Source organism: Callorhinchus milii, unplaced genomic scaffold (genome assembly GCF_018977255.1).
Source record: "Callorhinchus milii isolate IMCB2004 unplaced genomic scaffold, IMCB_Cmil_1.0 Scaffold23, whole genome shotgun sequence".
NCBI classification, from domain to species: domain Eukaryota; kingdom Metazoa; phylum Chordata; class Chondrichthyes; order Chimaeriformes; family Callorhinchidae; genus Callorhinchus; species Callorhinchus milii.
The window spans coordinates 1,461,821-1,576,796 of record NW_024704764.1 but is presented as its reverse complement, the minus strand read 5'-3'; the positions used below and the strand labels follow the sequence as shown (position 1 = coordinate 1,576,796).

Genomic DNA, 114,976 nt, shown 5'->3' with positions numbered 1-114,976 from the left:
TCACTTGGTATAGCACCTTTCACATCAGGTCATCTCAAAGATCTCTTCATGGGCTTTCCTGTAAATTACCAACTGTTTTAATTTAAGAGAACACAACGGCTCATTTACGCACAGCGATGTCCCGCGTGAAGTGAACGACCAATTTTATTTTAGGGGATTGTTGGCCGGGGCACCGGCCAAGAAACTGCGTTTTCTTTTCAAAAAGTGCCATCAGATTCATTAGAGTCCACCTGAACAGTCAGACGTGACCCGAGTGCAAACGCTCATCCAAGTGACCGCATTTCCAACGAGGCGGCGAAGCCCCAGGACCGCACTGGAACCTCAGCTCTCGGCTGCGAGAATTGGTCCAAGTGCTTGGGAAAGGGGCACAAAAACACCCTCTCTTTTGCCCCCCCTTTTTGGCTTCTCTGCCGGTGACTTGCGTCACAAATGCCCACCAGACACCCGACTCCTCCGGGTTCTTCGCAGCGGAAACGGGAGATGCGCCGAAAGAGAAGCGCTTTCTCTGTGCATCGCAACGGGGAAAACGCGTCCCGGGAACTTGGGGTCACGTTTTTTTTGCAGCGTCTTACGGCAGTAATTGCCGTCTCGCGTAGCAACTGCTTTTGCGTTCGAGAATTGTGATCTATTCCTATCCGGTGGGGGGGGGGGGGGTGGGGGCTGTCAGTCGGCGGGGGCGGCGGGCGGTGGGTGGGTGGGGGGGGCAAGAAACCCCCTCCTCGCTCCCAACAGCATCGCAGGGACCTTCCATACCCTCCTCAGCAGAGCTCAAGACTGGGAACCGGTTTTAACCTCTCATCTGAAGAACAGCAACGCCCAAAAAACACAGCCCCCACTCTGCCCCCCACCACCCCCCGCTCCCCCCACCCCCGCTCTCCCCCCCCCCCCCCCCCCCAGCACTGCACTGGAACATTACAACACATTGACAGTGAGTCAGTGTCCGGGTCCTGTCGGGGGGGTCGGGGGAAAACCCTAAAAAAAAACGACTCCCCACAAAAACTTGTTCGCCTCAAACCCCGGACGGTTTGTGGGGGGGAGAGGGCGCGAGGGGTGGGGGCGCACTCGGCTGCCGGGGTCTCGCCCACGAAACAGTCACTACACTGCGCGGTCATGTCCCGCCGAGCGCTCTCGAGGCGTTTCGGCCACGCGGGGGAGTCGCGGCCTCTCTCAACTGCGAAGGTGACGGTGATGAAGATGACGGCGACGACGATGGCGGTGGTTTGAGGAGAGCGCGGGATAATAACAAGTCCCATTAGTTTACACTGCGGCCATATTTATATCCATTATTACATCTATTTCCCAAGCGGTGCCGCGACATGAACCGCCCGCGAGCGGCGGCGGCGCTGATGATGATGAAGATGAGCGGCGCCCTCTCAGGCCGTTGGCGGCGCCTTGGAAACGGGCGGGAAGTACGAACCAAAGCCGCCTCACCCCCCGGCGCCGCCCAGGGTCCCCCTCCGCTCCCTGAAAGAAAGTAGTCCCCCCCCCTCCCCCACCCCCCGCGACCACTTCCGAAGCCCCAAAAACCGACCGCCGCCTCCGTTAGATCACATTAAACGGAGCCGCCGGTGACGCGAACGCTTTAATCGGATTTGGACGGGACCGGAGTTGATTAAAACCGAATTGAGATGGCGGCGGCGGCGGGGGGGGGCGGCGGCTTTGGCGGCATCGGGACAGGGGGTGTGGGGGTGAATCGCCGAATGAAACGCGGCGCCTGATTGGTCCCGGGGGCGCGCGGTTGCCGCGGGTCACCTCGCGGGTTTCCCCGACCGTCGGCCGCTGCCGAAACCGGGGGGACTTTGTGCGGGAAACTCGGCCCCCGATTTGGGAACGCTATCGGGGATTATTGAAAGGGGCGCAAAGGGCGCGACGCCGACCGTTGAATTTCAGGCCCCGGCGACGGCGCGGAACGGGGCCACCGGCCAATCCGGAGCCGCGTTGCAGCCGGGCGGCTCGTCCGAGCCAATAGGGGAGCGCGTAACGGAGAGGCGGACCAATGTGGCGTCGCGTTAGAGAACGGCGGGCGGAGCGGAGGCGGGCCGGTGGGGGCGGGCGTCAGAGCCGGGCGGCCAATCGGAAGGCGCGTCGCGAGCGGGTGGCGAATAGGAGAGCGCGTGACGGAGCGTTGGCGAGCGGCGGGTGGCGAGGGCCGGCCAATGAGGAGGGGCGTTACAAGGCCGACGGAGGGCGGGCGGGGTAGGGGTGGGGTGCTGGTGGTGGAGCGGCCCCAGGGTGGTGTGGCGGTCGGTGTGAGGCGGCCCCGCGCGGTGGGGAGGGAAGGGAAGGGAAGGGGACGGGCGGCTGCAGGGGCGGTATATTGCTCCGCCGCGCGGCGTGCGCAGGTGCGGTGGGAGGCGTGAGAGAGAGAGAGAGAGAGACCGGGCGGCAGACAGACCGTGGCCGACTGGAGAGGAGGACAGAGGGGGAGAGAGAGAGAGAGAGAGAGAATAACCAGCGATCGATTATATTAAACCGGAGAGAGAGAGAGAGAGAGAGAAAAAAAAGGGGGGGAAAAAAAACGTTATTTTTTTTTCTCTCTCTCCGACCAATTCCAAGCAGAGGAGGAAGGAGAGAGGGAGGGAGAGAGAGAGAGGAAGGAGGAGGAGGAGGAGGGGGGAGGTTTTTTTTTATATATATGTAGATATATATATATATGGCAGTTTCTGTTTGAAGAATCCACCGTCGTTTCCACATGAGATTCGTAAATATGGAGCTCATCACTATTTTAGAGAAAACCGTCTCCCCAGGTAAGAGCAGAGAGGGGGGGGACACACACAGAGGGGTGGGGGGGACACAGAGAGGGGTGGGGGGGGGACACACAGAGGGGTGGGGGGGGGACACACAGAGGGGTGGGGGGGACACACAGGGTGGGGGGGGACACACAGAGGGGTGGGGGGACACACAGGGTGGGGGGGGACACACAGAGAGAGAGGGTGGGGACACTCACACAGAGGGAGGGGGCGGGGGGGGGGCACAGAGAGGGGGAGAGAGAGAGGAGGGGGCACAGGGGGGGTTGGGGTGGGGGGTAAAGATCCTTTTCGGACGTTTTGTTTGAGGGGGTATTTCAGACCTGTACATGTGTGTGTGTGTGTGTGTGGGGGGGAAGGGGGGAGTTTCGGAAGTGTTTTATGTATTAATATTATTATTATACATCTATATTTTCTCCCTCCCTTTTTTTTTCTTCTCCTTTTCTTTTTTTCTCCCCCTCCCTCCCTCCCTCTCCCTCTCTCTCTCCCTTCCTCCCTCTCTCTCCTTCCCTTCTTTTCCTTCCCTTCCCTTCACACACACACACACACCAGATCGGAATGAGCTGGAAGCAGCGCAGAAGTTTCTGGAACGGGCGGCTGTTGAGAATCTGGTTGGTAGAAAGAAATCTCTCTCTCTCCTTTTCTTCTCTCTCTCTCTCTCTCTCTCTCTGTGTATAAAAAAAAATTTACACGAATATAATGAGATGGTGGTCTTGTTTCCCTCTTTTCTCTCTCTCTCTCTCTGTCCCTCTCACCCCCACCTCGGCCGACGCGAGGCCCTGAAAAAAGCCGAGGGGAGGGGGGGGGAGAGGCGCGGGCGGTTGAGGCGTCGTGAGGCAAAAACGGTGACCGGTGTGAGGGAGGGAGGGAGTGAGTGAGTGAGGAGCCGCGGCCTTGTTACGCGAGGAGAGAGAGAGAGAGAGAGAGTGGGAGGGGGGGGGGGGTCGGGTAAATGGTCGGAGGCGCCGGGCGGGAGCGGTTGGGAGGGGGAGAGGGGGGAGGGGAAGGGGGGAAATCGAGAGTGAAACCTAACGTGTTGGCAGCCCCGGAAATGCCGCCCGGCCCTGACGGACGGGCGCTTCGGACCAATGGGCGGCGGCGGCGGGGTGGGCGGGAGGGCGGCGCGCGGCCAATGGGCGGCCGCGGAAGGGGCTGGGGTTCCGTTAGTCACGTTGGGCGGACCGGGGGGGGGGAGGGGGAGAGGGGCGGGGCCGAGGCCCTGTGGCTGAGCGCATGTTCCCGGCTCGGCCCAGTCCTGGCCCGCGGGCCGCATCCCTCACCCCCCCCCGCCCCGACCGACCCTCCATCATAACCCTCCCCTCCACCTCTCCCGTCGCCGTGTCCCGAGCCCACACTCCCCCCCCCCCCCCCCCCCCAACCGTTCCATTCCTTTTATTCTATCCCGAGTTCATCTATTAATAAATTCCGCATTTTTTTTTTTTTGGGGCGTTAATCCTTCTTTTTTTTTTGTGTGGGGTGTGGGGGTGTGTGTGGGTTCTGACCTCGTGCTGCTTTGCTTATTAATTTTGCTCAGTTGTACCTGACTTGCACCCGCGCTCTCTCTCTCTCTCTCTCTCCTCTCCCTCTCTCTCTCTCTCTCTCTCTTTCTCTCTCTCATTTTATATTTGCGGTGATGTTTTGGGTTACACTCTTCCACGCGCCGTTCCAAAAAAAAAACCACAGTCGCCGCCCGTAAAGCGGTCGCTCAATCCGCGACGGAGCGGGACGCCCGCCGCGGGCAGTCGGCTGCCGCGTTTTGCCCGCGGCGTGTGCGTCCGGCTCGTTTTGCGGTCTTGTCCCGTGAGGCGCTTTCAGGCGTCTGGAAAGACGCGATAGGGCTCTGTATCAAATTGCGAGGTTTATTATGTCTACGCTTGGATGACCGGGTGGGGAGGGGGGAAGCATTCTGGCCGCTGTTTCAGTCTCCTGAATTAAAATGCTTTGCGAGTGAAATGTATAATTTTTTTTAGTAACTGTTGGAGAAGGTGCACGATATTCCACTTAGTGCTAATTGTTTAAATTTTATGGGAGATACATTCTTGTAGAATAGTTTTGGAAGCGATAGTGTGACATTTCTTTAATATACGGTGATAGCGTGTGTTTGTGTACCAGCATCCAATATGCATCTCTCATTAATCCCATTTTCATTCTTGATTTTAAATAAATACATATAACACATTTGGGGATGTCTGAGTAATATAATAATGCTTATTAGTAATAATTTTATGAGTGGGGGTTTGATTACATGTTCTTATGTGCTTTCAACGTCTGTTGCACTTTTTATTTTAACTCATTTGGCGAAATAATATACACTTCAGATTTATTTTGCGGTTTGACATTTAGCAGTTTACTGAAACACTTGGGTTAATAAGTGGAATAATCTTAGAAACTGGTTAGTATTATTGAAAAATCCACCTATAATCCTAAATCTTGTGAGAAAAATCTGATCTTGTTTTAGTACAATTTTAAGTAGATCAGGTTAATGTGGAAATCTTCCCAGTCAGTATTTGATTCTCAGGTAGTACAAAATGGGCTGAAATTTGGAAACTTTGCTTTAATCACTTAAGCAATGATCAAATTGTTTGGCATAATAAATATCACCTGTTTTGTAGGAACGCACAAACATAAAATTGTGAAAAACTTCACGGTTACTGTAAAGCAGAAAGTTTTGCCTACAAATTCTATCACAGAAACGAGGTGGTCTGACGAGCTAAGCAATCTAACTTCCTTACTAGATATTTCAAAATGGGAGCTGGGAGACATTGGTTTTCAGTTTACGACTTGGGCTTACTATTGTGTACCTTACTATTGTGGGTCCTCTGAATTCATTAGCTTTGTCTTTTTAAAGGTGCTAAACTAGAATTGCTTTGAAGTGAATGTAATTGTAAGGAAGGACCATGTTCTGCTGGTCCAATGGCTTCCAACAGGGAGGAGCCAGTAAATGGGATGGTTTCACTTACTTCAATAGGAACAAAAACCATTGACCAATCTGACACCCAGTTTCTTGGTGGGTGCTTGATCCTGGGGTGGGGGTTGGGGGGTAACAGCAGCTGTATATTTGGTACGTACAGTAGAGCCCCGTAATGAGGTGGTCCCAACTGATCTGCTGACGAGGCCCGATGGCAGGTCAGGGCCTCAGCACTGGGGTTCGCCTGTGCAGTGATACCACCGATCACACGACATGTACACAGATTTTCTTTTGGATTCAGTGCTTCCCGCACTTAAACTCTCCGGATTCCAGGTCATCGACTTCCCGTCGTTACTTCTTGGGTGTAGCACACACGAAGTGATTGTGACGACCCAACGACCTGGAAGTCGGCCATTTTTAACTTGCAGGTGGTCCACGGGGCGCCTGTGTTGCAGTGCGACTGTTGTTATCGGTCCCTGGTGTTGTCCTTTCTTGGGGTCACCTCCAGCTGATTGAACCAGCTGCTCTGGCGTGTATGTTCTTCCTCTTTGGTGACTATGGTGGCCATCAGAAATGCACAAAGCTTCAGGTGGATGTTAAAGATCCCGTGGCACTATTCGAAAAAAGAAGGGAGTTTCTCTCTCCCGGTGTCCTGGTCAACAATTCCTCAAAATAAAGTTGGTCACTCCGTGGCGGTTTCTGGGACATTACTGCGTGCAATTGGCTGCTGTATTTCACCCACAGAATACACTTTACAATGTATGCTGTGAAGCACTTTAAACACACACCTCTGGGGGTCACTTGCAGTTCTGGAAAATTAGCATTCCTTCATTAACTAATTCTGGAGTTGGATATTTTATGAGAAAATTCTGTAGCACCAGATACATGAACTATACTGTAGAGTTGTGCTTATCCGTTTACCAGATAGCTGCCTGTGAACTACTCCCATCGCGGTTGAGATACAGAAATAATGTTGGTTTTTAAAAAAAAATTAAATGTCTTACAATGTGACTTGATAAGGTAAAGCAGCAGCTCTGCTCTGGCTGGAGAGATCTGATCTGGGTAAGTACATGAAGAGAGAGAGAGACGTACAAAGAGATTACATGGGGGTGGGCGGGGAGAAGGGATGGCACCGTGGGAGACCTGGGAAAGAGAGGGGCTTACTATGTGTGTACTGTAGTGACTGCGTGGTGACCTCATGCCTGCTCTTGTTTTCATATCCTGTTAGGGTAGGCTCTACTGTATAGATGAATTCTATTTGGACTTTTACCTGCTTCATGAAGTGTATTTTGAGTCTTGCAATCCTAAGTATTAAACAAGAATCTAAATATAATTTTTTTGATATTTGCTGCTACTTGTTATCTCTTTTAAAAACTGCAAGTTTGAAGCCGGCTGGGACTGTAAATTCTCTGCTGTAATGTGAATGAGGAGCAGCTGTTTCTCGCTCACATTTTTGTTCCTAGTGCATTTTGGTGGAATTTCATGATGGTTGAATCCCTACTTCCGAGCCTGGCAGCTTTAAACCTGAAGCGTGATACAATACAAAATGATATTTGTCTAGCACCTTTCATGTTGGGAGGATGTCCCAAGGCCTGGACAGTCAGGGATTTGGGCCTGGGATCGGGAAGGCTAGGATGGTGGCCGAAGGCTGTCAAAGAGGAGGGTTTTGAGATGTGCCTTGAAGGTTAATCGTAGACAGCAAAAACCTTTGTTGAAATTGCGGTCTATACATCTCTAATTACACTTTCCTTTAGTAGTTGTGCAGAGAAATAATTACTTCCACTTATAAACATGCAAAACAGTTTGGATCAAAGGAGTTCAGATTGATATAGTGTTTAATTAATGGTAACTTTGGAGGCGAGTGTGCTTTTTGTTAATACTAGATAATCTGTTAAAATGAAAGAGAGAATTTTCTCTTGTGGGGGTGTCACTTCTCCAGCCCCTTTCTAATTGTGTGGTGTGCTTTGTTCTTTACTGCAGGTAGCCTGAGTGCTTGTCTTCTGTTGAGCTGACCAGAGTTAAACCATGTAGTTTTCTCATTACAAATGGATCAAATCGAAACTATAAGCATCTATACTAACTTTGAAAGCCATCATAGAATTTTATAGCACCGAAGAAGGCCATTCAGCCTATTGTGCCTTTGCTGGGTCTTATAAAGGGCTAACAACCAGTCCCAACCCCACTCTTGCCCCATAATCCTGCACATTTTTCCATTTCAAGTATATATCCAATTCCCTTTTGAAAGTTATTATTGAATCTGCTTCCACCACCCTTTCAATCAAGCAGTGCATTCCAGAGCGTAACAACTCCCTGTGTTTATTTAAAAAAATTCTGTTCTCCCCTCTGGGTCTGTTGCCAATTATCTTAAATCTGTGTCGTCTGGTTATCGACCCACCTGCTAGAAGAAATCATTTCTCCCTTTATCAAAACGCCTCGAAGACCTTAAATCTCCCCTCAACCTTCTCTGCTCTAAGGAGAATAATCCCAGCCTCACTAGTCTCCACATAATTGTAGTCCTACATCCTTGGTATCATTCTGGTAAATCTCCTCTGGACCCTCTCCAAGGTCTTGATATCCTTCCTAAATTGGTGCCCAGAATTGGACACAATGCTCCAGCTGAGGCCTAATCAACAATTTGTAAAGGTTCAGCATAACTATGTTAGGTCTGATTTTTTTTTTTCTTACCCCCACCGCCTCGACCCATAGTGAGGATCTATTTCATGTACATTTAGGGTAACGATGATCTTGTGGCTTTTTAGTAGGCCTGACAAAGATTGCTTCAAAAGGGGGATAAATGCCCAGTTATGCACTTAACTCACTCAAGCATAGCCATGTCAATATTTTCAATGGATCTCCATTTAATGGTAATGAAATCTGTTCTGCTGTGTGATTTTGTTACACGTTACATGCCCCATTCAGCATTTCCTGCCCAAAGACGATGCATCTGTTAATACTGACATTTTATTTTCGAAGTGCAAGAGTACTGTGGGACATGAAGTTATGGAGCTAATCTAAAGTTTAGTGTAACTATTTAGCAAGTGTCAACAGTTTCTGTGACTCCAGCATGACTGTTGAAATTAATTGTCTGAAATAAATGGACCGAGATGCGCACTGGTGAATACAAAAGCATTACCATTTTGAGGGCTATAGGTTTCTGAGCAACAAAAGCAGGATAATAGAGTAACGTGCTCGATATCCCACACATTGAGACTGACCCCATTGTACATGTGAACTCACTGTTGATATCAAGTGAACATGAGAAATTCATTGTACTGACCAAAAATGTTCATTGGGAGTTACACTGATGCAGTTTCTTTCTGCCCTACACACATGCAGCACTGGCACTTATTTATTGAACTCTGTGCTATAGCTAAATCAGAACTCCTTGAACATACAAACTGAAAACAAATTTACTGCTAGTTAAAATGCACAAGTCCTAAGAATGGAGGATTTTCGGTGTGAGTTTGCAGGTATTGGATAATCACAGTATCTTGGCTACAATTAGTTAACTGCCAATGTATTAATCTCAGATATTTTTGTATTTTTAGTAGTGGGAATATACTTTTTGGTACACTTCTACTTGTATATCGTACTTGTATTTGTAGACTACTTATTGGGAAATAATTTCTTTAAGGTCCCGTTTAACCTGCCATTATAGAAAGGTTTGAACCTTTTAATCAGTTTTATAGCTTTTGATAGCTGAAAGTGACTTAAGTTAGCAGGATTGTCAGCACAGCAAAATAAAAATAGGTGTCAAATATAGAATGCCCACGGAGAGTGGAGAGACATCTTTGTAGTTCTGTGCCAACAGACCATTGTTAAAATGGGGGAAATCAAGAAACTTTGTTCAGTGTCTTTGGGAATGTAGACTGTTTGAGTAACGTTTTTGTGTTCTCTCAATTATTTAGCCTACTTTCTTGGTGGAACTGTCAAAAGTGTTAGCAAACCCAGGAAACAGTCAAGTTGCCCGAGTTGCGTCTGGTCTACAGATCAAGAACTCGCTGACATCCAAGGACCTCGATGTCAAGACACAATACCAGCAGAGGTGGCTGGCCATCGACAGTAATGCTCGTCAGGAAATCAAGAACTTTGTAAGTTAACTTGTAAAGAACACTTATTTATATGTTCAGTCTGGCGGGTAGTGAATTCTATTTATATTCAGCGCGGGAGTTTGGAGAAAGTGATCTCTTGTATTTTTCCCATTACATAACTTTAAAAAAAGTAATGTTGATGAGTAAAATCCGTGTTGAGCTGATCATGACATCATTTAATTATTTAAGGTCCTGTTTAACCTGCCTACTTATGTTTGTGTGTGCTTGTAGCAAGCTCCATGAATTGTTTTACATTTAAATTACTTTTTTTTAAAAAGCAATTTAAGGTTAGTTCTATTGGTTTACAGAATGATTTCACTACAATTTGTGTAGCCTCAGTAGATTGGGCATTTCCTATTGTAGGAGTTGAATGATGCTGTAGATTGTAGACTGCTGTTTTTACCACTAGGTTTGAATACAGCCCAGATTAGTCTCTGACAACTTTGAAAATGTCCCAGTTAGAATGAGTTGGACAGTATCCCAGTTCCCAGTAGTCTAGTCTGCAGCATTCTTGTGTTGCAATTCAATTGGCACCAAAGAAATCCTCTATATGCTGACTGTAAATCCTGTTTTATAGCTCAGTCGGACTTTGTTAAATTAAATTATAGTGAGTGGGGGGGAGGTTTAGTCTTTCCAAAACTATTGCTGAGAATATCGCCGGTTAAAGTGTTTTCAATATTTAAATAAATATTTTTGGATTGTTTCAAATTTGCAAATTTCTCACAATAGGATTGATTGACTGTACAAACTTGTTAAAGTTTGTACAGGAATTTGTTTTATATGTAATGCAGGATTCACTGGAATGCAAGGTCATTTCACTCAGGGCTGTATTGTACACGGGAAATGTCTAGAGTAATGGGTTTTTATAAATTATACAGTAGATCTAGACATGAAAATCTATTTTTTGAATTGATTCAGGTCCCATTTTTACCTGGTCATTTGTCTTCAAGTTTAAAATATTATTGTGCAAAGAGAATTTAAGCTAACGCTTAGAGAAAATTTGGATACATAAATTGCACATTAATAATAAATAGAAAGAGAAGTCGCTGGAAACCTGCAGCAGGTCAAGCAGCATCGATGGAGAGAGGAAAATGAATTAATGTTTCAGGTCATTATCGACCTATTTTTGCCTTTTGTACATTGCACATTAGTCTGAGACTTGAAGTATTAACATAACTGAATGTAGATTAGATAAAGCTGGTGAGTTTTCCATATAAGCGCTTGTTAAACATGATTGCAACAATAAAACATGCTGCATAACATGTCCAAACAGTAGCTGAAGCCTGTGTTTTGCATTTACCAACAGTGTCTCTGAAACTTAAATGATGGACAGTGTCTCACGTTTACCAATAATACGGCAATTTCAATAGAATAATGCATGGAGTTGCATTGGGTGAACATTACAAATTTTAAGGCAAAATTTCAGTGCAATTGTTTTTATGTTCTAACCGCTGCCGTGGAACTTTGACGTTGGTACTGGAGCAGTGATTTGAAATTCATACCCTTAAGCAAATCCATTCGGTTCATCGTAATGTTACATTTCCTCTACGATTCCCAAGTAGGACCGGCCCCACTCAAAAGTATTTGACATATTTCTGAATGCTTTTGAAGCCAGTTATCTAGGAATTAAAATCGGCTTTTTTATTTGTTTTTATATTGCTATTGGAGAGACGTTTCTGAAGCTGTTTTATGGTCTTGAGCAAGTGTCTGCATTCTTTTGTCCCTTCTCTGTTCCCACATTAAACGCCACCCATCTGCAGTGTAAAACTTATCTCTGCTCTCAGAAGTAGATCAATGGCTTACGCTATTTTGTGTTTCTAACCAACTTATAACTTAAGAAAGATTTTAACCATTATCCACTCAAATCCAAATGGGTAGATATTTGTTAGGTCAGGATATCAAGGGATACGGGGCAAAGGCAGGTCATTGGAGTTGAGGTACAGATCAGCCATGATCTTATAGAGTGGCAGGACAGGCTCAAGGGGCTGAATGGCCTCCTCCTGTTAATTTCAAGAAAATACAGAAATGTTTAAAGTAGAAACTTTTGTGTTGTCGCACACATCCATGTATAGCTTTTCTGTTTTTGGGGATAAAAACTTCTTAAACTTTTTTTGCTTCTGCAGGTTTTGCAAACGCTGGGAACAGAGACCTACAGACCCAGCTCTGCATCTCAGTGTGTTGCAGGAATTGCATGTGCAGAGATCCCAGTCATGCAATGGCCTGAACTCATTCCTCACTTGGTTGCAAATGTAACAAACCCGAATAGTACTGAACACATGAAAGAGGCTACTTTGGAAGCTATTGGTTACATTTGCCAGGATATAGTAAGTATTTAATGTCTAATTTCTGCTTCAATCATCTTGTTTCCCAAAAAACACAGCCATTTGAATAGAGTGTAGTATTGGAAATTTGCTATGTTGTGTTCATTGTGATTTTTTTTAAAAAAACTTCAGCCAACTGATTGCACCCTGGAGTGATGTGGGAAATAGTTGTCCTTTTAGAACCATTGCGCCCGTGGAACCACACTTGTACTTGCCCAGAAATATAGTAAAAGTGCTATGCAACTTTGGTCTGAGTCTTTGCACTTCTGAAGGCTGACAAACTGATTGTTTTCAAATGCCTTCCTGCCTTGGCACCTCTCTACCTTTCCAACCAGCTTACTCCCCAACCTGCTGCCTCCGCTCGACTGGCTCCGGCCTCCTGCTTGTCTCTCATGCCCTCCATTCCATCATTGGTGGCTGCGCTTTCAGCCACTATGCTCTGAAACCCTTGGAACACTTCTTCTATCCCTCCCCCTTGCCCCTTCATTCCTCATCTTCAGATTGCACGTGAAGACCTTCCTCATCAACCGTGCCTGTGGTCACCTCCCTCAGCTCAGGATCATGCTCCTCCCTGCGTGAGGGGCGCTACATAAATGTGTGCAGCTGTTGTCGGGCTTCAACTGAATCCAGAAAACGTATATTCCTGCTCGCTTCCTGTGGCAGATTTGCCCCGGAAACCAGCATGTTGATGTCAAAGTGGTATCAATCTAATTTTTTATATTTTGTAGCAGTTGGCACAGACTACCACGACAAACATTAAACCACAGAGTTTATTACGATGGAGATTTTGAGGCGGGTGTTCGATTTGTTTGTGGGGGGATGAGGGGTCAACCGTTTGAAATACAGAAAGAGTTTAACAGTTCCATCTTTCAATATTCCAAACACAAGTGTGAAGCATTGCCAATGTGGTGCTGCGCCATAACTAAAAACTTTTTTTAAAAAATTAAAAAAATAAATAATAATTTGCTCACTCAATCTACTGCTGTGCACAAGTGGCTGCCGTGTTTCGCCCACAAATTTATACAGTCAATTCAGTTTACACTATATTCTGTGAAGCAAAGACATGATAAGGAGCTATATCAAATGCAAAGATGATTATTATTAACGAGCAATAAAATGGGAATGTGTAAAACAAATAATATTTGTCTGTATGATGACCTCGATGTGACCAAAAGTAACGTCATGTTTATTTTTTCAGGACCCTGAACAACTGCAGGACAAATCAAATGAAATCTTGACCGCTATTATTCAGGGCATGAGGAAGGAGGAGCCCAGCAACAATGTAAAGTTAGCTGCAACAAATGCACTCCTGAACTCCTTGGAATTTACCAAAGCTAACTTTGACAAAGAGGTGAGAGAATTGCTGTGTTACAATGCAAATCTTCTGAATTGTACGCACACCTTCCGAGTTCTCAGACAAACAGCTGTAGCACTGACACTCGAATAACCCCCTTTGGAACTCCATCCCACAGTCCCTTTGCCTTGCTCCTGCCCTTCCCTTGCCTCCTTCAAGGCACGTCTCAAGACCCTCCTCTTCTACTGCGCCTTCGGGCACCCCCCTAATCCTACCTTCCCTGCCCTCCTGGTCCCAACCGCCCTGCTCGGGTCCAAAACCTTGACTGTCCAGCACTTTGGGGCATCCCCCTGACGTGAAAGGCTGTGTAAATGTAATTTGTTCTTAAATATTTTGTATTTGCAGGGGGAAATCTTCTGTTCTTTCTCTAGCCTCCCCCATCCAAAACATTGCTGTACGTCCATCCTGTATATCCATTTCTTTGGGGGCCTAAAGATTCATTGCACCTTTGCAGATGTTGTTGTTTTTCTTTGCAGACTGAAAGGCACTTTATTATGCAAGTCGTCTGTGAAGCAACCCAATGTCCAGATACACGGGTAAGTGCCGGTGCATTGTGTCTCATTTAAAATCTCTGGATTTAGGTACTAGTTTAGTGGATTATGTTTATTAATTGAAAACTTCTTGTCTAATAGGTTCGAGTTGCTGCCTTGCAAAACTTAGTGAAGGTTATGTCCCTTTACTATCAATATATGGAGACATACATGGGACCTGCTCTTTTTGCTGTAAGTATATTTTACGTTTGAAATCTAGCTAATTCTGCCTGGTTATTGAACAATGCATTAGGCCTTCATCACCCTCTCCCAGCTTTCATGCTTTACATCAGCTGATCCTCGCGTCCGCAAATGTCTGTGCAAATTAAAATCTCTTTGGAATTTGTCGGTCAACTTTGGCAGTGGTAAGCATGTTTCTGTAATGCTGTCTTTATAGCTAGCTTTTTGTCGCATGCATACTAAGGGTGGCATGATGCACCACTTCACATTGCTGGCAATCGGCATTAAAATAGTTTTTTTTTAAATCTAGCTTCCCCATTGCCTCCTTCAAAGTGATTTTTCCAGGTCCTAGATTGTGCACAAAAAACTGCTTATTTTCTGAAATCCAGCTACACTGAAAACCCAACTAACCAGACTAATGTGGGGCGGGGGTCCCATATTCTGGTCCAGGGGGTGGCTGTATTTTGGATATTAGATGATTTCACAAAACAAGTTATCAGCCTTCCTTCCAATGATTGTTAGATATCCGTCGAGAATTTTATTTACACCTTTATCCTTACCTCACATCTCATCAGTTCTGGCCCAGGCTCCACTGGCTCCCCATCACCAAATGGATCGATTTCAAGATCCTCACACTTGTGTTCAAATCCCTTCACTCTCTTGCACCTCCCGACCTCCTCACTCCCCAATCCACCACCCGGTGCCTCCGCTCGACTGGCATCAGCCTCCTGCTTGTCCCTCACACCCTCCGTCCCATCATTACGCCCCAAAACTCTAGAACACTCCCTCAATCCCTCCGCCTTTCCCCCTCTCTCACCCCTTTTTCAAATCCTGCCTGAAAAACTTCCTCTTCGGCTGTGCTTGCGGCCATCTCCCTGCCCCCAACTCGGAGTCAGGCTCCACCACTGTTAAGCACTCTGAGATACTACCCTATGTGGCATGCGCTATATGAGTGCAAGTTGTTCTTATTTTATCTTATATTATATTGTGAATTTGAGCTGAATTGTTGTACTTGATTTTAAATAAAAGAGGCAAAAATGGAAAGGCCTCATAAGCAGTGCAGTTTTTTGGAGATTGAAGCTGTAATATGTTTCGTCCAATAATCATAAGTGCATTTAGCTTCTGTGGCAGTGCTGTAAATTATGGGCAGTGATCTAATATGGATTTGCATGTTTGGCAGCAGTACTGAGGTTTACATCTCAACCATCAATAGCAGGATTTTGTTTTAGGCGACAGTGGGAGGTCTCTTACACCTTGTGCTCAAGTGACTTAGCAATCTGTACTTCAGTGAAAGGGTGGAGATTTGATACTGATCACTTCAGTTTTGTATTGATTCATTTGTGCCTGCAGGAAAAAAAACATTTCCCTGGCCCGCTGGCAATCAACATCATAAACAAACTGTTATACTATTGCTCTTGAATATTTCTCACAAGCTTTGTATGTTTTCAGATTACCATTGAAGCTATGAAGAGTGATATCGATGAAGTGGCCCTGCAAGGAATTGAGTTCTGGTCCAATGTCTGCGATGAGGAGATGGACCTTGCTATAGAAGCTACAGAGGTAGGTTTTTAAAAATAAAACTTGATACTTCATGGGAAAATCTTTCCAAAACCACAAGTTGATTTTGGTTTGATCCTAATACCATAGGGAATAGAAGGGTATGGGAGAGAGTAATGAGTGAGTGGAGACTCGTGTAGAGCACAGACTGGTTGGACTGAGTGGCCTGTTTCTGTGTTGTACATCCTTTGTAAGTCTTCCAAATTGGTTTGTATGAGCCTGTGTTTGATGCAGAAGTATCTTCTTGAATTTTGGTTCTAGTAGTGGTCTCAAAGCTCAAATTAACAAAAAGTATGTTAAAATATACAGAAGATGGTACCTTAAAGGCTTGTTTTTATTTGGAGGTTAGTACATGTGGTCTGGTCCATTAGGCTTTTAAACAAAAAATGGAAACCACTTGGATTAAACCTGTATTGGTTTAGTTTAGTGGTGAATTATTTATCAAGTGGTATAGGATGAAGTGAAGAAGTACAGGGTGACCAAAAAGTTGTGATACCATTACAAGGTTTGATGAATCTTAAAGAAATGATATTTTTGTTTTATTTTTTAGATAATAGGGTAGTTATCATGGCTTTTTGGTCATCCTATATAACCCAGAGGGCAGGGGTGACCGTTGAGTCTGACACACTCATCCTTTTCCAATTGTTAACAAACCACTCTGAAGTTTAGTTACTGGATGTATTGGAATTTAGCTGAGATCTAGTCGAGCTTTAGGATTTTAATAGTTAGACATTGAGGTATATAACTGTGCTGTTAATACAGCAGGTGAATGGGGTTATAGTAAATGGCTGTAGAGGGGAGGTTCGTGTCAGGACAGATGCAACAGTGGTGTAAATATCTAATGATCTAATCGCACTTTTTTTATACAGGCAGCAGAACAAGGAAGGCCTCCAGAGCACACAAGTAAATTCTATGCCAAAGGAGCACTACAGTACTTGGTGCCTATCCTTACCCAGACACTGACTAAACAGGTAAACGCAAGAAACAACTGCAATGCTTAAATTAATTTATTAGAGTGCATGATATTTGCACTCACTGAACAGGGACAAATTCCAAGCTTGTGCTTTTGCACTGCTGGGGTACTGGCTGCAATATTCCTAGTCACATTTCTAAAATGTTCCTCTGTCCTGTGTGTTGGTTGAAAAGCTGGTCAGGATGCAGAGGTAGATCTGTATTATGATTGGATTAAAGGTATTGCCTGGCCCTTGGTTATCAGCGGGTGTTGAGTGATTACTGAGCTATAGTTGTTGGGAGTGTATGTGAACTGTGGGCTTGGAGCTGTCTTATGCATAAATTTCTCAGGGTAAGAGAATCTGCATGTGAGGCTGTGCGTGAAAGGTGCAGTTCATTTGCATAAACGGTGGCAATATTCAACTGTCAGGACCTCAGAGATATGAAGCGTCTTCTTGGCATCGGCAACGTGGGAGGGGCTTTTATTTAGGCTACTGTTTCAGCTAGACAAAAGATTTGCTCCGATGTTCTACAGGTTGCCATGAGGAGACAGACTAGTTAACCTAGAGCAGGCCTCAAGCTCCCCCAGGACATTTGGGATCCTGACCCTTCACTCAGGCTGTAACCCCACAGCCTCCACAAAAAGCTGTCCTCAAATACCTTGCACTAGAAGATGGGAACACACCTTTCTTATCTGCTCCTCGGGCTTCTTTGGGCCAACTCGGCTCTTGTAGCCTTTGCTCCTCCGGTGTTTCTCCCTGCTCCATAGACTCCAGTTTGGGGATCTCTGACCTGGAGAATTGTTTGTCAGGACCCTGGGAGAAAACTCCCTTTTTTTGGATAGTTTGGGGGTTGTTAAGGCTAGTTAAAAACTGACAGTTGAGAACCCAAAGATCTTCTCCAAAAGACAGGATCTCAGATAATGAATTGTAGTTGTCAACATGACTCAGTTGGTAACTGGCTTGATTTGGGTCAGATGAGCACTGGGCTGTGAACCTGCCTGTTCGAGGGTCCCGGCCATCAATACTTCAGATAATATCGGTTATTCATATCAGTTATTTGTGGGATGTTGCTGGTGCAAATAAGGCACTATATCAGATTAGCAAAAAGCAAGAATAGTGTAGTAATTTATCATTTTTGTATATAAGGTTGACGGACATTGGCTGGTGTGACCTTGTGACTAAAGCCACCAGCTGACTAAGCAAAATTTACCAAGTTTGCTTTTTGTACTGTTGTAGTTTCTGTACTGTTAGTTAATCTCTGTCCAGAGAGCAGATGGAGCACTACAATTAAGCTGAGCTAAGCAGGAATAAAATTAACCAGAATGTTTACTCTGGTCACAATTCCATGGCACTTGCTGGAAAGTTTACATACGAGGTGGATCCTTAGTATCTGAACTTGCACTTGCAGACTAGTGACTTGCGATGATCAGTGGAATGTAACCTGCACAATCGCTCATCTTTATCAGGGGAGTAAGTTGAGAGCTTGTCTTTGGTTTTTAAATCAGCAACAACGTTATTCTGACTTGTATTGGGTGGGCTTCAAAAGATCTATAATCTTCCTGCCCTTTAAGTACTAATTTTAAAATGATTTCTTCATGCGGCTGCACTGTAAGTTTTGTTTCTCCTCGACCATCAGTGGCTGGAGTCAATGCTCTCTTTTGTTACAGGATGAAAATGATGATGACGATGATTGGAATCCATGCAAAGCTGCCGGCGTTTGTCTCATGCTGCTGGCAACCTGTTGTGAGGATGACATTGTTCCACACATACTTCCATTTATTAAGGAACATATCAAGAACACTGATTGGCGGTACAGAGATGCAGCTGTGATGGCATTTGGCTCTATCCTGGAAGGACCTGAACCCAGTCAACTTAAACCACTAGTGATACAGGTAGTTTTATCTGAAGCATTTTCTTTCCATGTGCATGTTCCAGTGCAATTGCCAGATGCGATCCTAGCCAACTTTGACATTGTTAAGAGAAATTTAAAACAACGACAACAAATTACATTTGTATAGCGCCTTTCATATCAGGAGAACGTCCCAAGGTGCTGGGCAGTCAGGGATCCGCACTCGAGCTGGTGGTTGGGATCAGGAGGATAGAGTTAGGAGGATGACCGAAGGCTTGGTTGAAGAAGAGGGTCTTGAGACGAGTCTTGAAGGAGGCAAGCACATATCTGTTTAGGTATAAAATGATGAGGATGGTCCAAGCTGTTTACATTTGTAGTAAGTTGCATAAATGTACCCGTGAAATGACTAGTCAAATATCCTTGGACCCAAGACCTCTGAGTAATATTAGCTTGGTAGTTGATTAGAATACACGAATAGGTAGTGTGTTCCCTCCAGCACCAGAAACTGATGAGATTATTTTGTGGTTTTACCAGAGTTTAATGGATAATACAGTTGCTTCCAAGAGATTATTCTGAACTATTGATGTTTGATTCGGAAATCTAGTCCTTCTCACTTCCCTCTTGTCCACACAAAAATCACAGTTCACACTTTTTTTTGCAAAAAGCTTGTGGCTGTTGAGTTCATCATTGCTGTGAATACAACAGGACTATCAGTTGGAGAGTATACTTCAGGCTGTTAAATGTTTGCTTCTTCCGTGCAATCCACTTAGTGACAATAGCTCCTTGTGTCGGTGGGAATTAGCCTGGAGAGAGTAGTTTTCCTTATTGTAAACAGCAGAAACAAAATGTGACTATAAAGCTTTAGTGTTTCCATTAAAGTTTCCATGCTAATCTCCGGTGATGAATCTTAACGAACCACTGCATTCATATTTCACTGCACATTCTAATTCATGTAAATTTCAGCAGCATAATCCAGTGATGTTAGCAGCAACTAAACTCCTGGAGGATTTTCCTTGGTAAAAGCTGGGATGCATACATTAAATATTACAAGTGCTCTGGGATGCTATCCTATGTGAAGAGGGCTATATAAATGCGAGTTGTTATTGTATTTGCAAATGGTTTGATCATGATGTGCAGAAATTCTTGATTAGTTCTTCTGTTGTATTTGTTTTAATGCAGGCAATGCCCACACTGATCGACCTAATGAAAGACCCAAGTGTGGTGGTACGAGATACTACAGCCTGGACTGTGGGAAGGATCTGTGAGTTGCTTCCTGAGGCTGCGATCAATAACCTGTACCTGGCCCCTCTGCTGCAGTGCCTCATTGAAGGCCTGGGAGCTGAACCTCGAGTGGCTTCTAATGTTTGCTGGGTAAGTGTAATAATAATCCTTGATTTGATACAGCGCCTAATCACATCTTCGAGAGGTCTCAAAGCACTTCACACAATATACTGTAAAGTGAATTGACTATATTTTGTGGGCAAAGTGTGGCAGTCAATTTTGCACAGCGGTGTCCCCCAAACAGTTGTTATTTTTTTGATCTTTGGGAGGGATTATAACCTCTGGAAAAGTGATTCTCCAATCGACTAACAACCGGGTTTACTACTTAGTGCTTGGTAAACAGGCATGTGGAGTAAGGAAACTTGCCCAGGAATCGAGCCCAGGTCCTATCGCTTCAAGGCGAGCGCTTTACACACTAAGCTACAGGATGCCATAGGTTCCCGAGATGAGCACTGGGTGGCATTTAAGTATCCTTTCACTTCTGTGTCGAGCACTTAAAACTAACCTAAACCGATTAAATTTAAACAGTTTTTTTTTCTTTTGTAATAGATGTTAGTAATCCCTACGCTTAACATTGCGCCTTTCACGTCGGGAACTATATTTTGTGGGTGAATGCAGCGGCCAATTGGTGCACAGCGATGCCCCACAAGCAGCCAAGAGTAGATAGGAGTCCAATGGTCCAGAAGTCAGCCATTTTAGTGGGAGAAACGGGGCCATCTCCAGGCGTGTACAATGAATAAAGTACACAGTGCAATTGATGCTGTGGGGAAGCGCCTTTTCAGCAATACTGCACTCTATATACTTAACGAGTTTGGATTTCTGGGATTTATAAAGAGCAACACAGCAATTCCATATTCCTGTCTGATTTCAAATACAAACCATTAAGAGAATTATCAGTTGACATTTGCAGATCAGAGTGCCCATTTTTTGTCTTTTTTTGGATGTGCTTGGAAGGGAAAGTACAGCTTACTGGCAGAATGGTGCTTGCTTGCACACTTAATAATAATCCTTACGTTTGAGATAATGCCTTATCCAATTATTGAGCCATCTTGAAATGCTTCATGGAATTTACTGTCAAGATATCTAGTGACTGTAACTTGAACACTGCAATTTCAGGAGGGCAAGTGTCTGTCCTTGCAAATGTTTTTGGGTATCTTGCCTTTACTGCCAGGCATTGTGTGTTTGAAATCTTTATTACAGTGCAGCTTTAGTATTTTGATGATATCTGTCATTATGTCCATCTACCATTTGTTACTCTTCTCACGTCTCTTCCCCCCCTCATTAAATAAACTCCTGGCTTATGTGGCAAAATGACTAGTTGAACTTTCTTTGTCCCTCAGGCATTCTCCAGTTTAGCCGAAGCTGCGTATGAAGCTGCAGATGTGGTAGAAAATCAGGAAGAGCCAGGAACCTATTGCTTGTCATCATCATTTGAGTTAATAGTCCAGAAACTCCTGGAAACTACTGACAGGTAGGGGAAATATCCCCATGTCCCTCCTTTAATGTGTGTCAGTTTCTAATGAATCTACGAACTTCTTTTGATAAATGGGTGTCTTGTCAGCTCCCATAAAGAGATTATGAATGTAATTTTCATTGCACAAGGTAACAGGAATCTACAGAGCAAAGGAGGCTATTAAGCCTGTCAAGCCGGCACTGAGCTCACTTTAATCCTACTTTATCACCATACCTCCTCTAGCCGCTCTACTTCATATGCCTGTCTACTTCCCATTTGAAAGCTACAGTGGACTCTACCTCCACTGCCTACTCAAAGTTCCACATCCCAACTAGTCTTAGCAGTTCTTTTTTTTTATTCTTGCGACTATTTTATAATTATAATAATAATCCTTGCATTTGATATAGTGCCTTATCACGTCTTTGAGACGTCTCAAAGCGCTTCACGGAATATACTGTAAAGTGAATTGACTGTATATATTTTGTGGGCGAAACACGGCAGCCAGTTGTCGTGGATTGAGTGACCAAATTATTTTTATTTATTTTGAGGGAATTATTAACCCCAGAAAAGGGATTATAACTATGGCCTCCAGTTACTAACTCAAATTGAAATGATTTATCCCTATTTACCCGAACAAACCCCTCATAATTACATACACCTCAATCAGGTCCCCCCTCAACTCTGCTCCAGTGAAAACAGGCCCAGTTTCCAGGCTCTTCCTGGTGAACTATAGGCAGTTACCACAATGTTTGCATAAATCACCTAAATTCATATTGCCACAAACTGTAAACATCAATTGCAATACATTTTTGAGACTTAGTATACTAGTTATTTCATTTAATCATTAGTGTTTGGTGTTTATTGTTATTCGGTGTACAATTTCTGGTGGATGTTACATTTTCATTGTGTTTATGCCTTGTTTTCAAATTGTGCACTTGCTCCACTGAAATCCAAATTGTTTCTGTTTAGGCCTGACGGTCACCAGAACAACTTGAGAAGTGCGGCGTATGAGGCACTGATGGAGATAGTGAAGAACAGTGCCAAAGATTGTTACCCAGCAGTGCAGAAGACAACCCTGGTTATCATGGAAAGGCTGCAGCAGGTGTTGCAGATGGAGGTGTGCAAATGGAGCTATTGTATAGTACCAAAACTTGCTGTTATAGCACTCATCACACAGAGTAGCATCCCGCGGTGCTCGACAGTGGGGGAATCTGGCCTCGAGCCAAGGAGGGAGGGCAGGAGGTGACTCAGTACGATCGAAAAGGAAGGTCTTTGGGTCAGATTTGAAGGGGGAGGGGGCAAAGCCGAGGGATTGAGGGACAAAGTTTTGGGGCGCAGTGGCTGAAGGCTCGGCCACCAATGGTGGAGCGGAGGGGGTAATAAGCAGGGTCAATAGAAAACTTGGGCCAATAGAAAAGTATGGCCGTACTTTTTCCACGGAACCCGCTATAATGTAGTTCCAGTCCCGCCGGCCACTGTGTGTGTGTGTGTACACACAACAAGACAACAACAAGATTCCATTTATAAAGCGCCTTTCACGTCAGGAGGACGTCCCAAGGCGCTGAGTGTCTGTTTCTCTGTGTTTGTGTGAGAGTCTGTCTCTGTTTGTGTGTCTGTGTATGTCTCTGTGTCTGAGTGCGTGTCTCCAGGTCTGCGTGCAGTGCCAGCCCTGAGAGGCAGGAGGTGATGTGCTCCTGTAGACTCGCTGATGCCGTTGTTCCCCATCTCACTGGAAAAAATAACTCACAGTTTTTGTTAAAGGAGCAATTCATATTTTTTCGCAACAATCTAATATGTGTTACTTCCTCATGTTTAGTTTTTATCAATAAAGTGAAAAAATGTAGGTTGGCAGTAAAAATATATCTCAATAGCACCCATCAATCCCTGCAATTTTTGGAAATTCTCCGCAATTTTCTGAGACACTTTCAATCTGCAATTTTGGGCAAATGTGTCCGCACTTTTCTGTTGGCCCCAGGTGATGACTACACTGGGAGACTAGGTGGAAACTTGTGGTGTTTAATTAATGTAATTCATAATAAGCCTTACATTGGATATACCTTTCACATCTGTGCAGATTGGTGATTCACAATCACCTCTTTTCCCCCCACATAACCAGTTGGTAATCAGAGACTGCAGATTTCAGATAATTGAACCAGAGGGGAGATGAGGAGATTTTTTTTGCCCTGGCACTTAAAGAATTTCACCCAAAACCCAGCTGTTCCTTTTGCACAGTTTCATATCCCTATTGTCCCACGATTTGGCATGATGGTCGCCGGGAGCTGAGTAGAAAAATCTTTGCACCCAGTCACCCCCACACTTTGGAGCTCTATCCCGGAGTCCCTCCTTCAAGTTGTGCGTCAAGATGTATTTCTGACTGCGCTTTTGGTCATCTTTCCCCTTCCCACTCTTCGGCTCCCACCCCTAGCTCGGATGCCCAGACAGGTGAACGATTTGAGACGTCCTCCCATTATGTAAGCACCATGTGAGTGTGTATTATAAGACATCCATTAGACACCTGTGAGCAGACACTCCAGACGGGGCAGTGAGGAATGGTAGCTAGGAATTCTGCAAAAGTAAAGATGCAAAAGCGTAGGAGGAAGAGATTATTTGAAAAGCATCTTGGATATCTGGTTATTATTTGGTTATCTACTTTTAAATTCGTTGGAAATTTCATGTCTTCCCATGTGTGTTTGTGTGTGTGAGTGACGACTTGTATTATTGCATAATGAAATTTGGAAACTTGTCATTAGAAAACTTCGCCACTGTTTGTTGTTTATATTTGAACAGTCTGGTTGTAATGATGAAATGTTCATGCACCACGCAGAGACAAAATGGTGATTATGAATTTGCTGAAGACCAAAATTATGTGGGAAGATTTTTTTAAAAAAAAGCAAACTGATAAAATTTACTGTTTTTGTAAATTGTCTTTTTTGGGAATTTTTTTTCAGTCTCACATTCAAAGTACATCAGACAGAATTCAATACAACGACCTTCAGTCTCTCCTCTGCGCTACTTTACAGGTAAGTTTATTTTTCATATAAACACCTGAAATGATGATTTTAAATATTATAAATGATCATTTTAAATATTATAAATGATACAGGAGATTTCATGTCTCAAATGAATTACATTTTAATTTTAACCGTGTAGAAAAGTTTGAATTCAGTTTAGTTCTCTGATTGTAAGCAAATTTCTGCCTAGACATGTCTTTTGAATATTAACTTTTTGGCTCAGGTTTATGCAGTAAATCTGTGCCTTACCAGGTTTCAGGGGATCCAGAATTCAAACCAGCGAAACCTGGCCTGAAACCTACAAATTAATAAATCTGTGTGCCGCGTGTAGATTCCAGACTCCCACTCTACTAAAGTGCAATATCCTTGACGACCCCCCACCTCGCAGTGGCCAGAGATATCGACTTTTTGCCTCGGGTTGTTTGAATCCTGTGAGGAGAAGATGGGCTTATTCAGCATCTTCTGATTGTGGGAATCAAACAGTTACAATGCCAGTATAATTACACTTCGCCGGAAATTCTAAGTGCTCCTCGGGATTTGCTGTACAATGTTGTGGTTCTGTATTTTGTCGGCAAATCTTCTGGGCTTTGTCAAAGCCTTCGGTTGAAAATAGCTTTTAATTCTGGCGTGTTCATGGGAGGCAGGTTTGCCTCCTACAACAACAAATTACATTTGTATAGCAGCCTACACTGCGACTCTCCAAATTTGACACATTTATTTGGAGTTGGTTTATTCAAATAAGTGAATCATACATAAATAGCGTTTAGATAAATAATGTTCAAGTGAATTGCAGGACATCTGTTTGAGCCCCCAAATTACACTAGTTTTTTTAATTCACTTGGACATCTAATGTGGAATGTACAGTAAAGCATTACTTTCGTAAACTCCCAATCAGTGCTATAACGGGGTTCGTTAGTTTGATATCAATGCATATACGTCTGGTTCTATCAGTGAACGTCGCATTGCAGAGCTTCAAATGCGTTGGCGTGCTGCAAGCTTTCGGCTTTCAACGAGGGATTTGAGGGCGTGATGTTTGGAATTTAAGATGGGAATGTTTTGGAGATTACATTCCCTTTGTGTTTTGAATGTGCTTGAGTTCCAATAAAGTGTTGTTTATAATAAGATTAATTAAATAATCCTTGCATTTGATAAAGCCCCTTATCACATCATTGGGACGTAACAGAATATGCTATAAAGTGAATTGGCTATTTTTGCGGGTGAAACACCACAGCCAATCGCGCACATTATAGCAGTGTTGTTGTATACTCGTTGCTTAAAAATTGGCCGTAATGATGACATTTTCATGCACCACGCAGACACATGATGGTGATTATGAATATCTGACCGGCTTGCCTTCTCCCTGAGAGTCCCATGTGGTGAGCTTTACATTTGAAGTTCAATCCCTATTTTTATTTTTTTCAGAATGTTCTGCGGAAGGTCCAGCACCAGGATGCGCTGCAGATTTCAGATGTAGTGATGGCATCGCTTCTTCGAATGTTCCAAAGCACTGCCGGCTCTGGGGGGGTGCAGGAGGATGCGCTAATGGCCGTCAGCACTCTAGTCGAAGGTACATTTTGTATAAATTTGGAGTGCAGGTTGCCTTTGTGTTATAAATGCGGCAGAGTCGTTAAAAAAAAAAGCATCTTTGTGATCGTGTATATTTGTTGCTTGAAGATTAGGTGTAATGATGACATTTCATGCACCACGCAGAAACATTTTGGTGATTATGAATTTCTGAACGCCCATCCCAAGTGATTCTAATGCAATAAGCAATATACTACAGGTACCGGAAATCTGAAATAAAAACAGCAGTTGCTGGGAACACACCGCAGGTCAGGCAGCATCTATGGAGAGAGGAAAATGAGTTAACGTCTCAGGTTGTTATCTCTCCATAGATGCTGCCTGACCTGCTCCGTGTTCCCAGTGACTTCTGATTCTAACACACCTTCCTAGTGGGCCGTCCCTTTCCTCTCCCATTTGTGGCTCTGTAATATGGATGGAGTAACATCTATCCCACTGGATCTAAATGAGTCCATTTGTGTTTTTCTGTAGTGCTGGGCTCGGAGTTTTTGAAGTATATGGATGCCTTCAAGCCATACTTAGTAATTGGTCTGAGGAATTATGCCGAGTATCAGGTAAGCCCTGCTGGAATCTGAAATCCTTCGGAATTCCATGTGACGGGGGCTCTTAAGTTATGATGCTTTCAGTCGGTGGATCCCTCAGAGGTTGAGTAGCAGTTATGATGGGAGCGGTGGGTAGATATCTAAGGTGTTAATTACATTGGCCAATGTAATTGTCTGCTCAACTTGTACAGTATGACAGTGGTGGTTATGCGAGAGCTTGTAATTGTTGCTGCTGATTACCGTTCAGGCATGTGCTGTGGCATTATGGCATTACTTGCCACTTCACTGGTAAATTATTGTGACATCTTATGCGAGTGTAAAGAATTCTAAATCTGGTCGTTTTGCTTGGATACTTATTACAGTGGCCTATTTTCCCTGGTGATAAGTGTTTGATGACAAATACACAATGTTCTTGGTGGGTGTTTCCTCTTGTGCTCTAATTGTGGAATTTAGCTGCTCAGCGACACCTGACAATACCTCTCTTGTCTGTCGCAGGTTTGTCTTGCTGCCGTGGGATTAGTTGGTGACCTGTGCAGAGCTCTACAATCTAATATGCTGCCTTTCTGTGATGAAATGATGCAACTCTTACTGGAGAATCTGGGGGTGAGTTAATGTACATAGATTATTTCTCATAACACTTTCTCATTTCAACATAAGAGTTTGCTGGCGAAAGAAAACCAGGGTCCATCGAGTTTGCTTTCTAGTCACTTGACATGTTGTGTTCCAAACTAATATACTATATCCCCCAGATAAGATCTCTACTAGAAAATAATATCTAGTTTGTTCTTGAAACAAACAACCCTTTTTGCTTTCACGGTCTCCCTAGGGAGCCTGTTCCATAAGTTTATTACTCGCTCACTGGAGTAGATTTGTCCTGAATTCTCAATTCTATGTTAAATTAATATATGTGTTTACAGTTAAACCTTAATTCTCTTGGGCTGGTAATGTTAGTGTTGGGATTATCTTGAATTATTTGCAGTGATGCTGTTTCCTGAAAAGCATTGTAGTCGTGCAACCTTTAGGCAATCTGCTCCTGTTCCGATCATTAAATTTCACTGTCAGTTGATGCAAGTAAAATTATTTTTCCTTTTTCCGCTCAGAATGAAAATGTTCACCGGTCCGTTAAACCACAGATTCTGTCTGTTTTTGGAGATATTGCCCTTGCTATAGCGGGAGAATTTAAGAAGTACTTAGATATTGTACTGGATACCCTTCAGCAGGCTTCACAAGCTCAAGTGGACAAAGTAAGTGGAAACGTGGCTCATTAAAACTGTCTAGTTCCTCCCGGTGATTACTGTAAGCCATGAATATAAACACCATCGATAGTCGTGCCTTCAGCCTCTCTGCCCCCACCCTTTGGAACTCCATCCCACATTCGTTTCATCTCACTCCCTCCCTTACCTCCTTCAAGGCATGTCTCAAGACCCTTCTCTTCGACCGCGCCTTAAGTCACCCTCACCCCTCCCGATCCCAACCACCAGCTCGGATGCAGATCCCTGACAGTCCAGCGCCTTGGGACTTTCTCCATGTGAAAGACACTTTATTATATATATATATATATATATATATGGGCAGATCCCTGGTCCATGCCTGGTAATCTCAGTCACCCCATTGTGGGGTAGAAGTTAGTTTCATGCACCTGCAGTATTTTGCCTTTTATCTCCTAGTCATCTGTGCTAAGTTTTTAATTTATCTTCAGACAGATTATGATATGGTGGATTACCTGAACGAACTAAGAGAAGGCTGTCTGGAAGCCTATACTGGCATTATTCAGGGTCTGAAGGGTGATCAAGAGAATGTGCATCGTAAGTTTCAGTGGTTCGTTTAAAACTTTTTTTTCAATTCTGAAGATCGTGCCTTTGTAAACTTACTAACTTTCCCCTCTCTGTAGCCGATGTGATGTTGGTGCAGCCAAGAGTCGAATTCATTCTCTCATTTATTGATCACATCGCAAGAGATGAAGACCACACAGATGGAGTTGTGGCATGTGCCGCTGGACTGATAGGGTAAGACTCCTCTAATGGATCTGTAGTTAAAAGCCCTGTCTAGTATGACTAACTATGTGTGCCCTTGTTTTGGCCCTCATTCTGTGCTGAATTGTCATTCGTTTATTCATCCCACAGTCCTTTCGCCTCCTCTGTCCCTCCCTTGCCTCCTTCAAAGCACATCTCAAGACCCTCTTCTCCAACCATGCCTCCTGCCGGTACCCACAGTGGCCTCCAACCCCACCTGATCCCAACCCCCAGCTCGGGTCCAAATTCCTGACTATCCTGCACCACAAGACATCTCCCGACACGAAAGGCTCTGTGTAAATGTCATTTGTTGTCGTTGAATTGGGTGTCCCCGGTTAAGGTGCAATTTTCTTGGTTCTGGTGACGCAGCGAGGCTTTCTCCTCTTGGTCTGTATCCTATCTCCCTGCTGGAGAATATCTGGACACAGTGATCACAGCTGTAAGCTCCCCCTTGGCCAGGTACCGGGGCTTGGGTACCCTCTCAACAACTACTGTATTGGTTCATGTATGATGAATGGCTGTTTGAGTGGGGTATCACACCATGGCTCGTGCCTGTGAAATTCCAGCAGCAATATGAATTGTCACCTTCAGGAGAATTTGATTGTGAACTGCATGCAAAAGTTTGTTTAAAGTGCCTCGAGACACTACCCCACATGAAGGGTGGGAGCTATATAAATGTAAGTAGTTGTTGTTGTTTTAATATAAAGGCATTTGTATCTTTGTTCTAGCTCTTTGCCTATGAGCTCAGTTTTCTCAGGAGATGTCATGAAGGGGTGTTGAGTAGTACCATTTTTTTTAAAAAAAACTCAGTGGAAATATTGAATTCAACGATATTTAAATTAAAAAATAATTGTCTCTTCAGTGATTTGTGTACAGCATTTGGGCGAGATGTACTGAAGCTGGTTGAAGCCAGGCCTATGATTCATGAACTGTTGACTGAAGGAAGACGATCAAAAACGAGCAAAACTAAGACTTTGGCTACGTGGGCTACGAAAGAGCTTCGAAAACTGAAAAATCAAGCTTGGTAAGGCTTTCCTGGTGACTTAAGCATGACTAATAATACTTGTATTTGTTGTAGCGTAACATCTAATGTCTCAGTGCGCCTCACCATGTTTCTGTGAAGTGTGCTGATTATTTGTAGCAGACCACGTGGCAGTCGGTTTTCACACAGTGGGCTTCAACAAACAGCCATTAAGTAATGACCGGTTATATCTGGAGGATTGTCGGGCGGGGCCCTTGGAGAAACTCCCTTCTCTTTTCAAATAGTGTTATTGTATTTTGACCAGGCAGGGAGGACATCGGTTTAATGTCCAAACCAGAGAAAGGTACCTGTACCACGTAGTGCTCCCCCAGCACTTCAGCGTTTGCCTAGGCTTTGATCACAAAGTCCCCAAGTAAGGCTTGAACCCAAAGGTGAGAATGCCAACAGAGTCTGCCTAACTCCTGCTTTGATGTAGTGGAGTGTCACTTCGAGTTTGCCTGGTGTTGCATTGCTCCAAAGTAGAACGTTCAGATCTTCCTTCTTCAATGACCTGAATTTATCGCTCAAAATAGTGCACTGTACAATCTGTGTTCATAACTCCAACTGGTCTCCGTGTGGCCTTTTATGTCTCTTCTATCTCACTCACTCCGCAAGAGAGCTGGGGGCTTGTCTTCAAAACTTCATTTCTTCCACTTCACCATGTTCAGTGAATAATTCAGTTCCAAAGGAAGTGGGAACTTGTGGCCAGTTCAATAAAGTTTTAGCACAGTCCAGTAGACAGGAATCAAAAAAAATCCTTCTGCGTGTTCACGCAAAGCTGGAAAGGCTACGGTTTAGAGACGTTAAACTGAGCATGTTGTATAATGGTCTGTATCCAAGCCTGGAGTCCTCCTGCTTTCCCTCTTCCTCTCCTCAGCTCTTTCCTCCCACTTCCTCTCCAGACAGGGCTTCCCAGCCAGTTGCTGTGAATGTGTTGAGATGTCTTAGCTTGAAAAGCATTATTATATAATTGTAAATTATTGTATCTGTTTGGTAATCTATACTTCAGTCACATTCAAGATATAAAGCAACTTTTTTTTAGCAATAACTGATGATTTGAAAAATATTCTACTTTACAGCACAGCAAAATTGTCGTACCTGTCGTTAATCTTCAAGTCATCGCAATTCTTTGTTTCAGATTTCTCACAGCATTGGGATGAGGAAAACACCTGAGACCCCACTGGAATTCTCAAATCTTTGGAACAGAAGTGAGGAGTGTGCTAGGATGTTGAATGTTTGAGAATGTGAGAATGAGTGAGTGAGGTTTGCATCACACCATCTGATCCAGCAGTATCTGGGATTGAACGCTGAAACAAAAAAGGCCAATGTAACCTGCACCAAGGAGAAGATCGATATCCTCTTCTGTCAAACCGCGGGAGCGTTTAAGAAAATTCAAAAGGATTATGACCATTGCTGCTGGGAGGAAAATTGGATCCTCAGCCTGGCTAATGTAATCGTACCATGTGGAAATTCGTGCATGAATATTGAGGTTGAGGTTCTGGTCAAGGATGAGTGTGTGTGAGTGAGAAGGCATACACTTTCTCTACTTCGGATTCATTACAATTTACTTAAATGGTTAGCATTTGCATTAAAGAAGAGTTGAATCGACTGACGCAGCACAAAAGAATTGAATGCGAGTTGCTCTTATTGGGAACACTGATGAATCCTCAGAGCTTCCTTGTGCGAAGCTTTCAGTTAGTCTTCAGCCTAGTTTAAAGAGATGGTATCCCATTTTTAAATAGCTTGCATCGGCTGTATTTTAAATTGTCTGGTCCACACGATATGCCATTTAACCTATTCTGGAAATACCATACAGTTTTTCGACTAGGACGGAACAAATTTTTATATAGACCTGCCTGCAATGAAAAATAAGAACTTATTTTTTAGCAGTGTTACTGGCATTTGCTTTGAGAAAAAAAAAAACCAACCCAGGTGTGTTAACAGTAAAGCTGGGGTAGATAGATAGATTCAATAAATAAATGGCGTGTTTAGGTTTATTTTCAATACCTCTAAATTCAGCACATGTAGGCTAACAAAGGGATCATGGTAGAGCAGACTTGGTGGCCAGTGGTAACATTAAAATGACATAAGAATGACCAATACAGTTGCCGGCGGTCAAGGTGGCAACTGTATACAATCTTACAATCAGCCACCGTGGCACCGCGTTTGCCTGCCAGATAGTTGGTGTCCATTCGGCCATTATTAGCTGAGGGATTTGCCGCTTTCTTCACATCATGAAGGATACTGTCTCTTTAAAAAAAAAAGCCTTTCTTCCCCTGTAAAGAGAATAAAACTGTGAAAAGTGTAAATGATGCAGAGGGATTTGAAAAGGTTCATGGAATCAAAATGGAAATGCATCATGCCCTAATCTGCCGGATAGCACTTTGGAACCCCCCCCCCGCCCCCTCCGCCCCCCCATCCTATCTCTCTTTCCCCTCCCACCCCCTCCACACAATTTGTACTGTAGCAGCTGAAACAACGTAGTGTGCCAAAGATTTATTAATTGTATTCAGGTCGTGCTTTGGATTTCTAAAGAGTTTGGAGGAGAGAAAAAAACAACAAATTTCATATTGAAAGTCGGCATATAGAGATGCCATTCAAACTGCTCGGTGATCTTTGCTTTTATTTGATTTGGAAAGTTAAAATTGTGCTATGGGTGTCTCGCTGCACGTGCTATCGACAAACTAAAACCTGAGACACTTTTAAAACAAAAGTGGCGTATTTTTCAACTTAAAAAAAAAACCAGAAGAATTAAAAAGTGTCAAAAACATTCCCCCCCAGCACAACTTGTACTTAGTCTTACAATACGTGATTGCTGAAATGACTATATACCTGTTCCACACAATAATGTAATACAACTGTATACAGGGTATTGGATATGTGCCTTAGTGTCAGAAGGTGAATGCAGATCGGTGCAGTTTATACCACTTCAGTGCAGACCCGAGAGAAGAGGCACCATGTATTTACACTGGCAAAAGGGTGTTTTATCCAGTTAATAATTGCATACTGGGAAAGGTTTGGGCCTTTTCATGCCTTTATTTTGTACTTTGGCGATCGTACTGATGGGGAATTCTGATCATTCCTCAGTGCTACCTGTTGCTGTCCTGTGGGCTTTCAGCTGTAGAAAACAGGATAATAAAGTACACGGAGTATAGTATTTGTTGCTTTCTTTGTCTTGTTTTTTCGTGATCCCATCGTAGGACAGAAATTGAGTGAATGGGCGGAACAAAGACAACAACAAAGACGTGCTTTATCGGGTGAAGCATATGCTTGACCGCGTATAAATGGCCAAAGGGAATACAAGCTAAATAATAATTCGCTTCACAGATTGTACTGTAAAGTGTAGTGACTATTTTGTGTGTGAAACATGGCAGCCAACTGCGCACAGCTGCGTCCCACAAACAAGTCTTGGATTGAGTGCCCAAATTATTTATTTGGGGGGGGGGGGTTCTTACCCCCAGAAAGTGATCTGTCACACCACTGACCACCAGGTTCCTAACTTACGTTTCTCCCTGCCTGGAAATCAAACCCAGGTCCTCTCGCAAAGCGAGAACGCTAACCACTACCCTGTGGGACCCCACGGGGGGGCAGGTGGAGATGGTCACTCAAGGATTCGTGAGATATTTGAAAACCAGATGGTGGGTTTATCCAAAGACTTGTGATGTAATGGAGGGAATTAGTATTTGACTTCGTGACGCTGAACTATAACGAGCAGCTGAGTAAAAGTGTTGCATTCATTGGAGTTCAGGATCCTCTGAGGCTGATCTCATTGAAGTGCTGAACAGGAATCACAGCTCCCCTTGGAATCCGGGCTGGAGCTAAACTAATAAGAGTAAAGAAGACATTCCTGTTCACTTTGAGGATCTGGAACAGTTAACCAAAGTTTGATCAATGGAAATGTTCCTAACTTCAACCCTCAGTACTAAGGATAAATCATTTCTCATTACTTTTCTGGCTTTGGGATCTCCTTTATGTCGCAACTACTGACACCGCACAGTACAGTTTGGTCATTTAATGTCTCCCACAACCTCTAATGGTTGCACTTTATACAGAGCTTATAACCAGGAGAATTCTCAAATGACATTATAATAGTCCTTGCATTTGATACAGCGTCTTTCAGACGTCTCAAAGCGCTTCACAGAAAATAATTAGTGCGGTGGATGTTTATGAAGGCAGAATTAACAGCACCCATGGTAATGTCGCACTGCACTGCAGTAATCTCCAATCCACTTTAAGATCAAAGTAGATTATCAACCTCTTTTGAAAGATCTGGACGACAGGCAAGACGGGGTAATTCCAGCAAGGGAGGGACGTCTGCTTACGAAAATGGGGATTAAAGAGCGAACAATGTGTAATGGGAGTTGTTGAAAGGATGTTGTGTTCCGTTACTGTCAAATTGCCTCCGGGGCCGAAAAGCTCGTTGCAAAATACTGCGCCGAACTATTTTTNGCTGCCCGTTCCATCATCTCGTTACTTCACGCACGCCGATCAATTTCCAGCTTAGGCTCTCTGTTCGCGTAGCAAACCGGACAAATCTGCCCACCGCGCCGACCGCCCCACAGCGATCCGCAGCACAGAAGCAGTGCACGAGGGCTGTCGATCAGAGGCGAGAGCGCTCGCCGAGCGGCCGAGCGGCCGAGCGAGCGAGAAGGACTTTGGGTTTGATTGCCGGGCGGCGAGAAATGCTCTGCAAGTTTCCTTACGCCCCACACTCCGGTTGATCGCTTGTCTGGGGTGGGGTCGGAGGGGGGGGGGTAGGGGGAGGGAACGTGGGGCTAATAATCCCCCTTCAATCAAAAATAAACCCATAATGGTGCGGTCACCGATAACCTGTGATTGTTTGTGGGGGGAACACCGCTGCGCGCAATTGGCCGCCACGTTTCGCCCTCAAAATAAGAATGGCTCGGGATGGGGCGCGGCATCAACTTCCAGGATTATTATTATTATTATTATTATTTCTGCAGATGGCTGTTTCTTTGCGCTTCTGCTCGGGGCGGTGGGGGGGGGGGTGGGGAGATACCCCAGGGATCCCATCCTTGACCCCCCCCCACCCCACCCTTTCCCTTCCTCATCCACACACACTCCCTCCGGATGGCGTCGTCCGCAGACACGGGGTTCACCCCCACCCCCCATCACCCCCCCAGCAACCTGCCCGCCCCCCCCCAACCACCCTGGACGCTCCGGCGGCGGCGGCCCCTTTAAGAGATAATCGCCTTCCTCTGACGTCGCGTGTGGGCGTGTCCACGCGTTGACCAATCGGCGGAGAGACGGTTGTTGGCGGCTGATTTGAATCGGGAAATGGCGGTGGAGGCGATCCGGGGGTGAGTGGGGGGTCTCGGGGGGGAGGGGGCGGTCTCGGGGGGGAAAGCCGCCCGGTAGAGGGGTTCACTTCCGGGGACACAGGGAACGCCCCCACACACACACACCCCCCCCCCCCACACACACACACCCCCACACACACACACACCCCCCCCCACACACCCCCCCCCCCCCCACACACACACCCCACACACACACACACACACACACCCACACACACACACCCTCACACACACACACACACACACCCCCACCCACCACCCCCCCCCCCCCCACCCACACACACCCCACACACACCAGCTCACCCCCCCTCTGGGACACTACCCCACAGGAGGGGCGCTGCATAAATGCAAGTCGCTGTCGTCTCCAACCGCTTCACAGAATACACTGTAAAGTCATAATAATTATAACCTTTCATGTCGGGGGAGATGCCCCGTTTTCCCCCACAAGATATCCAGGCAATTCACTTTACATTATATACTGTGAAGCGCTTTGAGACGTCTTGAAGACCTGATAAGGCGCTGTATCAAATGCGAGGATTATTAAGACACTGAACAGTCCAAGGTTTGCACCGTGGAGTGAATGGCAAATTTTATTGGGGGGGAAATTGTTGGACCAGGGAGTAGTGCCAATAGTAACGTGTACCCGAACAGAGAGCGACAGGACCTCGCTTTAGCTGAGCGTCTCCTCCGAAGGGTGAGCCAGGTTTGCTGTCTTGAAAGGTGCGGACGGCACAATATTCTCACGTTTTGCCTCATTGTGTTTTCAAGATCAGCAAATGTATCGCAGAACTCGGGAGGGGAGAGAGAGAGAGAGAGAGAGGAAATGGTTGTCTGTGAACCCGCAGTTAGTGCTGATAGCAGCGTTGGCAACGTTTCTCACGTAAATATAAATTCCTCATTTCAGGCTTCTCAAGGAAGTGGAGGTCGCAAGGAACCTGCTGATCGGGTGTGAGGAAGATGAGCGCACGGTGCAGGAGGAAGCTGCAGTTGTTCAGCACGCAGTTGTGGGTATAAACAGAAACTGTGGCTCAGTAATGATAAAAATCCTTTGAGAACTTCTCAAAGCGCTTCACAGAACAGACTGTGTATTTTGTGGGCGAAACGGGACGAAGGTTAGAATTATAACTTCGCAGTGTATACGACGCACAGAAGTGTCCCACCAACAGTCGTGGATTGAGTGACCAAATTATTTATGTATTTGGAGGGGTTATTGACCCCAGAAAGCAATCCGCCAATCGATTAATAACCTTACTGCTAGGCAAACAGAGGGTGTGGGGTAAGGAAACCAAGGTTTCGCCCTGCTTGGGAATCAAATCCAGGTCCTCTCACTTGCGAGGCGAGAGCTCCAACCAACAGGTCTCCTGCTCTCTAATAAACCCTTCCCCCAATTGGCCATCCCTGCAAGCGAAGACTGACAAAAGATCAGAGAAATGTTTTAACAAAACAAACGGAACTTGGGTGGCTCAGGTGAGAGGAATTTAGTACAGGGCAGCCCTTTACTTACTAACTGTGAGTTGCTCACCTTGTTGTCTTCTTTCAGGGGCAAAGAAGGAATCAGAAGATGATTTTCCGGCAGCAGAATACCTTTGCTCTTCTCCTGGAAGCTGTGAAGAGCATCGAAGTGAAAGACCTCGATAAAAGTGTCCAGCAACGGGACATCAGTGAGTTAGAGTTGATTCTGGGTTGAACGCCCTCCTGCTTTGTTGTAGGTTTCTGTGGATGAGGCAAGGAACGAACCTGGAATACAATTGACGCCAGTTATTTTCTTTCCGCAGAAGCAAAACTGAAAGAGACCACCCAGAAGTGGAAGAGCCTGAAAGCCGAGTGTCGGCTGCAGGAGGAGGAGGAGCTGCAGGACATCTCCGAGCTCCTGGACAAACTGGAGACTCTGGAGACCAAAAAGCGGGCGCTGGGAGATGCCATCCAACTGTATGAGGCCAAGGTGAGCAGCTCAGCTCAGTAGGTTATTGGCGAGAGCACTCGCCTCGCAAGCGAGAGGACCCGGATTTGATTCCTGGGCATTCCAAAACCTTAGGCGATTTTTCTTATGCCACACACACGCCTCTGTATCCCTCGTCGTACGTGGGAAGTGGGTTCGGCAATTGGCCGAATTGGCTTTCCTTGGATGGAGCTGGAGAGAGGAGGGGGAGCTTAATGGCTGAAAGTCCAGCCATCGATGATAGAGAGCTAAGAGAATCCGCTCTCTCACTCTCTCTCTCCCTCACACACGCACGCACGTAGGGCAGGAGAGAGATTGAGGGAGGGAGAGAGAGAGAGAGACTGAGGGAGGCGGACGGAGAGAGAGACAGAGGGAGGGAGGGAAAGAGAGACAGAAGGAGAGAGGGAGGGAGGTCAGGGTGCCTGCCTTGCCTGATGTGCTTCCACTCACTCGTCAGCCAGAGAGGCTAATCGATGGTCTTCCTTCCTCCCCCAAAAAACAGCAACACCAGCTGGAAGAGGCTCTTAAGCAGAAGAAGATCCGACTTCAACAGGTGTGTAAGCAGCGTTCGGTCAAGAAACTCTTCTTTTAGAAAGGAGTGATCTCCCCCCCCCTCCCTCCCTTCCCCCAACCGGTTATGGTTGGTCTGTCTCCCACCCTTTGTGCATTGCCTGTGTTTTTACAATCACCGTGGCGTTTGCATCTCTTTAACTCTGTGTCCAGGAGCACAAGTTGTGGCTGGAGAAGGAGGTGAGGAGGCTGGAGAGAGCCATCGAGGAATGCTCCTCGTGTATCACCAAGTGTCGTGTTGCCATACGCGAGTTGGAGCCTGTGATCCAGTCCTTGGCTGAGAGAGGAAACCTCAATCACTGGTAAAGAGCATCACATTAAACCATTCCAGAGCAGCAAAGACATACAGCAATAATAATCTGGTCGCTCAATCCACGGCTGTTTGTGGGGACGCTGCTGCGCGCGATTGGCTGCCCCATTTCGCCCACAAAATATACAGTCACTACACTTCACACTGTATCCTGTGAAGAGCTTTGAAGCGTCTCGAAGACGTGATGAGGCGCTGAACCAAACGCAAGGATTATCAGTAGTCCGTCGTGTAACGGTGTACATATAGCGGGAGAATTCGAACTCCGTCCCACAGTTCCTTCACCTGGCCTCGGCCCTCGCGTCCTTCAAGGCCCGTCTCGAGACCTTCCTCTTCGACCGCATCTTCGGTCACCCTCCTACCCCCACCCTCCCTACCCCCACCTTCCCTGCCCCATCTGCACGTCGCCTCTGAAGGCCTTGTTAGGTGCTCCGGGGCCCTGCCCTGGCCTGAGGGATGGTGTATCAATGCAAGTCGCTGCTGCTGCTGTTGTTCACAGGCTGTCGCGACTGTCCCAGACGTTGGAAACCCAGTCGGGTATTAAGGTCCTTTCGGTCTCCGGCAATGACATGATTCTCAACTTTGATGCCCGAGTGTTGAACCCAGTCACTAAGCTGCTGCCGTTGCTGATAACTGTGAGTTGGACTGCAGACGGAAGGGTGAAAATTGAGGTGCGTAAATCATTTCTCTCTCTTTCCCCCACTTTCTCCTTCTCCACACCCCCCCCCCCCAACCCCTCCACACACTCACTCACCCACACACTCACATACACACTCTCCTTCCTACACACACAAACACTGATTATATTATCTAACATATATATATAAACATAAGATGTATATATTATATGATATATATATATTGCACATGATATTTTGCCCACAAAATGTACAGTCACCACACTTTACAATCTATTCTGTGAAGCACTTTGAGACGTCGCTAAGACGCGATAAGACGCTATATCAAATGCAAGCGTTATTGCTATTACACACAGTATAATCCGTGAAACACTTTGAGTTATTTCAACAAAGTGATAAGGCACTATATCAAATGCAAACATTATTATTAGGAGCAAAAAAGAATGCACGTGAAGTTAACTAGGAATGTGATGTTGTGGGTCAGAGCAATGCAATGATATTCTTAGCGACAGACTATATATGGTCAAAGTATCGACGTCGGGGCTCGAACCCACACCTTCTGACTCAAAGGTGCGGTTTGCTCCCAACTGAGCCAGGCTGACGCGCTGCCTGTGTTGGATAAACAAACAGCTGAGTAATTGACGTGTAGATAACCAACTGTATTGCTTATAATCTGCACCGCCGCTATCTGCCGCTCCTGTGCGAGGGCTGACGTGATATTGTGCTGTTTTCTTTCTCAGACTAACTGCTCTTTTCTTGACCTGTTGGATATGGCGACTGTGGATCTGCCCGAGATGATAGCCGAGGTTTCCAAACGTTACATCAGCCAAGCTGAACTGTGGAGTGAAATCCAGTGTTTGCAACAGAGGTGGGTGAGGCTTTCCCTCAAACGTGCCGCTGACCGATCATGTGGGATATTAATAATAATAATAATAATAATCCTTGCATTTGATACAGCGCCTTACGTCTCAAAGCGCTTCACGGAATATACTGTGAAGTGAATTGACTATATTCTGTGGGCGAAACACGGCAGCCAATTGCGCACAGCAGCGTCCCACAGACAGTTCTTCGATTGAGTGACCAAATTATTACATTTTTAAGCTTATTTTTCCGAAGGGTTTATTACCCCCGGAAAAGCGATCCATGGATCGACAAGGGTTCCAACTTGCCGCGAGGTAAACAGAGACGTGGGGAGGAAGGAAACTTGCCTTAGGTTTTATCCAAAGTTTCATCCCGCTCCGGAATCGAACCCACAGTCCTCTCACTTGCGAACAGATTGGAGGGGTTGGGGAGGGTGGAGGGATGGGGTGGGTGGGGTGAGGGGAGGGGTGGGGGAGGGATCTCAAGACCTTTAACGTCTCAGCTGGAGGACAGCACCTTCGAGAATGCAGCGTTTCCCCCATTACTTTGCTGGAGGGTCAGTGTTGAAGTCACGTCCGTCTGTCCCGGAGGTGAGACCAGCTGAGTCAGGCTGGTGCCTCCCTCGCCCGTGTCCGTCCCGCTGATGGTTGTCTTGCCTCTCCCTCAGGTTCGCGATAGATTGGCTGGAGGAGAGGAGGACTCTGACCTTTCTACACTTGCCCGCAGGCAGCTCCTCTCATGTGCTTTACACGTTCCTCGTGGAGCCCGGTTACCCCGCAAACGGTGGGGTTCGCCTCTGCTCCGTTCAGGGCCAGAACGGAGCCTTTGATACGGTCGTGCAGGTATGAGCGCATTGAAAAGCCCCCGACATTAACCGACGAGAGTCCCTGTAGCTCAGTGGTTTGTGCGCTCGCCTCGTAAGCGAGAGGACTCGGGCGAATCCTTAAGAAAGTTTCCTTACGCCACGCAGCTCTGTTCCCCTCGCAGTGAGCAGGAACCCAGTTGTTAGTCGCTTTTCCGGGGTTAATAATCCCTTAAAAAACTATATTGAAAAAAGTAATAATTTGGTCACTCAACCCACGGCTGTTTGTGGGACTCCGCTGTGCGCAATCGGCTGCTGCGTTTCGCCCACAAAATATACGGTCCATTGATTTTACAGTGTATCCTGGCATCAGCAGCCGCGGATGCACACTCCACCTCACAGAGCCATCAGGAACCTTGGCGTCCTGTTCAACCCTCAACTGTCCTTTCTCCCCCACATCCGTGTCATGACCCGCTCTGCCTTCCCCCACCTCCGCAACATTGCCCGACTCCGCCACTGCCTCACTCCTCAGGCCGTCGAAACCCTCATCCACGCCTTCATTACGTCTAGGCTCGACTATGCCAACTCAATTGGTTGCCCATCCCTCAGAGGATCGAGTTCAAAATCCTCGTGCTCATCCTCAAAGGCCTCCCCTGTCTTTCCCCCTCTATCCGACCTGCTAAGCCCTTATCAACCTGTCCACTCCCTCCGCTCAGCAGGCTCCGGTCTGGCCTTCATCCTCTCTGGAACTCCGTCACAAGTTCCCTTTTCCTCACCCCCTTCCTTGCCTCCTTGAAGGCACGCCTCAAGATCTTTCTCTTCAACTAGGCCACCATCTCTGCCCCCACACCACCCCCTAATCCCTGCTCAGCACCTTGGGGCGTCCTCCCGACGTGAAAGCCGCTTTACAAATGCAATTTAGTGTTGCGTTGTATGCTGTACAGTTCTTTGAGACGTCCTGAAGACGTGATAAGGCGCTATGTCAAATGCAAGGATTATTATTACGTTAAATGCACGACATTCAATATCACCCTCTGCCGTATTGTGTCCCCACAGCCATCTTCAGCCCAACCCACCCTCTGTGACTGGCTGGAACATCTCAACTCCGTTTCAAGCTTAAAGGAATAAGTCGAAGCCTGTAATAATGTGGATCTTGTATATATGCATGTGTGTGTTTGTCCCTCAATTGTACACTTTTGGTGTAAAAGGTGGTGTTTTTATTATTCATTTCCTGGTAATAAAGTGGTCATTGTGTGTAGCTTTTGGCTTCAGAAAAGATTAAATCATTTATCTGGGTCACACAAGTTGGTGGACGCTTTGTGTGAATGAACCCTTTATTCAGACACGAGGGATAAACATAAAATAATACTTGCATTTGGTACAACGTCTTGTGTCATTGAGATGGCCCAAGACGCTGCAGTTGAGGTTAAAAATGGATTGATTGTATTTTAGGGGCAAACCACAGCAGCCAATTGATCACGCGGGCAACACACAATTATGACGGGCGGCCTAAACCTTGAGCTTGAGGGGTGACCTGATTGAGGGGTTTAAAACGGTAAAGGGATTCGATGGGGAAGCTGCAGAGAAACTATTCCCTCTGGTGGGGGAATCCAGTATAAGGCGGCATTACCTTAAAATTAGTGCTGGGCCGTTTAGGAGACGGTGAGTGCAATCAGAAGGCAGTTTGTTGCACCAAATCTGGGACTCTCTTTCCCCAAAAAGGCTGTGGATTTGGGCTCCATTCAAATTTTCAAGACTGAGGTGGACAGGTAAGTGTCAGGTCAGCACATCAAGGCAGACCGGGCGAGGGTGTGTAATTGCGGCTGAGGTACAGCTCAGCCACGATCGAGAAGAATGGTGGGACGGGCTCGAGGGGCTGAATGGCCTCCTCCTGTCCCCGCGCGCCTACCCGTCGCCCCAGCCCACTCCTCCGAGCCACACACAAAGGAAAGCCGACACACAGGCTATCAATACAGGAAATAAATTTATTTCATAACAAAACCTTTGAGTAAAGCTGCTTTTGTGGCAAAAAAAAATTAGTTGGATGAGAATTGAGCCGAGCTGTTGCTGAAATGACAATTGGTTTTTCTAGCAACCGTTCACCACGGTTCAATGGAAGTTTGTTAACGGAAAAGGTGGGGGTGGGGAGGGGGGTCGGGGGTCGGTAGGGGAAGAAAAAAGGTTATTTCTTTGCAGCGGTCTCGAAGTAATACAGGATTCAAAACACAAACTAGCATGGGAAATAAAACATCTTAAACAGTACTAGCCTAAAATAACAGCAGCAATTCATCCAATGGAACTACGGAATAAGTGAATTCATTCTTCAAGGTCGAGCATTTTTTTTCTGACTTTCAAGGTACTGTTATTTCCAACCTCCAGAGATTCCCATTTCCCTCTGGGTGTTTGTGGCGGTGGGTGGGTGGGTGGGGGTCGGCTGGGGTGGAAGAGAAGAGGTTGTAGAGATAACGCACAGCAATAAAGAGCGCTGGTGACAATTCTCAACACAGACCAAAGGGCTTAAACGTAACAAATAGCCACGACTGGTTTGCTGGTCGGTGATGACCGCACGCACCATGGCTTTTAACCGACGGCCCTGCGTGGTTGATGTGAGCATTAACACCAGTGCTAACATCACAGCATTTCTCCTCGCCTGCCTTCTCCCTCCCCTTCACACCCGGCCAGTAGGCTCCCATCAGTTGTCCATCTTCCAGAGAGGCAATTATAGATTCCCCCCAATTATAGATTGGTGGGGTGGGGGGGTGGGAAGAGGACAAAAAGAGATGATGGGTGATTTAGAGTCGCCAAGAGTCCCAGGAAAGACTGTTGGCAGAGGTTACGTTACAAACAGGGAGGGGTGTGTGTGTGCGCGCGATATTTGCGTAGAATAGATAGCAGGAGATGTGAGCAACAGTAGAGCCATCTCTGTACAGGAGAAAGCTCCTCTGAGATTGTAGCCTTACTATTGATTCCTCATCCCACCGTTGCATTAAATCCATTAAATCAAATATTGGGATGGGTCGGGGAGGAATAAAAACACTATAACAACCACCAGCCACTTTTTAAAACCTACCTTGAAAGTCTTGCTCAAGAGATTTTCCCCCTATATATTTCTTCTTAAAAAATGCTCCCATGCTTTTAACGGTGTAGAACCCTCCCAAAAACGATGACTATCTCTCGTTTGCTCCCTTGAAACCTACTTTACCAAAAGGCTGTCGAGATTCTCATGCAGTTAGTTCCATCGTTTACATAGGAAATGGAAAAGTTCTAAGACAACAGGATAAAAATTACAATCCAAGGTCAATATTTAGAAAGCAATTAAGTCACGTCAGTCATCGAGGTGGGTGAGTGGTTGGGTGGGAGTTGAGGCGAGTACCTGCAGGCATTTAGTCAAGAGATTATAATAATAATCCTTCCATTTGATATGGCCCCTTATCATGTCTTCGAGGCGTCTCAAGGCGCTTCAGATTATACTGTAACGTGATTTTACTGTATATTTTGTGGGCAAAATCCGGCAGCCACTTGAGCACAGCAGTGTCCCACAAACAGTTGTGGATTGAGTGATCAAATTATTATTATTATTATTATTTTTGAAGGGATTGTTATCCCCAGAAAAGCGAATCCGCCAATCGACTAACAACTGGGTCGCTACTTACTGCTGGGTAGACAGAGGCGTGTGGGGTAAGGAAACGTTCGCCCGGCCCGGGAATCGAACCCAGGTCTCTCGCTTGCGAGGCGAGTGCTCTAACCACTGAGCTACAGGACCCCACAGATTGCTGATTAGGGTCATCACACCTTGATGCTGTACGTCCCATACATTCTGTAGGGTCTTGGGAATGCCCCTTTCCACCATTTTATCAACAGGCGATTTATCTTTGGGTGTCGTCGGGAGGAAGAAGAAATAGTTTTAACATTTTGGGAGCAGCTTATTCTGGAGACTGGGGGCGATCGTTTAAATTTTGCTTCACTTTATGTTGCAGGAAAAAAAAAGAGGACTTTATAACTTCATCCTGTAAATTGTGATGAGCCCTAGAAATAATAATAATAATAATAATCCTTGTATTGTGATACAGCACCTTTTATTCATATCGGGAGGATGTCTCAAAGCTCGCTAGAGGATTTATTGTGAAGCTGCAGTAACTGTGTTTGGGGATTAAATTCCTTTTCTCAAGGAGGCAGGAGCGAGTATTGGGTGGGGTTGGTGGTGGTGGGTGGGGTGGGGGGGGGTGGGTAGAAGAACAGGCTCAGCAACGGTACCTTTGTGTATTAAACCCTCCTAAAAGATAATAAAATACTGAATGAGCCAAACCGTCTGCCCTCTATGACATTACGCTGAGCGATCAACAATTCCAAACACCCCCCCCCCCAACCCACCCACCCACACCAGTACAGTCTCAATGGGCCCAAGGGAGGGGGGGGGGGGAAGGAGTAGGGGTGGGGAGAGCATCTCCTCCTCTCTGATGATGTTGATGATGTGCTCGTCGTCTCGTCACCCATTCTGAAAGCAATCCCAAAACGGTATGCATCAGGTTTGGGCAGAGAAACGGCACACGCCCTCGTAAGGGAAGGCCGAGACAGTCTTGGGGGCTGCGGGTTAGGGGCAGGGCGGGGGGGGGGGGGGTGGGGGGCAGGAAGGGGGTAATAAACCTGTAAAAAAAAAGTTAAGACAACATACATGCACAATTGGCTGCTGCTGCGTTTCGCCCACAAAATACAGTCAATTCACTTTACAGTAGACTCCGTGAAGCGCTTTGAGACGTCTCGAAGACGTGATAAGGCGCCACATCAAACGCAAGGATTACTATTATTATTTTATAATTACGCTGCACGAGAGGACGTGAAATACAATACTTGACGGGTATTCGAAGGCCTGTGTAATACTGATGTTGGCCTCACTCACAGACTAAGAATTGCACCCAAAAGCTTTCCGTTCCCTTACATCCCGAGGGCTCCAATTTTGACACACACTTGCAGGCACCTCCGTTCAACCTCACCGATAAGACTGATTGAAGGGAGTGAGGTGGGGAAGTGTGGAGGGGGGGTAAGAGAAGATTTAATTAAAAAAAAAGTCAAGTTCGTTTTCCTGATTTTTTTTCTAAAAACTCGTCATCTAAGTGAAGAACAAAGTGGAGGAAGGGAGGGAAGAAAGAAAAAAAAAAACACCAAGTTTTACTGTTCACAATTCCTAATGTGTGTGCGTGTGTGTGTGTGTGTGTGTGTGTATGTGTGTAAAAAAAATCTTTGGAAAGAAAGAAAAGACTTAGCCTAAACTACAGATAGGTTGAAGGGATGCCACTATCCATTTTAATTTTTTGTATTAAATTTCCTAATTACTAAGAGGTAGATCAAAAAAAATTAAAACAGTTATTAAACAAAGTCTTGCCCTTTGATTTGAACTGCAGTGCAAATATCAAATCAGCGCATGAAACACACACCAAAAAAAAATAAAATTAAAAATCCAAGGTTCGTAAAAGGGTCAGGATTTCCGCGTCAAATTAAAACGATTTAAAGGGAGTTTTTTCTTTAAACCCACAAATTCGATTTCTTTCTCTCCCCCTCTTCCCCCCCATACCCCACCACCACCACCACCCCGCCACCCCTCGAAAAAAAAATGGAAAAATCTGAGGTAGTTGATGGATGTGTATCTGGTTACTCCAAGCACCTCAACAGCACCGTGATCGATTCAATTTTTTTTCTTCAATAAAAAAAATTATAAAGTAAAAGGCATTTATCCATTTTGGTTTGTGTGTTGTTTTTGTTGGGGTTTGGGAAGGAGGAGAAAGAAGGTTGTTTGGTTGTGTATTAGGGGAGAGTGTTGGGAGTGGGGGGGAACGGGGACTAAGGGAGGGTTTCTATCTAGTTTTAAAGGTAAGCTTCAGTGGAAGATGGAGAGGGATATTTAATGCGAGGCTCAGGGAGGGAGGTTGCAAACAACTGAGCCATTAAATTCACCAACCGTGCTGTTGGTTTCAGCCCCAGCCCGCTCGGAGTTGCCCTATCTCGGCTGTGGGTTTGGGAGGGGTTGGGGGAAAAGTGTGCGCAACAGGCAATAGGATCTGGGTTGGGCAGTGCCCTCCTCATCCTTCATCCCATGGCCTTGGGGCTGAACACCACTTAGGCACATCATTGTACAGACAGACGGTGACGTACGACAGGGGAGCAGGTGACGTGTACACACAAGGTGACCAAACAGTCGCGATACCATGACAATGTCCAATAAGTCTTAAAGAAATGATGATTTTTTTTCAAGATAACAGGGTGGTCATCACCACTCTTTGGTCACCCTATATGTGTGTATATATATATATATATATAAAAAAAAGTTACATTGGATTCCAAATCAAACCAAAGTACTGCTAGCTTTGGCTAGAACTCTTATACACGCAGCCCCCATGGCAAACTGTTACCCTTAGGAAGGTCTCTCTGATTACCCAAGGAATGGGTAATATCACAATGCAGAGACCAACATCGTACAGAGAGAGAATCACTCACTGCTCTCGAGAAGAGTCAAGACATTATCCGTAAGGAAATGGGCCGAACCCTCTCTCTGGCCTTCTGAAAGCCACATGTGGCTTGTGTTTGCCTTCAAAATAAAAGCCAAGGCCCCTTTATGTTCGGGGGAAAAAAAAAGGCCCTGAATTTAGTGTTGATCATACGAGTCATTGTGTTGATTATGCATTAATCTCTACTTAACTTTACTGGCCTCAACTTCACAAACCGGCTCTATGTAAACTCCCTGCAAATCCAAACCGAAGTTGCACATAATTGGGCGGGAGAAATTCCTTAAAAATGATAATTTGGAGTAAAAGGATTGGGATACACTCCTCTCTCTCTCTTCTGTCCCTTTCCCACTCCTGCCATCGCCATTACTAAAACAAACGGTGCGCGTTATGTAAAAGACGAACACAAAACGATCTTAAGGTCACCACAAGACATCCAAGAAGGAAAACAACACACAGACTGTACTGTATTTGACAATGTTTCTGAGGCTGAAGTTCGGTTTGTTAATTGGTCTAAAAAAAATTCAGCGAGAGCGAGTGAGAGAGAGAGTGGGGGGGGGGGGGGGTGGAAGTACATTTATGTATAAACCCCTTCCCCCCACCCCCCACCCACAATTACATGGAAAAGATACAATACTTTGTGAACACCAAAGGACATTGGAGACTTGAGCTGCTCCACATTCCAATCCAATGGCCACATATTAAGTAGGGATTAGAGTTGGGAACCAGACGGTGAAATGTTATACCTCACAGTAACATTTGCTTTGGGGTAAGAACAACAGTGAGACATCCTCAGGAGCCACCATCAGTTCAGATGGGGACGGATGAGGAGGGGGTGAGGGGAGTGGTGCAGCGGTGGTGGTGGGGGGAGGGCGGAGAAAGAGAGGAAAGAGTCTGAGAACGCAACCAGACAGCCCCGTTCTGCCTCGTCTGTCATTGATCCAAATGAGCCACAGCTCCGAAGGACAGCGACAGTTAAGAGTGAAAGCCTTACCATAATATCTCTGTATCATTCTCAGTGGTGGTGGGGGGGGGGTGGGGAGAGGGGCGGGGGGAGAAGAGAGAGAGAGTGGGGGTGGGGGCGGGCAAAGCAGATTTTGATGCGAGGGAGGTAGAATACAGAAACTAAACCTCGATTTACAGGTTAGTTTCGATTCCGGAAAACTCTGCATTAATTGTGGGGCAAAAAATAAGCTAAGGACCCAGTGTGGCAGATTTCCACCAAGTGTTTGGCATTATCGGTTAAACGCAAGCGATCGGGTCGTTAGCACTGTCGCTCGACTATGTAAAGGCTGGAAAAGGCGAGTGAAACGGACTTGGGAACAGTAGGTTGAGACCAGGGTCGCTATCGAAACAAAAATAAAACTCTTTTTCCCAAATAAGCCGAAAGTCTGAACGGGCCGCTTCGGTTCGGAAGTGAAGCAAATAAGAGGATGGGGAGACGGCAACAGGTTTCCTCTGCAAAACGCAGCAAAGGGCGGAACCGACTCTGAAGCCAGCAGCAACGGCAACTTGCGCTGACTGACACGGCGTCTCTCGGGCAGAGCAGAGCCCCAGAGCACTTGTAATGATCAGTGGCACTGGGAACCATCACTTTCAGAGTCTAGTTTTTCTGACCTATTTGATGCATTAAAAGCAGCAATCTGTAAAAGCTTGGATTTCTCCCCCTCCCACACCCACCCACCCACCCACGCACCCACACACACACCCACACACACACACCCACACTCCTTCTCCCCCCAAAAAGTTTGTTGAGTGGATGACACTGAGTTGCCGATGCAACACAATGGCTTTTTGACACAGCAAAAAAAAGTCCTTTATAATGCACATTGCTATGTGTGTGTATGTCTGTATCTGTGTGTGTGTGTATGTGTGTGTGTGTGTGTGCGTGTCTCCGTGTGCGTGTTCTGTGTGTGAGAGAGAGACATGAGCCTTGCTTAATGCAATGGGATGGGTCCAAAGAGCTCCAACCCTCTCTCCTCACAAAACTGCCCATAAACATCCATTTAATTGTTTAAAAAACAGTCCAAACGGGAGCTTCCAAATCTATCTTAGCACCAGATTTCTTCCCAAGGGTGGGGGTTGCGGACGTTATTTGTTTGAAGCTTTTTGCCTGGACTTTAAATACACAGACACGCGCACACAGCAAAATTAAACTCAAATGGGAGTGGGGGCATGGGGGGGAGGGGGGGGGAGAAATCCACAAATTATTATTCAATTCACAGGCGAAACATAGAATGAATGAACCTTTCAGCACTGAAAAAAAATCTACCTGTCCAGTTAAAAGGGGAATTAATTCACTGCCGTGATTTTTAGCACTCAAATTCATTTGCCATTAAAATGTCCCAAAAGAATTTAAGGGTAATTAAAAATACCATGTCTGGCTGGCGGGCGGTGGTGGGGGGAGAGGGTGGGGGGGGGACAGGGTGGGGGGGGGGACAGGGTGGGGGGGGAGGGAGATATAGGTTGTTGAAGCCATCGGGTTTAACATGAGATTGAAGAGTTGGTACAACTCCGCTGATCAAAGAGGAAAAAGCAGGACATGTACAGAACTGCGGGACACGAGATATGATTTCTTTTATCATCTAAAAATATAGAAAGGCTACATCACCACAGCGCGACGTCTTAAATATTTAAAAAATGCAATGTTTCTTTTGCTCCCAATGTGGCAGCTTCTACGCCTCGCTCAGCCTATTCCGAGGCGATTGCTGTCTTTTTCCACCCCCCACCCCCTGTTTTTAATCTTTTCTTTTTGATAGTTAGATCTAAAATAGATCGAGAGACCAACCGAAAATAAAAAAAAAGCAAGAAAACAAAAGGGAAAAAAAAAAACCTAAAAAAAAATAATAAAACTAACAGCACTAGCTGTCCTGTCCTGTCCCGTCCAGCTCTCGGCTGTTAATAACTCAGCAAATTTTACTTCTTTTTTATTAAAAAAATAAAATATTCAAGACTATCTGCTTTTATAAGTATATAAAATACCAGCAAGCAAAAAGAACAACGTTGAGGTACTAAAAACACCTGAGGTAGCTTAGTAAAAAGCACACAGCAATGCCCTTGGCCAAATGCTGTTTAATACATTTCCTTCAGGGTCTCTTCTTATTAGCAGTGTTGTGATTTTGTTTCTCTCCATTTTTTTTTGTTTTACAACTCAATTAAAATTTTTTTTTATTAATTTAAAAAAAAAGAGCAAATCTGTTCCGTTCGGCATTATGTTCCAGAACAGACGTCTTAACGTTCTCTCCTTGGATCAACTCTTCACTCACATTATGCTTTTTCTTTTGTTAAATACAAGGTCTCCCTTCCTCGTTTACTTACTTGGGACTCAACAACAACAACTCAACCTGAATTCTAACCTTTTTTTTCATTGACTCGTGGTACCCAAAGTGTGTTTGCGATATTGTTTTATATATATATATATCTACACACACACACAAATATACATACATGTGGTGACCAAAAATCCGTGATACCATTACAATGTCTGATAAGTCTTAAAGAAGTTATGATGTTTTTTGTTTGTTTTTAGATAATATCATGACTTTTCGATCACCCTGCACATATATTTTATAATATATATATATATATATAAAACATTATACATAATACATAATAACATAAAACACTTTCTTGCCCAACAATTCACGCTTTCGACTCATTAAAATGGCCAGGTGGAGAAAGGCATAAAAACATTTGTGCAACGCAAAACACTGCAGCTGCTGGAAATCTGGAACGAAAAAACAGAAGTCGCTGGGAACACTCAGCGTCCTCTCTCCGTCGAGGCTGCCCGACCTGCCGAGTGTTCCCAGCGACTCCCTGTTTTCGTTTTAAAACACTGCTCGTTCTGGATGGATGGGTTGGCCCCCAAGTCAAAAAGCACGTCAGACCCTTATTGTCTGTCTGATGGCGACCTGCCAACGAGCTGTTGAGGTCAAGAGAGTAGAACACGTTTTAAGTTATTACCACACGCACAAGCACGCACACAAAGGTTGGCCGGCACCACCTCCGTAACCGTCACAATTCATTTAACACTCGCCAAGAACACAACACTTTTGGGTTTTAATGCTGTGGAAGGCTGGGTGTAGAAAATCAAATCGTTTTATTAATTTAAAAAGGTTGCCCATTTTTCTTAGGTGTCTCCTTAGCATATGACAGACCAACCAACCCCCCCACCCCCACCCTCACCCCCCACACCACCACCACCACCACCACCAACCCCATCGCAAACCCGACCCCTTTCTCTTGTTGCTTGGTTTCGACGGACATCCCAATCTGTCAGAACACACCAGGTCTATGAAGCCACCCGGTTATAAGAATCCTTTCACTTGGGACCTTGGCGGAGAGTAACACGCCTTCTCTCAAAATCCCATTTGGAAAATCGTTGGGACAATTCGGAAAATAACTGTCCCTGAAGTATTTGTAAACATTGTAGCTTAACCTTTTCCAGCCCCATTAACATTTGCCAGAAGATTAAGGTTAAGGTCAAAGGTTTATGGCTGAGGTAAAACCTGGAAACATCTTCCCAGGCATTTAAAGTATTATCAGGAAGAAAAAAAAAGGGTTTTAAATCAAAGTTAAGGAGACCCCAATTGATTCATGAGGGATGATCGGACAGCTCCCATCGAAATGTAAGAGAAGCTTTTCGGTTCCATTTTGTAATATTTATCTTTAAATTGTATCCACACAGGATACAAATGTACGTTACTACCGAGTTTGTAATGTTATTCCGATTTTTTTTACACTCTCTCGGTTCGTCACGCCCATCCAGAACGCGGAGGAATCTCTCCTTCCCAGGAGTGGCTCCGCAATAGACAAAAGATTTGACCTTAAATCAACAATGGAAGACTTTTAGGGAACTTTTCTTCAACTTAAAATGGTATTTCTTGCTTGCTTCAAACTCCTACAGGGTTCGTATCCTGGTAGGATGATATTTTTGCTCATAGGACTTGCATATAGTGTCTGGAAAACACGATTTGGGGTAGGGGCAGCAGGTCAGTGACTTACGACCAACATGGTCAAATGACATCAAAGACCCTGGTCACCCCTTCTCTAAATCATGCGTCTTTTGAATTCCCCTCCAGCAGCCGCCCCCCCACCCCCCCCCCCCCCCCCCACCACCCCCCTCCCCAAACCTCCGAACCGCTCTGCGCATTTCAGGGGCATCGGGAGCTGTTCAGAGTTCAAAAGCTCGCAGAAACTTCATGAGGTAAGGTTGAATTACATAGCACAGTAGAAAAACAAAAACTTAGTAGGGTTCAGATGGGACAGATTTCCAATGGCAACCTTCGGCTCCAAGGCTCGAGATGACATCTTTACCCATTTAATGACCAGCGTATGATCGAGGACCATCGATGGCCAAAAGGTACCAAATTGTCTTTGGAAATCCAACGCATAACCCCCCCCCCCCCCTCACCCAATTGGTCTTAATGCTCTTAATTTAATAAACATTCCTCTATCAAAGCCAACCCCTTGACTTCCCAACCCAACGCTCTTCATCTCCTCACCAACCTGTCCTGGCCTCTTCCTTCATTTGCCTAAAAGCTCGGAGTGAAATGAGGAGATTAGAGCCGTTGGCCGAGGAGGTGGGTGGGGAGGTGGATTTAGGGGCTAGGGGGTAAGGGAGTGGGGGTGGGCAGGGAACAGGACTAAAAGGAGCAATCCTCAGTGGAGTTGTTAGTGGCAGAAATTGCTAATGTAGTAATTCTACTGCTAACAACTAAAAAGTCAAAACAGTAATGTTATATTAAAAAAAACGTACAAAAATCCCAAACCCGGTTGTAATTCTGTTCTACTTGGGCGGTCATCCGTTTGGATCTGGGCAGGTAGATCAAGTCAGGTCACCCTGCCTCCTACTACATCGCAGCCCATTTATACAATGACGCCAATGTTCAGAACTAAGTTGGTCGAGGACTAGCAGAATGGAGCCAGCGCTATCCTAAAGGTGTTTGTGATTTTTTTTTGTTTTTTAAAAAAAAAAAGAAATTCCTCGGTTTGAAATGAGGGCAATGGGGGCTGGGGGTGGGGGGGAGAGGGGGGAAATTACATAGGATTGCTCCTGTAATATAATTCTCTTTAAATCCACAAAGCTTACTTAGCCTTCCACAGTTTAAAACACAAACAAAAAAGAATTGATCTGAACACAGCCACTCTTTGGCCTGGCATCTGTCTCCATGGTTGCGTGTTGGGGGGGGAGGGAGAGGGAAGGGCGGTATTAGGGTTGGGGTGTTTGAGGGTGGGGGGAGGGGTGTTGGGGTGGGGGGGAGAGGGGAAAGAGAAGGGAAAGGGGCCTTTGGAGTATTTTAGGGTCTTCACTTTCTCCGTGGCTGAGATTGGCTGCTTTGTAACTTCTGTTGTTGCTGCTTGACTTGAGCCAATATATCCCTGATCTTCCTTTGGGCGAGCTTTGGGGGAGCAAAGAGACAGATCAGTGGTGGTGTGGGGGTGGGTGGGGGCACATAAAATGCTATCCTGTGTTATAATGGGGGCATGGGGGAAAGGCAAGGGGAGCGCAATCGAGCATTTCCACATTCACGGAGCAAGTGTTTGGCAAACTGATTATCTAGAAGGCGGCCATTTTTTAAGCAGTCGAGAAACCTTCAGATTTTTTTTTGAAGATAGGAAAGGAAGGGGCAAGTTGTTGGAGGAATAGAGGAAGAATGTTCCAGACTTTCAGGACACAGTGGCTGAAAGCGCACCCACAATGGTGGAACGAGGGACATGCAGAAGGCCGGAGCCAGTCGAGTGGAAGCATTGAGTAATTGAGTTGGAGGGTAAGCAGGTGGGGTCGTAGGAAGTCATGGGAGATAGGACGGAGAGAGCAAGGCCGTGGAGAGAATTGAACACGAGAAGGACAAAGGATCAGGAGAGGAAGTGCTTACCTGACTTGCATAAAAGTGACCAATAATCTTGACAACAACTTGGTCATTCTCATCTGGCACCTGGTCTCGTGGTACAACTACCTCCGCACTGGAGAGATTCTGTAGTTCATTCACCTGCAGAACAAACATCCTGAGCATCACAGAGGCATCAGTGAGTGAGAAAAACTATTTTGTTTGTTTTTTTAGGCCATCCGGGTCTCTGACACACATGGAAACCCATCATCATAGTTAAGAGCATCCAAACCAAACTGACAATTCCCCACATCCCACCTACACATGGAAATCCCAGACCAGATTATTGGAACGGAATGCACACTCTCTCCCTGGAAGGATGCATCCTGCTTACCTAATTCCGGAAGGTATTAGGCGCAGGTTGGCAAGAGCCAAGGCTTGGGGACCCCAGAGTGTGTGTTGGGGTAACTGCTGGAGTTTAACCAGCTAAAACCGCATAGCTTGCCATTCATACTGTTGTCTGGCAAGCTTTCCCGCTGCTTGTCCTGCTGGACTACCCTACCTGTTAGGACTTCGGCTTGCAGGGTTAACAGGAGCTGAGTAGGTTGATTCCCTGCCTCCAGTGACTGGTCCATCTTTGTATCTAATGCTCTCTGGCCACTGTAGGCTCCTTGTCAGCAGGATTCCATCACTCAAATTGACCTCTTACTGGAAGGTTAGTCCAATAACTCTGGCCTTACACGTCACCAACTACATCCAATAAGCGGTGGTACAATTGTTGCAAAATGTTAAGACACTGAGGGGTAGAACTTCCATTACTGCACCAATTGTATCTAGAAATTCAATGGTCTGGATGTCCTAGATCCAACTGTGAGCTTACTCCAGGATGATTGGCAATGTGGCACAAAAGAGACTTTGGGTGCGACATTCTGGAAGTCGGGGAAGAAACATTATAAAGAAACATTATGTCTTATAAGAAACATTATAAGGCTCTACTGGCCCCCTGTCCCCCAGCAGATTGGATTCAAGATCTTCTGTCCCTTATTTAAATCCCTCCACGGTCTCGCCTCTGTGACCTCCTTCGACCGCACCGATCAGCAAAGCACCAGACTGCTTCACGTTGCTCCTCCCGTCCTCCCACATCAGCCGGCAGACCAGACATTTTGCTCCCACTCAATGGAACTCCATCCCCAGAACTCTCCGACTCATTCCCTCCCTCCCCCCACCCTCACCCCCACCACACACCCACCTCGTTTCAAGACGAGGTGCTCCCCACCTCTCCCGGTTCCCACCCCAAGTCACTATGGTCAAGCGCTTAAGAGAAAGGTGCTGTACAAGTGTGAACTATACTGTAACGTAAGGGATTTTGAAGGATTTTGAAACCCCGTGTGTTGTAAGGTTAAAAGAGCCCGAGAACACTTAACAATCTACAAATCAGTCACGCTCTTGAGTTGAGGATTACCCCATAGACAGACAAAGAGGAAGAAGGTCAGACAAAAAAAAAGGGGGTTAGTTGAGTCGGGTAAAAAGTCCGTTCAGCGTAATGCTTGTAGTCTCTGCAGAAGTGGGCCAGTTAGTGTGGAATGCTCCCAAATCACCCTGAAGGCAAACATTCGGCTTACAAACTGATGCACTTACAGTTTTTCCTCCTTTGCCTATTACTCTGCCAGCGGCTGAGGCAGCAACTTTGATGTGCGTCTCAAGTTTAACTTCTTCCTTTGGTCCAAAGAAATTTTCCTCCTTCAGTTTCCCGTAGATCCTTCCCTGGGCCTGGGGAAGAGAAGATATCCCGGTCACAGCTTCTCTCCCAACTTAGGTGTCAGCCTGGCCCAGCTGGTAGCTCTCATAGAAACAGGAGGAGGCCATTCAGCCCCTCAAGCCTGTTCTGCCATTCTGTAAGATCATGGCTGATCTGTACCTCAACAGCAATAACACGCCGTTGCCCCATATCCCTCGTTACCCTGACCTAACAGATCACCATCCCAGAGATAGATTGTTGGAATGTGCACTCTCTCTCCCTGGAGGATAGCACTGTCTGGCCAGCTTTCCCGCTGCTTGTCCATCTAGGACCACCTTACCCATTAGGGCTTTAGTTTGCAGGGTTAACGGGAGCTGAGTGGGATGACTCCTTGCCCCCAGTGACTGGTCTGCCCTTCCAAGTCCTGCTGATGAGTCAGGTTGGGCTGTGCTGTCATCAGCAGGGCCCTGGAATACTGCGGACACGCCTGGCTCAGGAACTGGACTACCAAGAATTCCGAGATAGCAAGGCCTACATCACTGGCTCTAACCCATCTCCGTTGTCCTCTGGCTGCCTTACCTTAAACTGGGCCTCGGGAGGGCCTGTGATGATCACCATCCTTTGTTTGGTGTCTGGGCTTTCTGCTGGGGCGATCTGGGAAGGAAAGGCAGCAAGTGTCACCCATCATGTACGGACAGACCAGTGCCACCCCAGCCCACCCCAGCCACGCATATCAACCTACACAGCAACAAACCCTTCACTGTGGAGGAAGAGGGGCTTCCGATCAGAAACTGGTGATTTGATGGTCTCCTCCTGTTGCTGTTTATCCCTATTCTGGTGGACGATCTAGCAATGGATTGTCCTCTCTCTCCCCCTCGGCAGCCCTCTCTGCCCTAATCTGCGACGACCAGCCTCCAACTCTTCCAAGGCCCATTTGTTCCATTTGATGCAGCGTCTTATCCTGTCTTTGAGATGTGAAGCTCTTACCTTGATGGAAGCACCAGCAAACCGGGACAGCTGTTTGATGTGCTGCCCTTTCTTGCCGATGATGGCACCCACGGCCTGGGCGGGGATGAAGACATGAACCGTCTCCTGCTCTGGGGTTTGCTGCAAAATGGAAAAGAAAAATTGAGAGAACAAAAAAAGAAAGCCTCAGAACATTGTCAACCCATCACTGGGAGTCCGGTGGTGCAGTGGTCAGAGCCCTCGCCTCGCAAGCGAGAGGATCGATTCCTTGGGCAAGTGTCCTTACTCCGCACGCCTCTGTTCACCGAGCAGAAAGTAGGAACCTGGTTGTTAGCCGATTGATGGAGCCCTTTGCAGGGGGTAACAGTCCCTCAATCCACGACTGTTTGTGGGACGCTGCAGTGCGCAATTGGCTACTGCGTTTGCCACTAAAATATACAGTCACTCCACTTTACCGTCTATTCTGTGAAGCGCTTTAGGACGTCTCAACGACGTGATACGCTGCTACGTCAAATGCAAGGATTTTTATTATGATTAATTATTACTAAGCAAACAGCAGCACTGGAGCGTGCTGCCCCCCCGGGGGCTGTGAGAGGGTCCCGGCTGACGTGGAAGACGGTACTTCGAAACGTAAAGATGTTTAGGGTTCCACTTACCACGTAAGAGCCGTAAGGAGTCGCTGATGCCACCCCCACGGGGGGAGGTGGAACTGTGGCTGATGTGGGTGGGAAGAGGCCCAGGGCGTTCAGGTTCAGGCCAGGAATCAAATTGGCCTGGAGCTGAAATAGAGAGTCCGCAACAGTCAACAACAACCTGCATTTACACAGCGCCCCCTCACGCAGAGTAAAGTCCCAGAGAGTCAGTCCTGCAATGAATGGACACGACCATCACAAAGACCCTCTGTGCCTTGGGGTACCTAGGAACAGGAGGATGCCATTCAGCCCCTCGAGCCTGTTCCACGATTGTATTAGATCGTGGCTGATCTGTCCCTCAACTCCATTTTTCCGTCCTTGCCCCATACCCGTTGATACCCTGACCTAACAAATATCTATCCACAGTTGAAGTGGAAGGTCTTCGGGCAACACCTGAAGACGGGGAAGGAGGGGCCAAGGTGGAGGGTTTGAGGGAGAGAGTTCCAGTGTTTCGGGGCGTAGTGGCTGAAAGCACAGGCCACCGATGGCGGAACGGAGGGCACGAGGGACAAGCAGGAGGCCAGAGCCAGTCGAGCCAGTCACAACAAATAATCCACCCAAGGCCGATACTGTAAAGAAATTAACGCTCCTTCAAGCTGCTTCACACATATGCGAGTCTGGCTCAGTCTAAACCATTTGCCTGGGAACGAGAGGTCCCTGGTTCAAATCCAAGTGCCCCCCCCACCCGTATTCTTTTCCATCTCCTCTCGCCCACCACACACCCCTCTCACCTTCCCATGGTGAAGACTTTTAATAGTTAGTCACATCATGTTCAAAGGGCATAGGATTGAGACAGGGAGGGCTACACTACCTTTCTCCCCACCCCCCACTCCAGTGCCATAAGAACCCCAGAGCTGGTTCAATCAGTAGCCCTCTTGCCTCCAAGTTTGATGGTTGTGGGTTCAAGCCTCAGGTCAGGACTTCGAACTCTTAAGCTAAGCTGACACTCCAGAGCAGTACTTGGGGAGTGTTGTCAGAGGTGCCATCCTTTGGACAAGATGTTAAACCAAGGCCCCCCCCCCCACCCTCCTGCCTGTTCAGGTTGCCATTAAAATCCCGTGGCATTAATAATAATCCTGACAATCCATGGAGTGCCTTTCATGTTGTGGGAGGACATCCCAAAGCACTTCACAGGATTTACTGTAAAATTCCAGTGACTGTGTCCTGTGGGGGCGCAACTCAAAAAGGGAAAGGAGTTTCCTCTCTCTCTCTCTCAGCGTCCTGGCCAACAATCCTCCAATCGGTCACTCGCTTCACAGCTGTTGAGGACAATATTGCTGTTTGCAAATTGGCTGCTGTGTTAGTTTACAAATCGCAGTCACTTCCCGTAATGGTGTATCCTACGAAATGCTTTGAGGAGTCCTCCCAATGTGAAGGGCGCTGGATCTAATGTAAAGATTATGATTAAAGGATTATTAAGGAGCAGATTACAATGCAGATAACAAGTGCTCCGAGGTACTGAATCTCAGGGAAAATACTTGAATCATTCATTGACCACTAATTAGTCTCATTTAATTAGGAATGATTCATTTGGTTAGTTCCAAGCCTATCCTGAGGACAACCAATAATCAAACTTGCTTTCCGTCTCTCTCCCTCGTCTGCCAGGTTATTGGGATCTCGGCCAGCCTTCCCCGAATCTCGTGACCACATTCCAGTAATTAGCAAAATCCTCGATACAATAAAGGTTCAATGAACAAAGGGAGGAAAGGACAGACATGAGAGAGAGACACACACACACACACACGAGCACACACAGAGGAAAGAGAGAGACAGACATATGTACACACACAGACACAGAGGAATGAGAGAGAGACACACAGACACACACAGGAAAAGAAAGCGGAGAAGAGAGTTAGCTGAAGGCTGGTGTGAGACAGATGGAAGCAGAGGGAAGGTTCCAACAATCGGCACCAACCACAGCCACATTAAGAACCTTATCAACTCGTCCTCTCCCTCCACTCAGCGGGCTCCGGCCTGCTCCTTGTCCCCCGCCGGCCCGCTCCACCATCAGCGGCCGGGCCTTCAACCTGTCTGCCCACAACTTCATCCCACGTTCCCTTCGCCTCGCTCCCTCCCTCGCCTCCTTCAAGGTCCGTATCAAGACCTTCCTCTTCGATCGTGCCTTCGGCCACCCTCTCCTACCCTCCACTCTCCCTGACCTCAACTCCCTCCCCCCCGTTCCCCACTCGCTCGAAACATAATCCCTGACTGTTCAGCGCCTTGGGACGTTCTCCCAACTTGAAAGGCACTTTAGAAATGTAATTCTGTATTGTGTTGTAAGAAGAACGATACAGATCCTGCGATCGGCCACAGGGCAGGAAGATGAAATTGCCTTAACCTCCAAACCACCCCCCCCCCCCCCGCCCCTAAAAGGCAGCGCAAACACAGGAACCCACAGCCCTGGCCTCTCGGTTTGGGGAGAGGAAGAAAAACGCACATTACAACAGAAGGGACAAGCGAGTCAAACAAGTGACCAACATTCAGGGCCTCGTGGAGGTCAGGAGATCCATGGAACGTTGTCAAGTGGACAGTTGAAGGTGAACACCTCGCAGGCCCCAGTCGCCAACAGACTTACATTCATAGCGGCGATGTCGTTCTCATAGGCTTCCCGCACTTTCTTCATGATGTCCTCCTCAGCCTTGCAGCAGGCTTCTATGGAGCCTTTCACAGTGATGGTTCTCTCTGGGTTGTACAAGGTTAGATCCTGCAGACTGAGAGGGGGAGAAATTGAAATGGAATGAAAATTCACTGGATTCACTGGAGCAAGGGGTTTAGTTTTCGTGCACTTTGAGAGTTGGACGTCTAGTTAGAAGGAGCAGTCCCCGCACTCACTAGGAATTCGCTTTGAGACACTGACACTGACATTAAGTCGATCTGTATTGGTGAGTCAGCTGAGCTCAATTGGTGGCACTCTTGCCCGTGAGGTTGTGGGTTCAAACCCCCATGGCATGATTTTGTACTATATCTATAATCCAGATATAAGTCTAGTTTCTCCTGTTGTCCTGGCCAACAATCCCCCAGATACAATTGGTCACTCACTTCATCGCTGTTTGTGGAACATTGTTGTGAACATAATGGGTTCCCATTTTCACCAACACAGCAAACAGGCACTACATTTTACAGTCAATCCTGTGAAGCACTTTGAGATGTCCTCCTGATATGAAAGGCACTGTATCATATGCAAGGATTATTATTATTATTATTCCCAATTAGTCCAAATCCCTGACTATCCAGCGCCTGCGGACGTCCTCCCGACATGAAAGGCGCTATACAATGTAATTTGGTGTTGATGTTGAGTGAAAGCATTCTATTAACTTCATGGAACGGTTTGACGATAGAGAGCGTCCAAAGTCCAGAGAGGTCAGATCCAACAAGATTGATGGCTTCATTGTCAGGGCAGGTGGAGGACACCGATTTAAGATAATTTGCAAAAGAACCAGAGGAGGGACGAGGAGACACGCTTTTTACCCAGAGAGTTGTTGCGGTTTGGAAAGGTGGTGGGAGCAGAATCGATAACCACTCTCAAAAGGGAATTGGATATATACTTGAAAAGGATAACGGGCAGCGTTACGGTGTGAGAGCGGGGGAGCGAGACGAATTGGTAGCTGTTTCGAAGAGCCGGCACAGGCAGGATGGGCCAAATGGCCTCCTTCTGTGCTGTAGGATTTGTTGATTCTATTCTAAGTCCATGAGAGCTGGAGGGTGGCTCAAGATTCACGCAAAGGCATCGACCTCCAGGAGATCTACACTACCACCTGCATAAATGTGATTGTCCTGCAGGGGGTTAAACACAGTGAATTAAACACAGCCATCTCCAGAACTGCACTCTGAATATGTTGAAATATTACAAGGACCTCAAAATCAAATCAGAGCCCAGGTGGTGAGAACCGAGGTCAGGAACAACTTCTTCACACAGAGGGCTGTGGAGTCCTGGAGCTCAGTGACTTGAGCGCTCGCCTCGCAAGCGAGAGGATCTGGGTTTGATTTCCGGGCAGGTCAGGGCAAAACTTTGGGCAAGTTTCCTTACTCCACACGCCCCTGTTTACCCAGCAGTAAGTAGGAACCTGATTGTTAGTCGGTTGGTGGATGGCTTTCCCTTCAAAAATACGTATATAAATTAAATAATAATGTGTCACTCCATCCACGGCTGTTTGCAATTGGCTGCCGTGTTTTATCCAGGAAAATACTGCAGTCAAAACACTTTGCAGTATAGTCTGTGAAGCGCTTTGAGACGTCTCAACGACGCGATGAGGTGTCCTTCCACTTATGTCAATGAGAGGATGGTTATTATTGTGATGATATGGAACTCTCCGCTTCAGAAAGCCGTAGAGGTGGAATTAATAGGGACGTTTAAGAGAGAGAGAGAGACACGCAGACACACACTGAGGACGATGAGAAAACGGCAGGGCATCAAAAGATCAAGATCTGCCGAGATCTAATAAACTGGTGGAACAGGCTCGGAGGTCTGAATCGTCTCCTCCTATTCCTGTTTCCCCACCTTCCTACATGCACAGCGGTGCAATGAGTGCTACAACTCACCCACAGTCTCCACATACAGCGTCCTTCACGCCAGATGGCGTCTCGGAGCGCTGAGGATTTGGGAGACTGAGCCGCAAATCCACTCGCCTTACTCCAGTTCCTATCCAGCGGGACTTGCCCCCATTTCTCCCCCCCCCCCCCCGCGACACCCGTGGTGATGGGATGGACGGACTGAGCTTAAACCCCGAAACCGTGCGGCAGAACTTACGGAGAGATGGTGATTTTGGTTTCCGTGTCCTGCTCCACTTTCTTCAGGTTCCTGCCTTCCTTCCCGATCAGCCTCCCCACAAAGTTATTGTGCGCCAGGATTTTCAACGGAACCTCTTCTGCCCTACAGACATGACACGACCGTGAAGGAGAGCGGAGTTACAATAAGTCACAGTGGTCACCATCCTTGCATTTGATGTCGTCTTTATCACGTGACTGAGACGTCTCAAAGCGCAACCGGTCACAGCGCTGCCCGCAAACAGGCGGGGACTGAGCGATCAAATTATTATTGTTGCTGTTGTTGTTTCGCGTTAGCGCGGGACGCAGGGGCTCGAACTGTGTGCGCGAGTGCGTAAGTGTGTGTGTTACGCGCACACAAGCACAAGTGTGAGCGTGTGTGCACGAGTGTGAGCGAGTGTGCGAGCGAGTGCGTGCGTGCGTGCAAGTGGCCAGAGTGTTACAATGAGTGCGGAGTACATCAGAGTGAGGGGTGCAGAGAGTGTTATTGTTACCATGGACGGGGTGGGGGGTGGTGGGCAGTGGGAGCTGGGTGGGGGAGGGGGAGGGGAGGGGAGGGGAGGGCAGGGGGACGAGGCGGGGTAAACAGGACCTACGTCTTGGTGGCTTGTGCCTCCTGTTGCATGATTTCCAGGATCATTTTGCACGCGGCAGAGCTGCCCTCCGCGGTCGAGTGGATACTGATCGGCTTCTCGGCTGCTCCTGCGTTCTCCTTCCTGTGGACGTCGATCCTGCCACGAGGAGACACAACGGTCACAAAAGCCGCTCTGTGACCCGTGGCCCGTAGGAGCAGGAGGAGGCCATTCAGCCCCTCGAGCCCTGTTCCACCAGTCTGTTAGATCATGGCTGATCTGCCCCTGAACTCCATTTACTTGCCTTTGCTCCACATCCCTTGATACCCTGCCCGAACATACGTCCACCACAATCCCCACCCCCTCTCCCCAATCCCCACTTCCCACCCTCCCAGACAGCGTTGCTGCAACGTGACTCCACGAGGACATAATAATAAATCCTGGCGTTCGATACAGCGGCCGATCGCGTCTTCGAGACGTCTGAAAGCGCTTCGCGGGACACGCCGCGAAGTGAATCGACTGTGCACTTGGGGGAAAGGAACAGGGCAGCGTCGGCTCCACCAGCAGCCGTGGGGCTGACGTGACCGAACTGTTACGATTGAACGTGACCCATCACTTGCGAAGCTCTTCGAGAGGTGAGGTGATGATCAGTTGCTGTAAAGAGGTTTGGTTTCAGCTCAGATCAGGTCTCCGTCAGTGTCGCTGTGTTGCCTATAGGGGGAGCTCTCCGTTTACGAATGGTCCGCAATGCGCACACAAGCGCCCGGTGGAACGATTTTGCGATGAGATGACTTTCACTGTCCACCTACGGGACAGGTGTAGTGGTCAGAGCGCTCGTCTCGCAAGCGAGAGGACTTGGGTTTGATTCCCGGGCAGGAAACAAACCCGAGGCCAGTTTCCTTCCTCCACGCGCCTCTGTTTACCGAGCAGTGAGTAGGAACCTGGTTGTTAAGTCGACTGGCGGATCGCTTTCTGGGGTAATAATAATAACCTCCAAAAATAATAATAATACATCGTTCATTCAATCCACGTGGGACACTGCTGTGCGCAATTAGGCTGCTGCCTTTCGGCCCCAAAGTATAGAGTCAATTCACGTTACACCTGAAGATGCTCTGAAGCGCTTTTGAGATGTCTCGAAGGTGCGATACGGTGCTGTGCCAAAACGAAAGGATTATTGAACCTCCACAACAACCAGAACCGCAAGCCGCCAGCCTTACTTAGACTGTGTCTGTTTGGTGATGTTCCGAATGGTGGCCCCTTCTTTTCCGATGATGGCTCCCACGAACTGGGTGGGCACCAGGATGCGAAGCGGGATGTCGAAGGGCTGCTTCACAGGCGCTGAGCCGCCCGAGCCCTGCTGGGAGGGACCTCTGCTGCTGAAGCCCCTCCGGCCCATCTCCTGGCCGGGCTGGGCTGCCTGCTCGTCGGGGATGTAGGTGACCGTCAGGCAGTAGCTCTCCATCTGGTGACCGTTCAGCTTGGTGATGGCTCTGAGAGGAGGACACACAGACAGCGGGAGATGACAACAACAACATGCCTTTGTGGGTCGCTCCTGCGTGCAATCGGCTGCCTCGTTTCGCCCGCCAAATGCGCAGTCACTTCGCTTTACAGTATATTCTGTGCAAGCGGGGAGGGAGGGAGGGAGGGAGGGAGGGAGAGAGGGAGGAAGGGAGGGGTTTCAAAGCGCTTTCAGACGTCTCGACGTCGTGATAAGGCGCTGTATCAAACGCGAGGATTATTATTGTTATTTATTATTATTATTATTATTGATGGGCTGGAGCGCCGGCCGGGACAACGGTTAGTGGTCAGAGACGCGTCCCTCAGATGAGACGTTAAGCGGAGACTCCCCCCCCGTGTCGCGACACAAGTTGGCTGCCACGTTCGCAAATTCTCCACTCACTGCCTCGCCTGGTCCTTGGTTCCGTATGTAACGTTCACCACTGCAGACTCCGTCTCTGTGTTCACTGGCAAAAAAAACACACACACACACACAGAAAAATACATCACAACCAACTCCCTCCAGTGTCTCTCCGTTCCCTGTCCTCCCGAACTGTACGACACAGTAGGAGGCCATTCGCGCCATTTTCCCGTGCCGGTGTTTGCCCCACCCGCCACGTTCTCCCGGTCCCCACCGCTGTGCGCAATCGGCTGCCGCGTTTCGCCCACGAACGTACGGTCAATTCGACTTTGCCGAATATTCTGCGAAGCGCTTTTGAGATGTCTGGAAGAATGCAAGGATTATTATTATTATTGCTATTATTATTATTATCATCATTATCGTTATTCGATTACTTGTGGTCGTCCCATTTCTTTTCTAAATGACCCCAAATTAACTGCTCCAAACCATCGTGTGGTTTGGAGTGCAAACCTCCCAAGTACCTCAAGCCTCGTTTCAACATCAATACTTCAATACTTTGCGGTGAGGGAGGCCGATAAGCAGTGATGGGAAGCGAGGGTCTGGTTGACTTGTCAGCTCAGGGACGCTGAGCTGAACTGTACCCAAAAGGCTACCCCAGCTGAGACTTAGCCAACTTAGGCCAAAGCCCCCGCCCCACCGCGCTCCTCACCTCCAAGGCAGTGGGAAGCAGTAAATCAATTTCAGATACACAAGGGAAATAAAGGGAACTTTTCGCCCTCTTCTCCCTCTCTATTTTAAAGAAACTGCCAGCGAGTGGCAGGTGAGACCCTGGAGCTGAGCCAGGCTTTCAAGCTGCGCAGTTGGTTCTGAGCTCAGTGGTTTTGTGGTTTGGATTTGGTTCCAAGTACAGCGTGTTGGAGTGAAGTCAACCTGCAGGAGGAAGCTCTGTGCCTGACGCTCGCTCCTGGACCGCTCGCTCCTGGATCGGATTCAGATCGACACTGGACACCAACCACCACCCCCTATCGCCCCCCCCCCACACACACACACACTCCCTCTCTCTCAGGTTCCATTTTCTGCCACTTCCACGGGTTTCTGACTGGAAAGGAGCAAGCCCGATCCTGGAGATAGCTGATCCCAGGCAGTCGTTACTAATATGCCTCAACTCGTGGGGAGGAGGAGAGGGAATCTGTCAGGGCCCCAACTCTCAATGGCTACTCAGTGACCCTACACAATGGTTGGGGGAGGTGGGTTGGGTGGGGTTAGGTGTTGGAAGAAACAAACCGACCGTGTCTCCTGTTTGCAAAGGTGATTTAATTAATACCCAAACCCAATCTTGTCCTCATTGGCTAACCTCACACAATCACTGGCTGAACAGGCCTCAGTTTGCCCTCCTAACAACCCGTCCTCAGGCTCAAACCGTGAAACAGAAGCTAAACATCCCCAGATAAACTCCGGCCTGCCACGCACAGAGACGTACAATCGCTCACGTACCTTGTTCGCAGTTTTCCACTGTTCCGTGCTGTGCTAACAAACCATCCAAGACCTGTGTGTGTGTCAGACAGCAACAGTTTAAGACATGGGCCAAAGTCAAAGGGGTAACGACTCCACCAAGCCCCCTTGTGAACTGAAAGCAAGAGATTCCCAGCGGCTCTCCATGCTGAGCGAGCACTGGGTGGTTTATGTTGTGTTTGAATCATCTATTTCAGTGTTTCAGTCTTCCCCACATTATCAGATGGTCTCAGATTACTACTCCCACCCTCCCTACCCTCCACCCCTCCTGATCCCAACCCCCAGCTCGGGTCCAAATCCTTGACTGTCCATGGTCCTGGATGCTCCCTCACCCCCCACCCCCGACCCCCCCACCCACCACGTGAAAGGCGCTGTGTAAATGTAAGTTGCTGTTGATGTCAGTTGTCCTCGGAGTGATGAGACACCAATTGTCCACTTGCACTCAACTTTCTTCCCCTCTGGCAAAGAAGCCATCTACCTCTGGGCCCAGATCAGCAGCTCAGAAAGCAACTGCCTTGAGTTGCCAACCGCACTTCCAGATATTTATAGTGTAATATGTTGTATGGCAGAATGAACACAAGCTATCCCCAGCTCAGGCTATTCCCTCCCCGAACTAACTACACAAATATATAGGGTGACAAAGTCCATTTGCAAAGTGGGTTCCTCCACAATAAAGTCAAGTTTTACAGCACTAAATGGGCTGAATCAGTGCCTTTTCACGTTTCACCCCTTCAACCTGGACTTAAACTCAGCCCAAACTAACTGGGTAAAAGGCTCTGTAGAATATTAAAGGGGGTGGTGGGGGAAAGGGGATATGGGGGTTGAGTAAAACGGACGAAGAGGACAGGATAGAGGAAGAGTGTTCCAAGGTTGACTGGCAGGTCAATCGGTCAATCAAGGTGAGAACACACGATAAGCAACCCGATGGGCTGGTAGTGGGGGGGGGGGGGGGGCATGGATGTGTTGGGAGAGGGGCAAGAAGGGTGCAAAAAGATTGGGGTTGTTTGGAGGACTGGCTGTGGTCCTTCTCAGGGCTTTCCCCTTCCAACTCCCCTTAGAGGTGAGCTGTAGATAAGAGTTTTTTTGTGTGGGGGGGTGGGTGGGGACTGAGCCCCCTCCAGCCGTAACCACCCACTGCCTATAGGAGGCTCACTTCTCTGTGTCAATCTGTCGAGCTTCCATTGCACGTTTCAATCAATCCCAAAGTGAATACCTGCCCACAGGACATCAGCTCAGCATCAAGTCCTCTGTTGCTGGCCTCTGCGGTGTGGTTCACATGGGAGTAAACTACACTTTCTGCGCACAAAATATACAGTCACTACACTACACTTTACAGTATAGTCTGTGAAGCGCTTTGTGAGTCACCTCAAAGGCGTGGTAAGGCGCTATATCAAATGCAAGGATTGCTATTTCATTATTATTATTATTTTTAAGTAAGTAACAGTGAGGGTCAATTATCAGCACTCGCCTCGCAAGCGAGAGGACCTGGGTTTGATTCCCGGGCTAAACGTTGGGCAAGTTTCCTTTCTCCGCACGCCTCTGTTTACCAGCAGTAAGTAGGAACCCGGTTGTTAGTCGATTGGCGGATCGCTTTTCCGGGGGTAATAATCCCTTCAAATAATGTTTCTTTAAAACTTTTTTTAATAATTAAGATCATTAAGTAGCAGCGAGAGTCAATTGAGAGAGTCAGCCGGGCTCAGTTGGTAACACTCTCGCTTCTGAGTCAGAGGTTGTGGGGTTCAACCCCCACGATAGGACTTTGTGAGCTTACAGTCGAGGCCAACACTCCAGTGCAGTGCCAGAGCGATGCGACGTCAGAGACGCCGTGAAACCGAGGTCCAGAGATATATCTGGCAAGTTTCAAGATAATTATTGTCCAGTCGTCCTCTCGGAGACTGGAGTCGTGAAAGGAGAGAGTGAATTTAATTTTAAACAAGGGGTGGGGGTGGCGGGGGGGGGGGGATACGGACCGAATTTACAGCAAAGAAAGAAATTCCTTCACTTACCTCCCACTGCAAGTGTGGTGGGATGTTCCTAATCTGGATCTTGCGACTTCTGTGAAAGAAACGAGTTGGAAGGTTTAATACCATGGAACAGGTTTTGTTTCTCTAAGACAATAAACTCAGTTGACTTGATTTTTGGTAAACTCTGTAAACATGTAACCCTCAAACTTCACATAGCGTTTACCTTTAGGCCACTGCCTTAAATTCAAGATTGTTGCATAACATTTCAGTCGTTATTTGCAGCTGTTTTCCCCACAAATCCTCAGAAAAAAGGCTTCCAAATCGAGACGGAATTTTAAGAATTAGTCAGAAGTTTGGGTGGGGTGGGTGGGGTGGGGGGGGCCTCAAGTTGGGCCTTGGAATTCATTGAGTCGAAGATAACACTCCAATTCAGTGCTGGGGTGTGCATGACCCGAAGATGGGGAAACAGGGGACAAGGCGGAGGGGTTGAGGGGGGAGAGTGACCACAGCTTCGAGGTGTAGAGCTTGCGACCTCCCGCAGAGCAATCTCTGCACTCAAAGCTCAGTCACTCTTAAGAGATTTATCCGAATGACAGACTTGGGTGCGTTTTTTTTTTAACGTGAAAAGTCCAGAAATCTTGGGAAAACATCTCCTCGCCTCAAGAACCGCTAACTTCGAATGCGTTGGGTGTATTTTCTCCTCGAGGCCGGGAATCAAATCAGAGCAGCTGGGAATGTTGTGAGTTTGATTCCCTGGCTTGTCAATTGGGCCCGAATTAAAGCCTTCAGCTCCGCCAGCAATCAGCAATAAAGAACTGGGAATGCGAGGAATGTCTTTGGCGAAGGGAGGCTCTCGCAGAACATATAGATAAACACGTGACAGACGCCGTCAATTTCACCTCCTCGCCTGATGGGAAAGGGCTTCCCGAGCCGGGCTGGGCCCCGCTTCCATTGATTTTTAAACACCGTACCCCCATCACAACAGTCCTCGCTCCGGCCTTCTGCTTGTCCCTCATCCCCTCTGCTCCGCCATCGGGGGCCGCACTTTCAGCCACACGCCCCAAACCTTTGGAGCTCTCTCCCCCAATCCCTCCGCCTGGTCCCTCCTTCCCCTCTTTTAGATCACGACTGAGGATCTTCCTGTTTGACCGAGCTTACGGTCATCTCCTCCCTCCCCCGGCTCAGTGTCAGGTTCCGCCACTTCTAAGCGCTCCGAGACACTGCCCCTCGTGAAGACACTATGCAAATGCAAGTTGTTGGTGGTTTCATCTATTAATGAGGGATTCAGCGAAAATGCACGTTACAAACTTAGCGTCTTGGAGAGAGAGAGATAGGATCAGAGCTCGGGCGATACACAACAGAGTTATAGGTCTCTCTGTCTCTCCACTAACCCCCTCAACTGAGTTAGTTAATTTCAGCAGATCAACAATCTACACTTGTACTGTGCCCTTCACATCGAGAGGATGTCTCAGAGGGCTTGATAATAATAATAGTAATAATAACCCTTGCATTTGATATAGCGCCTTACGTCGTTGAGACGTCTCAAAGCTCATCACAGAATATGCTGTAAAGTCGATTGACTCTGCATCTTGTGGCTGAAACCCAGCAGCCAATTGTGCACAGCAGCGTCCCACAAACAGTCATGGATTGAGTGCCCAAGTTATTTTTTTGAGGGATTATTACACCCGAAAGCAATCCACCAATCAACCAACAACCAGGTGCCTTATTACTGCTCGATAAACAGAGTCATGTGGAGTGAGGAAACTCACCTGAGGTTTTGCCCCATCCTGGAATTCAAACCCAGGTCTAACCCGTGCTAAACACTGAGCTACATAACTGACAGGAACCCGAGGTAAGGGGAAGGCACGGATGAAACGATAGGTCGTAAGGTTAGTAGGAAGGGAGGGAGTGAAGCCGGGATGGTGGCAATTTGTTCCCGAACCTCAGAGAGGAAAGGCAGGTTGGAGACACCCAGGCAACTGGAGAGCATCGAAGAGTTGAGGGAGAGCTTTTTGATAGCGGTTTTGAAAGGGGGGCCGGTGGGGGACGGGAGTTACATTTAGAGATTAACCCCCAACCTCCAAGTTAGAGGTGAGGGAGCTACCAATTGAGCCAAGCTGACACCCTCTCTCACTCCATATAAGATACACACACACAAACATCCATTATATACTGTATTTATCAATATATAATACACACTGCAATTACTTTCGGTGAGTTTGATATCAGTTTGATATCCATCGTACTTTCATCGAAACATCTCAAAGCACTCACAAGGTTTATTACAAAGTGCAGTGACTGTGTATTTGTAGTGTGTATACAACAACTTGCACTTACTTAGCTCTCTCCAAGCAGAGTAGCGTCTCAGGAGCGCTCATAAGGTTTTGTCGCCCGTATAAGTGCGCAGACATACGTTATTCAGTATTAAACCCAATTTTTGTCATTAAATCAGGAATGTGGGAAAACATAAGAACATAATTTGCTGCCGAAGGAAGACCAAGGTCCATCCTGGCAGGCGATTGACATGTCGTGTCCCAAGTTCTATTGTATCCAAAAGTCCGGTCTATGATTCCGGGAAGGTTTTTTTGGGGAGTGGGGGAGATTCTCATCAGTTGCCCGGCAGCTGCCGCACCACAGGCTGCGCTGAGCTCACAGCTGCTGGGAAGAGACACAAGATATTTAGATCCCATTCGAATTAATACAGTAGATTTGTGGAGTCCCGTAGCTCAGTGGTTAGAGCGCTCGCCTGGCAAGCGAGAGGACCTGAGTTCGATTCCTGGTCAGGGCGAAACGTTAGGCAGGTTTCCTCACTCCGCACCCCTCTGTTATCCTTAAGTAGGAACCCGTTTGTTAGTCGATGGGCGGATCGTTTTTCCGGGGGTAATAATCCCTCCAAATACTTTCTTTATAAAAAAACATTTGGTCACTCAATCCACGACCGTGTGTGTGTGGGGGACGCTGCTGTGCGCGATTGGCGGCCGCGTTTCGCCCACAAAATATGCAATCAATTCACTTTACAGTGTATCCTGCGAAGCGTTTTGAGACGTCTCGAAGACGTGATGAGGCGCTGTATCAAACGCAAGGATTATTTTTATTATTAAACCGGATAGGGCATGTGTTCTGGAAATGTCAAACAGTTGGCGAGCTCTCTGTCCTCGAACCTCTCCCGATCAGAGCTGGAGACAGGAATGCACAGACGGCCAATGGCGCCTCTTTACACCTCTGCGCGGTTGGTTTGTGACTGTACGATTCACCAAGGTTCGCGACTACTGGTAGCCAGGAAATCGCCGCAAGTCTCACTAACAGGCTACAATGTGCAATGTGGCTCATTCCTGCCGCCCTCCATTCACTAAGCAGTATCGCTTAAACGGAGCGGAACATCCCGAAATATATCATCACGAGCCCCTCCCCCATCTCCCCCCGTCCCCCACCTCTTCTCCCTCCCTCCCTCCCTCCCTCCCTCCCTCCCCACCCGACCTCTCCTCCCTCCCCTCCCGGGAGGTCTAGAGTGGATAACAAACAGATCTGTATCACTGAACGCAGCACAGCAGCTTTGGTAGAGGGTTAACTGCGTCGAGGCTACTCTTTACGAATTCAAATCAATTGCTCGTTTTCCTGAAATCCAACAGATTATCTCTCAGTGTTAATGGTTTGCAGAGATTCGATTTTTATAAGTTTACGCTGGTGAACCTACTGTGAATTAAATTATCTGTGCATTGATAGTTATTAGGGGAAGGGGGTGGATTACATTGTAAAATACATCACAAAAGGGGTTTGATTGTGCAATCACTGGACACAGTATAGCAAAGGACCATTAATAATAATAATAATCTTTCCATTTGATATCGTGAATTAACTGTGTATTTTGTGGACGAAATGCACAGCAGTGCCCCACAAACAGCCGTGGATTGAGTGACCAAATTATTATTTTTTAAAAAAAATTTGGAGAGATTCTTACCTCTGGAAAGTGATCCGTCGATCGACTAACAACCAGGTTCCTACTTACCTGCTGGGTAAACAGAGGCGTGTGGAGTAAGGAAACTTGCCTAAGGTTTCACCTCGCCTGGGAATTGAACCCAGGTCCTCTCGCTTGCGAGGCGAGTGCTCTAACCACAGGAGTCTACAGTAAAGTTAGTTTTTGGTGAGAAGTCAATCGGTAAACACCGATTTTCAACCAAATGTCCTTTTAAGATCCGAATTTGCCACACAAGAAAATTGGTGTTAGGAATCTAGGGGAAGCTGGATAAGCATGTGAGGGAGAAAGGAACAGAAGGTTGGGCTTGAAGGCTTAGGAGGAGGCTCATGTGGAGCATAAACACCGACATAGGCCAGTTGGGCCGAATGGCCTGTTTCTGCGCTGTATATTCAATGTAATTCTGTGTAATTGCACACCCGCTCAGACACCGGCTACACACACAAAGCCGGGAATACTGGAACCAGCCATTGAGCGTACTTGTTCACTGAATTCACGCAGGTGTCAGCCTGGCTCCATCGGCAAAACCCTCGGCTCCGAGGCAGAAGGTTCTGGGTTCAAGCCCCACAATCAGGATTTTGAGCTCGCAGTCTCGGCTGACACTACAGTGGCTGGACGGGGGGGGGGGGGGTTTGGTTGGGGGAGTGGGAGAGTGGGGGGGACACTGCATTGTCGGAAGCTTGTCGTTGGAATGAGACACTGAACCAAGGTCCTGTCTGTGACTGTTCAGGTGGACGTTAAACATCAAATGACGTGCGAAAGAGAAGCAGGTTTCTCTTGGGTGTCCCGGCCAACAAATCCACAAGATAAAAATCGGACATTCACTTCACAGCTGTTTGTGGAGTGAAAAGTCAATTGGTAAAGATTACACACAAAGTACGGGGGCTGCGGGGTTCTGGATGATTTGGAGCTCGTGGAGGGTGGGGAGGGAAATGCTGGAGAAGTCAGGACCATTACCTTAAGGATGCCAAGAGAAGGGAGTTTCTCCCAGCGGCCGGGGCAAAAATCCTACAGATAAATTGGTCCTTCACTTAGAACAATACTTCGTAATTCTTGCATGTGATATGGCACCCATTGTGTTAACGGGTAATGGCGTCTGTGTGTAAGTTGCCTACCATGTCCTAAACTCGATCCCGCACCCTTTTCCCCTACTCCAGTACGTCTCTGACCCACGAATCTCTATATCTCTCTCTCTCGATCCTTCAAACACTCCCACATAATTATCTTTGCATTTGAGATAGCGCCTTATCACGTCTTTGAGCTGCCGTGCCGCGCATTTGGCTGCCGCGTTTCGCCCACAAAATACAGTCAGTTCACTTTACAGTATATTCTGTGAAGCGCTTTGAGACGTCGCGAAGACGTGAAAAGCGCTATATCAAATGCAAGGATTATTATTATTATTATTATAAAACTCTGTATTAAATGCAAGGATTATTATTATTATTATTATATAATCGGATTGTTCGCTCGTCCACTAAACACACACAATCTCTGCTTTACAGCTACAAACCAAAGATCATCGCAACATGGGAGTGAGTGGGGGGAGAGCACACATCTGGACAGGCAGGCTTACACTTGGAAAGACGTTTCGAAAAACGTACAGTCACTACACTTTACAGTAAATTCTGTATAAAGTTTGAGGCGTCTCGACGACGTGATAAGGCGCTATATCAAATGCAAGGATCCTTCTTCTTCTCACCAACGGTGCGGTATTAAACTCGACCCCTCAAGGAATGCAAGCCATTATTTTTACAGAGCCTGGGATTTATGTTCCTATCTAACCCCCGCCCCCCCACCTCCACCCCCAGCCGTGAAACAAGCCTGTGATCAAGTTGTGTTCTTATCAAGCATCTCAAACACTATAAAACAAACGGCTTCCTTTCTTTTGCCGGTAGAAAGCCCTTTATCACAGCGCGTGGGGCTTTACAAGCAGCTCAGGCAGTCAGGCAGGAAACTCACAAGCTCAGGAGCCCTGCAGGACAACCTCCTTGGAAACCAAACCAAAATTGGAATCCAGTTTACTCAGATCGGTCGGAGAGAAACTGTCCCAAAGGACAGACAGGCGCTCAATCTACAAAGGTGACGAACGAGAATGGAATGAATGAGATTCCCCATCGCCAACCTCTACTTTTGACGTTCCAATGGTCGCGTTCAAGAGTCTATATTCTTGGACTTTGCACAGGTCATTAAATGTACGGTCCCAACTGATATAACGTGTGAGGTTTACTGTATCCCTTAATACCTCTGGTTCCCAAATCTCTGTCTATCTCTCTTGCAAACATTCTTATTAATGCCACCTCTATGGCCTTCTGGGGCAGAGCATTCCCACATCTTCACAACCCGCTGTGTGAAGAAATACAATAATATAATACAATACAATAATAATTGCTGAAAGGATGTCCCTGGGTATTGAATCCTGGCTTTGTAACCCAAACTGGAGGTGGGAGTTACGCAGGGTGGGAAGGGGATAGATGATTGAACGTGCAATCAAGGAGAAATCTTCATACAGACCTTGGAACAAGGTGAAGGAGGGAGAAATATGCTTCTTGACCTTAGTTCTCAATATCTTGGTTCTTATCCCAAGGCTATTGTTCCCTTGGAACAGATCTCCAGCAAAGGGAAGAGTTGTCCATGATTGAACCTATCAACTCCTTTCATTATTTGAAGCGCCTCAACTCCTTTACCTCCTCTGCTCTCCTGAGCCCCTTGTTGTAGCTACGACCTGTCAGCCCAGATATTAATCTACACCATTCATAACACTCATAAAATCATTCATTAAATCCAATCAATTCAAAACCCCTTTGTCCGTATCCTCACCCGCAACGAACTTCATATCATCCATTACCCCAATCCTTGCCAGGCTCCGCTGGCTCCTTATTACAGAACGGATGGATTTCAAGATCCTCACACTCTGGTACAAATCACTTGATGCCTTGGCACCTCCCTACCTCCCCGACCTGCTCAGCGCCGTCGCTCCACCACCGTTAGGCGCTCTCCTAGGCATTGTACTGCGTGAAGAGCGCTGCGTAAATGCACGTTGCTGTTGTTGTTAATCGACGGGAGCCTTTTAAGACATTGGAAGCAATCGCTTTGATTTCCATGCGGTTAGTTTCCTCGCCTCATGGTACAATTCAATGAACACTGGAAGCAAAGTATCAGTTACAAGTGGGTCTGATTCATAAAATTCCAAGCAAGAGGAATGTTACTGATCGCAGCCTGATAGGATAGGCCTGCCGTTTCCTTTCCGAACCCGGAGTAATTAAAGGCACGTTTCATCCCAGTGTTGAGCTGCATTTGACAGTGATGTTAACGCCTCTCCTCTCGCTCTGTCTATTGCACAGTGTCTGTGGTATAATCTTAAAATAACAATGATGAAAAAAGAACTGGCGTTTGATGCAGCGCCTCATCACGTTTTCCAGACGTCTCAAAGCGCTTCACAGAATACATTGCGAAGTGGATCGGCTGCATTTTGTGGGCGAAATGCCCACAAAATACAAATGAATAATCCACGCATTTGATGTAGGTCTTTTGTGTCACAAAGTGCTTCACAATGTTTACTGCTACGTGTAGTGACTGTGCTCTATAGAGGAACACAGGAGCCGATTTGCCATCAGTCATGTCCTACAAACAGTCAGGTAGCGAACAAGTAATTTTATTATCCAGGGAATTGTTGGCCAGGACATGAAACTCCTTTCTCTTTCGAATAGCGCTGCTGGATCTTTAACGTCCACCTGAACAGGGCACAGACGGGAGGGACCTGGGCTTAACCTTTCACCCGAAGGACACCACCACAATACAGCACTCCCACCAGCACTGCGCTAGACAGACTGTGAGCTCAAAGTCCCAACGTGGGGCTCCAACCCACCCACAACCTTCTGGTTCAAAGGCGACGGTTGCTACCAACTGAGCCAAGTAGGAAGGAAAGAAGGTCTGAAATGAAACGGATCTCCACAAAGATAATTCCTAAAGTAATGTTAGGCTCGGGGTGGGCTGTGCCTAATGGTCTGTACACTGGCACAGTCTCCAGGTTAATTATTAGTCTTCCCCTCTCTCTTTTCACCCCCCCCCCCCCCACCACACACTCCACTGCTCTCTGGATACAGCTGATAAAATGCTTTGGATGTTTAGCTGAAAACAAGGTCTGAAACCCTTGATTGGTGTTTAAATTAAGCGAGGTTACCGAGCAGAACGCACAATAGCGGAGCCAAATTAATCCATTCCAACCCAACCCCCTGCTTGGAATTCAGGACTATAGTGGGGCCCACAAAGCCTTAAAACAGCTCCACACTGAATCTGCCCCAAAAACAGTCACTCACTCCACTTTACAGCCTGTTCTGTGAAGTCCTTTGAGACGTCTCGACCCCGTGATGAGGCGCAACATCCAATTTGCCAGGATTCTCATTGTAAATAATAATAAATTGATCAGTCAGTTCCACAACTGTCGCGTTTCGCGCACGAAATATACAGTCGCTACACTTTACAGGATATTCTGTGAAGTACGTTGAGACGTCTCGTAGACGCGATAAGGTGCTATATCAAATGCAAGGATTATTATTATATCCTCCGGAATCGAACCAGGGTCCTCTCGCTTGTGAGGCGAGTGCTCTTCACCACATCGCTACAGGATTCCAGAAGGGCATTAATAATAATTGGAATAATCCTTGCATTTCTTAGAGCTGCTTTCATATTGGAAGAGGTCTCCAAGCACTTCACCAGATTTACTGGAAGGCATAGTTGGCCCTGTATTGCGTAGGTGAACGCAGCAGCCAATTTTGCACACGGCAATCTCCCACAAAAAGCCGCAAAAGGGTATTGGTTTTTTATCTGAGGGAATCGTCAAGCCAGGACACCGGGAGAAACCCCCTTCACTTTTTTTCAATTAGTGCCGCAGGATCTTAAATCAACCACCTGAACAGGTAGATAGGACCTCGGTTCGGAAGGTCGTGGGTTCAAGCACCACGTTGGGACTTTGCACTCGAGTCGAGGCCGAGACAAAGCCCTGCATTGTCAGAGGCTTCGTCCTTCAAAAGAGACGTCGAGGCGAGTTTCCGGCGGAGGTTAAAGATCCCGGAGCACAATCCGAGCAGGGCGTTCCCCCCGGTGACCTGGCCAACAGACTCGCACGCAAAATTGTTCATTCCCTTTCGTGGCTGTTCGCTCCGTGCAAATTGGCTGCTGATTTGCCCTCATAATACAGTCACAATAATTGACTGTAAATCCTGTGAAGCACCTTTAAAATAGTACCCTGCGAGCCTGGCTCAATGGTAATGCTCCACCACCGAGTCAGAAACTTGTGGGTGCAAAACCCATATCAAGACTTGAACTCGCATCTCAGCTGACGCTCCCGATGTGTCGCACTGTCGCAGGTGCCGTCCTACAGATGAGACATTAAACCGAGGTCCCATCTGCCCGTTCAGGTGGATGTTAAAGATCCCGAGACACGATTCGCTAAGGGAAGGGAGTTTCTCCCGGTTTCCGAGTCAACAACCCCCCAAATATCGCCTCAAAATATCTCAAAGCGCCTCGCGGGGAATTTCCAAAGACAGCGGGTGGTCTAGGAGGACACGGCTGCCATTTCGCACCAAGAAACATCTCACATTGGTGAGCAACACTGAGCTGTGAAACCCGCAATACAGTCACTACACTTTACCGTAAAATCCTGGGAGGAGCTTTGAGATGTGAGGTACATCAACCTCGAGGATTATAATTATAATTGTGAAATTAACTCCATCCAAGTACCCAAAAACCTCCGATCCAGTCCTCTGGAGGTGGAGTCCTGTAATTTAGTAAGATTCCCGGGCCGGGCGAAACCTTGGGCAAGTTTCCTTCCTCCACACGCCTCTGTTTACCTGGCAGTAAGTAGGAACCCAGTTGTTCGTCGATTGGCGGTTTACCTTCCGGGGGTAATAATCCCTCCAACATAATTATAATGATTATAATTGGTCTCTGAATCCACGACCGTTTGTGTGGACGCTGCTGTGTGCAATTAGCTGCCGTGTTTCATCCACAAAATATACTCTTCACAAAATATTCGGTGAAGCGCTTTGAGACATCGCCCAACACGATAATGCGCTAAATCAAAGGCAAGGATGTAAGATACGTAGCGTGACCAAAAGGTTGTGCCAATGTCTACTACGTCTTAAAGAAATGATGATTTTGTTTTAGATAATAGGGTAGTTACCAGGATTTTTTGGTTCACCCTGAGACCATAATAAAAAAACTCCTCCCCGCCCCCAAAAAAATCCCGTCGAGCTCCGTGCGGATTGCAAGCCCTGAACAGCTTCAGTTGGTGAGTCCCAGTCTAATGGTTACAGCGAGTGGCTTGGGTGGGTGGGGGTGGGTGGGTGGGAGAGAAGAAAGCAGTAGCAGATGCTGGTGCAGATGTCACTACACCCTTTATCCTGCCCCACTGACCTTCCTAGTATTCCCCACCAACGCGCTCGCGGTAGGTCAACCAACCAGGACCCCAGCGTTCACAATCCTCTCTCCCCCGGCCCCTCCCCGCCTCGCTCCCCCCCCCCCACCTCCCCCACTCCAATTTCCTAACTGTTTGTGTGATGTACGGATTCCCTGATGGTTTGGGAGTCACGATTTCAACCTAACAAATGCGCTCACTTTAAGGACGTCCTCCCGACGTGAAAAGAACGATATTCGCGAGAGAGATCAAATAATAATAATAAGAATAATCTTTGCAGTTGATACAGCGCCTCATCGCGTCTTCGAGACGTCTCAAAGCGCTTCACAGAATATATTTTAGAGCGAATTGACAGCGTCCCACAAATAATCGTGCGTTGAGTGACTAAATTATTATTATTTTGTGTGTGTGGTGGGGGGGTGGGGGGAGATCAAAGGACCCTCTTTAGCCTCATGCCCCTGGTTTCGTGGGGGTGGGGGTATGGGGTGACGATGTAAAAGACATCGAGGCGAGACTGAGTGCTTTGGTTAGCAGTCGGCAGACATCAGCAGCGGTGATCGCTGGCGATTTATGTCCATCGCGTCCCCTCTTCGCAGACAGTACCGGAATCGTGACCGGAGCATTTCACACTCACATTCATCAGCTTCACTGCTCTGCCTCTCGAGCGGTGGTGTGTGTGTGTGTGTGTGTGTATGTGGGGGGGGGGTGGGGGAGTGGACAAGAGAACAGAACCACAATGGGCACCCCTCCCCCACCAATACCCGTACACACACACACGCACACACGCCACACACACACGCCACACACACACGCACACACGCCACACACACACGCACACACACCACACACAATGACCAAAGGACGGTTTGCGAGGTGTGGTGCTCAACAGGCAATGCCCAACAGCCCGGCTGCATTGCTATCGCAGAGATATCCACCAGAAGGCATGGGTTGCGTGAAATGGGGGGTTGGGCAGGGGGTGGGGGGGAAGAGAAACCGGTATGAGAGCAAGATGCTGCGGGTTTGAGTGTGGGGGAGGGTTGAGGGTTGAGAGAGCAAAGGGGGAGGGGAGAGAGAGAGAGAGACAGGAGAGAGGGGGGAGGGACACACACGATGATGAAGGCCAGCTTCTCAGTCCCTCCTTCTTAAACCCTATTGACCAGACTCAGAGCCTTCACGTTGAACACAATACTCCCGAGAATCCTTTATGCAGTTTAAAAGAACCGAGAGGGGAGGTGGGGGGTTGGGGGGGGGAATCGCAACAGATGTCACTCAATTCAGAAACAGAGGACGGAGAACAACCAAGACAGGAGCAGCGTTGGGGGCTTAAAAATGGTCTACGAACAAATGGTTAACAGAGAGAGAGAAAAAGAGGAGAGAGAGAGAGAAGTTCAATCTATTGAGGTCAACAAATCCTTTCACGTCGAAAAGATGTCCCAAAGAGCTGGACAGTTAGGGGTTTGCACCCAAGCTGGGGGTGGTAATCAGGAGGGGTGGAGGGGATCGGGGATGGGCGGGTGACCGAGGGAGGTCTTGAGAAGGGTCTTGAAAGAGGTGAGAAGGGAGTGACTAAAAATCAGACAAAGCAAATGAACGATTGGCTCACGGAATCTGTTCCCCAAATCAAAGCTCCTTTGGGATCCTCCCCCACTGCAGAGTGGTTTGTTGCACCGATGTTAGGATTATTCCCTGTTTGGGGGGAAATTTGTGTTATTCCACCATGGTGACTCCCGTTTTTTTTTTGGTGGTGGCGGGGTGGGGTGGGTGGGGGGTCAGCCGGGTGCCTGACACGTGTAGAGACCCATCACCATGCTCGAGAGTATCCAAACCAAGCTGAGAGATAAATCCCAAGCGATAAGAAATATTGGAATGCGCACTCTCTCCCTGGAGGAACGCATCCTGTTTACCTAATTCCGGAGAGTATTAGGCGCGGGTTGGAAAGAACCAAGCTTCAGGGAGCCCAGAGTGTGCGTTAGGGGAAAACTGCTGGAGTCTAACCAGCTGGTGAATGAAAAGTAGCCGAGCTGGTAGACTGAAATCCCAAATGGCTGGCTGCCAAATGGGCAGTAGCCGATTTTGGCTCTTGGAATTTCACAGAAATAGGAGCGATTCGACCCCTCTGGAATTCTGCAGCGCTCACATCACGGACGGAGTACTGGGGTAAAAAAAGGGTTCAAGTTTTCTAATCCAAGCCGAGGATCCCAAACTGGGGAGAGTCCTGCTGCACTGTAATACAAGTCATCCTTCAGATGATATTAAACCCCAGGTCCCGCCTGGGCCCTCTTCAGGTGGACGTTACAAACCCACGGGTGCTATTCAAAAAGAGGGCAGTTTCTACCCCAACCCCCATCATTCACTTCATAGATCTTTATGGGACATTGCTGAAGGCAGATTGGCTGCCGTGTAGATTTGTATAACCTACAAATATACAGTAAATCCTGTGAAGAACTTCGAGACTTGTCAACGCGATTAGGTGCTATATACAGGAACATAAGAAGTGGGTGAAAGAGGACCAAGGTCCATATAGTTCACCTTCCATCATCTTGGCAGTCGCTTAACATGTCATGTCCCAAACTAAATACTGTATAATATTGCTGGGGTATACTCTTATATACCCCAGCAATATTATTTTCAAATGATTATTACTATTATGATTAGGATCCAAATGGGAGATCTTCACCTGAGTGCACATTGGTTGCTTATCCTTGCTGTAGGTCTACACATCCACACCCAGATCTTCCACCAGGGGTCAATGGAGACCAAGCAGATCTACGACAGTCAATGGAACTAATCGCATCCCGACATCAGCAATGACCAGGGATTGAAGCTAGGACTGTCTACTTGCCTCCTGTTAACCCTGAAAGCCAAAGCCCTAAAGAGTAGGACTGCCCCAGCTGTACAAGCAGCAGGAAGATTGCCAGATGGTGCTCTCATTGGTGAACTATGTGGCTATTAGATGGTCAAAATGCCTGGTCTGGGATCCCCAAACCTTGGCCACTTTCCAACCTGCACTGAGTAATAACAACAATCCTTGCATTTGATATCGCACCTTATCACAACTTCTGAGACGTCTCAAAGCGCTTCGTAGAATATCCTGGAAAGTGAATCGACTGGACATCTTGTGGGAGAAACCCGGCAGCCAACCTTTCGGAGATTCGCTCTCGGGGGCTTGCGGTGGAAACGGGGGAACGGGGCAGTCAGGGTGTCTGCTGTTGCGATACGAACACAAGGAGTATCACAAGTAGCGGAAACTGTCATAACATGGTGTTGAAATGAAGTGCAAAAGAATGGCCGGTTTCCAGGTCACCACGTCGTTGCCAACAACACTACCTGCCCATAACAAGCAGGAAGTGGACTCACCAACATTCCCAGACGTTCCTTGCTCCGTGCACCCCGTCCCGCCACCAGCGCCGACGTTTTCCTACACTACGCCCCAAGTTGTGGTTGTAAAATAACAACAACAATCCTTGCCTGACCAAGTCATCAAGAAACCACTAAGTGCTTCACAGCATTTTAGTGTGAAGTGTAATGACTGTATTGTAGGTGAACGTGGGAGTTAAGAGTGCAATCGACTGTGTGTATCGTATCCATTTTTTTGGGGGGGGGAATGAAATAAACAAATATAAAAACACAAGCGCGTGCTGTTTGCTCACGAGGAACGATACCATCTGAAAGCAGCGGAGATTCTCTTGGCGATACTGAACGACTCACTGGGATCCTGTGCATTTTAAAGGGTTGGCTAAGACACAGCCATTTCCCTTTTAACTCAGCTCAGTTTTACAGCCGGTGGCCGGACAGCTAAGGCTGGACAGTGGTGTGGGCGATGAGAGGACACTAAGGCGGCTTTAAGGACGGACTCTGCGCTCGCAGACTTAGACCCGAAAACCCTTTCCGCAGCGCCATCCACTTTAAGGCACAGGATTTCTTCCCTACAGCATCGCAGAGGTGCACCGGTTCGCAGTCTGACTCCCGGTCTCGCTCGCTTCACACACACCAGCAAAACCTCGTGGCTACAAGACAGGTGATTCCACAGAGGGCGATGGCTGTGTGGCTCACAGGGAGCTGTGCGAGGTCTGAGCATTGGTGCATTCCCACCACCTCCCTCCCTGTCACTCTGATACACTCCACATCGTTCACTAACACCGAATAATAATAATAATAATAATAATAATCCTTGCACTTGACACAGCGCCTTTATCACACCTTCGCCACGTCTCAAAGGGCTCCACAGGACGCACTGTAAAGTGAAGTGACTGTATAAGCTTGCGGGCGAAAGGCGGCAGCCAATTGCGCTAAGCAGCGTCCCCACAAACAGTCGTGGGTTGAAGTGACCAAATTATTATTATTTTTTTTGAAGGGTTTATTACCACTGGAAATAACATACTGTACGTTATACACAGCCGTAAACTAACAATCGTGTCCGTGTTTACTGCTCGGCAAACAGAGGCGGGTGCGTGGAGTAAGGAAACCTGCCCAACGTTTCGCACTGCCCGGGAATCGAACCCGGGTCCTCTCGCTTGAGAGGCGAGTGCTCTGACCACTGAGCTGCAAGGGCTCCACCACCCAATATACCCCGCACCCCTCACTCGCTCGCTCGCTCACTCACACCGAAACACACTCCCCCCCCCCCGCCACACACCCCACCACCACCCCTCTGAGTGTGACTCACAGTGTTAGAGGTTCTGCCCTCCCCTCTGTCAATGATAATTACCCTTATTATACACAGCCAATTGACTGCCAAAGTGTGTTAAATAAATTATTCCTTTCTTAACGCCTAGACACGTGCAACCCCCATCGAGCAGCGGAGCGGAACATTCTAGACTCAGAATTGAAATTCACACAGGAATTAATTCATATCCACCCCCGGCGGGTAACAACGCAGACAGAACATAGCCTTTCTCCTCTCGCCGTGTAACTAACAATCACTGCATTTGATACAGCATCTTACTGTATCCACAACTGTTACACAATTGCTGTGCACAATTGACCGCTGCGTTTTGACCGCAAATATGCGGTCAATCTACTTTACAACGTATCCTGTGAAGCGCTTCGAGAGGTCTCGACGACGTGATAAGGCGCTGTATCGAATGCAAGTACCGTTGCTGTTACTGCTTCCATCAAAAACGTCTCAAAGAACTTCAAAGGAACTTTCCTGTGAAGTGACGCGAAGTTCGCCCACAAAACACAGTCACTACGCTTAACTAGTAAATCCTGTGCAGAGATTTCGGATGTCCTCCTGATATGACAGTAATTACGTTCGGGTTCGATACTGTGGCAGCCGCACAGTAATAATGATCCTTGCGTTTGATATCACATCTTCAAACTGCAGTGTCTCAAAGCTCTTCGCAGAATAGACTGTAAAGTGAATTAACTGTACTTTGTGGGCAAAACACAGAAGACAACTGCGCACAGCAGCGTCCCACAAACAGTCGTGGATTGAGTGACCAAATTTTTTAAATTCAAATTACATTTGATATAGTGCTTAATCGCGTTGCTGACACACTTCAAAGCTCTCACAGAGTATATTGCAAAGTGAATTGAATATTATTTATTTGTGAGGGATTATTACCCCCGGAAAGCGATCCTTCAATCGACTAACAACCGATCAGTCGATTGAAGGATTCCTGCTTACTGCCAGACAAACAGAGGCGTGTGGAGTAAGGAAACTTGCCTAAAGTTTCCCCCCTGCCCGGGAATCGAACCCGGGTCCTCTCGCTTGCGAGGCGAGTGCCTAACCACTACGCTACAGCACTATGTATTTTGTAGGCGAACGTGGCAGCCAATTACACTGTACAGTGAGATCCTGTGAAGCCATTTGAGACATCCTCCTGACCTGAAAGGCGCTATATTAAAATCACGGATCATGATGGAACAGATTTGTGAAGGTGCCCCTTTATCTGTATGAACACCTCTCCCGTCTCCACCCCCCACCCGGGCCCTCCCCAGCTGCCAAATTGCGTCCGCAGATTCGAACTGATTGATCTATCAAGGCTGATGTTAATTACGTCATGGAAATTCACAGCACAGTGAATCAGAGACTCACCACCCAGGTTTACTTCTTTAAAGAGAATAGGATCCGGGAAAGGGGGGGGTGGGCGGTCAGTGAAGAATGTAAAGAATTCATGGCTGTGAATAATGTAAAGCACATTCAACTATTCAAAGGGCTATTTGTTATTTTAAACAGTGCTGCAGCCTATAGAAATTGATTCCCCGAATTTCCTTCTGGAGAGATGTCGGGGCATAAAACTTGATATTCGTAAAAGACGTAAGTCACACACAGAGTCCGGCCGGTAACGGCACGTCAATTGCTGTAGCGTAGAAGTCAGAGCGCTCGCCTCGCAAGCGAGAGGACCCGGGTTCGGTTCCCGGGCAAGGGGGAAAGGATCACGCAAATTTCCTTTCTACACAAACCTCTGTTCACCAAGATAAATAGGATATATTTAAATAGGAACCCGGTTGTTGGTCGATTGGCGGATCGCTTTCTGGGGCCAATAACGTCTTCAAAATACATAGATTAAAACAATAATTTGGTCATTCAATTCATGACGGTTTGTGGGACGCCTCTGTGCGCAATTGGCTGCTGCGTTGCACCGACAAAATACAGTCAATCCACTCCCAGTATATCCTGTGAAGAGCTTTGAGACCTCTCAACGACGTGATAATAAAAATCCTTTGCATTTGATACAGCCCCTTATCACGTCTTTGAGACGTCTCAAAGCGCTTCACAGACGATACTGTAAAGTGAATTGACCGCATATTTGGTGGGCAAAACAGATTAAATGCCAGGATTATCATCTTATAACCCTCAGTTCTGAACGCGATGTATCTACTTCAGGAGGAGAGCCCTGAGCCCCTCATGAGGGTTTTTGAACTCAGTCGAGGCTGATACTCCAGTGCAGTGCTGGGGAAAAGCACCGCATTGCCAGGGATGGCGCCCTCGAGGTGAGATGTTGAACCAAGATCCTGTCTGTCTGTTCAGGTAGTCTTTAAAGATCACATGGTCCTCACACAGGAACAAGAGTAGGCCATTCAGCCTCTCAATCCTGTTCTGCCACTCTATAAGATCATGGCTGATCTGTACCTCAACTCCAATTACCAGCACTTGTCCCGTATCCCTTGATATCCTGACCTAACAAATACTATTCGAAAAGCGTTGGCTACTGCATTAAACGCTGGGCAGCAAGATTGCTGACCAAATGTCCAATTAAACCCCAACTAATCCCAGCCTTGGTGAGGATGACCGTTGACTGCACCTCCAATAAAGGAATCAGTCTCCTCCCACTTCGCTCCTTTCCCAAATGGACAACCGTAATCAAATCTACTTTAAAAAAATAACTCAGACGACATCAAAACATAGCTACGGAGGCTCCCTTTTCACCCTCTCTGCCCCAGGGGACACAGCCCCAGTTTCTAATAATGCCTATTAAGAGTAGATGTTCTTGCCCCAATTTAGGCTCAATGGTCTAAGGTACCTCTTCTCGTGCTGTAATTGTAGGGCAATGATCCTTGTGTGATCGAAACAAATCAAAGGGCTTCATAGGAAACTTTCCTGCAGAATGCACTGACCATATCTGCTGGCCAAGCTCAGCAGCCAATTTGTGCACACCAACATTTGCTGCATTATCAAAGAGGTTGGGATAGCCTACAGTGACCACCGGACAGGGGACAGACACAGTTTGTCTGAAGGAGTCAGTTGTCCAACACAACAACAAATTAGATTTGTACAGCGCCTTTCATGTCGAGAGAACGTCCCAAAGCGCTGGACAGTCAAGGATTTGGACCCGAGCAGGAGATTGGGATCAGGAGGGGTAGAGGGCAGGGAGGGTGGAGGTAGGAGGGTAGCCGAAGTACCAGTTGAAGGAGACGTGTCTTGAAGGAGGCGAGGGCGGGAGGGCGGGAGGGCGGGAGGAAGGGAGCGTGGATGGCATTCCAAAGGGTGGGGAGAGAGAGGTTGAAGGCCCGACTGTGCAGATTAGTTTGTGCACAATTCAATGAAAATTACCCTCATCAGAATCTAAACAACAAGCGTGTAGTCTGGGTTGAGATCGGGTTCTATTAAGTTAATCCTGTTCGGGGTCCGTGTTATCTAGAACAGTTTAGGTACCTTTCAGTATCTCTTGTCCCTCCCCCCCCCTCCCCCCCACCTCTGGGTCCTTGTCAACAACCCCCCCCCACCTCCCCCTCCAAATAAATTTGCTTGTTCTCTTCATGGTTGTTTGTGGGACGTCGCTGTGCGCAAATGTCTGATGTTTTCATCTGCAAATTAGTCATCCACTTTGCAGCATATCCTGTGAAGCGCATTGTGGAGTCCTGTAGTTTTAACGGTTAGAGCGCTCGCCAGCGAGAGGACCTGGGTTTAATTCCCGGGCAGAGCGAAACATCAAGCGTTGGCAGCATCAGTCTCCAAAGATGCACACTCCACCTCACAGAGCCATCAGGAACCTCAGCGTCTTGTTCGACCCTCAACTGTTCTTTCTCCCCCACATCCGTGTCATGACCCGCTCTGCCTTCCCCCACCTCCGCCACATTGCCCGACTCCGCCACTGCCTCACCCCTCAGGCCGCCAAAACCCTCACCCACGCCTTCATTGTGTCTACTCCAACTCCCTGGATCTCTGCAGCTCGTGTCCTCTCCCGCACCAGGCTCCATGACACCATCACCCCCCCAGCCTCGCCCGGCACCACTGGCTCCCCATCCCTCAGAGGGTCGAGTTCAAAATCCTCGTCCTCACCTTCAAAGCCCTCCACAGCCCTCTCCTACCTCTCTGAGCTGCGAACCGCTTGTCAACCCGTCCGCTCAAGGATTATTACGTATCCACTCTGGAGCTTCGTTGATATTAAATTTACACGGTAAACCAGAAGCCGTATATTCCCAATCAGCAAGAATCCAACTGAAGTAGCACCGTTAGGAAATTAACATTATGACATCCCTCTTGTGTAGGGTGATGCCAAAGGATTTATGTGATAAAATGCGGGGTCAAGCCCCAGGTTGGGATTTTACGATCACGGTCTAGTCTGTGCTGTGTCTCCAACGCAGTGTTGGGAGAGATCCCATGGCGCTATTCAAAAAGAGAAAGGAGTTTCCCTTTCCTAGTGTCCTGGCCAACAAGCCCCCAGATGAAAATTGGTCATTCACCCTATGGTTGTTCGTGTGCGATATCAGCTGTGAGTAAATTGACATTTGCCTACAAAATACACAGTCGCTGCCCTCCACTCGACAGCAAAACCTATCCAGCACTTTAACACGTCCCTGCTGATGGGAAATGTGCTTTATTAAAATCCAAAGGTTATTATGTCATCTCCTTTCGTCAAACAACAGGGTCGTTTTACCGTTCAGAACTCTGCAGCTCGTGTACTGTCCCGCACCAGGCTTCGGGACCACATCACTCCTACCCTCGCTCGCCTCCACTGGCTCCCCATCCCCCAGAGGATTGATTTCAAGATCCTCATCCTCACCTACAAGGCCATTCACGGCCTTGCTCCCTCCTACCTCTCCAACCTACTATCCCCCTACCTACCTGCCCGTAACCTCCGTTCCTCTGGCTCCGGTCTGCTCCACGTCCCCCGCCCCAACCGCCCTACTATCGGTGGTCGGGCCTTCAGCCTCTCAGCCCCGAGGCTCTGGAACTCCATCCCCCAGTGCCTTCGCCGCTTCCTCCCTTTCCTCCTTCAAGGCCGGTCTCAAAACCTTTCTCTTTGACCGTGCCTTCAGCTCCCCTCTCGACTCTCTTCCTCCTCCTCGCTCCCTCCCTTCCTCCCCTCACCCTGACCATTTCCCCCTCCTCTCTCCCTCCCTTCCCTCCCCTCACCCTGACCATTTCCCCCCTGCTCGGGTCATGACCCAACTGTGCAGCGCCTTGGGACGTCCTCCTGACGTGAAAGGCGCTCTATAAATGGAATCTTGTTGTTGTTGTTGTTGTTCAGTTAACCAAAGTATTAGTGCTAAACTGGCTGCTGTGTCCGACCCGCAAAACGCAGGCTCACTCCACTCCACTTTACAGTAAGCCCTGTGAAGCGCTTTGAGACGCGCTCGCGATGTGAAAGGTCCCGTGTTATTAAAGAATAACGATCCCTGCATTCGATACAGAGCCTTATCACGTCTTCGAGACGTCTCAAAGCGCTTCCCCGAAAACAGTGTAAAGTGGAATTGACTGTATATTTTGTGGGCGAAACGCGGCAGCCAATTACGTCCCACAAACAGTCGTGGATTGAGTGACCGATTTTCTTTGAAGGGATTGTTACCCCCCAGAAAAGCGACCTACCTGCCAATCGACTAACAACCGGGTTCCTACTTACTGCTCGGTTAACAGAGGCGTGTGGAGTAACAAAATGCCCAACATTTCGCCCCAGCGGGAGTCGGACCCAGGTCTCTCGCTTGCGGGACGAGTTCCCTAACCACCGAGCCACAGGACTCCACAGGACTAAATGGAAGGTTTATGCTTGAAGGGAACAGTAGGGCTATGTACACACCCCCACCCTGTAAAATAGGAGTCGGCGTGTGTGGATCAGGCTCATTCAGCACCTCATTAAACATGCGTAAACCCTAAAATAGAGCCATTGTGGGCGGCGATGGTAAAGGCTGGCCACACAGTTAGTGGAAGCAGTTTTACAAGCAACAGCAAGAAAAGGACGCGAGATTTTCAAAGCGACAAAACACTCAATGAAACCCGCAAAAACATTACATGTGTACTTAAAAAAAAACTCGTGCTTTCGGCCACCTTTCCCCGTCTCTGCCCTCCCACCTCTGTTCCCAGCTCGGATACCCAGCCATTACTGTTAAGGGCTTTGGGTTGTGGTCTGTCCTGACAGTGAGAGGTGCCATAGAAATTTGTCCTGTAAATAATAATCAACGCTGCATTTGACAGAGCGCCTTATCACATCGTCACGACCTCTCGAAGCGCTTCACGCAATATACTTTGACGTGAATTGGCTGCGTACATTGTGGGCGAAAGGCGGCAGCCAATTGCGCGCAGCGACGTCCCCACAAACAGTCGTGGATTGAGCGACAAAATTCTTATTTTTTTTTAAAAAGTAGTAAACGAATTCTACTCGTTTCAGGAGGGAGCTGATCTGTGATGCCGGGTGGGGTTGCAACACCAGGACTCTGGGCTCCGCAGCCCCAACGATCCCTCTTGCGTGCAAGAAGATTTTAAACAGCGCGATCTAATTTGCGAGATTTCTGAAGTGCCCAGAGTGGGGATTCATCATTCCGCAGAGGGATTCCCTCCTCTGACAGTCTCACAACAAGGCTGAGCTGATCTGCTTACTGACTGGAGTTCCAGGGTCAAAGCAAATCCTTAACGCAATTCCTCATCAGGAAATCCCTTCAAGAAACTTCGCAGGTCAGCCCGAGTTGTCTCTCGCTGCTGTCCAGGCACATCAAATGGAATTTTTTATTTGGTGGAATTATAAATAGTTATTAATAAAATGTTGGCGTCACTTATCAATTGTAGCACCTCGTGTACTAGCCAGTTACACTCTGGTGAACAGTTCCCCCCTCCTAATTTTTAATTATTATTATTATTATTATTCCTTGAATTCAAGTATTATTAAAAAAAAAGTGCTCTTGCATTTAATTTCCCCAGAAATACAGTCACTAAACCATCCGCTGGTGCGTGAAGCACTTTGGGAAATTTTTATGCTAGATTTTTTTATATATCAAATGCAAGGATTATTATTATTACTATTTTGCTTTATTTCAGTACAGCGTTCGATTGGAAACGTTTATGGCTGCTGGAAGTTATTACGTGTTCTGTTGACTAATCCGCTGAGTACCCCACATTATAATGACTTCTGCCTCTGACCGAGTGCCTAGAACTTTGAGAACGCCTCAAAGCGCTTCCCAGGGCTTCTCTTAAAACATTGCGAACCGTGCGCGTGTTTGTGGGCAGAGGCAGCAGCCGATTCTCGCCACGAACAACAACAACAAGATTCCATTTATAAAGCGCCTTTCACGTCAGGAGGACGTCCCAAGGCACTGCACAGTTGGGTCACGAAGCGAGTGAGAGCACACTCCCCTCTCTTTGAACAGTATCGCAGGATCTCTTGACGTCCACCTGAACGGCAACAGACAAGAGCTCAGTTTAATCATTCATCTGAAGGATGGCACCTCCCAACAATGCAGCAGAGCCCCCCCCAGCACAGCACAAGAACATCAGCCAAGCGAGTGCAGCGAAGGAACGTGTCGCAGTTCCCCAGCCCAGCACGCTTCATAATAATAATAATAACAACAATAATAAAGCTTGCATTTGATATAATCGCCTCATCGAGCCTTCGAGATGCCTCGAGGCACTTCACGGAATATACTGTGAAGTGAATTGACTGTGTGTTTCGTGCGCCAAACGAGGCAGCGAATTAATTACACGCAGCAGCGTGACCGAATGATTATTTTTTTTTAAAAAAAATTGCTTTAATTACGTGCGACTTGGGCGTTTGTACGATTTATAAAGATACGGCTCATTCAGGTTTCGGTGTATCAACCCAACACACGCCGGGGTCAGCCGGGAACTCTGTGCGAAGGAGCGAACTCAAAGACCTCGCGAAACTTAAGAGACTTTCCTTTTCGAACACGCTTACGGTCACCTCTCCCACCTCCCTCTCCCCCCGCCCCCCCCCCCCCCCCTTTGGCTCGTTGTCAAGACTCCGCCACCGTGAAGCTCTCCAGGACGCCAGCCTGCCTGAAGGGCGTTATATAAATGCAAGTTGTTGTGGTGGTTAAAAAGCCGTTCAATCCATTGGAACTACAGGTTGGCATTTGGTGCAGTTGCCACATAATGGAGCGATCAAACATGAAACAACTTTTTTTTTTAGAAAAAAAAACTTTTAAAATTCCCTTCGACATAGAACTCAAATTTCCGGTAATGTGGTTCATGTTCACAATTCCCACCTGGAGAAAGGAATGACTCATTCATTGAGATGCAAGAAATAGCTCCCAGCGTTAGTTTCTAAAGCAAAAGGCAAAATTACTGCAGATGTTGGAAATCTGAGATCGCTGGGAACACTCAGAAAGTCGGGCAGCATCTATGGAGAGATCTTGGGCCTTGGGACGTCCTCCCGACGCGACAGGCGCTGTACAAATTTAATCTTGTTGTTGTTGTTGGGAAGGGACTGGCCTCGGACACCAAAGACCTCTTGCGCTCACATGTGGAGGAAAGCCACTCGGTCAGAAAGCAGAGAGTGAGGGGGTGAGGTGTGTGGGGGGGGACAGTGAGAGAAAGAGAGAAGGGGAGGGAGGAAACAAAGCGATGGAAGTGGTGGGGGGTTGGAAAGACAGAGGGGGAGAGAGAGAGGGGGGAGACACACGGAGAGGGTAGAGAGAGAGAGAGAGGGCGACAGAGGGATGAGGGTGTGGGGGGAGAGAGAGAGAGAGAGAGAGAGAGAGACAGAGGGATGAGGTGAGGGGAGAGAGAGACCCACACACAGCGAGAGGAGAGGGGGGTCGGGGGGGGGGGGGGGTGGTATTACAATGCCTGAATCCGTTAAATGAAATAAGACACTTAGATGTGTAAATTGTTGGAGCTTTAAGGTGGGTTGAATGTGAATGTAGTAAGTTATGTGTTGGGGTAAATTGTGTTGCTGTATCTAGTCTCTGCGGCATTGAGTTTAGTTTCCCGATGGTGAATTTACACCCCCCCCCCCCCCCCACCCCCCCCCCCCCCACCCACACACACACAGCACGATTTTGATAACCACTTCCAATTAATAATAATAATAATCCTTGTATTTGATAGAGCGCCTTATCACATCTCAAAGCACTTCACAGAATATACTGTAAAGTGAATTGACTGTAGATTTTGTGGGCGAAACGCCGCACAGCAGCGACCCACAAACAGCCGGTATTTGAGTGACCAAATTATTATTTTTTAATGCCAATATTAGGCTGTCTTTAAAAGAAACAACTCCGCATTGTTTAAAACCTTGTGTGAATACATTTTCATACTTGTTTAGTTCCGACTTCAACATAATAATAAAAGCATTTGATATCGCGCCTTATCACATCGTTGAGACGTCTCAAAGCGCTTCACAGAATCCATTGTAGAGTGGATTAACTGTGAAGTTTGTGGGCAAAACACAGCAGCACAGCAGTGTCCCACACACAGCCGTGGATTGAACGACCAACTCTTTTGAGGGATTATTACCCCCGGAAAGAGATCCACATTTGATTCGGTGAGCAGCTCACCCTCGTCATTTTAAACCACTCACTCAGATTACCCCTTCGTCCTTTCTGGGGCAAGGAATATAATAAATAATAAATCCTTTCACATCAGGAGGCTTTGTCAAAGCGTTTCACCCACCAACTATATACACAGTCACTCCACTTTACAATATATTCTGTGAAGCACTTTGAGACGTCATGAAGATGTATCACATGCCAGGCTTATCGTTATTGGTATTTGCGGTGACGTGTAGTGACTGTATTTTAGGTGAGAGCTCAGCGGCCAATTTGCACAAAGCAATATCCCACAAACCAAGATTCGAAAAGAGAACGCAGTTTCTCTCTCCTGTTGTCCTGTCCTGGCTAACAAGGAGAGGGAACATTTTATCTGTACCCACCCCCCCCCCCCCACCACCGTCCCCCTTCCCCAACCCTTCCCCTTCCCCAGAAAAAATAGGTCATTCATTTCACAGCTGTTTGTGGGACGTTGCTGTGTGCGATTGTGTTGCCACGTTTGCCTACAAATAGACAGTCGCTCCATTTCATGGTAAATCCTGTGAATTGTTGCGAGATTTCCTTCCCACGTAACAAGGCGTTATACCAAATGCAAGGATTATTTATTAATTATTATTAATTTATTGTCAGCCTGATACCAAGGTCCTGTCTGCTTGTTCGAGTAGGCACTAAAGATCCCGTGGCACTATTTGAAAAGAGAAGGGAGTTTCTCCTGGTGTCCTGGACAACAATCTCCCAAATAAAATTGGTCAGTTGCTCCCTGACCATTTGCGGGACATTGCTGTGCACAAGTTGGCTGTCACATTCACCCACAAAATACACTGCATTACCGTATATTCTGTGAAGCGCTGCGAGATTGCTCGATGACGCGATAAGACGTTACATCAAATAAGGATTATAAATTATTATTATTAGCTCTCGATGTTCCAGGAATTCAGCCTCGGAGCTGAGCTTTCCACACTTTTGGTGCCTTTGATGTTTCCGATAGACAACACTAATTGTAGTCTTTATAAAATAATGCAGATTGGGTTGGGTCTGCCACAAGCTGAAACATATCACCTTTGCTGAAGGGTGGACAAACATACACATTAACCATAGAGGAGCGACTAAATAGATCTGTAGAATCTCATTATTTAGATTCCTGATTTTCCAACTAACTGATGTTTACCAAAGCCACATCCCCTGGGATTTGTCTCTGGCGCAATGTGGCAGCGTCTCCACACATGAAGACAAGTCGCTAATGAGTGGAAACTCCAGAATCCAGTAGCATTTTTTTTCCCCAGTAATCCTTACGTTCGATACAGCACCTAATCACGTCAAAATGTCTCACAGCGGATCAGAGTTTTCTGCCGGATATCGTGACTGTATGCAAACGTGACAGCCAATTTGCACACAGCAATGTCCCACCAACACACCCCTCGGTTTACCGAGCAGTAAGTAGGAACCCAGTTGCTAAAAGTCGATTGGTGGTTTGCTATTCCGGAGGTAATAAACCCGTCTCAAAAAAATATAATAATAATAATTCGGTCACTTAATCCACAACTGTTTGTGAGACACTGGCCTATTTTCCCCTCAAAATACCGTCAATTCACTTTGCCCTGTGAAGCGCTTTCTAGAGACGCCTCAAAGGAGTGATAAGGTATTATATCAAATACAAGGATTATTATTATTATTATTATTATTATGAATGAATGAATGAATGAATGAATGAATGAAAAACAAAGGGCAAATGCAGACCAGTCATGATCGGAGAGTTCAATGACTTACTCTGTTCCCATTCTTAAAAAGGATCAAACACTTTTTTTAAAAATATATAAAAAGTGCAGATTTTCACTCCCATTTAAAAGTATGAAATAACGCACAACAAGTTTTCACAATTATTATGGGCTGAATTCCCAGTAAATTAGAAAAACGTCCCCAAGCCCACACTTTGTGGCAACCTTTGCTGACGTACTATTTGACAGAATTTTATTGGTGTCATTTTTTCTACGTTGACCAATCTACGACTCACACAGGGAAACGTTTGCTTCGATTCATTTTGCAACAAGAATACTCGCATTTGATTTTGTACCTTTCACGTCAAGAGGAGGTCTCAAAATCCCTCACAGCATTTTAGCATAAAGTGTAGTGACTGTGTATCAGCTAACAGCCGGGTTCCTACTTACTCCTGTAGCAACATACCGTAATCAGCGATAAAGTGAATGATCAATTCGATCGCTTCTCCCAGAGCAATTCTCCTCTCCGGTCATGTCACGGGATCTTTCACCTCCCCACCTGAACAATTCAACGCCCCATCCGAAGGATGGCATCTCCCACAACCCACGCAGATGATAAGATGGCTACCGAATGAGCCAGAATCGCTAACACCCTCACGACAGCCACCATTATAATAATCCTTGCATTCGATGTAGGGCATTATCACGTCTTTTGAGACATCCGAAAGCCCTTTTTTCTTAGAATATCCTTTAAAGTGAATTGGCTGTATATTTTGTGGGCGAAACGCGGCAGCCAATTGACCTCCATTGACTTCTAAGCTGCTGTTGATCCTATCTGATGCACATTCTTCCTGGCTCTTGCCTCCACCTTCCACTCACTAGCTAACCAACTGCTTTGTCTACGTGCACCCTTTCTCCCTCTCTCTCCCCCATTCCCCCCAAAACACTCTCGCCGGGCTGGTCTGACTCAAAACCGTGGCTACATAAAGACTTGCGTTTGATATGGAGTCATGAGTTTGCGGGATTGCAGCCTTCAAGATTTGATGGATTGAGATAAAGGGAAGAAATCAATCCCAAACTAAAGATACAAGTCTTGCAATTGACAGAAGTTCTCGGGCAGGTTAAAGCCGGGATTCCCAGCATTTGTCCCGTCGTTTTTACAGCCCCCTTTTTTTTTTAATATGAAAAAAATCAAGTGGGGGCAAATGACTGGGTTACATCAAGGAGGACAGCCCACACAGCCAGGGAGCTGCACAATTTACTGATGCAAGAACAGGAAAAAGACTGTACTTATGTTCGACAAAACGCCTTTCACATTAGTCCGTGGGATCTTTAACGCCCACCTAAATGCCTCGTCTGAAAGGACGGCACCTTCAACAACAGTGCAGCGGGGCCCCAGCACCGCGCAGGACAGTCAGCCTCGAAGGCACGAGCTCAAAGTCCAAACGTGGGCAAAACACGGCCCAAAACGGAAAGCGTTTAGAAACAGCCTTTTTTGTTAAAATTGCTTTAAAGACGCCGATTTGATTTGCGGCTGAATCGCAAGCCTCCGAAAGGGAATGGCGTCACTCTCCAGGCACGCTGCACTCAGGTTGTGCCTCCAATTAAGCCTTTTAATGACGATGTAATGATAGAATGCAGCAAAGACCACTAAATTACAGAAACTAAACACTGCTCGTGTCTGTTGTATTTATATATACACACACACATACACCAGAAACACTCCACTACATTGCATATTAAAAGCAATGACATATACACGAGTGGATCTATTGTGAACTCGAAGGCTTATTTGAGAAGAAACTGCTCCCAGCCTCACATACAGGGGGCTCGCCAAAGATCCGAACGATCAAGGAGTTCCTCAGCTCCCCTGCTTCGTCTCACCACCCCCAAACCAACCCCTCCTTATCCCACCTCAATACTTTGCGAATGTAGGTCTGTAGGGCAAGTCAGTTCAGTCGTACAGCACCGACCAAATTCTTTCACCAGATGATCATGAGAACATAAGAACTGCTGGACAAAAGAAGACCGAGGTCCATCCAGTTTGTGCTCCACCAGCCTGGCCGTGGCTTGCACATTGTCCCAAACTATATTCTGTATCCCACGATATTATTCCCTACAAGAAATCTCTTTTTTTTAAAAAAAACACAACTGCATCGCCTCTCAACCCACTCTCGTCTGGCGTGAACATGCCCGGTTTACTTAGTTGCTCCTCACAGCCCAGTCCCTCCATTCCCTCACGTTGCTTGCTCTCCTCTGTGTCCTCTCAATTGCTGCCGTGTCCCTTTCACGACCGGAGCTGCACGCTCTATTCCGAGTGCGGTCGCTCCAACGATTTATAAAGTGGCAGAATTCCCCCACGATTTGGGTTCAGTTTTGCTCTTTTTTTAATGTAAATACAACCCATTATCGGGGTTTGCCTTACTCTCTGCTCCCGAGCACAGCTGCGAACAGCTTCAACTTATTGACGATTGGACGCGCAGCTCCTTTTCGTTTTCCTTCAATATCTGTCTCAAGACCCTCCTCTTCGACCGTGCCTTCTATCACCCTCCCTCCCCCCTCCCCAATCCCGACCCCCAGCTCGGGTCCGAAACACTGATGGTCCAGCATTTTGGGCTATCCCACCGAAGTGAAAGGTGTTATCCAAATGTAATTTGTGTTGAATTTCATCTGCCCTCGGTCTGCCCGATTGATTCCCAAGGATGTTCAAATCCTCCTGTAACCGATCCTGTTCAGCTCTGCAGTCTATCATCTTTATCAGCTTTGTATCGTCTGCAGTTTAGCCACAGCGTACGTGACTCCTGGCCCCAGATCCGTCTCTAACCCAGATTTGAACACTTTATCCATTCACAGCCTGCATTAAACTCTTCCATCCAGGTGTCAGCCTGGCACCTCTCGCCCAAGAAAGAAGTTTGTAGGTTCAAATCCCACGTCAGAACTTTGAACTCAATCTAGCTGACACTCCAAGAGTGTTGGAGGGGGAGAAGAGGGAGAGCGGTGGGGAGGGGGGAACGCTGCATTATTAGAGGTGCCATCCTTCGGGTGAGGTGTTAAGTCAAGATCCAGTCTGCCTATTCACATGCACGTTAAAGGACATATCACGCTATTCAAGAGAGTTTCTCCCAGTTTCTTTCTCCCAATTTCCCGGCCAATAACTCTCCGAGAGGGGAAACAAAATTGGCCCCTCGTTTTGACTGTTTGTGGACATTGCTGTGCACAATTTAGCTGCCATGTCCACCAACAAATAAACGCTGTGAATTGCTTTTGAAATGTTTTGACCTGATAAAAGGCAAGGATTATTACCAAAGCTCACTCCACCAGCAAATTACTTCAAATCGGGAGTTAACCTCCTTGCTGGCTGCATGCCTCAACCTCCAACCTCAGAAACCCACCCCCCCTAAACTATATACAACGATCATGCCAACCATGCCACCTCGTTGAGCAAAATTCCTGGTTTAGGCTTAAAACTTCCTGGGTTCTTTTACATCTCTATATTATCAGGGGCTGGAGTTTTTTTTTGACCATTTCACCCACTGAAGATGGGTTACAGCCAGAAGACAGGGTTAGGATTACATCCTAACAAAAACTTGGTAGGTCTATGAGGAAAGGAAAGTGGGTCAATGTTTCGGGTCCATGTCCCTTCGTCAGATGACCCCCCACCTCCCCCCTAGTTAGATTTCTTCTCCACTCTCTCTCTCTCTCTCTCTCATCTCCCTTGGTCACAAAAAAATAACGATGTGATCGCATAAGACAGGAACATTTTTAAGCCTTTGTTGAGACAGATTTAATTTTCTTTATTCGGGCAGTCAATCCATAATAGTTTGTGGGACGCTGCTGTGCGCAATTGGCTGCCTCGTTTCGTCCACAAAATGTACAGTAATTTCACTTCACAGTATATTCTGTGAAGCGCTTTGAGACGTCTCAAAGAGAGAAAAAGCGCTATATCAAATGCAAGGATTTTTATGAATGGTATTATAGTATATAGTATAATCTTGTAGCATTTTAACCTGATAAGAGGCACAGTTACTTTGAATCCCTACGTCAGTCAATGGAATAATACATACATTCTCATAATTTAAGCTTGATGGGTTTCTGCTATGCTTTAACTGGATTTTTAGCTTCATTTATACCTTTGTTGTCCAGCTGTTGGGACATAATATTGTTTGCATTTGATATAGTGCTTCGAGACATTTCAAAGCGCTTCACAGAATATACTGTAAAGTGAATTGACTGTATATTTTGTGGGCGAAACATAATTATAAAGTGATTTGCAGGGGGGATAAAATTAGCCCAGTCCCACACAACATCTAAAGAGTTCTAAACTCCTAAAGGGCTGCTTCAATCCTTCTGCACGTCAATTTCTCCAAACACCTTACCGTCCGGGAGAAGTGAACGAAAAAATGAATCCAAGAAATGACAATCACAAACACAATAATAAAACTAACAGCACTTGCATTTCGCGTCAGGAGGACGTCTCAAAGCTCTGCACAAGATGTATTGCAAAGTGTGAGCAACTGTGAATTTGTAGGCGAACACAGCAATGACCCGCAAACAGCAATAAAATGATTCACACAAGGAGAAACATCACGTTTATTTTTTTTGAGTAGAGTTAGAGTATCATAGAATCCTACAGCCCAGGAGGAGGCCATTCAGCCCGTCGTGGTGTCTGTGCCCACTCTTTGAAAGAGCTACCAACCAGTCCCACTCCCCCGCTCTCACCGCATAGCCTTGCAAATTGTTTCTTTTCAAGTATTTATATATGAGCTATATCAAACGCAAGGATAATTATTATTATTTATCCAATTCCCTTTTGAAAGGAATTATTGAATCTGCTTCCACCTCCCTTTCAGGCTGTGCATTCCAGGTCGGAGCAACTCTTTGAGTAAAAAAAATGTCTCCTCATCTCCCCCTCTGGTTCTTTTGCCAATTATCTTAAATCTTTAAAATTGGGTGGATGGGAACTTGGTTTAATGTTTTCAAAAAAAAAAGCAACGAACTCCAACCATGCAGCCCACCCACCCACCCACCGCCCCCCCACACTCCCAGTACTGCATTGGAGTGCCAGTGTAGACTTTTGGCAGCAAAGGCTCGCAGGAGGATTGGATCTTTGTGTTGGAAGTAGCAGCAGAAGATCGTAACTGGGGGCTCTAATCGAGTCCTAAAACCTTCAATGCATTTTCCACAACCGATAGAGAATTCAAACCCACTTGAAATCATCCCTTTTAACAATAACTCTTCCATATAGGGACAACCAAGCAGCGATTTGCCTCTCTCATTTGACCAACTTTGCTCAGATCAGTGCGGAAAACCCTAAGATATTGGCTTAAAATGGTTCTGTGCCTTCAGTCAGTGAGACAATAAGAACAACTTGCATTGAAAGAGCTCTTGTCCCCCTACCCCACTCTTTCCACGTAGCTTCGCAAATTTTTCTTTTCAAGTATATATCCAATTCCCTTTCGAAAGAGACAATTTGAATGGGAAGATTTTCGTTCTGCAATTGTTTTCTGTGCTCTTTTATGAGCACCTAACTTGTGCAATGAGTGTGTGTGGGTGGGTGTGTGGGTGGGTGGGTGTGGGGGGGATGGGGGGAGATTTAGTCCTCACTCTGTACTAGCTGGTAAACTAAACACCACTGTTAACTTGAAAGAATCACAAATCAGATTGAAAATTTCACCCCCCAGGGGGGAAAAAAGGGAGGAATTGAACGGAAACAAAGAAAGGGTTTCTCCTGATTTTACGCGCGTGTGTGTGTGTGTGTGTGTGTGTGTGTGTGTGTGTCGGTAACTGGATTCTAGAGAGATCTCCCAATCAGTAATACATCTTCCAAGTTTCTATCACATCTCGCGCTCTCTCTCTCTCTCTCTCGCTCTGTGTGTGTGCTCACCCCACCCCCCACTCGAGAGGGAACCAGAACAAGCTGATTTCACAAGGCATTCCACAGCACAAACCAACCCCCCCCCCCCCACCCCACCCCCCAACCCCCCACCCCACTCCACAACTACCTTTAACAATAGGTTCAAAGAGCAGTGTGTTTGTAACAGTTGGCCATACGTATCCTGGCACCACACGTTGCGTTAAAAAGAAGCATCTTTATTTCAAAAAAAAAACTTTTGTCATCTAAAAATGTAAAAGTAAAATCAAATTCCAACCCCCCCCCACTCGCCCCCCACCACCACCACCGCCACTGATCTACTGGGGCTCAATTAGACATTATGACGGCCATCACACCCAACTACTGACCTGCCAATGCACGATGAGCATATAGATTAGGAATGCTCTAGTTACTCAATTTAAAAGGCCTCGGGGTGAGGGGGTTTGCCCAAGGAGGGAAGCTCCACTTTACAAAGGGAATAGACGGGTGGGGGGTGGCTGAGGGTAGGAGAGACACACACACACACGCAGGAGAAGCATGTGGCTGAGGGGGAACTTCAAAGGCCTTTCTTTTCACGTTCAAAGACGCAATTCTTTATTTCTCTTCCTCTTCCCCCCCCCCCCCCACCACAAACCCCCCGCCTTCCCCCGTCCCAGGCTTTTAGAGACATACAACGTTATTAATTTTCTCCAGGTTTGGAGTGAGCGAGCGAGCGAGCGAGAGGGAGGGAGGGAGGGAGAGAGAGAGTGAGAAGGGGGTCCTGAAACAGACTCTGGAATCCATTCAGTAGTGGAGGGGATGTGCTTCCAGTCTGGGTCAAAGGTTGTGCTATGCTCAATAATGACCTATGCAGAAATGGGAAAAGCTTAAAAGCTTTGCTGCCACCATTTTGTGCAGCAAGTTAACATGGGGGGAAAAGGGGGGGGGGGAGGGGGGGGGGGAGGGGATTGGAAGGGGGGAAAGAAATCTTTCAAAATTGCTTCCCACCTTATTTTTTTTAAAAAAAAAGAATGGAATGCCACATACTTAGCAAACTGTGTTTTTTTTTAGTAAAATGCAATAAAATCCACACACACTCTCTCTCTCTCTCTCTCTCCCCCCCCACCCCCCCCTCCCCACCCTCTTGAACAGGAGTGGTGGTGGGAGGGGAGAGGGGGGGGGGGCGAGAGGCAGGCTTGAATCACATAGCTTTATGATACCAACGAGGATTTCGTCCATTCATAAAGTCACTAAAACTACTACTACTACTACTACTACTACGTCTTGGCAAGGCAGAGCTCCTCAAGTCACAAACAACCCCTCCCACTGCATGCTTTGTGTGTGAGGAATCTTTAACAACACACACACACACACACACCACACCACAACCATACGAGAAATTAAAAAGAATCAGCTTCTCAGATAAATACAACAGAAGTCTACATAAATCCTTTAAATTCAGTCAAACGGTGGGGAGGGCCGCAAGGGGAGAGTAAGGCAGTTCTCACAGATACAAAAAGAAATTGCAGATTTTTACATAAATGTACCATTTGTTTTAAAAGGTTCTCCCCCCCCCCACCCCACCCCCCCCCCTGGAAGACTTAACAACAAGATTTGTTTGTCACATTTCTTGTAGGTAATTACTTCATCGTTTCTGAACTGTTATTTTTTTTTTTTGCAGAGAACTGTATCTGTCAAAATCCCAAATCCAAAAAAATGCTTCAAACCAACAAAACAATCGACTTATTTTTCCAGAGGTTTTTGCGACCCCACAATTTCACCCAAACACGAAGAAAAAAATTCGCCAGGAAATAACGATCTCATATTTAAACTTTTAAAAAACCTCTCTGTTTGTTAAGTATTTGATTCACAGGAAAAACTAAAAAAGGCTGAACCGATTCCTTCATTTCTTTAAAAATAGCTGTGAAAAGATTACAAAACCCTGTAAACTGAATGAAGCCCATGAGGGAAGCACTTGGGGTGTGTTTCACCATTGATGGATCCACAAATCAATTTCTTATATCCCAATCCAACAAATTAATTACGATAAATTTCCCACGTTTCTCACAGCACTTTGTCACTGGGTATTTAAGTCCCCTTTAAAAGTCATCCACATTTCAAAGGTAGCAAATGAATTTCTTTGCAGCAACTTGTCCGATGAACCTTTGAATGGTCAGAAATCTTTTAAAAGAATTTTTGTTTCAGGTGAAAGACCTCATTCCTTTCGAAGCACATTTTCAAAACATTTGAAATTCAGCCCTAATGAGATCAACAGAAAACGAGTAGCTAAAGCTTTTCAGAAATACTGCACCAGTGGATTTTTTTTTTCACTGGGATATCGTTCATTTTTGTAACATTTGTGAGATACATTTTTAATGGGATGGAAAGAAATAGGTGGAAAGAAATGTGATAAAAATTTCTGTTCATGGTTACAAAACATTACAACAATTTGTTTCTTTCACCGACACATTTATTTTGTAAGTCCCTCCAAGAATCAGATCTATTTTGGAACAAAAATGGATATTGCCAATTTCTTTTTGTATATTTGATGATTAAAAGGATCCAGGGTCAGTTTGGCGAGAGCACAAATTGTAGTTTGAGTTCAATATTATTAAAAATTCTTATTTTAGTTACGAATAAAGCACATTTTTGCTTTTGAGCAAAACCTTTTCTACAAGTGAACAAGCGTTTAACCCAATTTTTCATTCACTGGATAAAACAATTCTTTGTTTAATCATTTCTTTTTTACTCCTTTTTTACAAAAACAACACCCAGCATTTTATGAAATCAGATCTAAGGGGTGGAAAATAGCCAAACCATCCAGATGATAAAATCACAAACAATCTGTATTCATTTCAAGAAAAGAATCCGTTTCTTGAATTCTTTGTAAAATAAACTGCAATTGTGGGAAAAAAATATTGTGATTCAGTTGGTAGTTTCAGTTTTGTTTTGAAAATAGACTCATCAAATGCAAGGACACCTTGCATTTAACAAATAAAAAATACTAAGTTGTTTTAAAGCAACAATCAACTTATTTTCAAGCACTTTCTCGAAACCACACTTCACCCCAAAGAACAAATTCAACAGGAAATAGGCATGTCATATTTGAGCTTTTAAAATCTCTCTAAAATTTAGCAAATCTTCTAGAATTTGCTAAATATTTGATTCACAGCGAAACGACAATTAATGAAAATCTACAACAACTTAAAACAACCCACAACGTGTTCCAGCATTTGAGAAATGTTAAGTTTTCTCGCAAACAAGCATATGTCTAACCAAATCTCTCGCTTTAGCGAACACATAAACATCCCAAACTTTAATTCAGATTATTTATCCACATTTTCACCAGATTAAACTCTCCCATCCCTTTCCCACCTCTCCTCAAATACAAAACTTCGCACACAGGCTAACACACAAAAAAAAACACATTTCAAAAACTTTGTGGTGAAGCTCACACATTCAGAAGGTGTGTTTTTTTTTTGAAAAACACTACCCCTTCAATAGGAAATTCAAGAGTCTCCATTTTGCATCCAAGTCAAATGTCTGGGGCAAAAAACACACACAACACACCTCAAAATGAAAAAGAATTGACATTTCACCATTTTCAGATACAAAAATGCAGCAGAGAGTGGGGCAAAGTCAGGTTAGAAATGCCATTGGATTGAGAGTGTATCCTTTGCCTTAATCACAGATACATTTCAACCCACAAATGTTGATCACAACTGATCACAAGTGTTGCCAATGACTGGATCCAGAATTGGTATTTCCCTTCAAATCCTTAGAAAACTTTCAAAAGAAGAAAATCTTAAGTTCAGCTGATGAGTGACTCCCTTAGTACAGCCACACATCGATTATTTTTTATTTAATCACAGTAATTGGGTGGTCAGAAATCTTCCCAACACAAGAGCCCAGAGGGTTGGGAAAAACCTGACCTATTGTATCAAACAATCCCTTTCCCCTCAAATAACTAAATGACCCCCAAAAGTCCTTTCTCTTCCAAACAGGGACTTGTGAAGCAATGATCCCCAAACCATCAGCAAACTCTAAGTGGCTTTAAAGCAGAGATCAACTTAAATTTCAAGCAGTTTTTTTGTTTGGAGACCCCACACTTTATCACAAGGAAAGAGCAAATTCCCCAGGAAATTACTATGCAATACTTAAACATTTCTCTCTTTATATATATATATATAAATAAGATTTATACATTTGAAATACATAGATATCAGTGGAATTGCACTTCAATAAAAGCCCAAATGATTTATAAGGGGAAGAAACACAACAAAACCTCACAATAGGGGGAAAACACAGCACTTGTTCACAGAGAGATTCGTTGCCTCATGGAGGGGAGAGGGGGGGAGAGAGAGAGAGGGGGAGAGAGGGGGAGGGGGGAGGGGGAGAGAGAGAGAGGGGGAGGGCGGGGAGAGGGGGAGAGAGGTGGGGAGAGGGGGGAGGGGGAATGGGGAGAGAGAGGGGGAGAGAGGGGAGAGAGAGGGGGAGGGGAGGAGAGAGGGGAGAGAGGGGGAGAGAGGGGGAAGGGGGGAGAGAGAGGGAGAGAGGGGGAAGGGGGTGGGAGAGGGGGAAGGGGGAGAGAGGGGGGAGGAGAGGGGGAGAGGAGCCTTCAGTGAAGTTCCCAACACTAATGGGCGGTGAGGAACCCATTTCTGAGATGAGGACAGAACACAACACAACCACAACCCCCGTTTGGTGACACCCGGAGACCAGGGCTGACCTGCCGGGGGGGGGGGGGGAGGGTGGGGGGGAGAAGAGGACTTCGATCGCGCAACATTCGTTAAAGGTTTTCACACCACCGAATAGCGAAGGAATGGGAGAGAGAGAGAGAGAGAAGGAGAGAGAGAGAGAGGGGGAAAGGAACTCATTTCATTCAATACAGAGCGTTTGTTCCATCGAATCGACCCGATCTCTCCCTCACACCCAGAGACCCCCCCCCACCCCCCGGGGGCCACTGAGAGACCCCCCCCCACCCCCAGACCCCGGGGAGCCTCCCCCCCCCCCTCCCCCCCTCTCCCCCTCATGAGAAACCAACCCACAGTTTGGAAGCCGCGTCCCCTCCGGGAAAGCGCTGTATATGTCTATATCCACATATCTATATCTCTGTCTCTCTCTCTCTCTCTGTATATATATATATCTCTATAACTATATCTATATTTCAGCCCCAATTCTTTTCTCGTTTTTTTTCTGTTCAAAAAAAAAGCGCGGTTTAAAAAGATCAAAGCTCTCCCCCCAACGACGCACCGGACACACCTCTCCCCCCTCTCCCCCCCCCAAAAAAGGGGTTTAAACTCAGTCTCCCCCGAAGAAAAAGGGGGGGTTTCCCCCCCCAAACCCCCAACACAGACACCCACCGCTACACAGTGAGAGAGAGAGGCGTTAAGAGTTCGGGACACACAGTGAAGTCCCTCAGAGTCACTGCGTTACAAACACACGTTTAAGGAAACAATTTCCCTTAAAAATAAAAACACTCCACAATGTAACCCCCAGAGGTGCAAATCCGAGGGGGGAGAGAGGGGAGAGAGAGGGGGAGAGAGAGGGGAGAGAGGGGACCGTATCCATTTGGGGTTTTTTATTTATTGAGATATATATATATATATATATATAGAAAATTGGGGATTCGGATGGAGAGGGTTTTCAAATGGGGTAACACATTCCCCCCATCACCACCACCACCACCACCAGTCCAGGAAAGTCACTCCTAATGTCCCCGATGCTCTGGACGTGGCTTTTCTTTATTACTATTACTATTATTATTATTATTATTATTATTTGTATTCTTATTTTTAAACAGAAAGTTGATTTATCACATGTATCGAAAGCAAACGAGGGAGAGGGAGAGGGGGGAGAGAGGAGGGGAGAGGGGTTGGGGGGGGAGAGGGGTTGGGAGGGGGAGAGGGGGTTGAGGAGGGGGAGAGGGGGTTGAGGAGGGGGAGAAGGGGTTGGGGGGGGAGAGGGGTTGAGGAGGGGGAGAGGGGGTTGGGAGGGGGAGAGGGGGTTGGGAGGGGGAGAGGGGTTGAGGAGGGGGAGAGGGGTTGGGGAGGGGGAGAGGGGTTGAGGAGGGGAGAGGGGGTTGGGAGGGGGAGAGGGGTTGGGGAGGGGAGAGGGGGTTGAGGAGGGGGAGAGGGGTTGGGGAGGGGGAGAGGGGTTGGGGAGGGGGAGAGGGGGTTGAGGAGGGGGAGAGGGGGTTGAGGAGGGGGTTGAGGAGGGGGAGAAAGGGGCCATATATAAGCAATTATACCTCTGTCTTTTGGGCACCGAATGCTCCACTTCGATGCGTTTCCCATGCAGTTCCACTTTTCCTGCAAATAAACGGTTCATTTTATTCCAATTCATTTTCTTTCTTTGTTTTTTTTAAATAGAAAACAAAAGCTGAGAAATAAAACCACACGTTTCACCTTCAGAGAAAAGAACCCCTTTCCTCCCAACATCATCATCATCATCTCTGTCACAAGAGAGAGAGAGAGAGAGAGATCTCAGGAGTTAACCAAATAAATGGAAGGAGTGTGTTGTGAGTGTCTGTGTTTAAATGAAATTTTCTTTGCAACTGGAGGGGGGGGAAGAGACTGAGCGAATGTTAAGTTTCCAAACAAAATACATCCCTTAACGATAGCTCCAGATCTGTGTGGGATAGAAAACGTCGTGACCTGTGCAGACGTGAGCATCTTTTTATTTAGATTTCAAAGTTACATTGTGTCCAGAAAGCATCTATTTTCAGTGTTTCTCTCTCTCTCTCTCCTTGTTTTTAAACAAAAAGGTGGCAAAACGATTCAACAACTCCTGTGTGTGTGTGTGTGTGTGGGGGGGGGGGGGGTACACTCACAGGGAGTATGGCCCACCTTCAAGCTTTTAGGTGAAGGCAGACAAAAATTACATTAAAATTGTTAAGGAGAGTCAGAGAGAATGAGAGAGAGAGGGGGTGAGAGAGAGAGAGACACAGACACAAACTGAGGCCACAAAGATTCATTTAGAGACCTTTCCCTCTAAATTGGGAAATTTGGGCATTTGCAAACAAATATATATATATATATAGTGAATGGGACCTTAGTTTGAGTAGAAATCAGCCAAAGGATAAAACTGCAAACCTACTACTATTATTATTATTATTATTACTACCAACCTAAGCAAACGAGGGCCTATACTATACTATCTATCACTCACTCAGGGTGGGCTGTGGGCTACTAACATGGGGCGAGTGGGCTCACACAGAGGGAGCCAGTGGCTTGAGCACATCACAGGCAATGTCTCGCCACTCCAACCAACAAGAAAGTCTTTGCTCAACTGGATCCCAACAGCAAAGAGTGAGGAATAGGGGAGGAAGGGGAGTGGTGGGGGGGTGGGGTTGGAGGGGGAAATGGGGGTGTGATGGAAGAAGAAAGAGATGTGGGTGGGTGGGTATGTGTGTGTTTTTTTTTAAACCACGCAAGGGTTTGAGTGGAATGGGACGAGACAGCAGAAACCTGCGTGAAAAAAAGAGAGGCACGTTAAAAACAACAGAGAGGAGAGAGAGAGAGAGAGAGAGAGAAAAAGGGGGGGAATTGGCTCTTCATTGGCACCCCCTCAACCTTGAGGGAGACCCAACATGTAGACTTCCCTCCCCACCCCACTCAACACACACACACACACACACACACAAAAATCCACGCCAGTACATGCATGATCCCCAACATCATGTGTGTGTGTGTGTGTTCCTGAGGAGGGAGGGAGAGAGAGAGGGGGGGGGAGGGGTGTGTGTGGAAAAAACACCCAACCAAGCCATCTGCAACTCTCTAGAGGAGGGGACACGTACTGGTAGTAAGTGTGGAGTAGGCCATTGTAAAACTGGGGAGAACACAAGGAATATTGGGGTTGGGTTGGGGTTTGGGGGGTGATGAGCCCTCTCCCTCTCTCTCCCTCTCTCTCTCTCAAGTCAGCCCCAACTCTGGTCTCTCTCTCTCTCTCCCTCTCCCTCTCCTCTCTCTCTCTCTCTCCCTCTCCAGTCCATATATGTTTGGCTGAAAACCACTTACCGGATAAGGTGTCGATGGCTTTCATGGCACAGCTCTCGTCTGGACAGTCCACAAAGGCATAGCCCGTCTTCACCAGGAATTGGCCGCTGAAGGGGATCTTCCAGTCGGCAAAGACCGTCTCCAACTCTGCCACCGTCACGTTTTCACTCAGGTTTCCGATGTAAAGCTTATTCATGGTGGTGGGTGGGTGGGGGTGTGTGTGTGTGGGTGGGGGGTGGTGTGGGTGGGTGGGGGTGGTTGGTTTTCTCCAAAGGGAGGGAAAGGAGAGAGAGAGAGAGAGAGAAGGGGGAAGAGGGAGAGGGAGGAGAGGGAAGGGGGGGGGGGGGGGGTTTGGGGGGAAAAAACACTCTCACACACACACAGGGAAGAGAGAGAAAAAAAAACGAGAAAAAAGAAAAAAAAACACACACACTCTGAGATAATCTCTCTCTGATTTTTTTTCTCTCTCTCTCCTCCTCCTCCTCCTCTCCTCTCTTCCTCTCCTCTCCTCTCCCCCCCACCCCCCCCCTCCCAACACACACACACACACACACCCCACTCCCCCCCCACCCCACCCCCAAAAAAAAAGAGAGAGAGAGAGAGAGGAATATTTACTAACGGGATCTGGGGGCTCACTGGAAAGAAAGGAGAAGAGAAGAGAGAGAGAGAGAGAGAGAGAGGGGGGAGGAAGAGGGGAGGGAGGAAGAGGAAGAGGAGGAGGGGAGAGGGTGGGGGGGAAGAAAAGAGAGAGAAAGCGGAAAAAAAAAAGGCACAAAACGGTACACAAAAAAAAGTGTTTGCCGGAAATGGGGAGTTGTGGAGCGCTGTGGCCGGAGCTGTGCTCTCTCTCTGCTCTCACACTCTGGTCTTCTTTCCCCCCAAACCCCCGTTGAGTCAGACTGTGAAAATGTCACAGGACGTTGACGGTGGCACCGCCTCTAAATAAAATCGACCTTAAAAAATGGGCTGAAATATATTTATATATATATATAAATACATATATATATGTGTGTGTGTGTGTCTCTCTCTCTCTCTGTGTGTGTGTGTGTGTGTGTGAGTGAGTGTTCTCTCCACGCGGTTACACACTGCCAAACCCCTCACGTGTAACCAACCTGGTGTCAGTTTCAACCCCCCCCAAAAAAAAAATTCTCTCTCTCTCTCTCACACACTCTGTCTCTCTCCCCCCCCCTCTCTCTCTCTCTCTCTCTTTCTTTCTCCAGATCTTTTGTTTACCAGGAAACGTCACCCAAACCGACCCCAATCCCTCCTGTCCTCACTTTAGCCCCAATGGCTCATGTCTTTGTAGAGAGAATGGTCAACACCCCCCACTCCACCCCCCCCCCACCCCTTCTCCCTCTGTGTGTGTGTGTGTCTCTCTCTCTCTCTCCTCCCCCTCTCTCTGTGTTTCTCTCTCTCTCCCCCCCCCCCTGTATGTGTGTGTATGTGTCTCTCTCTCCCCCCCTCCCCCTGTGTGTGTGTATGTGTGTGTCTCTCTCTCTCTCTCTTCTTCCCCCTCCCCCTATGTGTGTGTGTCTCTCCCCCTATGTGTGTGTCTCTCTCCCCCCCCTCCCCCTATGTGTGTGTGTCTCTCCCCCCCTCTCCCCCTATGTGTGTCTCTCCCCTCCCCCTATGTGTGTGTGCCTCCCCCCTCCCCATGGGAACCCCCCTGAGATGGCTATTAGCTTTTTTTTCTGAATGGGTAGTTTGTGGGTGAATTTTTTTTTCTCAATGAGCTATGGCGTTCCTGGCGCCAATGGATTCCCTGTGGCTTTATTTTTTGGGGGAAGGGGAGTGAAAGGGGGAAGGGCAGGGGGTTGGGGATGGGGGGAGGGGGAGGGGGTTGTTGGTGGCTGTTATTATTCCTCGTAATGGGCACATTTAACGTCTGTGTCCCGACCATTGGAGTGATCTGGAGAGCTTTTTTGGGGGGGAAAAAATTTTTTTTTTGCCTTTGCCCATTGGAAATCTGAACGAGTTTACGTTTGATTATTATATTGTTTCCAGAAGTTACTAACCCCCCCATTTGGACGCCTCTGTCCTCTCCTTCCCCCCACTCCCCCCATCCCTCCCCCCCCCCCCCCAACACCAAGCTCTGATCTCAGTGGTGACTGATTTATAACTCGCAAACTTAATAGATGGCAATAACGAAACGCTTAACAATTGTGGGGAGAAATAACTCGGACTGTGTGATCTGACCTTCATGGCGTGTGTCCCCCCACTACCCCCCCCCAAAAAAAAAATTCCTCCCCCAACTGACCCCGAATTTCTCTTGAAACGTACTGCTGGAGAGGGGCTGAGAGTGGAGGGACCCCCCACCCATCCACACCCCAAACCGTTGCAGGAGGTCGATCTCAAGTCATTTGCTTCTCAGAGGTAATTTATCTCCTAGAAAGTCCTCCCTCCCCCCCCCCACCCCCCCCCCCCCACCCCAAGGCGTTGTTCTCCATTGTTATACCGTATGGGCCACCGAGAGAGCACATGGACAGGTCAGGATTGTGGGGGGGGGGAGTGGGGGGGGAAGAGGTGTTCTTATCGCACAGATAAACACCAGAGAAATCATTTAGAATTGCCAGAATTTCGTGATCCTCTCCCCCTCCCTCTCTCCCTCTCCCCCCTCCCTCTCTCCCTCTCCTCGGGTGGGTGGGTGGGTGAGTGAGTGGGTGGGTGAGTGGATATAAAAATAATAATTTTTAAAAAAATATATTTTTAAAAAAAAGGGAAGCAATTGAACGAGAGGGAAAAGACCTCAAAGATCCCAATTCCTCCCACACCGACTTGCACTGAAATCGGATTCGTTCGTCGTTTACTCCCGGTTACTCCTGAGATAGTAAAGAGTAAATGAAACCCCCAACACCCCCCCCCCCCCACACCAACACCCCCCCCCCCCAACACACACACACACACACACAGCCCCGAGCAAATACCTCATCTGTTAACACGTCACCTCGTTCAGTTGAATGGATCTGATCGCTACAACCAGGTGTGTGTTTATGAATGAATCTTCAGTACTAAGTAACAAGTTAATGAGTGCTTCTGCCCGGTGGGGGGGGGGGGGGGGGGGGGTGTGGTGTGTGTGTGGGGGGTGGGGGTAACTCTCAACCGACCCCCCCAAAAAACCTGAGCAAATGTACCCCAACCACTGCAATCACTATTGCGTTGGACGCAGCGCATTATTCGTGGAGACGTCTCCAAGCGCTTCCCCTGCAATGTCAGCGCAACATCCATCGGTTCGGGTCTCTTTTTTTCTTTTTTCTTTTCGAACCACCGGGACCTGAAGCCATTCGATTGCAGAGTCAAAAAAAAATAAAAAAAAATGTTATTAATACGAATGGGAAGGAATTCATTGGAACGAAACTGGATTCAACAAATGAAATGCAACGCAATTGACTCCTGACCTCATCTTAACTCCCCTCTTGTCCCCCCCCCCACCCCCCACCCCCAGAACAGCCACCGAATAGAATGAATGAATCGTAATTTTGTTGGGGTTTTCACTCCCCCCCCCAAAAAAAATGAATAAATCAACAAAAAGAATCGTGTTGGAAGATTAAAAGTCGATTTTTTTTTTTTTGGTGGTGGTGGTGGGGTTTGTGGGGGGGGGGAGAAGGGGGGAGGAATTGTACAAATATGTTGTTAATTTATTTTTAATTCTCGAGCTCGGTTTGGAAGAATATTGATGAACTTGTCTTGTCCTTCGCAGAGAGGTTGGGGGGTCAGGGAGTCTGGACCTGAACCATCTTCACTGAGGACTTGAGCACATTAAAGCCCCATTTAAAGGGGCGCTACAGCCTTTGTGTCAGTTCAGCTTCAAACCCAGTGAGCACTAACCCCCCCCCACACACACACATATGTTCTCTCTCCCCCCCCCCCCCAACCACACACACACACATTCTCTCTCCCCCACCCCACACACACACACATGTTCTCTCTCCCCCCCCCACACACACACATGTTCTCTCCCCCCCCACACACACACACGTGTTCTCTCTCCCCCCCCACACACACACACATGTTCTCTCCCCCCCCCCAACCACACACACACATTCTCTCTCCCCCACCCCACACACACATGCATGTTCTCTCTCCCCCCCCACACACACACATGTTCTCTCTCCCCCCCCACACACATGTTCTCCCCACACACACGTGTTCTCTCCCTCCCCCCACCACACACACACATGTTCTCTCTCCCCCCCCCCCACACACACACACACACACACGTGTTCTCTCTCTCCCCCCACCCCTGTTACGGATCTTAAGAGGGTTTAGGTTTGCACATCACATGGATTAAAACAAACGTGTGTATGTGGGGGGGGGAAGGGAGGCGTTGGGGGGGATGGACTTCATCTTCTGTTTTTCGTTGAAAACGTCCCCCCCCACCCCTCCCCCACAGGCCTTAGAAGCCTGAAATATTGCCATCGCCGGATGGGGTAATGGTGGTGGGGGGGGGGGGGACAATGTTATATTTACGGAGGGTTTGGGTTCAGTTGATGGTCAACTCTGTCCATGGCATTGGGTTGATGTTGGGTTGACACCTCACCCATTGCTGGTAACATAAGCGGGTGACACATTTTGCCACTTTTTGGGGGAATGTTTTTCACCATCCGATCCCCCCCACCCCAAAGAAATCAGGCTCAATTGACCCCCCCTCCCCCTCCCCCCACAAAGAGGATCAGATCAGAGCTGAGCTTTGGGTAAATGAATACAATACAAAATTATATTTGTAAAGTGCCTTTCACAGTCAGGCATTTAGGATCCAAGCTTGGGGGGTGGGGAGGGCAGTGGGGTGCGTGGGGGAGGGGGTTGGTATCAGGGAATGTAGGGGGTAGAGAAGGAAGGAGGGTGGCCAAAGGCATGGTCAAAGAGGAGGCTCTTGAGGTGTGTCTTGAAGGAGACAAGGGAGGGAGCGAGGTGAAGGGAATGTGGGATGGAGCTCCAGAGGGTGGGGGCAGAGAGGCTGAAGGCCTGACTGCCGATGGTGGGGTGGGCCGGGGTGGGGGGGACATGGAGCAGGCCAGAGCTTGCTGAGCGGAGGGAGCGGAGAGGTTGATAAGGGGTTAGCAAGTTGGAGAGGTAGGAAGGGGCAAGGGCACGGAATGCCTTGGAGGTGAGGATGAACATTTTGTACTTGACCCTTTGGGGGATGGGGAGCCAGTGGAGTCGGGCGAGGGTGGGGCTGATGAGGTCACGGAGCCCGGTGCGGGAGAGGAGGACACAGGCTGCAGAGTTCTGGATGACCTGCAGCCTGTGGAGGGAGGAGTTGGGGAGGCCGACAAGCAGGGAGTTGGCGCAGTCAAACCTCATTGTAATGAAGGCGTGTATGAGGGTTTCGGCGCCTAAGGGTTTTGTTGCCACTACTCACCTCTCACACTGACCGCGCTCCCTCCCGCCGGAACAGCTCGGTTTGCTCCACCACCGCCACTCCTGGTTACTTCCTGCCCCGCTATCGTCGAACAAGCCATCAACCCTCGCACCGGTCACTGCCGGCTCGTTCAACCGGGCCTCCAGCTCTCGCTACTCGCGAACCAGGCTTTGGGAAATATTGGCTTTGAGACCTATTGACCAACAACAACCAACCTCGCTCACTCACCTTGATCTAATTACCCCGGGAGCTTTGCTCCTTATAAAAATATTTTTTATATATATAGATGGAGAATATGCTTGCTTTACATTGAGCTAATTTGCTATAGAATGGATTCAATCGTCTCCAAATAAAGCTATGTAATTGCCCTCTAATGAGATGCTTTATTGGTTAGAATGATCACAGCGCCCCCAAAGCTTAGATTAACTAACGTTGAGATTTTTTTCATCGTTGCACACTCGCACGACATGTGATCACACAACATCATTTGCTTAGAAATGCCTCCTGCTTTCCTATTTGCGATGGAGACGACTGCAATGGGCAACACACACACACACATATATATATATGATCACTAAAATTGTCACCACTCTCTTGGGGGCTGGATTGAAACCAAATCCACTGAGTGCTAAAGAAACACTTCCCCCTTCCTCTCTCTTCTCCCTTCTGTTATGATCTTAAGTGAAGGCGATTGGCGTGACCTGCCAACAGCGAAAATCGTCTAACAACAGTCCAGGTTTGTGTTGGGGTGAGTTGGTGCCCCAGTGGGGTGTGAGGGTGAGTTGGTGTGTGCGTATGGGTGCAGTGCATTTGAGATTAAGAAGCAATGTTGACCCATTTGAGTGGACATTACACACTTGCATTGAGAGAGGGGTAATTAAACAATTGAGAAAAATCACCCAGGACTTCGCAGAAACTCACGTTTACACCGATGGTTTTATCTCCTTTTCAAAAAAAGACAAGTCTAAAGTATTGATATCGAATAAGCCCTTAAGAGTATCCTTAAAGAATTCGATTCTAGAGCATTATATCTTTAGTTGAATGTCAGGTACACTGTGTGTGTGTGTGTCTGAAATGGAGCAAATTCCAGCCTTTTCTTAAAGGGACAGAGGAGTCGATTTGCGGTAGAGAATTCACTGTTTCTAACTAACCAAGTAAGTAGGGTATTAACTTGCAGGGCTCTATGTTCAAAGATTCAGTTATTAAATCTACCACATCGGCCACACAAACACCAATTCAGGAGCAATCTTGTTTGTCCCCCCAACGAATTTCCAAAGAATTCTGCCCCATTTGAATTCATTGACGCTTTGAATAGTTAGAAATAACGTGTGGGACTGAGTTTCAGTTCGCTATGTGCCGAGCGAATTTATGATTTTAAAAAAAAGAAATGGTACAGTAAGGAATCAAAATATATAAGTCAGAGAAAGGCTGTCTGGGTGGAGATCACTATATCCAATTAGGACCTCGAAACCTACTGGGGCAATAAATTACCAGGTTAAGGATATGTCTATTTTATAAGTGCAAAAACTCATCAAATCAATCTCCAGACATCCAACATTCTCACATCCCTGGGGATAGGGTTAAAGATCCTTATTCTAACACTCAAATCCATCCATACTCTTGCCCCTACTTATCTACAGCAATTAACCTTCCACACCTCCAATTAGGAAGTAATGGGAGAAAGAGCAGGCAGATGGGATAATAAAGACATCCCACCATCTATAACATGCAACTCCAATGGGTTAAAACGGTTTATTCCCTTTGCAATGTCCCCCTGTATTTGCACCTCCATGTCACATTAATAATAGTAATAATAATAATCCTTGCATTTGATAGAGCGCTTTATCACATCCTCCAAGACGTCTCAAAGCCTTTCGCAGAATATGTTATAAAGAAAATTGATTGTATATTTTGTGGGCGAAACTCGGGAGCCAATTGTGCCCAGCAGTGTCCCACAAACAGTCATGGATTGAGTGTTCAAATGATCATTATTTTTTGAAAGGGGTTCATAGACTCATAGAATTATACGACACAGAAGGAGGCCATTCGGCCTATTGTGTCTGTGCCGGCTCCTTTGAAAAGAGCTATCCAATTCAATCCCATTCCCCCGCTCTCTCCCCAGAGCTCCGCAAACTTGTCCTCCCAAAATAATACTTCTCTCTTAAAAGCTGTTATCGAATCGGCTTCCACCAGCCTTTCAGGCAACGCATTCCAGATCCCAACAACTCACTTTGTGAAAAACATTTCTCCTCACCTCCCCTCTGTTTCTTTTAACAAC

General features: G+C 47.0%; 3 protein-coding genes across 3 annotated transcripts; 2 read left to right on the top strand and 1 right to left on the bottom strand.

The window, feature by feature from the left end:
* The first annotated feature begins 2,606 nt into the window (after positions 1-2,606).
* Positions 2,607-31,800, top strand: kpnb1 (karyopherin (importin) beta 1). Its single transcript, XM_042343191.1, has 22 exons — positions 2,607-2,747; positions 3,300-3,358; positions 9,564-9,746; positions 11,870-12,070; positions 13,266-13,418; positions 13,898-13,957; positions 14,054-14,143; positions 15,581-15,691; positions 16,558-16,659; positions 18,309-18,533; positions 19,670-19,861; positions 21,112-21,242; positions 22,194-22,341; positions 24,173-24,244; positions 25,658-25,802; positions 26,288-26,370; positions 26,854-26,961; positions 27,459-27,602; positions 28,058-28,163; positions 28,250-28,364; positions 29,233-29,394; positions 30,530-31,800. Coding segments are annotated over exons 1-22 (2,646 nt in total). The 5' UTR covers positions 2,607-2,692; the 3' UTR covers positions 30,531-31,800.
* Positions 31,801-34,654: 2,854 nt separating this feature from the next.
* Positions 34,655-41,088, top strand: si:dkey-225f5.4. Its single transcript, XM_042343295.1, has 10 exons — positions 34,655-34,712; positions 35,617-35,716; positions 36,253-36,373; positions 36,488-36,654; positions 37,154-37,204; positions 37,375-37,523; positions 38,028-38,199; positions 38,907-39,034; positions 39,695-39,869; positions 40,886-41,088. Exons 1-10 carry the CDS (start codon positions 34,690-34,692, stop codon positions 40,955-40,957), a joined length of 1,158 nt encoding a protein of 385 aa, XP_042199229.1. The 5' UTR covers positions 34,655-34,689; the 3' UTR covers positions 40,958-41,088.
* Positions 41,089-52,582: 11,494 nt separating this feature from the next.
* igf2bp1 (insulin-like growth factor 2 mRNA binding protein 1) lies at positions 52,583-107,535 on the bottom strand. The gene is made up of 15 exons (XM_042343230.1): positions 107,361-107,535; positions 105,593-105,653; positions 67,265-67,313; positions 65,241-65,292; positions 63,789-63,852; positions 63,106-63,378; positions 61,913-62,047; positions 61,300-61,422; positions 59,128-59,263; positions 56,517-56,639; positions 55,882-56,001; positions 55,474-55,548; positions 54,795-54,926; positions 53,205-53,318; positions 52,583-52,727 (listed from the first exon to the last, which is right to left on the bottom strand). The coding sequence occupies exons 1-15, from the start codon at positions 107,533-107,535 to the stop codon at positions 52,635-52,637; spliced, it is 1,725 nt and encodes a 574-aa protein (XP_042199164.1). The 3' UTR covers positions 52,583-52,634.
* Positions 107,536-114,976: the final 7,441 nt, after the last annotated feature.

Bases quoted from the DNA above. Each gene is read 5' to 3' on its own strand.
- kpnb1 (XM_042343191.1), top strand. From the start codon at position 2,693: ATGAGATTCGTAAATATGGAGCTCATCACTATTTTAGAGAAAACCGTC. The intron at 26,962-27,458 runs GTGAGTTAATGT...TTTTCCGCTCAG, and splicing joins TCTTACTGGAGAATCTGGGG to AATGAAAATGTTCACCGGTC. The intron at 28,164-28,249 runs GTAAGTTTCAGT...CCCTCTCTGTAG, and splicing joins TGATCAAGAGAATGTGCATC to CCGATGTGATGTTGGTGCAG.
- si:dkey-225f5.4 (XM_042343295.1), top strand. From the start codon at position 34,690: ATGGCGGTGGAGGCGATCCGGGG. The intron at 36,374-36,487 runs GTGAGTTAGAGT...TTCTTTCCGCAG, and splicing joins TGTCCAGCAACGGGACATCA to AAGCAAAACTGAAAGAGACC. The intron at 39,870-40,885 runs GTATGAGCGCAT...GTGTCCCCACAG, and splicing joins CCTTTGATACGGTCGTGCAG to CCATCTTCAGCCCAACCCAC.
- igf2bp1 (XM_042343230.1), bottom strand. From the start codon at position 107,535: ATGAATAAGCTTTACATCGGAAACCTGAGTGAAAACGTGACGGTGGCA. The intron at 55,549-55,881 runs GTAAGAGCTTCA...TTTCCTTCCCAG, and splicing joins TTGCTGGTGCTTCCATCAAG to ATCGCCCCAGCAGAAAGCCC. The intron at 52,728-53,204 runs GTAAGCACTTCC...GCTCCCCCAAAG, and splicing joins GTCACTTTTATGCAAGTCAG to CTCGCCCAAAGGAAGATCAG.